Genomic DNA, 144179 nt, shown 5'->3' on the forward strand with positions numbered 1-144179 from the left:
TTTTTTTTTTTTTTTAAATGTTAAAGCGTCATTAAATAGATATCTCTTCTCCTTTTTTTTCAAGGAAAATATTTTAGGGAGGGGACCAAGGGCAAATGGGTATATGGACCATCTCCCCGAAAAGGGCAATTCAATAAAAATTGTAAACAAATTGTTAAAAAGGGGCCCTTCAATTTTAGGGGGTACATGTCCCTTAGTCCCCTCCATTGGATCTGCAGGCGCATGTTCGGGGATTTTAGCAGGGGATCTAGACTGTTGCAAGCGATGTTTATAAGGGGGTCGACACATCCTCAAAACAAAAATTGCTTCACCTTCCCCCTGCACACGCGCCTGACCTGCCCTTGTCTTTTCACTAAAAATGTACCCAATTACCCGCATGTAGTCCTGTCTAGAAGATTCGAAAGTTGGAAATCCCACCTTGTTCACTTATATTGTAACCCGACCCATACATCCGTATAATGATATACTGACGGCGGGACGGGAGAAAGCCTGTATTGAATGGCACGCCAGTGGGGCGAGTGGGAGGTTGTCTAGGACAACACACCACGATACCAGTATTTATAGTTATTTAGTTACGGCATCGTAACGGAAAATGTCGACATGTTGGATATAGTATCCTGCTGGTCTTTTGCTTGTGACCACTCATCCAAGACTCCTAACTTATCCATTACAGTGGGATGCTGACGTCGTCTGTAACCCGACATGTTAACGATATACTCTCAAGTATTTCTATCACAGATCATGCGCATTTTTTGTCTTCCTTTTAACACGTCACCAGGGGAGAATATGTCGATTTGTATGTGCGTAGGTGGGTTCACTGGATTTTAGTTGAAGATGTTTTTAATTTAAATGTGTATGTTTTTGGGTTTTGTTATTTGTATTTTGTGGGATTTAGTTGTTGTTGTTTTGTTTTGTTTCGTTTTGTTTCGTTTTTTGTATAGGTGGAGAAAACCCGAAACCCAACACGTGTGTGTGTGTATATATATATATATATATATATGAAGAGTTTAGGCGCAAAACGCGATATATCTTCTTTTTTTTCATTTCCTGTAAAAGTGATTTTTTTTAATTGGCGTATATCGCGTTTTGGTTTTAAACAAAAAACCCAAAACCGGGATTTACCCAATACAATTTCATAAGGATCAATCGCGTTTTGCGGCAAATCAGCGGGCCTACGATTAGCCCTTACAGACATACAATAATGAAAGAAAATGGTTTATATCGCGTTTTGCGCCTGAACTCTTCATATATGTATTATGTGACACGTAGTCTTAAAGGGACACTCCTGAATTTGCTGCAATTTTAAAGATGTTATCGACTAAGAGAGACTTTTTAACGATTGTAATTATATATCAAATATATTTTTCAGTGTTTTTGATTGTTCTAATATTTGTACTAGGTTAAATTTCATTTTATTTCCTAAAATATATTTTTTTCGTACGTACGAAATTATTTGAAGGCAAAATCCAGTTTGGTCTTCTTACAAATATTAAGACGACCAGAAACACATTGAATATACAGACAATGATATTATAAACAAGAAAATATATTTAATATGTAAGTTTAATCGTAGAAATATTTTATTATTCGGAAACATCTTACAATGCAGCAAACTCAGGAATGTCCCTTTAAGAGAAAACTGGCTAAAATATTGTATTATTAGCAAAGGCTCTTTTATGCTCACATTCCCACAAACAGAAGAAAAAACAAAACAAAAACAGAATGGGTCTACCGAGACTCGTTCGATCATTTGGTGATTTTGACATATAGTCTTAGAGCGAAAACCCGCTACATATTTCCATAAGTAGAAAGGGATCTTTCATATGCATCATCCCACAGACAAGACAACACATACCACGGTCTTTGATATACCAGTCGTGGTGCATTGGCTGGAACGAAAGAAAGAAATATTTTATTTAACGACGAACTCAACACATTTTATTTACGGTTAAATGGCGTCAGACATATGGTTAAGGACCACACAGATTTGGAGAGGAAACCCGCTGTCGCCACATTTCCACATTCTCTCTCTCTTTTTTATCCATATATTTTCACACACACACACACACACACACACACACACACACACACATACACACACACAAACACACGCACACACTACACACACACAGACACACACACATACACATACACACTCATGCATACAAACATACACATACATACACACACACGCACTCATACACAGACACACACATACACACACACACACACACACTACACACGCACACACACATACATACAGACACACTACACACACATACGCACACACATATATATATATATACACACACACACACACACACATACACTACATACACACACACACACACACACGTTATTTATTTCTGAGCCGATTGATTTGTAAACTGCACACACAAATAGTATATATTTGTTATTCCCAAAACACTTTTACGTTTGTTCTTACGTCAAACTAAACTGACATTATTTACACAATTATGTTTTATAGAATGATGGGACGGACTATAGGTGTGCATCCTGAATAGAAAGTATCCCGATAGTCCAGCGTTTAACGTATGTGTAGGCCTATGTATGTAATTAATTTTTCCCCGTTTTCAGGACGTAGCTAGTGTTACTTAGGTGGGGTGGTCGCATGATCGAACCCCCTCGGTGGACTAGTTATCTCTCATTTCCCGTTCTAATCAGTGTCCCACGACTGGTATATCGAAGGTCGTTGTATGTGCTGTCTGTCTATGGAAAAATATATAAAAGACCCCTTGCTGCTAAGAGTATATATCAGAATTAACAAATGTTTGACATCCAATAGCTGATGATGAATAAATCTAATTCAATGTGCTCTAGTGGTGTCGTTAAACACAAACACAATAACAGATTCCAGTAGATTCTAATTAAGGGGGTTGTAATCGTTTTTCATGGTGACGATATCCCTAAGCGCGCCCCCCCCCCCCCCCCCCCCCCCCCCCCCGGCTACGGGTCTGTGTTCTTTTTATAGGGAATATGTACATCTTGGTTGGCTAGATTTTTCTTGGGGGAGATTTTCATTTTAATGGACGATGTATGTTAATGTAAGACGTTGCAGCCCCAGAAAAGAAGAGGGACTTAAATATATTTTTTGGGGGGGTCCCTCCCACATGGGTCCGCTTCTGGAAATGCATAATTATTGCGTGGCAGTGAAATACAATTGCGTAAGAACAGTCTATAAAAATATGGCTTCCATTCACCTCCACAGGTTGGTGAGTGAGTTTACGGTAGAATTAAATGGCCCTACATCTACCATAACATTAATCTGTAGTTACAAAACCTCCAGTTATGAATTAGAATTAATAAAAAAACAGGTTTCATCTAACTGTGCAGGGCCCCGTTCCACAATGCGATTTTAAAGATAAGTTCACCGTAAGTGCATAAGATAGAATTTTATGCACCTAAGGTGAACTTACTGTCAAGATCGCTTTGCCCTGGGCATCGTGCACGAAGTGATCCTTGCACTAAGATCACCGTAAGTGTATAATGTACTAGTAGTTATGCATTTAAAGTGATATAGGCACTAAGATCGCGTTGTAAAACGGGACTCTCTGAAGTTGGGGCACAAGGTCGTGGGGGGAGGAGGCGGGTGCGAGTACAAAAGCCAGATATTTATCTTTATTTATACAGAGATGGGGCTAGGACAAAAATAACAGTCATTTCCATCTTCAAGTGAGGGACTCGTGCCCCCCCCCCCCCCCCCACACACACACACCGTCCCATCTACGTTTCTTTTTCTTTACTCGCTTTGTGAACTATTCTTTTCGACTAGCAGCAAAAGAACATTTTAAATGTACCATTCCACAGACAAGATAATATATACCACGGTTTTTTGTTACACAGTTGTGGAGCACTGGTTGGAACGAGAAATAGCCGAATGGGCTCACCGACGGGATCGATCCTAGTTAAACCGTGCATCTGGCGAGTGTTTCCCGAGATAAACAAAACAAAGGGAACTTCTAAACTAAAAAGGGTACCTCTGGGGTGCTGTTTTTGTTTGTATGTGTGTGTGTGTGGTTTTATTTTGTTTTGTTTTGTTTATTTTTGGTAGTTTTATGGGGGAGAGGGGGGGGGGGGGGGGGGCGTTAAGAAAATAAATAACCACCATAGTTGGTTCTATTAGGATTGTAAGATAAACCAATATAAAAGATAGAGGGGGAGATTTGATTACTGATGCATGGACCCTCGCCCACCCCCTCCTCCAGCTACGCACATAAGGTTGAAGAAGTTATTATAATCTTACATATTTGAGGTACACCTTTAACAACGACACGGTACAATTCCCACATTTAGTGCAAGACAAACCAACTCATGCGTTTCATAGTCTGCCAGGTTAAGTAATCCAGACGGTTAAAGTTTGCTTTTGTTTAACGACACCACTTGAGCAGATGGATTGATTTATTAATCATCGGCTACTAGATGTCAAGCATGTGGTAATTTTGAAACGAACGAATCAATGTATGAATGGACGAACTAATGAATGAATGAATGAATAAATGAATGAATGAATGAATGCACGAAGTAATGAATGCATGGATAAATACTTTTTATAAACAAATGAAAGACTATACAAATTAAACCCTGAGATGTGTATACTATTTTCTGGAGTAAAAAAAACAGAAGAAAAAAAGTGAGAATCTCAGGGGGGCGACCGCTCTCCCTGCCCCCCAGAGGGTACGGCCCTGGTTAGTCGGTACCGGGAGGCGATCCCAGTACCTCCCATCGTTAAGTCCGAGGCCGATGACAAACTAATCTGCGTTTCACGGTTTGTCAGGCTATAATGAAATCCAGACGGGCACATGTACCCTTAGTATCACCCCACTGCGCAGTCAGATGAGTTTGATTGACGCCCACGTGGTTTACATGTTGGAAAGAGGACTTTAAGATGTTTGACCTGGGAAACAGACGCTCGAATATCAATATCACTCCGCGGGCGGGGCGAAGTGGGAGTGTCGTAATATTACGTTTAGTTAGGAATATTCCAGAATGATTGTGATGGGAAAGGATGGAGCGGGAAGGGTGCGGGGAGTCAAAAGTTCATATGTCCTAATTATTATTTTATGGGTTATAGGTCAGCTTGATATTTTTTATATAATTAACATATGACCACATTGTTTCAATTTATAACTGTTATATTGTTGAACGTTTGGCGTCTACGTGTAAGTTAATACACACAATCAATACCGGGTGATAAATATAGAATAATACATGAGTGGCCGTTAGATACCATTTATCTTACAACGAGTTGTTTCAAAATATATCTAACGAACGAAAGCGAGTTTGACACGTTTTTAAACAACGAGTTGTGAGATAAATGGTATCTAACGGACATGAATGTATTCTATTTCTTACATATCCTCAAAAACCAGGTTTTAATAAAAAAAATTAACATATTTTTTGATTAAAAGATATTTACAACCCTTTCCAATTGTACCTGACTTACGCGTCACAGACACGATTGTCAAGTTAAACTATACGTCACAATATAATCGATTTCCCTCGTGTTGTTTTTCATTGGATATATGGCATCAGTGACTTGGTCATCACCAAAGAGCAGCCAGTCGTATGTCTTGAAATTGTTAACACACGTACATGTTCTCACCAACAGGTGTGTAAGAAAATAAAACAAAAACAAAACAAACAAACAAAAAGTCTCACTTTTTAAAGTTAAATAACGGAAAATGTATTCAATGCGGAACATTGAAATTCTTACGCAAAACCAGCGTATTATGTGGTGAAATGTTTAGTTTAGACGCATGGTTTTTATAAAAGATCCCTTGCTACTAATGGAAAAATGTGGCGGGTTTCCCCTCTAAGATTGTATATCACAATGACCAAATGTTTAACATCCGATAGCCGATGATGAATGTCGCAGACCGTAGTTTCAACTCGTAAAAATGTTCACTAAGTTTAGTTAATTTACAAACCTGTAACACACTTGAATAAAGTTAGCAAGAGTTTGTAACGTTGAATCGGTAAAATACCCTTAAAAACAGACTAGAACTCGACTTCATAACCCTTACTTCTCAGACGCACGTGCGTTTTTAAAACCATGAAACATGCATTTTGCGATATTATAAACACTAGAAAGACCAGAAACACTTTGCATTTACGGAAATGGATAATCTAAACTAAAATCTAAATAATGTATGATTTTAGTTATTAAAAAAGGCTCTAAATTTGAAAAATATGTCTTAGTGTTTAAAAAACTAGGGTATGCCACTTTAATAAATCAATGTGCTCTAGTGGTGTCGTTAAAGTTTTTGTCCGCATGACCGCTGTCGATTTTCTGGGAGAGACACTCCCACACTGAATAGAAGATACCGCTGTCGATTTTCTGGGAGAGACACTCCCACACTGAATAGAAGATACCGCTGTCGATTTTCTGGGAGAGACACTCCCACACTGAACAGAAGATACCACTGTCGATTTTCTGGGAGAGACACTCCCACATTGAATAGCAGAGACTGCTATTGGTTTTCTGAGAGAGACACCCCCACACTGAATAGGAGATACTGCTGTCGATTTTCTGGGAGAGACACTCCCACACTGAATAGCAGAGACCGCTGTCGATTTTCTGGGAGAGACACTCCCACACTGAATGGCAGAAACTGCTGTCGATTTTCTGTGAGAGACACCCCCACAATGAATGGCAGAGACCGTTGTCGATTTTCTGTGAGAGACATCCCCACACTGAACAGCCTCTATTAGAAATCCGTGAGAAAAAAATAGGCAGAGTTACGTCCCCTAACCACTACCCACTTCCGGCGCGTTCCAGTTACAACTTGAATAGCCGGTGACCAGAGTTGTTTGTGAATCTTCAGCTGAGATTTATGCATGCCAGTCCCTGGCATCATAAATGTCCCGACCTATGCTTTAAAAATAAAGAATGATACAGGTACAAATTAAGTTGATGAAATTGCGTTTTGTTATAACTGACCATGTGTTAAATATAGGAGATGAATATAGCGAGCTGTCACCCACCCCGATTGTTTTGGTTTTCTTGCATGGACATTTTTTTTTCAAAGCTGTAATCTCGTCTCACATTAATTATCATAATTTTATTTTAACATACAAACACACCTGCAGTTTTAATGAATTGTGTGTGACAGTAACACAGTTGTAATAGATAATAGAAACATATGTTTATAGTGCGTCCCAAGGGGAACGCATTTTTTCATACTATGGAATTTACTACAAGTTATTTATTACTGAGCCGCTTGTTTTCTAAATTAGACGCAAAAATAGAGGATGGGACGGACTATATGTATATGCATTGCACTACTTAAGTGTAAATGTTGCTGTAATAACAGCTAAATATATAATTTAACCTAAAAACATCTACCTCTAGTAACAGTACTAGTTTTGTTTACATAAAAATAGTTTTGTAAACATATTTATGTTAGTCTTGCATGCCGATTATTTAAGGTAGGTAGATGCCCAACATGTTAAAATGAAGACATTGTTGTATACATGATTATAAGCATAAGTGGCAGGCAAAACAAAAAACCTAATATTTTAAAAATAGACACCTCAACAATTTTACCCCCCCCCCCCCTCAAGAAAACCCAGTAACAACAACAAATTTGCCCCCAAATAAACAATAGCCTACAAAACAAGCCCACACACCAGTACACACGCACAACCAAAAACATAACCCAGACTAACACGCACATTAAAACAAGTTTTATCTATGTACATATACCAGTGGCATAGGAAGGTGGCAAGAGGGGAGGGGGACATGCACACGCACACACACGTACACACGTGTTATATATATATATATATATATATATATATATATATATATATACATACATACATACATACATGTGTGTATATATACATGTATGTATATATATATATATATATATATATATATATATATATGTGTGTGTGTGTGTGTGTGTGTGTGTGTGTGTGTATAAACCATCGTTGCTGCTACTTTGATCAAGAAACGTAATATACAGTGCCGTGACAGTGGCAAACAATCACATTTGTATTATTGGGGGGGGGGGGGGGGGCTTTCTTTTGACTACGGCGTGCCAAAACCTATTTGCGAAACACCATGTGAGGAGACAGATTGGCCGGACAAGCCTTGGTGCATATTTATCGTTCTATGAAAATTGACAAATTTCTCAAATCAGTAGCATGTTCCTACGTCGCAGATTATTTCAAGGATCCATCCTGGCAACTATGTTAGCAAAACGTTGGTTATCATGGTGCTTTTCAACTAGATAGATATTGTTTGCTGGTGATTAGTGCATCGTATATATACGTGTAAAATTGTGTCCATTACACATTGCCTGACAATGACACCGGACTGCGTGATGTGTATTTATGTTGATTGCTCTCTAATACTGATAGTTGGTATATATATATATATATATATATATATATATATATATATATATATATATATATATATATATATATATATAGATAGATATATATATATATATTTTTTTTTTTTTTTTTTTTTTTTTTTTTTTAATTCTTTATTTTTCTTTTTATTGGCAAAGGTACAGTTTGTAAAACATAAATTACAAAATACAAGAAAAAAAGAACAATACACTATACACACAGCACGTCATTGAATACAAACAGTATTTGAAAAAAGAGGGTAAAAAGATATGTACAGCTGTAGTTTCAGGGAGGTATAACATGTATTTGAACACATGGGCTATTTCACCGCAGGTCTCCTATTTCCACGACTTCTATTTTTGCATAAATATATATTATTATAAATGCATTAAAACCAGTTGATTAAATCAACCTTAATAAAAAGAAAACGGAGAAGAAGAATATTTATTCACTGGCTTCTAATACCGCGACAAATAGGCACCATTTTTTAATATGGTCGTCCCCTTGCAAATTTATTTGTGATATTATTTTTTCTGTCATGTAATAATCCTTTACCATGGCTAGAAGGCGAGGAAACGATAGTGAGATGTTCGCTACTCGAGCATTATATATATATTTTTTTGTTATTAAAATTAAATGATTAAGTATTTTTTGTCCTGTTTGTATACCAAATATTATCTTTCTATCGTTTATAACTGTACGGCATCCCGTTACGTCAAAAATCCAAGATTCCAAATTTCGCCACAAAGAAGTCACTTTTGAACATTTTACAAAAAGGTGCATTATCGTTTCCTCGTCCTCATTACAGAAAGTACAAAGTGCATCGTCCCGAATCCCTATCCTACATAGAAAGGTATTGGTTGCTATTATTCTATTAAGAATTTTATATTGAAAATCTATAAGTGCGATTTGTTTAGTACATAATCTGGGTGTTAAATATACCTTTTTCCATATTAACGGTGTGTTATCATCGTTTATTATCGCAGACCAGCGGATTTGTGCTATTGGCATTTCTACATTCATAGAAAGTATATTATAATATACACCACAACCTTTACTAATTTTTGTCATTAAAAACATATACGTCAGGCACAAAGTATTATATAAATTTATCTGTCCTTGTAATTTTTGGACAATGCCTTTCCAATTTTCTGGGATACTATGAATTACATTTTCGTAATCTAAAAAGGTTCCTCGTATGTTGTATTTTTGTTTTAACTCTGCAAAAGGAATGATGTATCTTGTTTCAGATAAAAGATCTCTGATATGTGTTATACCGTTATTATACCAATTGCGGATAAATAATGACCTGTTTTTAAAATGTGTGTTGTACCATATCGGCTCATTGACTATTTCGTCACAAGTTTCAATTTCTGTTTTTGGCACAAGATCTTTCCATACATTCAATACATCATTCCAAAAAGGATTTTAAAACTTTTTATTTAAATATTCACCAACATTGGCTCCCATTTTAGATATAGCTACATTATCCATATATTTATTTACAAACCATTTCCATTTGCCGTCTGATTGAAAGTAGCGTCTTAACCATGAAACTTTTAGATCTTTAATAAATGTTAATGTTTCAATCATTTTTAACCCATCCTCAGTATAATTTTTTGTAATAACTGAGCGTTTAATTCTATCTGGACCACCTTTCCATATAAATGAGAAAATCATTCTGTTTATTTTTAATATATATTCATTAGGTGGATTTGGTAGACTGGTAAAAATATTAGTTAGTTTTGACATAGCTAATGTTTTGACAACCGTTATCCTACCACATATAGTTCCGCATCTGCCACGCGAATTTAACAGTTTTTCTATTTTTACCAGTTTTTCATCCAAATTCAGTGTCCAGATATTATCTAGTTGTTTATTAAGTGTTATACCTAAAACCTCAAAATCGTTTTCACACCAATCTAGACTTAGCTGTTTGCACATTTCCGCCACGGTATTCGCAAGGGGACCTAATCCAATAGTTTTTGTTTTTTCTTTATTTATTTTCAATCCCGATATGTCTCTAAAAATATCTAAAGTACGAAATGCATTTCTAAGAGACAAAGGAGATCCATCTAAATACAATTGAGTGTCATCGGCAAATTGTCCAGTTTTATATTCAAGACCCCCTATATCGATTCCTTTAATAAGAGGATTTGTCCGAACAAGAATTCCAAGAATTTCTACACCTAATATAAATAAATATGGCGAAAGGGGGTCTCCTTGCCGACAGCCTCTTTCGATGTTGAAAGGTTCCGAGAGATGTCCGTTTTGTAGAATGTGTGCCGTTGCATTATTGTAAAAAGTAGATACCCATTTTCGAATTGATGGACCGAAACCAAAATATTTTAAAGTTTTTTGTATGAATTGCAATGATATAGAATCGAACGCTTTTTCAAAATCAATTAAAAGTATTAGTCCTGGCATGTTATTAGACTTACTTTCGAATAAAATATCATACAATGTCCTTATATTTTCACCAATAAAGCGCCCTTCTACAAAACCTTTTTGGTCTTCATTTATAATACTATTTAAAATTGGTTTTATTCGAGCTGCTATGCAGGCGGATGCTAGTTTATAAATGACATTTAACAGTGATATAGGTCTCCAGTTTTTTAAGAGATGTCTGTTCTTATTTGCTTTTGGTATACAAGTAATTACCCCTCTTCTAAGTGATACAGACAATTGTTCCTTATCATAACCTTCATTTATAGTTCTTAAAACAAAATCACCTAAGTCTATCCAGAAAAACTTAAAAAACTCAATCGTGAACCCATCTAGTCCAGGACTTTTATTGTTCTTCATTTTTTTTTAAGGTCGATACTAATTCCTGCATACATATTTTACCTTCTAATTTATTTGAAGTTTCTTTGTTATGTTTTGTAATATTTGTGTTAATTAAGTCATTAATCTTTTCAGTTGAAAGACTTTTAAAGCTATATAATGACTGATAAAAACGCCTCTGCTCGTTTAATATTTCGCCTGTTGAAGTAATAGTTCCTGTAGGTGTCTCTAATTTTAAAATTGTCTTTGTGACATAATTTCTAGTTTCTAAACTATAGAAATATGCACTTGGCTTGTCGCCTAATTGATACGACAATGTCCTTGACCTTATATAGGCGCCTTCTGTTTTCTTATCTCGAATAGATTCTAATTTCCGTTGTGTGTCTTGCAGTTCATCTAAAATATTTTCATTTATGTTCTGAAAATTAGTATTTATTTATTTTTGAATATTAGATATTTTTGTTTCTAAATCGGTTTCTTCCTTTAATTCCTGACGTTTTTTCCCAGGTAGCATAGGATATCGTTTTACCTCTAATTTTCATTAACAATGTTTCTAAAAATAATGATACTGGTATCTTAAAGTTTATGTCAGCATTACGTATCATTTGAATATTTTCATTTTGCACTGGTTGACCATATTCAGTTTTCGTTTCTTTTATTATATTTTTAATTTGAGTACAATAAGATGGGTCCTTTAATAGGGAGTTGTTAAATTTCCAATATCCTCTACCGCATTCTTGGTCCGAAAAATTACACGTTATATTAATAGCATTATGGTCAGATCTATAAGGTATTGTAATTTTAGCATCTAAAATTTTGTCAAAAATATTTGGAGATACAAGAAAATAATCTAGTCTAGCCTGCTATCTAGGTTTTTTCCTCCTCCACGTAAATGATTTGGTATCCCCATTTAATATTCTCCAAGCATCTATTAAGTCATTTTTAGTTATAGTTTCTAATACTGCTTGTCTTGCTCTTAGGTTATTAATATGTTTGTAATTTTCGAGATCTAGCTGTGGGTCTAATACAAAATTCCAATCTCCACAAAATATCACGTTTTCTTGTTCAAAATTAATTTTATTAAAAATATCCAAATAGAATTGCGGTGAATCTTCATTTGGACCATAGTCAAATCAGTATGTTTATTTATCGTTAATCTAGCTATTATGTAATTACCGTTTGGGTCTATGAAGGTATGTTCCTTATCAATAACATATTCATTATCATTATTAAATAGAATAGCAACTCCTCTCTGTCTTGTATTATAAGGTGCTATTAGTGTGTGCATATTCCATAAATGTTTCATCCGCCGTGCACCATTTTTATCTTTATGAATGTCCTGCAAACATATTATTGAATATGTTTTTGATTTATAGTAATTTAACACATCTCTCCAAACCTTTTCATCTGCAAGGCCCTGACAATTTGCAGACACAAACTTAATACTACTACTCATTTGGAATTTTGACAAAGAACATTTTTAACTTTAATAATAATAATAATAATAATAATAATGTAAGTGATATACATGAGCCTTGAGATATACTCCTAGTGAATCCTGATAACCTTCCTCCACTAACCAAAAACTCATAAATGTATATGTACACATGATATGCTGTACCAAAGCCTTTTTTAACATAAAAAGTAAACAATAAGTCGTTGGCAACCGTGTTGCACAACGACCCTACAATAACAATCAAAACCCAAAATAGTGGGAAGTGAAAAGAGAACATAAATAATCTAAAAAACAACAAACAGAAAAACACCCAACAATAAATTATGTATGCGTAACAGTACTGCACTTTAGGGGAGCAGTATGTGCATAACAACAAACCAAAACAGGTGGTATTTCTAATTGTTTTGACACTCAGTGACTGCACGTGCGACATCGTGTGCACGCCTGTCGCCAGGTTTGTTACCAGTCATACGGTAATTGTACACAAAAAAAGTTGGATAACCATACCTTGGTATTCAGTATCTCTCTATCAAAACAACAGTGGAGTGGGTAAGTATATATAATTATTATGTTACACTGAAAGTACACCTTGACAGGTTGCACATTTACTGTATATAGTTCTGCTGTGTATCCGCGGTAAGGTTTTCATCGTTTCAACAACACGCAGGTCGCGTACATAATTATATTTAGTATTATAGTTTATATACTTATTATAGGCCTGTTCATCATCTTACACGCATGTAACTACCGATATTCAGAAGAGAACAATTTTTAATGCATGTTTGATAGACCAAAATATGATTACCCAATAGTTTCCCTTCATGGATTTACATTACGGCTTATATATATGCCAGTGCATTCACAACTTTGATATGCATTAGTAATACAATATACCTAATTGTTACTTATGTTTCAGTGTTTTTATACATTAATGTGATATTGAAAGTTGGCATATTTGATTACTAATGTATGTTATCTCATAATCTGTACACAATGATCATATAATATACATGCATGCACATAAGTATTTGTTGGAACACCAAACTACAATACAAGAGCAAAGCAATGGTTTGAGTGTGTGTGTCTGTGTGTGTGTGCATGTGTGTGTGCGCGCGCGTGTGTGTGAGTGAATGAATGAATGAATGAGCAGTTTGTGTGGATGTGTGTTGGCTACTATTTTACTAGAAAGAAACACACACGAGAGTACTGTATAGGACGGAACTGTTCGTGTGTTAAGCATGATACCAATCTAATAGCATCTTTGTTGGATCAGACTAAGAAAAGATTACATACCGTCACATAAGTTGTGGGGTGGAGGTCATGAATAGGTTGTAAGCTAGCCAAGGAATGATATAAATATGAACATATATACAAAAGTCATTTGTTTTATTTGAAAACATTATGGGCATCATGCATTAAATTTAATGGTCTTCCACACACCCCCATCCACTCTAGCTTCGAGAATAACATCAGCATCCACAACTCTTATTCTGGTTTTCATGTGTTTTTCTTTCCTAAGTTTATATGCGTGACTGGCAAGCAAGCCCCTCTTTTTTTTCAGCTTAACTGGCAGATCCGTCCTGATTGTTACTCGTGTGCCGAGTTCAGCACTAAATCCCTGTTACTCTGGTGCACAAACGCAACAATAATGGCCGGTGGAGAAGATTGGGACGAAGATCCAGCTGTCACTGGAGGGCTACTCTTTGGTTGACCAAGTCGGTGAACGTTTATGAAGCTCATAGCTTCCACAATCGTCTGGTCGAGCTTCACGGACTTGTGTAGGAGGGTTCTAACAACTGCCTCTGTGTCTTCTTTTTCTAGTGACTGGTCCACTTGTACACCGTAAATCAATAGATTTCGCTTTCTTTCATGGATTTCTAATTTAATCATTTGATTTTCTAACTCTGTAATTTTATCGTCTGTTTGGCTTTTAATTGCGGTTTGGCACTGGCGGCCATTTTCTAATCCAGTTTTGTTTGTCTCTATATCAAAAGATAAACTTTTAACTGCCTCGTTCAGTTCGAACTTAATTTCAGTTTTTGTGGAGTCTATTTGCAGCTGCTTCATGCTTAACTCTAAACTCGACAGCTTTTCATCTACTTTTTGGAGTAACGACTTTTCCAGCTGCACCATTTTGTTTTCTACCCTCTCTATTTTTGTTTCCATACCACTAATCGCCTCAAGGACCTGCGCCAACTCAGTTTTATCTGTCATTTTTGATTTTAGAACTGCTGGATTATCTCGGGGGGACTTACTTGTACTTCTTGTACACATAACAGATAACACATAAGTTTAGCATTATTAAACTGTAACATATGCCAGTAGATGAGCCACTTGTTGAAGGTCCCGGCCCTTCTGAGGGGACTGTTGAATCTAGCATTAAGAAACAACAACAACAAACAAACCCCCCCCCCCCCCCCCCCCCCCCCCCCACAAAAAAACCCACAACAACAAAACAACAGGCGTCAAACGAAAATTAATCGTTGGGACGATAGAAACGAAATTCGAAGCAATTAGTGCCGTTGAGCTGAATATAAAATCAAAGTCAGAAGTAGAGAACTAATACTCTATTCTATCAAACACGCTAGCTACCTGGATTAAAAATGCTGACAAAATTAAAGACGCATATCTGCAGTGTTATCGATGCTTTACGCATGGTCAATCAGGCATGGGGAAATGTAACGCCGAAAACAATTATGAACTGTTTCCGACACGCAGAATTTGGTACAATTAATGACCAACCAGAACAACAGTGTAGAATACTCGGATAACGACATCCCATTGAGCAGACTGTGTATACCAATTGCCACATACGTCAGCCTGGATGACCATTTGAACACATGTAAAAACACGACCGAGGATGTCAACATTATTGACACAATAATCTGTGTAAGAATCGTAACACCTGACGACGACGACGACAATAATGCTACTGATAATAATGACACCACTGCCTAACCGAAACGACCTACTACGGCGGAGACTTTACATGCTCTTGATGTTGTTAGAAACTGGATCGAAACAACAAAACCTGACCACCTACCAGCAGGTTTAGCCCAAATCACAAGTCATGTTATGACAGAGGACTTTAAAGCCACAGTTGCAAAGCAATCAAAGGCCACGTCGAGAAGTCATTGGTTTGTATTATTGTTCTCTTGTATGTTGGCACATTTTGGTATACTTAGTAACTATGTCAGCATGAAGAAATTCACACACATAAAACAGGGTTGTTTTAAAATACAAAAAGGACTATACTGTTTAATGATGTTAAGTTTGCAAACATAAATTTATGTTTGGGATAATTTTCATCAGGAAACTGTTATGTTTATGTCGAGCTACCGATAACTCGACTGGCCTCGGTGGCGTCGTGGCAGGCCATCGGTCTACAGGCTGGTAGGTACTGGGTTCGGATCCCAGTCGAGGCATGGGATTTTTAATCCAGATACCGACTCCAAACCCTGAGTGAGTGCTCCGCAAGGCTCAATGGGTAGGTGTAAACCACTTGCACCGACCAGTGATCCATAACTGGTTCAACAAAGGCCATGGTTTGTGCTGTCCTGCCTGTGGGAAGCGCAAATAAAAGATCCCTTGCTGCCTGTCGTAAAAGAGTAGCCTATGTGGCGACAGCGGGTTTCCTCTAAAAACATCTGTGTGGCGCCATATAACCGTAAATAAAATGTGTTGAGTGCGTCGTTAAATAAAACACTTCTTTCTTCTTTTTCCCCGACAACTCGAGCATGTTGGTCCGGTCCCTTCAACATCGAGATAATGACGTTTGACTGTGTATATATGGAATGCATAACGGTTGTGCATAATATTAATAATTGCAAGTAGATAGTCCATCATAACTGTTAAATTACATATGAAATCGTGTCCGTTACACTATATCCGTTACACCTTGTCTGACAATGCAGGGCTCACCCTGGATCAAAAATACCTGTAGCCAAAATATTAGCCAAATGGAATTTTCATTAGCCATATTGAAAATGCTTTAGCCAAATTTGTTTTATGCAGTACTGTATAGAGTATTTATATATGAATATGAAAATGTATCTTTTTCAGCTAATTGTGTACAAACTGGAATAAATAGGAATAACAAAACCTTAATGGGGGTAGGGGCAGTTAATATATTACTTCCAGTTTTTTCAGCAGGGGTGGGGTTGGGATGGGGTTAAGCAATATCTTCAGAGTCTGAAGCCAGTACCCCATACACCCACACCCACTTCTAAGGCCTATGACATTAAATTAACAAACATACAGAAATATGGGGGTGGGTGGATGTTTATGGATGGTGGTGTTTTTTCTTTCTTCCTTTTTTCCCAAATAAAAATTTGAGAGCTTTTTTTTTTTTTTTTCATATAGAACTCATTATTTCTTTAAATAACAATCTTTATGTTAGTTTGAATAACTTTTTTTTTATTTTTATTTTTTATTTTTTTTTAAGTGACCCATCAATTCCCCACACCAAACGATTTCATAATTTGTGCCATGTTGTTGCTGTTGATTTCAGCGTCGTGTTAAATGCTTGTTTTGATTTCTGCTTACAAAATACCTCAGCTAAGAATGCCTACTTCACCACAGTATACTCCATTTATTAAAAAAAAAAAAAAAAAAAAAAAAAAACCTTTAATAAAATTAAAATTTACGGTCTTTTTAAAATCCAGCTAACTTATTAAATGTCACCTCATAGTCTTACAAATTTATATCTAAAATTATCTAACAAATATGATTACAGTAAACTAATTTTATTCAGTGTCCATTTAACTGCAATTTGTATAATTTAAATACTGCATGTTCATTTCCGGCGATCGCGATCTGCATGCGTGCTCTCGACCATGGGTACGAAACTAACAAAGACAAAGGAATAATTAAAAACTGCAGTTAGGCATTCATTGATGCGAATAACTATTTTTCTACAAATTTATTTTTGCGTAATCGTACTGTTTAATGTCCGCAACGATGTCTCTTGACACGCGGGTGTCAGCTGACTCTGAAGCGTGACGTATATTCGCACTGAGAGCTGTCCTCAGTTCAGCCAACGACGTTCTTCCTAACGTTCGCGAACTATTTGATTGGTGTTCGTCGTGTCCATTTGGTTTAACGTGAAGCGCACAAACCAGTCTAACGAACGTTTTGTTTTCGCTCGGTCTGGCTGAACTCAGACCTTGATGGCCCTACATGTCTTTTGGCCCTGAACTGGCATGTGTAATTCAAATTGACACGCATTGTTGGTCTGTTTTTATTACTTTGGTTAAAAGATTTTACAAAGTAAAAATAACAAGTTATAGATCTTCCAGACATTGCTGTCATACATGTTGAATGCTTGCCGTTAAAAATTAATAACCGTGATTATTAAAATAAGCAAACATTATAAGGCCTACGCTGTATTCTGCATGACACCGTTTCTCGTTACCGGTCGCGAGATCGCTATTACGCTAATTGAATATTTGGTAGTATTATTATGTTTGAGATGTCGGATAGATTATGTAACCGTTTGTTCACATCAGAAGACAGAAAATGGCTTAGCCAAAATTTTAGCCACTTGCAAATTTTATTAGCCATTTTTTGTAAAAATTAGCCAATGGCTAATTTGGCTACCGATAGCGCGAGCCCTGACAATGACACTGGACTCGCGGTTCCGAATTGTTTGCGTATTTTCACCAATAATGCATTTATTTGCATTGTCAGTATTCAACTGTTTGAAACATATTATATTGCATATAATAATATACAAAAGGATTGGGCACAATTTATTCAACTTACAAATATTATAACATTATAGGCGACTACTATTACTACAAATATTTGAAACAAAGTAAATACACAAACCATCAAGGAAGACAAATTAACAGTGCAGATAAAGTGAAACCGGAAGAAACACTACAATAAATATTCAGAAAAAAATTAATACATATAATAGATTTGTAGTATGAATAAAGTGCAAAAAAAGAAAAGAAAAAAAGGGAAAACTAAAGTAGTTTATCTTTCTAATCAGACGATAAATTCCGCACATTTTGATATATTTTTATCGAGTCATAATTTATTTATCTAATCATTTATTAAACCATATTTTATTTATTGAATCTTTCTGTATGTTTAATGTATTTTTGAACATGATGACATATTTGCTTAATGTGGTTCTACAGAGTTTACAATCTAATTAAAATTAGCTCCACTATTACATGTGGATCTAACACCAGCCAGTTGGAGCTCATGTCCACCAATCAAAACCTTACTTGCAGAATCCTGCCAGTGATTTAAAATTAACAACACTGTGTAGTTCCCAATGTCCAGGTAACATTTCGTCTGTAAATAATAATTTAAATATTGACCAATCACACTTCGCCTTTTATAACGTTATTTGGGAGCATACAAATTCTAAAAATATCGGGCGAGTCTATTTTAGTGGCCGCAGTACAGCGAACCATACCAATACGTACGGGGTGGGTTATCAGTCTTCAATTTTACATTAAAAATTATTTATTTATTTATAAAAAAACCCCAACTAAATCAGTCTTCAGTTTTACATTACAAATTATTTATTTTATAAAATAAAACATGTTTTAAGGCATTCGTAATTCACACGAAACATGTCATATACCCTCAGGATAATTCGGAATGTTTTCAAATTATTTTTCAATCACTGGCAGGATTCTGCAAGTAAGGTTTTGATTGGTGGACATGAGCTCCAACTGGCTGGTGTTAGATCCACATGTAATAGTGAAGCTAATTTTAATTAGATTGCAGAGTTCAGTACTAACTGGAGGTTTATTGGTACAAATGTACTTAAAGAATCTAATAGATGTTGTCTTTGCTGGGTATAAAGTTTACACTGAAAGAAGTAATGGAAGCTGCCCTCATAATGATACCCACATTTGCAGGATGGATCTGTAACTAGTCCACAGCGATATAAATCAGCATTGAAGATACTACAAGCGTGCCTTAATCTTGTATGTAAGATATTTTCCATTCGATTTCCACATAAATGGAACGAAGGCACCATGTAACCTCAAGATGTATTCAATTAAATTTAATATATACTACTCAAAAAGAATTTAAGGGTCAAAAATTTATAACCAAATAAGTTTCAGAGTGTATTAGATTGATGATGTAAACTACACCAAATTTTTTATTTATTGTTCCATATTTACAAAAAAACACAAATAAACGTCACTGTATACAAGAAAGTCACATGACATGCTGTCAAAGTTGAAGGTTGTCAAACATGGATTTTACACATTAGAACATTCGTTTAATAGTGTGTGAATCCACCCCTGGCGCGAATACACTCGACACATCGTTGCCTCATGCTGTTGATCAGACGTCTGAAGAACTCTTGGGGAATGGCCTGCCACTCTGCCATAAGAAGTTGACCCAGATCATGAAGGTTGGCCGGAGGGGCATGGTTATCCCGAACTCTCCTGCCTAATTCGTCCTAGGCGTACTCTATTGGGGCCAAGTCAGGCGAATATGCCGGCCAATCCATCCTGGCGATACCTTGTTTTCTGAGAAAGTCCGTTACCACCCTGGCGCGGTGGGGTCTGGCATTGTCATCCTGCAGAACTGCCCCGCCGCCAATCTGCTGAAGGCCTGGGAGAACCAACGGCCGAATAATCTCGTTCAGATAGCGGATTCCATTCAGATTGCCATCCACCACATAGAGGGGGGTCCTGTGGTGGATAGAGATGCCGCCCCACACCATGACGCTGCCACCACCGAACCAGTGACGTTGTCTAACGTTAACGTCAGCGAAGCGCTCCCCAGGACATCTGTAGACACGAACCCGATCGTCGTTGAACTGGAGACTAAACCTGGACTCATCAGTGAACAACACTCGACCCCACTGAACACGTTGCCGCCGCAGATGAAGCGTGCACCAGTGACGTCTGGCCGTTCTGTGACATGGTAGGAGTGGTGGTCGAACAGCCTGGCGACGGCAGCGTAGATTATTGGCTCTCGGACGATTGCGTATGGTTTGATCAGACACTCGAGTTCCAGTCGCAGTCCTCAGATTGTCACGTAATCGGCGTGCAGTGGTTGTGCGTTGACGTAGAGCCATATTGGTGATGTAGCGGTCCTCTCTGTTTGTAGTGCTTCGGGGTCTTCCCGAACGTGGACGATTTCGAACAGAATTCGTTGCTTGGTACCATTGCCAGAGTCGGCCAACGACACTCTGACTGACACCAAGTCTCAGAGCAACATTTCTTTGCGTATTGCCATCCTGAAGCCAAGCAATAGCCCTTCCTCGATCTTCGATAGTCAGTTGAAGTCGTACCATTGTCGAATTTGGAGTGTGCACCGTACACGAACGCAAGCTCCAATTATACGGAAATTCAGCATTGGGAACATGGAATACACGTGCAAAGCGTGCAAATGAAGCGCTTTGTGAAGAAGCAAGTTATGGGCACTTAGCAGAACTTTCGCTTTCGCCCTAATTTACGTGCAAATGTAAGCATGTTTTCGCCATTAGAACTAGTCGACAGTGTCAATGACAGTGGATTTTAATTCATTTATGGGTTGCTTAGACCCACTTTCGTCAAAATGGAACAATACCATGCGTGACATTATGGTCTAGCTAATATAATTGACATTCAGAAAATAATGTCGAAAATATCGTCTGACCCTTAAATTCTTTACATCATGATGTACGATTTGTTACCCGTTTATTCCACTGAAAAATATTGCCATGTTTGCTCCCGAAACCGTCTTTATTACCAAGTCAGACAGTAGAAACCTTATCGCTAGGCGAGGAAGTGAATTTCTATATCATTAGTTTCATTATTAACTAGTCTACTGCATAGGCATAGGTCGTAGTTAATAATGCAGCTAGCAATACAGAAAATCACAGCTAGCCATTTAATTAATGTACACTTCCGTTCGTACGCAGTGATATATACACAAACACATGCATATTGATTGAAAATATCAAAACTTTATTAAGATGCCACTTTTACTTGGTCTCCCCAAGACGTGTTCGTAAGTATTTCTGTCGAGCACAAAACATATTGTATATTTTCGTTTCTGTAAAAGATGGAGATTGCACACAATCTGACAACAATAATAGTAATATAAAACTTTATTAACGTCAAAAAATAAAAGAACAAGTCGGTGACTACTCCACAATTCTGTGGTAACAAAGAGCCTTTGTTGCAAGCGACTGGAGCGTGAACGAGCCGGAAGTCATTTAGTGGCTGATTAGGGCCGCTATGCGCTACACAAATCAAAGGCAGACAAGTATGTTTCTAATAGAGGCTATAGAATAGCAGATAGTGCTGTCAAGCAGCATATATAAACAAATAAAAGGAAATCTCGAAGAAGTAAAAATGTGCGTTTTATTCTAGAAAACACCCACAAATGTCTGGGAGTGGCAGAAGATGTTGGACCAGTCGATTATTTTTAGTACACACATTATACACGGAGTAGCTTATCAATATACACAATGGTATAGCATTGTTTCACAATAATTTCTTTATTACTACCATGCGCCATTTTAAAAGTAGGCCTAAGCAATATATCAAAATGACAATTTTACCATCAATAAACACAGGACAAACTGGTTTTCTGCAAAATTTCAACATTTTGAGTTGCATACTTTTTTTTTACACATTATTGATCTACAGTATGTGTGCGTGTGCGTGTGCGTGTATCAGGACCGTATAAAGTAGTCCCCCCTATGATTATGATCAGGGTACGGCCCTGTGTGTGCGTGCGTGCGTGTTTATGTTACCTGATATTTCTTTGTCAGGATGGTGTGCAGGAATGTTAGCAGCGGAGGGGTCTAGACAGTGGCGCGCGAAGTTTATAGGGGTGTCGAGTGATACTCCTCCGGAAAGTATATTGAAAAAAAAAAAAAAAAGGGGGCTCGCGCCATGCTGGGGGTGGGTGGGGGGAGGGCTCGAGGGTCATGCCCATCATCACACCTTTTTTTTTTTAACAATTACATTTTATAAAATCATCCATACATACATGTATACAAAGTGTGGATTGGCCACCTCCCCCAATATAGAATGGTTTCGAGGACGAGAAATAGCTCAATCGGTCCACCGACGGGGATAGATCGCAGATCGACCGCGCACCAAGCGAACGCTTTACCACTGGGCTACATCCCGCCCTTTTCACCAGAACGGAAAGAAATGTTAGTTTAGTACATTTTACGTGATGAATGCTAACTAAACGTAAGTTCCATACCCCAACCCCCCATTGCAGCTCTTTCCAGACCTCAGAAAATTGCGAGAACGATCGCTTCGTTCGTGCAAATCTAATTTAGCGTAACTTATTAAATTTATGACATTATTTACATGGACATAACGGTTTACACAAACAGAAACGGGTTAGCCAATTTATTTTTGCGTAACCGATAAATTGTTTACGTAAATATCCCATTTTCAAAGACCTGCTTTTAATGTGCTACTGAAGTTTGAATAAAAATCTTATGCTAATTTTAAATTGTATAGTTTGTTGTATTAACATATAAAAATTAACAAACAGACACTGTCTGAGACAGACATAGATACAGAAAGACAGACACACAGACAGACGACGGACGGACATACATACATATTTACACCAGAGCCGTTAAAACTTAGGTTGGAGCCGATATTATTGTGTATCATTTTAAAATTTATTTTATTTTATTTATTTGTAATACCTACAACATCACCAGTGAAACGAATTCTTAGTGCTAATAACTGCACTGTGGTACACAATTAGTTCGTTGTTACCTTTTGACTGTACACACCATCGACAGGCTGGTAGGTACTGGGTTCGGATCCCAGTCGAGGCATGGAATTTTTAATCCAGATACCGACTCCAAACCCTGAGTGAGTGCTCCGCAAGGCTCAATGGGTAGGTATAAACCACTTGCACCGATCAGTGATCCATAAATGGTTCAACAAAGGCCATGGTTTGTGCTATCCTGCCTGTGGGAAGCGCAAATAAAAGATCCCTTGCTGCCTGTCGTAAAAGAGTAGCCTATGTGATGACAGCGGGTTTCCTCTAAAAAGCTGTGTGGTCCTTAACCATATGTCTGACACCATATAACCGTAAATAAAATGTGTTGAGTGCGTCGTTAAATAAAACATTTCTTTCTTTCTTTATACATACCATCAACCAGGTAAAAGGGCAATTAACGAGTACCGGTACCGGGACGTAGATATATCCTAATTAGTAGACATCAACAAGTCCCGCGACGTAGAATTAATTTTAGGACCATTTATACAAGTTTATCTACTTCCCGGGCCATAACCCTTTCTCCGACCTTTGCATTTGCCTGTTGCCCAACACATGCCACAACAGACTCGGCAAGTGAAATGCCCAGTATACACTTTATGTGTAATTCATCAAGATAAACGTCTCTGGCACGATATTTATTATTGTGATGTCAAAATGTAAAAAAACGGACCGTAGATGTTTACCTTGGTGAACTAACTTTATGTGGTGGTAAAAATATGGCAACTGCTCAGTTGTCTACTTTACATGTACAGTTGAACGGCAAAAAGTGACCTTTTAAATTAAAATACATAGTTTCTCACAACCCAAATAGGACACACCATGTCTAAGATTGTCTGATCATGTCGTGGAGAAGTGGTTGGAATAGGAAAAAACACAACAATAAGTCCGTCCATTCAGAAAAGCACAATTCGCACACGTCTTGGCCAAAGTAGCCATCAGGTTTACAGCTGGTTACTGGAACGTTCTGGGGTTTGTCCCAATACCGTCTCGAATTGCAATCCAATGAGCAGTAAATATCACAGCCTTTAAAACATTGTCATGGGTGTACTGGCCAGAATAAAAACAATTCCTAACTTCAGTCATACAGACTACATGTACTTATTGAGTCTGTTGTATGCACTTATCCACACAGGACAGCACATACCACAACCTTTAATATACAAGTTACTAATGTACTGGCCAGAATAAAAACAATTCCTAACTTCAGTCATACAGACTACATGTACTTATTGAGTCTGTTGTATGCACTTATCCACACAGGACAGCACATACCACAACCTTTAATATACAAGTTACTAATGTACTGGCCAGAATAAAAACAATTCCTAACTTCAGTCATACAGACTACATGTACTTATTGAGTCTGTTGTATGCACTTATCCACACAGGACAGCACATACCACAACCTTTAATATACAAGTTACTAATGTACTGGCCAGAATAAAAACAATTCCTAACTTCAGTCATACAGACTACATGTACTTATTGAGTCTGTTGTATGTTCTTATCCACACAGGACAGCACATACCACAACCTTTAATATACAAGTTATTAATGTACTTGCCAGAATAAAAACAAACCTAACTTCAGACATACAGAATACCAGTACATTGTACTTCATCTTGGGTATGTTGTATGCACTTATTTAAAAAAAACAGGACAGCACATACCAAAATCTTTAAATATATGTCATGGATTATTCAGTTTTCCCCAAGATATTCAAGATTCAAATTCAAAATGTTCGAATATTCGATTCGATCGGAAATATGAGATTCACAGGGCCCTACATACAACAGCATTGACCATAAGTAAGAATGGGAAAAATACACACCAGGTTACAACTCGTTACTGAAAGACATGGTATGTCATTGTTCACATCTTGTTGCCACGAAGACAGGAATAAATGCAAGTATGTACACAGCTCAAAGGAGGGGTGTAAAGCCACTATGATGCCTCTTTTACTAATAGGCTAACAGGTAATAATAATAATAATATACCGTACTGACTTGTTTAAAGAAATAAGGGAACAGATAAAACAGTAACGGCAATCATTGACTGAAACTATAATCCTTATCCAGTGTTTCTGTCAGAAAGATATTTATTGGGTATGGCGTTATGGAATTGAATGCAACCACAGTCAACGGGGGGTATGGGGGACCTCCACCAGAAAGAAAATGGGTTACGTTTAGGGTTAGGGTTTAGAAAATCTTACAGTAATGATAAGAGTGATTCATTTTGTCAAGAGGGTAACTTAAAAAACATATATTACAAATCTGCAAAACAATTTGGGTATGGCGCCATACCCGTTTTACCCTCTGACAGAAAACCCTGTATCGACAGTATCAAGAAGTTAACTGTTACTGGCAGTCAATCCCTACATTATGTACTGATGGAAAGAAAGAAGTGATCACAGACAAATCGACAGCAGAGAAACTGCAACCGAAACACTCATCCATGTGCAGGCACGGCGGAGCGGGGGTGCAGTTGGGGGTTGGGGTTCTCTAGCCCCCCCCCCCCCCCCCCCACATCCTCCAATAATTCTGAATAAAAAATATTATTGGCAGTAATCGTAAGACGGAGATGAATTTTACTAGAAAGCAGGAAATTGCATTTCAGGACAACTAGTTTTCAAAATTTATGGGGGAGCATACCCCTGAATCCCTCTAAAAACAGATCGCCTGCGACAAGCTTCCTGGACAGTACCGCGAGTGTGTCAAGGGGGAGTTCACTGCTACCTCCCAACTGCCAGGCCCCTTCATCCCAAAGAGTTGCAGACCCAACACCATCTGATCAGGGGCGGTACCAGTTCCAGTACGTCGAGAAGAGTCGCACCTTCTACTTGACGTCTGAGCGTAACGGGGTGTATCGGCAAGGACTGCTGAAATCAGACATGGATAATTCAGTCGTCCGTCGGATTATCAGGCTGATACTTCCGGAAGATTACCCAGCCTTAGTTCGGGGAGAGTGCTACATTGACCTGCCCCACTTCTTCCCGAGGTTCCGGGCCGATCACCCCATCATCTCGCCATGAGTTCCGCCGCCAACCTCTCCTAGGACAGGTTGTTCAAAATTTTATATATTTTGTTTTGTAAACAGCACTTTACTTTGGCAGCTTGTCTAAATTGCTCAAATCATCTTAAAGGGACATTCCTGGCTGCAATTTTAAAGATGTTATCGACTAACAGAGACTTTTTAATTACATATCAAATATATTTTTCTGCATAAAATATTAGTGGCTGTATATTAAACGTGTTTCCTATTGTTCTAATATTTGTACGAGATTAAATTTAATTTTATTTCCTAAAATAAATTTTTTCGTACGTACGAAATTATTTGCAGTCAAAATCCAATTTGAGCATCTTATAAATATTATGATGACCAGAAACACATTGAATATACAGACACTGATATTCTAAACAAGAAAATATATTTAATATGTAACTTTAATCGTAGAAATATTAGTTTTTCCAGACACAAGTCGAATGTAGCAGCTCCTCTTGGCTTTAGGTCCCTTGACCTAACTTCTAAATTTTATTCCAAAATCTGCCCACCTCACTTAACCCCAACCCCCCCCCCCGGACTTAGTCACTGGCGAAAGTCAGAGATTAAGCCTGTAACAGACGTGCATGAAACCTGTGGTATATACGCACGTAAAAAGTTTACCTGACCTATAAACTTTGCTTTGCGACCTCGATCTCAGCCAGTCCCCCCCCTCCCCCCATGTCTACTTGCTTTAACCGTGCCTAACTGTCGGTAACTTAACCGTGTTACTCACACTCACACTCACAAAATTTGAGTCATCTTGGACAGGTTTTGAACCACTGTCGTCAGCTTGTCTGTCCAATAACTTATTCACGGGACCACATGCAATGGCATGTTAATTCCATCAATCATAAAACTCCCAGGTAAAATTCTGCAGGTGTGAACAGGACGGCATGGTTGGACCGTAACTGGATATAAGCATGGTTTGTGAATTTAAATAGGGTGTATTTCATAAAGGTTGTCACGTACAGTGTATATCCAAACTGATGGAAGTTTCTGTTTACAGAATATATCCAGATATCAATTTTCGTTTCATGTCATCTTTCCAGAATTTATATTCCCTTTTTTCACATAATTTTCCAGGATTTGAGTTTTGTTTTATTATCTCCACATTAAGTGCTGTCAGGATTCAACATTTTTCCATGTTTTAGGCACCTGAAAAAAAAAAAATGTTTAGTTTCAATTTTTTAAAAATACTTATCCACTTATTTTAGACACCTGAAAAAAATAAGTTTTACTTTCAATATTTTGTTTCCAAATTATTGATTAAAATTTATTGATGTCATATTATTTGAATAGATTTTTTACAGATTAAATTAAAAACCCAGATGTTTTGGTGTATGAAATAAAAGTATTAAAAATAATATCATATGGAGATGTGTATTATATGTTATGCAGCAAAAGGAAAAAAATATTTGCTTAACACTTCAGGACACTTTTAAATTACAGCTATTCAGTGTCTATCAATGGGTCAGTTGTATACACAGCTTCAGAAAGGACAACACATACCACAGATTCTGATACGTTAGAATGGGAAAAAAACAATAGATCCACTACAACCTGTTTCAGAAAGACACAGTATACCACATTTTGTTCTCATGAAGAGGAATAAAGAAAGTTAGTTTTGTTTAACGACTCCACTAGAGCACATTGATTTATTAATCATAGGCTATTTGGTGTCAAACAATTGGTCACTTTGACATATATAGTCTTAGAGAATAAACTCGCTACATTTTTCCATTAGTATCAAAGTATCTTTTATATTCACCATCCCACAGACAGGATAGCACATACCACAAAATTTGTTACACCTGTTGTGGTGCACTGGCTAGAATGAGAAAGAGCCCAATGGCCCACCGATAGGGATCGATCCTAGACCGACCACACATAAGGTGAGTGCTTTGCACTGGGCTACATCTCACTCCGAAGAGAGGAAGAAATCCAAGTTCCAGATACAAGTAACAGTAACAATAGGACTTGTCATACTCACTCATCCCAAGGTCATAACACAGCATTTCAATTGGTCAGAAGAGAGGAAGAAATCCAATATCCAGATACAAGTAACAGTAACAATATGACTTGTCATACTCACTCATCCCAAGGTCATAACACAGCATTTCAATTGGTCAGAAGAGAGGAAGAAATCCAATTTCCAGATACAAGTAACAGTAACAATATGACTTGTCATACTCACTCATCCCAAGGTCATAACACAGCATTTCTATTGGTCAGAAGAGAGGAAGAAATCCAATTTCCAGATACAAGTAACAGTAACAATATGACTTGTCATACTCACTCATCCCAAGGTCATAACACAGCTTTTCAATTGGTCAGAAGAGAGGAAGAAATCCAATTTCCAGATACAAGTAACAGTAACAATATGACTTGTCATACTCACTCATCCGAAAGTCATAACACAGCATTTCAATTGGTCAGAAGAGAGGAAGAAATCCAATTTCCAGATACAAGTAACAGTAACAATATGACTTGTCATACTCACTCATCCCAAGGTCATAACACAGCATTTCAATTGGTCAGAAGAGAGGAAGAAATCCAATTTCCAGATACAAGTAACAGTAACAATATGACTTGTCATACTCACTCATCCCAAGGTCATAACACAGCATTTCAATTGGTCAGAAGAGCCAAGGACTGAAATGTGGAGTTAGATAGCAAGAAGACTGCTTCTGTCAAAACCTTAAAATAAATGTGCGGAAGGCACATGGAGAGGGGAAAATGGGAGCTGGACTAACTGTATAATAATCTAAAAACAAATTTAAATACATTCTAAACATTTAGAAATACAGTGAAACCTGTCAAAACAATCTTATTAAAATTAGCTCCACTATTACATGTGGATCTAACACCAGCCAGTTGGAGCTCATGTCCACCAATCAAAACCTTACTTGCAGAATCCTACCAGTGATTTAAAACTAACAACACTGCATAGTTCCCAATGTCCAGATAACATTTCGTCAGTAAATAATAATTTAAATATTGACCAATCACACTTCGTCTTTTATAACATTATTTGGGAGCATACAAATTCTAAAAATATCGGGCGAGTCTATTTTAGTGGCCGCAGTACAGTGAACCATACCAATACATACAGGGTGGGTTATCAGTCTTCAATTTTACATTAAAAATTATTTATTTATTTATAAAAAACCCCAACTAAATCAGTCTTCAGTTTTACATTACAAATTATTTATTTTATAAAATAAAACATGTTTTAAGGCATTCGTAATTCACACGAAATGTTTTCAAATTATTTTCTGAATGTTTTCAAATTATTTTTAAATCACTGGCAGGATTCTGCAAGTAAGGTTTTGATTGGTGGACATGAGCTCCAACTGGCTGGTGTTAGATCCACATGTAATAGTGGAACTAATTTTAATTAGATTGTTGTCAAAACCTACCAAGTTTCATTGTCCCGGGTTTTGTAAATATTAAAACACAACGCTCTAAACACCAGGTCCTGTCTAAGTTTGATAAATATTTGGTTCCTGGCATGATACGGTTTAGACTGTATCTCTAAATGTTATGTTTCAAAACAGAGTTATTTTATTTAACATTCATTTTGTCACTTGCAAGAAAAAAATAAAATGCTGTAGATTATGTAATTGAGTTAGACACAGCAAAATAAACAGCAAATTGATTAGTGAAAGCTTTAATGATGGCTTGTAGTATTTGAATGTTAAACATGAATAATTAATATTTAAATGATAAACATGAAAAATTAATATCTGAATGTTAAATATGAATAATTAATATTTGAATGTTAAACATGAATATTTAATATCTGAATGTTAAATATGAATAATTAATATTTGAATATTAAAGCTTAAAAAATGCTGATGTGCCTGAAACATCATTGACAATATTTTATTTTGTTACATAACAATCTTTAGTTATTTCAGGATGTTCCCAAAGACAAATGAAATATTTTTATATTTATATCATTATCCACAATTCCCCCACCGGCCGTATATCGAGTGAGTGCCATACCACTGGGATACGTCCCACTCATAGAGGTGCAACAAATACACATGGTGGAAAATATGATACATATAAACAAATATGAGGCAATGGATATTAGTAAGTTCGTTTTGTTTAACGACACCACTAGAGCACATTGATTAATCAATTATCGGCAACTGGATGTCAAGCATTAGCTAATTGTGACCTGTAGTCATCAGAAGAAACCCGCTACATCTTTCCTAATGCAGCAAGGGATCTTTTATATGCACCATCCCACAGACAGGATAGCACATACCACAGTCTTTGATATACCAGTCGTGGTGCACTGGCTGGAATGAGAAATAGCCAAATAGGCCCACCAACGAACGACACATCAAGAGCACATTGATTTATTAATCATTAGCTATTGGATGTCATTTATGAATATGAATATGTATTCATGGCCATGAATATACATAAGGGAAAAAGATTTGTAGAAAGGATCGATGTTTATTTTATTTGAACTGATTGAAAAATCAATTAAAGAAAAACTAACACGTCCTACTGTTTATATAAAAAATACAGCTGTGAAGAATGTTGAGTTCATTTGAGGTAAGTTTGTACGAGTAAAGTTTGTTTTATTTAACGACGCCACTAGAGCACATTGATTTTTTATCTTATCATCGGCTATTGGACGTCAAACATATGGTCATTCTGACACTGTTTTTTAGAGGAAACCCGCTGTCGCCACATAGGCTTCTCTTTTACGACAGGCAGCAAGGGATCTTTTATTTGCGCTTCCCACAGGCAGGCTAGCACAAACCATGGCCTTTGTTGAACCAGTTATGGTCAGTGCAAGTGGTTTACACCTACCCATTGAGCGTTGCGGAGCACTCAATCAGGGTTTGGAGTTGGTATCTGGATTAAAACTCCCATGCCTTGACTAGGATCCGAACCCAGTACTTACCAGCCTGTAGACCGATGGCCTAACCACGACGCCGGTAGTTTGTATGAGAGAAAAATTAACATGTCCTCCTATTTATATAGAAGTACAGGAGCCAATTTCACAAAACATTGTACGTTTACGTCTACCAGTTATACCGGGCATACGTTTTTTTTGTTTGGGGGGGCGGCAACTGAGTAGTTAATAGTCTAAAGCTCCTTTTCTTTGAGATTCTATATTTTCCGAATTTATTTTTCGGGGGGGGGGGGACGACGACACGACAACTGCCTTGCCCCGATGCTAGCTACGGCCCTGATAATGGTAATAACAATAACTTAGTCGTAGACGTATGTTTAACTGCAAAACTAGGCTTACAATGTTTTGTGAAATTGGGCACAGGCTCTGTAGAACGTTGAATTCAATTAAGGTAAGTTTGCTTTAAAAAGGTACAGCTGTGTAGAATGTCCAATTCAGTAAAGATAAATTTGTATGAGAAAATTTTTTTCATGTCCTGTTTATGGGAAGAATGTCGATTTCAGTTGAGAGAGAAAAACCAACTGCAAATGTATTGCAATTCATACAGTAAACCAATGCTTGTACCCGGTACGTATAATTATGTATTCAGTTCAACTAGTTGTAAATATGAATACAAATAACTTTCACTGTTCTTCAAGGTAATCATTCATTAGTATCGTCCGTGTACCTATTACAGTGAAGGACCTGTTTCCGTGGTTCCGTCGTCTGTGCGCAACAGTACGCAAATTTGAAGATTTCCAACATCGTTGACTTTTGCATGAGGAAAGTAAACAAATGTCTGTCACATTCACAGAAATGTTTGTGAAAATAAAGTTAAAATGAGCAAAGAAAGCAAAATTGAACCTGACCCACATAGCACATTTGTTAATACCGTTTTTCAAACACCGTCATTTGAAAGAAAACTTAATTTTAAGAAATATTTGTGTGTGTTCTCAACTATATTGCTATCTATATTCATTGAATTCACATGATTGTCATGGCATCTGCTGGTAAAACTCTCTTTACAGATACTTGCCAAAAATATATGGTCCTTATATGTTTTAACATAAATATCTTTCAGGGTATCTGTTTATGTATTTATTAAAACTCAGAATGCAGCTTATATTTTTTAACAAAACAATTTTACCATTATAACCATTCCTTTGCTCAACTTAAACACTATTGCAAAAGATCGTCTGATAACACTGGTTCTCGAAAACTCCCATTTTGTTATTTGCCTTAATATATTTAAAATAATTTTTATAAATCATTATAAATACATGTTTTGTTGAACAACATACATGTTTTGATAAAACACTGAAAAGTTTTGTGTTGGTAAGTGTTTGCTGTAAGCTATACCACTAAACGTTTCACTCACCGAAACCGGTTACGTAGTTAACAATATTTACTGCCGATGATTGTTAGTTTTTGATGCATGTGCGGTGATCTTTGCTACGTATCGAGGCCAGCTTGGTGCTCATTTTAAGTGTATAAAAACTAATAAAAAAGTAGGTATTTGAATAACAACTGTTCGTTTATTAATATCGATATGATTTAGAATCGAATGCTTACGCTCATTGGAACTGGTTAACCCATCATAATCTAAAAAAAAGAATCTCACAGTTGTGTGATGTCAATTGAATATTGTGGAATCGTGAATGAAAGAAAGAAATGTTTTATCTAACAACGCACTCAACACATTTTATTTACAGTTATATGGCGTCAGACATATGGTTAAGGACCACACAGATATAGAGAGAGGAAACCTACCTTCGCCACTTCATAGGCTACTCTTTTCGATTAGCAGCAAGGGATCTTTTATATGCACCATCCCACACAGGGTAGTACATACCACAACCTTTGATATACCAGTCTTGGTGCACTGACTGGAACGAGAAATAGCCCAATGGGCCCACCGACGGTTATCGATCCCAGAGTGACCGCGCGTTGAGCGAGAGCTGTACCACTGGGCTACGTCCCGCCATTTAAAATATTACCATATTGAAACCATATAAGAAGTTTGTTTTGTTTAACGACACCACTAGAGCACATTGATTTATAATCATCGGCAATTGGATGTCAAACATATGGTCATTTTTACAGTCATAGAGAGAGGAAACCTGCTACATTTTTCGATTAGCAGCAAGGGATCTTTTATATGCACCATCCCACAGACAGGATAGTACATACCACAGCCTTTGTTACACCAGTTGTGGAGCACTGGCTGGAACGAGAAATAGCCCAATGAGTCAACTGACAGGGATCGATCCTGGACTGACCATGCATCAAGCGAACGCTTTACCACTGAGCTATATCCCGTCCTCAATTAAATAGTGTGGAATCGTAAAATATAATCTTTTAAACTCTCCCACACAATACAATAGAGTGGCATCACAACAATGCATTAAAACACTTAGTCATGTTTTTCATCTTTTAATATTTAATAAAATTTTAACATTTAAATTCTGTTCCACCTCAGAAGTAGTATACAAACAGCAACAGGTGTATCACAAAATGGAAAGGTTTTACAAAACAAAAAACAGCATCAACTAAATGTAAAAATAGAAAAATAGACACACAGTAACACCAGAGCAAGGTTCTTATTAAAACACGTGAAACATTTGAAGAGTTTCATCGCAAAATGCGATAAACATCACTATACACACTACAATCCTAAAAACGTTTTATTCCAAACCACCATAAACACTACACCAGTTTCTCTGCAATCTGAGATATATCCTCAGACAGTCATATCGCGTTTTGCTGAAAACTGAATTTGAACTTGTGTTTGTCTACGTGTGAACAGTGTCCGAGTGGTGTTCGCACAATCGTTTTTAATTGCGATGAAACTTCATTTACAGGCAAAACTTAATGTAGCACTTAAAAGTCGCTGACAATTCAGGCATCGGATTGTGAAGGCAGGGCTTCTAGAATTTTTTTATAAAATCCACTAGCCATAGGATCAGTGATTTAAAAAATTTACTAGCCACAATTAAAAATTTACTAACCCTACTTTTCTTCAAGTTAATAAAAGTGTACTAAATAATAGTAATAATCAGATAGTCACCTAAATAGGGAGATAGAACTTAAAAACAATAATGTTGGGGTTGGGCCAGGATATTCATATTTACAAAATAGACTCAACTACAACATTGGACAAAAACAAACTCACTAGCCGTCGGGCATGGCAATGGTAGTTATTTACTAGCCCAACATTGAATATCACTAGCCATGGGAGTGGGGCTACCATAATCTAGAAGCCCTGGAAGGATTCTGCCCAAATCCGATTTCACCATGAACAACATATTGAGAGGAGTGATAAATGTTTTCCTCTTTAACTTAGATTATGGAGAGCTATTTAAGATATTACCATATTGAGCATTCATATTTAATCCTTTTGTTGTACTATTATTCATGGCTTATATCCTATTACGGTTCAAGCACACTGTCCTGGGCACACACCTCAGCTATCTGGGCTGTCTGTTGTACTATTATTCATTGCAATTAGGCGAGTACTTTACCGCTGGGCTACGTCATACAGACTATTCATATTACAATGCTAATACATGTACTTGTATTGAACATCATTCTTTTCAACTTATTTTAATGCTTATATCCAGTTAAGGTTCAAGCACACTGTCCTGGACACACACCTCAGCTGTCTGTCCAGGACAGTGGGTTAGTTGTTAATTGTTAGTGGTTAGCGAGAGAGAAGAGGGTGTAGTGGCCTTACACCTACCCATTGGGTCATTAAAACTCGCTCGAGGGGAAGGGCAGGGAGCCAAGCCAGGCTGCAAACCCTGTACCTACCAGCCTTATGTCCGATGGCTTAACCACGATGCCACCGAGGCCGGTAGCACTATTTTAAAAACAATATCACAAACGAATTTTAATTGGTCTTAGGGAATTAATAATTCTCTGGTGATGCTTGTGGAACTGTAAATAGTATGTAATTTTGTATTTTGGGATGCCATCTCATAAAATTACCTTTCTTACCCAATACCTTGTTAAATCCACTGCCTGCTCTACCTTTAGTCCATGCCATACTAGTTCATATACATACCTTTTTTCTTTTCTTTTTTCATAAAATGCATTGCAATCTATAACGGTACATGTACAGACACCAGAATAATGGGTACCTGGGCCCAATTTAACAAAACATCGTAAGCCACGTTTTGCACGTAAACGTAAATCTACGACTAAACCACAATTCTTATTACTATTATAGTTCAACAAATATAGTTTGAAGAGCACATATTTCATTTTCTTTTGTCTTTAAAATATTCCAGATTCCGTAATGATGTAATTTTCTGCATGAAATAGATGCCAAATACGTGTACGTGTAAACGCACGACTGGTATAACTGCTAGTAGCAGACGTAAATGCACGATGTTTAGTGAAATGGGGCCCCAGGATTTTACCTGCCAACATTAATAATCTTGGTTATGGTGGACACTGTCAGTCTAGAACATGCATTTTGTGAGAGCATTGTTAAAGCAATACATATTCACTATCGGTCTTAACACATTTTCATAATCTTCTAAGTTCAAGGGTCATAACTCTTGTCAAAAATGCACAAAATCCAATAACAGTCTAATTTGATCTATAATTACCAGGGCCATAGTAGGATGTTTTGTTTGGGGGGGGGGGGGGGGGGGGGGGGGGGGGGGGGGGGTGTGCAACTGAGAAGTTAATAGTTTAAAACTCCTTAAACAGTTAAGAAGAGAATTTTCTTTAAGTTTCTATAATTATTTTTTGAATTTTTTCCGCAAGCTACGACTCTGACTACATGATAAAGTTATACACAAAACTTCACATCAATATTTTGAGGCATTGCAAAAAATTAGTCTGAAAAACTCTCTATGTCGGACTGACTGACAGACAGACAGATGGAGACAAAACCAGTTGGACCACTATGGGACTAAAAAAAAAAGAGCAGTAATTGTAGTGACTGGAAATATTTTAAAACTGTAGTCCATCCCATCACTTTATAAAAATGTTTTTTGTAAATAATTTCATTTTCGTTTGACATAAGAAATGTAAAGGTGTTTTGGAAATCACAAACAAACAATTTTTGTGTGCAATTTACAAATCAATCGGTTCAGAAATAAATAACTTGTAGTAAATTTCATAGTATGAAAAAAGGCGTTCCCTGTGGGACGGACTATTGGTGAGTCCCTTTAACACATACAACACATTTGAACAGATGTTATTCATAATATATACAGATCACCTTCAATAATGCATATCGTTATGATTAGTGACACTTTAAAGGCATACTGTCACGGATTTAAGGACCTTATTTCTCTAAAAATGGATAATAACTAAAAATTACATTAATTGTTGGAAACCAAATCTAGCTATTGCATCACCTTAACTGAACCACGATAGAGTGAAATCCATGTCAACCCTCTCTGCAATTTTAGTTTTTGAATTATGGACCATTGCCATAATTCAATTATTTTTACAAAATATCATTAATAAATGGAGTATGGTGGTTATGAAGATGGTTGAATAAAGTACATTTAGGGACAAATCAAATTATTTTTGTTCAGGTAATATGTTGTTAGACAATTAAATAGGTCAGTGGTCTGTGACAATATGTCTTTAACAGGGCTTTTTTTTTTTTTTTTACATATAACCTATATAATCTATATGAACTACTGAAGGATACAAAGGATATTTTATATAATATCTATAAAGGAAAGGAATATTTAATGACACCCCAGCACATTTTACACTGTAGCTGTTCGGTTAAAGTTTCTTTTGTTTAATGACACTATCGCTATTGACCACAACAAAGAAAACATATTTCTTTAACGACACCACTGGAGCACTGGATAATTAATCATTGCTTATTGGATTGAAGTATTTGATAATTCCGACACAATCTTCAGAGGAAACTTAATATATTTTTCCATTAGCAAGGCACCTTTAATATGCACTTCCACACAGGACAGCACATACCATAGGTTTTTATATATACTAGTCGTTAGGTGCTAGTTGGGATGGGAAAAGCATTGAATCTGCTGTGGAGGTTTGATCATACAGGCTCAGCACTTCAGGCAAGTGCTTTACTGACTGAGCTAAAACCCACACCTCACAAAAATTAGACCACTCGCTATCTGTATCTGTGTCTCTATCTCTATCTGTATATGTATCTGTGTCTCTATCTCTATCTGTATATGTATCTGTGTCTCTATCTCTATCTGTATCTGTATCTGTGTCTCTATCTCTATCTGTATATGTATCTGTGTCTCTATCTCTATCTGTATATGTATCGTGTCAATACGTAATAAAATACAGATATCAAGTTACACTGCCCTCAAAATACCAATGCAGAACTTGAAATTTCACCACCACTCAGCTCTAAAGAAAAAGCTCGAAAATATCTAAATGCCTTTAATTAATTTTGTTGAATATAAATGCTTGTCAAAGCTGTAGCTATACCTTGTTTTTAGCATTAGTAAAAGATGTTAAAAGATGTGTGAGGCCGGTTTGGGGCTATTGTAAAACCTGACATTTAAATAAAGCAAAGATTAAGTGCACCAATAATGAGTCACAACAAATCAAAATAACACAAGTTTCTTAAAGTCACAGACCCTAGTTTGAAGCTGTAAAATTAAGTATAAGGTTTGGTTAATCTAGAAACCTGTAACACATCTGGATAAATTTATAATAGGGTGAAACCAAAGTCTGTGATGTTGAAACAGTGAAAAGTCCCTTTAAAAATAGATTAATCTTGTCTCAGTAACTGTTACTTCTCATAGGTACATGTATGTGCATTTTTTTTTAATTATAAAAAATGCATTTCGTGGCAATACAAACACTAGCAGGGATCTAGCTTGGGAAGGAAGAAGAAAATGTTTTATTTAACAATGCACTCGACACATTTTATTTACAGTTATATGGCATCAGACATATGGTTAAGGACCACACAGATATATTGAGAGAGGAAACCTGCTATTGCCACTTCATGGGCTACTCTTTTCGATTAGCAGCAAGGGATCTTTTATATGGACCATCCCACAGACAGGATAACTCATACCACAGCCTTTGATATACCCAGGTTTCTGGAGCGAGAAATAGCCCAATGGGCCCACCGACGGGGATCCATCCCAAACTGACCGCACATCAAGCGAAGGCTTTACTACTGGGCTACGTCCCGCTCCGGGCCTAGCTTGGAATTTTCATGTGGTATGCAGACTTTTTTGGCAAGCAAGTATATAAAGCATACACGCATTTACATCATATATTTTAATTTAAAAAAAATTAAATTAAAAAAAAAAAAATTAATGTAATCTCAGGTGGTACACAGCTGCGTACCTGCGTAAATGGAAGCTAGGCCCCAGACTGGAATGACCAGAAACACTTCGACTGTATGAAAATGGATAATCTAAACAATAACATCTAAGTAATGTCCGATTTCAATCATCAAAAATCGATTTAATAGTGAAAAATACACCATGGTGTTTAAAAGAAAAAGAAAAAATAGTTCCGTCACTTTAAAGGAATAACATCACAGATTGAATAGCTAGAGCCAATTTGTATGAATTCAATGTGGCTACAACATTTAGTCTTTGGCTAATAATAACATTTTCTTTAAATTAACCACATTTTAATAATTTTCAAAGAAAATTGGATGAACCAAAATTTCTTCCAATGTGAGACCTGCAACTATAAACTAAATTCCTGTCATGGACAGAACTCTGGCAAAGTCAGAGCTTGTGTCCATGACAGGCGTGCTTGAACAATTCTCTGATGAAAGCAAGCCAAAAATTAACCACACACCCACAGATTAAATTTGTTTAATTAATAACCATTGTAATATGACAAGTATCAGGTTGAATAAAATACGTTTTGGAACAAATTAAATGTATACATATTTTCAGTTAGAGGGACATACCCTAGTTTTTAAACACTAAGGGATATTTTTTACTATTAGAGCCCTTTTTGGATAACTGAAATCATACTTTACTTAGATCTTATTGTTTAGATTATCAATTTCCATACATTCGAAGTGTTTTTGGTCATCCTGGTGTTTTTAATATCACAAAATGCATTTCTCATATTTTTAAAAAGGCACATGCATCTGAGATATAACAGTTATGGAGTCGAGTTTTTGTCTATTTTTAGAGGGTATTTCACCATTTCAAAGTCACAGACTCATGTTTCACTCAATTGTAACTGTATCCAAATGTGTTACAGGTTTGTAGACTAACTAAACTTAAGTGTTAATGTTCACGGGTTGAAACTAGGGTATGTCCCTATAATACAGTGTATTTGTTGGGTCATTTAGTAAACTGGGTGTTTAAGCTGGTGCCACCATGCCTTTAAATCAAGAGACGAGAAGTAATGTCACTTTAAGCCGTCTTTCACCATGCAATACAACATATATGAACTAAAGCCAGAGTAGACAAATATTTAACAAATTCTCAGATCAAAATTTTCAATACCATTTGCACAATACAGTTAATAGAAAAGTTGCACAGTCAATTTCACAGCAAATACACAAAAATAAATTTTCAAAATAATCTCAATAAAAAAAAGCTCATTCAAGAGCAAGGGTATTTTTCAATGAGCCTTTATTATTTGTAGTGTGTCTATTTAAAAAAAAAAAGAAAAAAAAAAAAAGGAAAAAGATTTGACCAACATTTTGAAATAAAATAAAATGTGCCACAAAATAAATTTTCTAAATAAAACTCAATTTAAAAAAAACTAATTCAAGAGCATGGTTATTTCAATGAGCCTTTATTAATTGTAGTTTCTTTATTTGAAAAAAAAGAATGAAAAAAAAAGAAAAGAAAAAAAAAGATTTGGCCGACATTTTGAAATAAAATAAAATGTGCCACATCATTACACTTCATAACCCAAACATAAAGTCAATTAACAATTCATAGTTGTTATTTTTTTTAAAGTAATTACCCATGTACTCTCAGTTTGTTAAAGGTTAACTTAATAATCAAATTATTAACCATGAGCCTTAAGATTTAAATCTACTTTACTGTACACTTTGTATTCCCAATGTGTCAAAAGTGTTCAGGGCTCAACCTTAGTTATAGCCCGAGCAATTTTGGCTACTGATTTCTTGCTTGGACTACCAGATGTCTAAATCCGGTAGTCTGCTGGGCTACTAGTTGTTGTTTTGCAGTTACTCTACAATCAACAAGATGCTTAATTCATCGGTGTCTGAAATTCCACCTTTTATGTGCATGATATGCTGCCATGAGTCGCTAAAACAGTGTTAATTGCTCCCCATGTCTGACCCACAGGTGGTGATTGCGCAATATGATTTAGTGAAATAAGAGAGTATATATAGAAAGAAAGTTTCTTTTGTTTAACAACACCACTAGAGCACACTGACTTATTAATCATCAGCTATTGAATGTCAAACATATGGTAATTTTTGACAGTCATAGAGAAGAAAACCACTACATTTTTTTTTATTAGTAGCAAAGGATCTTTTATATGCACCATCCCACAAACAGGACAGCACATATCACTGCCTTTGATATACCAGTCGTGGTGCACTGGCTGGAACGAGAAATAGCCCAATGTGGCCACCGACAAGGATTGATCGTAGATTGACCGCACATCAGGCGTGCACTTTACCACTGGGCTACGTCCTGCCCAGAGTATATATAGAGTAAATTATTAACTATAAGCCATACAATTTAAATCTATTTTACTGAAGATTCTGTAATCCCAATAACAAGTAAAAAGATGTTACTCTTATTTTTGCTATTATCTACACCAGGGCTTCTAATTTTTTTTACAAAATCCACTAGCCATGAGATCAGTTATTTGTAAAATTTACTAGCCACAATTAAAAATTCATTAGCCCTACTTTACTTAATACAATTTTACTAATAGTAATAATCAGATGTGCTACCTAAAGAGGGAGATAACAGTTAAAAACACTAAGAGTGGGAGGTAGGGTTGAGGGCAGGATATTCATATTTACAAAATAGACTTAAATGCAACATTTGACAAAATAAATTTCACTAGCTGTCAGGTATGCCAATAGTAGTTATTTACTAGCCCAATATTGAATATCACTAGCCATGGGATGGGGCTACCATAATCTAGAAGCCCTGTGTACAGACTGCAACATGCCTTACAAAGGACCAATGCTAAACATTCCAAACATCATTTCAAAAAACAAAAATGACATTGCTATTAATATGTAGCATCATTCTTAGTCATTTTCAATACATCACTACAATCCACACAGCTGCATTTGAGTAAAATCAAACGAAACATGTCACTATTCAAGGGAGTTAACTCAATGGTACTCAACGTAATGCAGGAGTATCAATATTTTTTTGTTTATAAAACTGAAATGGCCTTTATTGGAAATGAAAACATACAGAACATCATACGAAACATGTGACTATTCAAGGGAGTTAACTCAATAGTACTCAGCTTAATGCAGGATTATCAGTGGGTTTTTTTATAAAACTGAAATGGCCTTTATTGGAAATGAAAACATACAGATCACAGCCTGATATTTTGATTACAACTTGGCAAAACAAATTTGGGGATCTGATTTAAAACTTTATTATAACCCAAACAAAATTGTACTTTATTATATAGTTAACCGTTTATTCGTTGACCTGCTTCAATAACCTACACTTCACTCTGGTCACAAAAAGCAAAACAATTAGTAAACCAGGCCAAAATCCTTCTAACCAACCACTTACATGTGTATGCCTAGATGATTCTGTTACTGTCAAATGTCCGATTTGTTAAAGTTTTGTTTTGTTTAACGACACATCTAGAGCACATTGATAACATCTGAATTGTTAAAGTTTTGTTTTGTTTAACGACACAACTAGAGCACATTGATAATGTCTCAATTGTTAGTTTTGTTTAACAACACAACTAGAGCACATTGATAACATCTGAATTGTTAAACTTTTATTTTGTTTAATGATACAACTAGAGCACATTGATAACGTCTGAATTGTTAAACTTTTATTTTGTTTAACGACACAACTAGAGCACATTGATAACGTCTGAGTTGTTAAACTTTTATTTTGTTTAACGACACAACTAGAGCACATTGATAACGTCTGAGTTGTTAAACTTTTATTTTGTTTAACGACACAACTAGAGCACATTGATAACGTCTGAATTGTTAAACTTTTATTTTGTTTAATGATACAACTAGAGCACATTGATAACGTCTGAATTGATGAAGTTTTATTTTGTTTAATGACACAACTAGAGCACATTGATAACGTCTGAATTGTTAAACTTTTATTTTGTTTAACGACACAACTAGAGCACAATGATTATGTCTGAATGGATAAAACACACTGTTCATGATGATGCTAATTGCAAGAAATTCACTAGAGCACAGTATTTTAATTGCAGTGTTAATTAAAACAGAGGTACATTGCACAGTGTTAAACAGAGCTTCAATGTGGTGATCTACAGAAATGCCAGAATGCGTGAGATTTAAAAAACAAACAAAGACAAAATGGTGGAAAACATTTCACACACCGCCTCCGCTTCGTTCTACTGAGATTCTTTCTGCTCCTGCACTCAGCTCGGCGGCCATTGCTAGTCGTGAGTTGGAGACGACCCCGGTACTCAGAGCACTCATTAACTGTGGAGAAATAAGAGATAATAAATAAGAGATAATAAATGAACGAAAACCATTTAGAATGTTCTCTTGGGGAGCAAAGGATCGCAGGATTAGTCACCATGAACAGATCCTGGTTTTTCCTGTCACAATCAGTGCACTCAGCAAGAGTGAGACAGACACAGAGAGAAAAAAAGGCAGTTAAAAGAGAAAGAGAAAGACAAACAGAGACAAAGACAGTGAAAGATAGAAACAGTGACAGACAAAGAAATATTGAGAGACAAGAAATTCATAGACAATAACTTACGAGTTACGAGGAATTACAGATTATCCATCCCGAGTGAAATTAATGTTGTCAGTCACAAGCTTTAGTGAGTGACTGACAACATTAATTTCACGAGGGACAGATAATCCTTAATTCTGAGTATCGAGTGGGTTATTGTATTTATTACCCATAGTGTAAATAGTTTACAAACTTAAACTTTAAACTTCTTACATGACACAAACTATATAATATACAAGACGTGAAAGTCTGAGGAAACTGATAACGTCACAAATGAAAAGCAATGACGTCAAAAGCTATCATTAGGTACACAAATCAAATGTAAGCAAGAGATGTCACATTCATAATCAACTGATGTTTCTAGTGGGAAGTGAATGAACTTAGTGAAGTGAAATTAGTTTAGAGCATGTTTAATTGTTAACAAGAACAAATTGCTTTAAAAACGATTTTAACAAAAACTGAACTGTTGGTAAAATCTCATCAATGAGAGACTTTACAGTCGAGGAAACCGATGATATCACCAAACTAACGTCATGACGTCAATGGGGAAAACTGGCTTAGAAAGATAGAAAATATATTCACCCGCATCTCAGATCCCATATGGGCAATAAAGACAAAGAAAGACTGACAGATAAGGAAAGAGAGTGAGGGAGAGAAAGATAATTGGAGACAAAGATAAAGAAAGAAGAGACAAAAAAAGATGGTCCAAAAACAAAAGTGAGAGAAAAAGAAAAACCGACAAAGACAGAAAAAAATATACAGATATGGAGTGTGTGAGAGTGTGTTTGTGTGTGTGAGAGAGAAAGAATGTGTGAATGTGTATGTGTGTGTTAGAGAGAGAGAGAGAGAGAGAGAGAGAGAGAGAGAGAGAGAGAGAGAGAGAGAGAGATAGTAATTGTGTTACCTGTAGGAATTCCCCGAGATCCACCTGTGCATTCTTGTTGAGATCGACCTCGCTGAGAATGTCATGGAGTTGGTCTTCTGTCACCTTCTCACCAGTTTTCTAAACATCACAAATAAAAATAAATATTATTCCACTTCCACACTTTTGTGAAAACCAATATGATTGGATCTCTACTAAAACCTGAGAAGGATAAAGCTGATATCTTAAAGTTACAGTGTCTGGTTACCATATTATAACATCATGTACAAATATGAAATACAAGCTCAAATGCACTTTTTAAAAAACGTGTGTGTGTGTTCGCTATGAACGAAGATCGTCAAAAGTATACGCTCGATTCGTCGCCTGTGCCGTCATTGCTCGGCAAAGGGCAAACAACAGCCTGTTGTCAGTTTCAGTTAACACGTGCATTTGCCGATTTCAAATTACAGGGTTCGTCTCAAAAAATGAAATGAGAAATCTTGCGCTGTACAAAGAACGTTCGGTTGAGGATACGGTACTAGAGTCTTTCGTTAAAACCGGTTTGATCTTGACAACATATTATCGACAGTCGTACCTTCCTATTTCAGAATTAATATTTTATAAAGTGTTAGTAGAACTTTTAAAGTTTAGTTTGTATACTAGTAACACATTGATCATGTATATATTTTTAAAATAAAATATACTAAAGTAGACAATTAACGTTTTCACTTCTTAATTTAATGTGTGTCAAAATCGACAAATTCAAATAAATATTCTTTCATTTGGAAAGGGTAAAGTTAGGTTGTTTTTTTTTTGTTGTTTTTTATTTGTTTTTTAACTTTTTGTTCAATTGGATGTCAAACATTTGGTAATTTTGACATATAATCTTAGAGAGGAATCTGGTGCATGTGCAGGGGGAGGTATTGGAGGTCGAAACCCTTACCTGCCCAAGCTTAATAAAATTGAAATATATTTTCTGGGGGAGCATGGCCCCATATAAACTTCGCTCAACCCCGCTAAAATCCCTGCACACACGCCTTGGAAACTCGTTACCTTTTTTTTTTTTTTTTTAGCAAGGGATCGTTTGTATGTACCATCCCACAAACAAGATATCACATACCATGGCCTTTTATATACCCGCCGATGGGGATCGATCCTAGACTGACCACGCATTTCCAAAAAACACCTTTTTATGTCTAAGTAATGAATAAAAATAATATATAGTCTTGAAAAATGTTATGTAAATCGAACACAACACCCTCTTCCTCTACCCCTAAAGCGTATTAACACCCCCTTACATGTAACGCATATGCTAACCACTGGCCACTGTCAAAATTTCAAGGCAACTCTCCCACCGACCCTTGGAAAGGTGTTGTACCATATAGATATAAATATGTTTTGGAGATATGAGACGACCCTTCGATCAAGACTGTTAGAAGTTCAGCGCCTGCGCAAATCATGTAAAGTCCCAGTTCTACTGGCGTCCCGCTAAATGAAGAAAACCAAAGCTGGACATTGGGTTTGCAGTTGACCTAGATAATGTAGATAAGCGAGCATTGCGAAACTATAGCGATGTGGTGGACCTTTTTATGTACCAAACAGAACTGAATCATCTATTCTATATGCTTAAATAATAAAAATATTCCAGAGACTGCAGCTTTAAAACAGTAACCAGTTATTTTATTTATCCTGTAATCCACATAAAACTGTTTTAATTTCCAGAGTAGTATGATGTCCACACGTGTTGAATTCCTTGTCACCTAAACAAAATAATTCTTAAATAACAAAAACTGTTTTCTTATTTTTAAAGTAAACATTGTCTTAAAAACAGTTTAAAAAAATCAAAACAATCATTTGAAAATTAAACAATAACTCATTTTAAACAATATAACAGTATTTCCTCAGATCGTTGACGGTGACGTAGAGCGACTCACCTTGAAGTATTTCCTCAGATCGTTGACGGTGATGTACAGCGACTCACCTTGAAGTATTTCCTCAGATCGTTGACAGTGATGTACAGCGACTCACCTTGAAGTATTTCCTCAGATCGTTGACGGTGATGTACAGCGACTCACCTTGAAGTATTTCCTCAGATCGTTGACAGTGATGTAGAACGACTCACCTTGAAGTATTTTCTCAGATCGTTGATGGTGCTGTAGAGTGACTCATCTTGAAGTATTTGATCATTGACAGTTATGTAGAGCGACTCACCTTAAAGTATTTCCTCAGATCATTGACGGTGATGTAGAGTGACTCACCTTGAAGTATTTCCTCAGATCGTTGATGGTGATGTACAGCGACTCACCTTGAAGTATTTCCTCAGATCGTTGACGGTGATGTACAGTGACTAACCTTGAAGTATTTCCTCAGATCACTGATGGTGCTGTAGAGTGACTCATCTTGAAGTATTTGATCATTGACAGTTATGTAGAGCGACTCACCTTAAAGTATTTCCTCAGATCGTTGACGGTGATGTAGAGTGACTCACCTTGAAGTTCACCTTGAAGTTCTCTCCTTGACTCTTATTGAAGTATTTCCACAGATCGTTGACGGTGATGTACAGCGACTCATCTTGAAGTATTTCCTCAGATCATTGATGATGATGTACAGCGACTCACCTTGAAGTATTTCCTCAGATCGTTGAGTGATGTAGAGCGACTCACCTTGAAGAATTTCCTCAGATCGTTGATGGTGACGTAGAGCGACTCACCTTGAAGTATTTCCTCAGATCCTTGATGGTGATATACAGCGACTCACCTTGAAGTATTTTCTCAGATCGTTGACGGTGACGGTGACGTAGAGCGACTCACCTTGAAGTATTTACTCAGATCCTTGATGGTGACGTAGAGTGACTCACCTTGAAGTATTTCCTCAGATCACTGATGGTGATGTAGAGCGACTCACCTTGAAGTATTTCCTCAGATCCTTGACGGTGACGTAGAGCGACTCACCTTGAAGTATTTCCTCAGATCCTTGATGGTGATGTACAGTGACTCACCTTGAAGTATTTTCTCAGATCGTTGACGGTGACATAGAGCGACTCACCTTGAAGTATTTCCTCAGATCGTTGATGGTGATGTAGAGCGACTCACCTTGAAGTATTTCCTCAGACCATTGATGGTGATGTACATGTACAGCGACTCACCTTGAAGTATTTCCTCAGATCGTTCACGGTGATGTATCCCTTGTTGTCGGTGTCGAGCGACTTGAAGCGCTTGGCGTACGTGTTAATCTCCTCCTTCGTGAAGTTGATGGGAGCCTCGCGCTCCTGAATCTTCTGGATGTCCATCCCCATCTCTCGACGCAAAAACCGCTGAGCTCGCTCCATTTCTTCCTGCAAACAGTCATTATAAATATACAATTAAAACTTTCGATTCTGATTGAGTGGTTGAGTGGAGGGACGTAGTCCAGTGTGACAGAGCTCACCTGATGTGCAGTCAGTTTACTATTTGCTCGTTCGTTTTGTTTAACGACACCACTAGAGCACATTGATTTATTAATCATCGGCTATTGGATGTTAAACATTTGGTCTTTTTGACATATATATTTTAGAGAGGATATACCAGTCGTGGTGCACTGGTTGGAACGAGAAATAGCCCAATTCCCCCCCCCCCCCCTCCCCCTCCCCGACGGGATCAATTCTAAACCGATTTTGCATCAAGCAAGTGCTTTACCACTGGGCTGTGTCCAGCCCCTTATTCTGAATGGATGAAATCACTCAATAAAAAATGAATGTTATTCATCGATAAAATACAGAAAATGCCATTAAAGCTTACACTTATAATAAAATTATTAACTATGATCTACATGGTTCAAATATATTTAACGGAATATATTTGGTATTCTCGTAACGAGGAAAAAGTGTTAGTCCTACTTTTGCTTTCATGACTGCACTGCAAAGTGTCTTACAAAATATCTACGCTTAATGATCCAACATTTAATTTAAAGCGATGACATTGTTATTGATAAATGACATAATTTTCTATCATTTTATGTATGTAACTACAGTTGCAGTCAGGGAAAAATCACATGAACTATTCAAAGTAGCCGACTCATGATCACTTTTGTTTACAGTAAAAAGCAATTTTATAGAAGGATTTTAAATAATGTTTTGTGCTATAAAAGTGAAATGGGAAATGAAAACAGAAACATAATGTCATCTCCTTATTACTGGCTATAATTTGGCAAATCATTTCTTTGTCTGGATTTGACATTACTTTATTATCGAAGTTAACCTTTAAAGAAAATACAAATTTATCATGACAAAATGGAAAGAAACAGATTTATGTGTATTTTGAATTAATGTATTGTGTTTTATTATAAGAATTGTTTAGTCTTTTTTAGGGTGTGTGAATTTATTTAAGTACTGTCAGTTATTTCTTTTAAGTTCACCTGGGTAAGAAAAAACTAAATCTGCAAACTATGTGAATCTGCAAAGCTATTCTCACATAGGTTTGTGGATGATTTGTTTTGTTTATAGCTAGATGAACGTGAAAGAAATAACAGTCAATATTTATAATTAAATTTGAAACATATTTACTAATAATAACACTAATTATTTTTTAGACAAACTACCAATATAAAGTGATGTTATCAGATATGTTATTTTGTTCATTCATCGAGAATTTAACAAACTCCCGTTGCTAGGGCTGAAATAATGGGATGACGTTAAATTGTATATAATTACAAACTTTCCGAATTTATACGATTTACTGTATTCTGATTGGCTGACGTCACTAAAAAACCAAGCGTTATCCTTCCATAAACCTCATAAAAATATGTCATCACGGAAGACCAAGATCGATTGGAACTATTTAGCTGGATGGGCGAGAAGCCCAATGACCCATTTCAGTGATCGTTTTAAAAATAGAACAAGGAAGTGACCTGTTTTCTCAATTAAAAAAATAAGGGAAACTGGATGAGATATTCATGTTATATATATATAAGTTAAAATAAAGATATATACACTGTTTTTGATGATTCAATACTTATTTATATTTTTAGACGGACAATTTCCAATAGTATGCATACATGTATTCCTATGCTTATTTACAGAACATGGTTGACGGTAAGAACGACAGAAATTATTTTTGAGTGTTTTAAGGTACACTTCTTGTACTGTTTGTAATTACAAGAATTGTTTCTCATGTTTTAGGAATTTATCGATGTATAAAAGTCACAAATGTAGTATAAAATCGCTTCGCTACGCTACGCAATTTTATACCATTTGTGACTTTTATACATCGATAAATTCCTCAAACATGAGAAACAATTCTTATATCACGGACATTCAATTGTTGACAAATTTGGTTTAAAATCATAGTAATAATTTTATTCATTTCCACTGATCTTCATTATTTCAGCTAGAAATTAACCCATTAGAGAAATACAGTGATCATTAAAAAAAGAAAGTAAAAAAAAAGTAAGAAAAAAACCGATGAAAATGATTTGAACTCTGACCTTTTTTTTAGCTTTACTCCAGTTGAGATGTTCCCCCATTATATCTACAATTCTGGGTAAAGCCTCTTGTGAGGCGTGAATGTTTAGAAACGCAAGTCGGGTTCTCCTGGCAATCACATCTATCACACTACACGCATACTCTCGCAATGCATAGACCACCTTGAAAAAAAACAGAGAAAAGATTACATATAAATTAAAGGGACGTAATCATTACTCGATTTTGTTTTTTTATTCATTAACTATACAAAGCACATTGAAAAACAACAAAGAAGATTCAAAATTGTAAAGTCAAAACAATTTGATGTCAATTGTTAAGTGAAATTTTATCTACCTTTGTTTACAGCACAGTAGTATTTACAGAGACAACCCCTGCAATTGCCCACAGCAATCAGCAATGCTGTGGAGATTGCCGTGGAGATTTTCATTCTCTGTGGCACTTTTTGTTTTCTGTGGACATTTTCCTAATTGCAGGGGTTTGCAGAGAATGAAATACACAAATACAAGACAAAATAAGAGAAAAATTTCATATCCATCCAGTAGGGTTATAGTTTTTTTGGGGCCACTTAGCTTTTAGTGTCGCAATTTTGTTTTTTTACTTACGATTTTCAATCTGTTTCTATTTTAACAATATTTGACCTATGGGCATAAACTTTTCAGTGAATGTGGTAAATATCCATATAGTAATGTGTGTGAAACACCAAAGTTACATTCCCCATACTTTTAAAATAATTTTATATTTAGTAGGGTTATCACTTTTTGGGGGGCACCCGATATATAGAGGACATATCATGTTTTTTGTCAAATATGATTTATATCTCATTGAGTGAAGTTTGCAATTATATCTCATGAGTAGCACTTGCGCGACAAGTGTGATATGATTGCAAACTTCATGAGATGAGATATAAATCATATTTCACAAAAAACATGCAACTTTTCTATTTATTATATAACTTTTGGCAATTTAGTTCCAGCTTTCTTACAGTGAAGATAACACTTTCTAAAGTGACGATAACACATTTTAGAGCGAAATAGTGAAATTTTCACTCTAAAATGTGTTATCGTCACTGAGTGACTAATAACACATTTATTTCACTGATATTTTAAGATATTTCACTAAATGCTATATAATAAACATGTATATCTCACCTCGGCTTCAATGTAGGGATATTCCTCCGTGAGCCGTTTCCCTACAACTGGCCAACGTTTTCCCGTCAGGTTGGCGTGTTTGGCCACTTTGAATGCTTTGTCTCCATATGTGCTGGCTAAATGTTTTGCAACCTGGAACAAAAGGAATGGAATGGAGTAGTTTGCTTAACAACACCTCAGCACATTTTAAACTATGGTTGTTTGATGTCTAACATATGTTTTTTTCACAATGTGGCATTTCTTTATAGAAAGTAAAGGAACATTTGTTTAATGACACCTCAGTACATTATGAACAACAGATATTTTGTGCATAATACAGTAGAATCTTGTTAGGCCGACCATGGAAGGGTCAAACAGACTGCAACGCTTGAAACAAAAATTATATTAACTGTTGATGGGTCGGACACATCCAGGGTCGGCTATAAGCCTTCGCTGGAACTAAATTATCAGTCCCATCAGTGTTATTAGCTGTATTTCCCTCGAACTGATGATCCATCAAACTTCAAATGGGAAACCACCAAACAGGACTAACATTTGCTGAGCTTGCACAGTTGGTTATTACAACCTTTGGATTAATTATTTAGGTGAAATGAACTATAGATAAATTGGGGAATCGCAACAATAGCAATGCAATCCTTTCTTTACCACACTTGTCATGTTGTTTGTTAATCGGTTATCGGTAATGATTTTTCAAGTACAGCTAGTGTTATGGTAACTGTTAGATGAACTGTGATATCAATCAAACAATTAGTGCACAAACAGGCCTCGACAAAAAGTGTTACTTTGAACATGTCTGCAATACCAGTTTTAATTGAAACAATGGGTGCAATACTGACCTCTATTTCGAGCCCGAAGTCCTGTACGAGTCGAATGTACATTGTTGGCGACCACCCGTGAGCTCCGTCGAGCAACAAGCCTTTTGTCTTACTGGTGCTACATGCCGGGGTCAGGTCGCATGTCGCTATCGCCTTGTCAATCGTCTCCTCTGCCATGTGTCGGTATGTCGTCCACTTGCCACCTGCAACAACATTACACTTAAAACTTACAACAAAGCAAAATGTTAAACTTACAACAAAACTAAAAGTTAAACTTACAACAAAACTAAAAGTTAAACTTACAACAAAGCAAAAAGTTAAACTTACAACAAAACTAAAAGTTAAACTTACAACAAAACTAAAAGTTAAACTTACAACAAAGCAAAATGTTAAACTTACAACAAAACTAAAAGTTAAACTTACAACAAAGCAAAAAGTTAAACTTACAACAAAGCGAAGTTAACAATTACATGTATGACATGAAATTTATTTGCCAAATTGAAATAAAATTTGACAATTGTTTTTAAAATTTGCAATTGACGAATTTACAAAAAAATAGAAAAGTTTATTTTATTTAATGAAGCCACTGGAGCACATTGATTTTTAATCTTATCATCGTCTATTGGACGTCAAACATATGGTCATTCTGACACTGCTTTTTAGAGGAAACCCGCTGTTGCCACATAGGCTACTCTTTTACAACAGGCAGCAAGGGATCTTTTATTTGTGCTTCCCACAGGCAGGATAGCACAAACCATGGCCTTTGTTGAACCAGTTATGGATCACTGGTCGGTGCAAGTGGTTTTACAGCTACCCATTGAGCCTTGCGGAGCACTCACTCAGGGTTTGGAGTCGGTATCTGGATTAAAAATCCCATGCCTCGATCCAGTACCTACCAGCCTGTAGACCGATGGCCTAACCATGACGCCACTGAAACCGGTCAGATTTGACAAATGCCAGAGCTAGCCCTGTTTTTAGAGGTATTTCCCCGTTTCAATATCCCACACTCAGGTCTCACTTAATTGTAACTTTATATCTAAATGTGCTACACAGTTACATGTTTATAGATTAACCAAACTTATTATTTTTTCTCATATCCTACAAATCTGTCTGGAGCATTTTCAATCGAGTTAAGTATGAAACTGGGGCCTGTTGCACAAAGCGATCTTAGCGCTAAGATCACCTTAAGTGCATAGCTACCTTATACACGTAACGTGATCTTGGCACTAACAGCTTCGTGGAACGGGGCCCACAAGAGAAAATATTGTTTGCTTTTCTGGAAACAGGCCATCTTACATGTACAACTGAAAATATTTAAAGAGACATTCCTGAGTTTGCTGCACTTTTTAAGATGTTATTGACTAACAGAGACTTTTTAACGATTGTGATTACATATGAAATGTATTTTTCTGCATAAAATATTAGTGGCTGTATATTAAACGTGTGTCTGATAGTTCTAATATTTGTACTAGGTTACATTTCATCTTATTTCCTAAAATATTGTTATTTCGTACGTACAAAATTATTTGAAGACAAAATTCAGTTTGGGCTTCTTACAAAAATATTAAGACAACCAGAAACACATTGAATATACAGACACTGATATTTGAAACAAGAACATATATTTAAAATGTAAGTTTAATCGTAGAAATATTTTATTAGTCAGAAACATCTGACAATGCAGCAAACTCAGGAATGTCCCTTTAACATTATAACAATAGCAGTCATTTAACATTATAATATTCCAGTAAAATTGAGAACTTGTACGATTTAAAGAGACCTACTCACCCGCAATTGTTATGAGTTTGTCTTTCGCGACCTCGATGATGTGGTTACGAGCGACAGACTGAGTGTCGGCCTTGTTCGGGTCGGCCACCAGGGGGCGCAGTCCACTCCACGCTGACAGGACATCGCCACGGCGCACTGAAGAAAATAACAACAACATATCACAAACAATGTAAACTTGCCATAAAAACAAGGCTCTCTTTTTCTTTTTTCTTAGGTAAAAGGTCAACTTGGGAAAGAAGGAAATGTTTGATTTAACGACGCACTCAACACATTTTACTTATGGTTATATGGCGTCAGACATATGGTTAACGACCACACAGATATAGACAGAGGAAACCTGCTGTCACCACTTACTTGGCTACTCTTTTCGATTTTGCAGCAAGGGATCTTTTATATGCACCATCCCACAGACAGGATAGCACATATTAAATTTCTATCTCTCATCCTCAGTAATATAGGACAGAGCTATCCCATGAAAGAAAGCTATGTAAGAAATTTCTATCTTATATCCTCAGGTATATAGGACAGAGCTATCCCATGAAAGAAAGCTATGTAAGAAATTTCTATCTCTCATCCTCAGGTATATAGGACAGCGCTATCCCATGAAAGAAAGCTACATGTATGTAAGAAATTTCTATACCACATGGGATATCATGCACTTGCGTTCAACATGACATTGTTGGTAATATATGACGTCATATTACTGTGAGGTGGTGACGTGAGGTCATTAGACAGTTTTAAATTAGTATTTTTTTTATTAAAACCTTCATTATAAAATATAATCTTGTTAATTTGTAGTGTTAAATTTTATTTAACACATGAAACAAACACAATAAATATGATATTGTAGTTTATGATAAAATGGTCAAATAAAAAAGTTGTGTAAAATAATGGTTTATTTACCGAATCAATGAGAGAAAAAGACTCCATCATATGCGATCATGTGGGATAGATAAAGTACACCCTCGTTGGTGAAAATTTCGACCACCGTGGGTATACTTTTTCTATCCCATATGACCACATATGATGGAGTCTTATATTATTTTCGTCTGGTGAGTGCTGCTATGCCTTTTCATGGCCTTTTTTTCTTCTTTTTTTTACACCAATTGTGGATATGATCATATGATGGATATGGAGTGTCAAACAATGTTAAGTACTCACTTAATAATGTGCATATCAGGGTTTCTGCCTGAAAGAAATTTGTGGGAATGGCGCTATGGAACTGAATATTTGCTGAAAGCAATCACAGTCGACAGAGGGTATGCAGGGCCTTCCCAGAAAGCAAATGGGTTAGGTTTAGGGTTAGGGCTAAGAAAATCATACAGTAATGATAAAAGTCATTAATTTTGTCAAAAAATTAACTTAAACAAAACAAATCTGCAAACTAAATTGGGTATGGTGCCATACCTGTTTTACCCTCTGGCAGAAACCCTGCGTATCATCATCAGTATACAAATTCTATGCTAAATGGAGATGAGCACAAAGAAAAATCGTAACAAACTAAAACGTTAGTTACCTTCGACGTCTGGGCTGAGATAGTTCCTCACTTCATTCAATATGAACTGGATTTCTTTCTCCGTGGGCTGCGGGTAATCTGTCACATCGCATGGGCTGTCTGTGGTACCTGCACCAATGAAAGGAATGTTTGTTTAACAAGAGACTAGTGCCTCTTAACAATGCCTGAAGTAACTACTGAACACTACCCGAAGAGATCAGACTAAGCCCACAGCTAAAAGCTGATGGGGAATGGCAGGTGTGTGGCACATATACATGTAACCACAAGAGACAAGCACCTGTCGCGGTTGGAGAGACAAGGACTGGGATGTGGTAGTGGACAGCGAAAGAAGTTAAAAGATAGGACGAGTTGCCAGATCGGGAAGAAATGAAACAGAATTCAAAGAAGAGAATGGAAAGGAAGAAGAAGTTTGGTTTGTTTAGCGACACCACTAGAGCACATTTATTTATTAATCATCGGCTATTGTATGTCAAACATTTGGTCATTTTTACATATAGTCATCAGAGGAAACCCGCGACATTTTTTTCTAATACAGCAAGGGATCTTTTATATGCACTTCCCCACAGACAGGATAGCACATACCACGGTCTTTGATATACCAGTTGTGGTGCACTGGCTGAAATGAGATCAATCCCAAACCGACCGCGCAGCAAGCGAGTGCTTTACCACTGGGCTACGTCCCGCCCCCAAAATGGAAAGGGGGCAGTGGGATAAAAAAGGACAGGTCATAGGTTCCAACGTGCACATTCAGAACAAAGGCGTTGAAGGACATCAGGGTTCATAGCCTGAAAGACCAAACAAATTCAAAGAGTTTCAAGGACTTTTACCTGCCAATTTCAAAGATGGTCAAAGACAGGCATGTAGGTACAGGGTTCGCAGCCCGGCACCTGCTCCAACCCAGAGTGAGTTCTTAAGGGGTCAATGGGTAGGTGTAAAACCACTACACCCTCTTCTCTCTCACTAACCAATGGACAGACAGCCCAGATAGCTGAGGTGTGTGCCCAGGACAGCGTGCTTGAACCTTAATTGGATATAAGCACGAAAATAAGCTGAAATGAAATGAAGGCAGCTCTTGCCATACCTCTCAAAAATTCAAATTCAAATTCACCCCTTTGAGTCTAGACTCTATTAAAAGTGTTACAAGCACAAGTCCTGGGTCCGTGCTTATAAAACTTTTAAGAGTCCAGACTCATTCTTTAATGATGCATACAATTTGTATGGAGTTGTCATGACGTTAGTGTCTCAGACTCTTGTTAGAGTCTTGAGAATAGACTCTAAATGTTTTATAAGCATGAGTCCCGGTTCTCTGGTAATGATACAAGGTCAATCTTACCTGCCAGTGTCACTTTCTGCCACGGTAAGAAAAATATAACTCTCCCATCGCTAGTTGATGGATCAAGCAACCCCATGTGTTCTGGACTGGAAACAAATTATACAAATTAATGGATGGATTGCTGCATGGATGGATGGATAGATGGATGGATGGATGGATGGATGGATGGATGGATGGATGGATGGATGGATAGGAAGGAAATGGTTTACGGTTATATGGCGTTGAACATATATATGGTTAAGGACCACACAGATATTGAGGGAGGAAACCCGCTGTCGCCACATCATGAGCTACTCTTTTCGATTAGCAGCAAGGGATCTTTTATATGCACAATCCCATAGATAGGATAGCATATACCACAGCCTTTTATGTACCAGTCATGATGCACTGGCTGGAGTGAGAAATAGCCCAATGATCCCACTGACGGGGATCGATTCCAGACTGACCGCGCATCAAGCGAGTGCTTTACCACTGGGCTACATCCCGCCCCCTCCTGCATGGACGGATGGATGGATGGATGGACGGACGAACTGATGGACAGTCAGGTTGGAAAGATTTGTGAATGTATGGATGAATGATTAGATTGATATATGGATGGTTGGATTTATGAGATGGCTAGATGGCTGGGAGGATGGATGGATGGATGAATGAATGGACAGATAGATGAATGGACGAATTGAAGGACTGATTCATGTTCTGCTGGATGGATGGCTGAATGAATGTATGGATGAATTAGATTGATAAATGGATAGATATGTGGATGGATGGATGGATGGATGGATGAATTGATGGATGAATGGGTGATTGCTATTATGGGATGGACAGATGGACGGATAGATGATTGAATGAATGGATGGATGGCCTATATTATAATTTGTTACACAATCGGATGGGTTGAAATGGGTAAACATCATAATTTAATAGGGGACAATATTTCAAAATCTTAGGTAACTGAAAGTACTTAGGTAACCAAGTGTTCGGTCACGTGAATATAGTTTTATTATCGTCCATTAAAGGCTTTTGTGGGAGATATCGCTGGCACTATAATTTGCGATATCTCCTGCGATATTCTTCTAGGAGATATCGCTTCTTATAATCTTGATTGGTCAAATTTTATCACAATTTTATCACAAGACATTATTTTGTTACGACACTGTGTATGTTTGAATGCTAAACCTATCATTAGTGAAATCACGCCACTGTTGTTCTGCTAGTTAACAAGTTTACTGCTTCCAAATAGAGGATTCCCAGTCTGGAGCTCCACGCGGTAAGATGTGTTTGTTTCGCTTGTGCACACTGCACGTGCTTTCGTGTGCTCGACTTGCAGTCCTTCATTTCGTTGTTTTTGTCAGCGAAATGAAGTTTTCTACTGGGATGTATGCGGCCATTGGAACTGATTGAACGCTGGAACGCTTCTCGTTTCGACAGCCTGCACCACCAGGTTGGATTCTTTTTTTAGCGAGATTCCTTGCCTCCACGTCATTTCTCCGTCTGACTGTCGACTTGGGTTTTTTTGTGACTCGTGTGACGGCCATTCTGCAGAACGCCACGGTTGTTTGCGTTTAGTCTCTACATGTCCGAGCCTGTCCTAGCAGCACTGGAAGATTGACCGCCCCACTCTAAGAAGAAATAGGAAGCGGGGTCAGCCCTACTACTCTTTTTCTAGACTTTACCTTGCTTTATAGTGATACCATCTCGTATCCTCCGGAGTCAGGCCCGTCCGCACCACTATACCAACCCATGATGACTGGACTATACCCTAGTCTGATACTCTCTCTCGTTCAGACGGATCCAGCTTCTCAAGATCTGTATTTCAGCACAGCACTACACCTTCAACGTCTATCGACTGTCAATCTAGGGGTTTTCTTGACGGGATGCAACCCATCTCGTCCCTTTAAGCTGTGCACCCAAACAGCCTTAACTAGGCCACTCGCGTGGACATATCGATTGGACTTTAAACTTTTAGATCTGCGTTCAAAATTTTATGTCGAAATTATTTTTTTTTTTTTTTAATTATTAAATAGTCCGATTCTCTCTTCTTTCTCTTATTTAATTTTGGACTGTCCTTCTAAAATGCTCCAAATTATATAAATATTCCGCGGAGCAGTCAATTCTTTTTTATTTTTGTCTTGTAACCTTTTTATTTTTTTTTATTTATTCTATTAACTTTTTTACTAATTGCTATTTTCAAAATTCTGCCCATTTTCAACCCCTCACCCCTCCATCCCGAGTCAGGCCACCGATCTTATCGGAGGTCAGACTTGGGATGGGCGTGTTCGAAACCCTAGTGGTATATGGGCACGTTAAACTAGTTATGATCATCATCCAAATAGAGTGACATTCAACCCACATTACTGATATTGTTTACAATTGTTGCAAATGAAAAGAATGATAATGGATGATAAAAAGAATAACCCCCTCGTGTCTTGTGATATCATAATTTATCAGCACTCATTAATTAAAGTACAAAAATCCTCAACAAGCCTCGGATTTCATACTTTTATGAACTCATGCTGATAAATTATGATATCACAAGACACTCGGGGAGTATCCTCTTTGTAACCAATGAGTTAAGATATATCTAACTGTAAAAGACTTGAACTACGGATTTATCCTAAACTGGTGCTTCAAATGTATTAAAACAAACTGATTTTCAATTTGACTTCTAATAGGGTACTTTTAATTGTGGAAATTAATTGTTCACCACATAACCAATTTTAAAGTTGCTTAACCGACATGCGAACAGAACAACGGTTCTAGTGAAATATTGTGCCCTGATTTAACAGAATAATAAGCAGCTCTTCACGATACTTACCTGTAATATGCAGGTAGAACGATGTGTACCCCGGAGCTGGGCTGACAGATCTTACGTATACATGGGTCAGACATCTGTCGAATGCTGTCCGTGTATGGGCCTGTCGCGTTGATCACACATTTAGCTTTAATATCAAATTCCTTCCCTGAAACATCAAGACAAAACATGTGTTAAAGTCGCATTGATCACACATTTAGCTTTAATATCAAATTCCTTCCCTGAAACGTCAAAGCAAAACATGTGTTAAAGTCGCGTTCATCTAACATTTAATATTAAATTCCTTCCCTGAAACGTCAAAGCAAAACATGTGTTAAAGTCGCGTTCATCTAACATTTAGCTTTAATATAAAATTCCTTCCTTAAAACATCAAAGCAATACATGTGTTAAAGTCGCGTTCATCTAACATTTAATATTAAATTCCTTCCCTGAAACGTCAAAGCAAAACATGTGTTAAAGTCGCGTTCATCTAACATTTAGCTTTAATATCAAATTCCTTCCCTGAAACGTCAAAGCAAAACATGTGTTAAAGTCGCATTGATGACATTTATTTAGCTTTAATATCAAATTCCTTCCCTGAAACGTCAAGGCAAAACATGTGTTAAAGCATCAGGGTTTAAGCTGTCAAATCGGCAAATGCAAATTAAACTTGATTTTAGCAATTTCACCAGGTCCAGATAAATCTATTTAAGGGGCCTATATCCAACAAGGATTCAGGCATGTCCATCTCATCCCCAATCTAAAGCTCATGACAACTAAAAATTATTTCACTCGGGACATAAACATGATACAAAATGGAAGCTCGTTTAATATCCTATAAATACAAAATTACTTGCCTTTTTTACTTATACTTTTTAAAATATATTTACCAGTAATCTGATCTTTGACATGGGCACCGCAGACCACTTCCTTCCCATCTTCACATGATTCCTTGAGCAAGCTAAGAACCTCGACATGATTGGTCAGCGACCCCCCCATCCTGACTGCCGTCAGGGCAATGGCAATGTTCATCCTCGCATCATCGTGCTGCCCTGAAACATTTTAATAAAAAATCTGTTACTAAAGAATAGAAGGGAAGGTTTAATGACACCTCAGCACGTTTTAAACTACGACTATTCAGACCTCAAGATTCTACAAATTCACTAGCCCTCGGTCCTGGCTTGTGTCTTGTTGGTCTGGACTAAGTACAAACTGTCAACCGAATTACTATAATGCACATGGTACTAGCCAAGGCTTCTGTAACTTTCTCAAACATTTTTTTTTTTTTTTAAAGATTTTAAATTTTATTATATTTTATTTGGCTAATCGAAACTTTCCCCCCCCCCCCCCCCATATTAATAACTGTTTATTTTTTCTTGACCATTCCCTTGTTGACAAATAGCAACCCATGCACAGGGAGAAGACATGGGTTGTTGCAGTAATTTTATATATAATTTATACACACATAATATAGTTATTACTTTATAGGCAGACTTAATTAAAATAATATATTCACAAGGACCTGGATTTTAACAAGTATCTAGAGTAAATGAAAGTATATAATGATATATGAAAATGAGAGAGAGAGAGAGAGAGAGAGAGAGAGAGAGAGAGAGAGAGAGAGAGAGAGAGAGAGAGAGAGAGAGAGAGAGAGAGAGAGAGAGAGAGAGAGAAAGAGAGAACAAATATGCACACACATACACACACACGTGTTTTGATTATGTACATATTTATCATTATTTATAACATTTCTGTGATCTGTAAAAAGAAGTAGGATATACAATAGGCATACAGATATGAAGGTGTTTTACTTTACATCAATTTTATGTGACCTGTAAAGACTGTATTCGGTTCTTTAACACTAATGTCCAGATAGCAAGAGAGCAAACTGGAGAAAACATGAAGTGTTTTCTCTTTTATGGATACATTACCTGTCCTCAAACAAGTGAACTCCACCCCCCCCCCCCCCCCACCCCACCCCCCCACCTACGGCGCACTTGTTTGAGGAGATGTAATGTGAAAAGAAACTGCTGTTGTCACATAGGAAGTGATGGTCCAATAATTGATTGCAACAATACATCAAACTATCAAACGATATATTGCGATAGTCAGTGTTTCGATAGCAATACATTGATAGTTAATTCAACTATCGATAACTATCGCAATTGTTTGCTCAACTATTGATAGTTTCGATAGTATGCACAGTGAAAGAATAACAACAACAATGCCTGGTCTTTATATTATAAATTTATTAAATATGATTTCATTACCTATTGACATTATTACAAATAAACACAGGCATACATACAAACATAAACATACGTACACACACACACACACACACACACACACACAAACACATATAAATACACACATACATAACAGTTTTGCGAAATATCTATTCATATTACTGTTATCAAGTGATTTAAGAATCCACAATAGTATTTTAACTATCACAATACTATTGCAATAGTAAACCTGACTGTAATAGTCACCCCTACTAATGATACAAGGAAAGAAAAAATAAATTACCCTTAAAAAAACCCCAATTGAATTAAAATTTGAATTAAATTAATTTTCACATGCATTGTTGTGAACATCCATACATGTAGATGCAACTGTAAACCAAGTTTCATTAATGTAGGTCTTACAGTTTGTGACAAATGAAACTAAATGTGAAACTTTAATGTTGAGCTACATGTAAACCCTAAAGTTGACTGAGCTGCCAATGGAATAAAAATACCTATATCTTGCTTTTTCACTTCGTAAACATATTACATAAAAAAGAAAAAGATTGTGACAAAAAATATCAAGACTGCAAAATTATGAAAACTAGGCAATAAAAGGAAGGTTTTTGAGTGGCACTAAAATGTGGAATCTATGAAAACAATTTAATCTCTGCTAAATAAATAACCATATCTCCCTCACCATCGTAATACACCAGAGCGCCAACTAGACGATCCTTCTTCAACATGGGAAATAACTCTAACGCCTTCTTCTTTGACAGGTAATAACTGGACTGAAGAGTTTCCCTGCCAGCGACAATGTCATACATTTTGATTCCAGCCCAGAAATACGGAACTTGCCACCATCTGAAAAAAAATTAAACTAAGTCATAACCCTTTTAGCTCTTTAGTATAAAATCATATTAAGGCCAACTTAAGACCACCTCAAAAAGTACATTTCTTTTATCTGATCAACTCCTATTTAAAAGAAATAAATAAAAAATTAAATTATAATACCAAAACAATTAAAAACAATAACAATGGTGGGGATAGTGGGAGGTGGGGGCAGCGAAGTATTTTTAAAGGAAAGCTAAACTGTAAAAAAAAATGTATTTAGTTGTTAAAATGTTTTTCAGTTGCATGTTTTTTTTAATTTCGACACCTACTATTAAATAAAAAAACCCAAGGCAATTCTGTGTATTTGCAAGTTTGGCAGAGCCAGGGAATGACTATCCCCCCAAATTTACCTCTTTTTGTTCCCCACCACCTTTTATCTTTGCCTGCCTCCCCATAACACAACTCCTATAAACCCTTGAATGGAAAAAACGTGAGGTGTTTTCTCTTTTATTGATACATCACCTGTCCTCATAAGTAGTGCATATTCCCTACGGTTAGTAGACTGGTCTGAACATCCCAACAGATTATGACAGAGCAAAATAAAGAACGTCCGAACCATAGAAGCGAAGAAAAAAGAAGGAAGTTACAGTAACATGACCGGAACAGGAAGGGGTGCACAGTAGAAGAATTTAAGGCTGTTGGGATGTTCGGACCAGTCTACTAACCGTAAGGAATATGCACTAGTTATGAGGACAGGTGATGTTGAAAAGAAATAGTTAATTCTGACTACAACAATGCTTGGCATACACTACAAACACTAGGTAAGTTGTCAGACTTTTCGTTTTTGATGGGAATGAGTGTGACTGCACCTAAAGTTAAAGTTTGTTATTGATGGGAATGAGTGTGATTGCACCTAAAGTTAAAGTTTGTTATTGATGGGAATGAGTGTGACTGCACCTAAAGTTAAAGTTTATTTTTGATGGGAATGAGTGTGATTGCACCTAAAGTTGAAGTTTGTTATTGATGGGAATGAGTGTGATTGCACCTAAAGTTAAAGTTTGTTATTGATGGGAATGAGTGTGATTGCACCTAAAGTTGAAGTTTGTTATTGATGGGAATGAGTGTGATTGCACCTAAAGTTAAAGTTTGTTATTGATGGGAATGAGTGTGATTGCACCTAAAGTTAAAGTTTGTTATTGATGGGAATGAGTGTGACTGCACCTAAAGTTAAAGTTTGTTTTTGATGGGAATGAGTGTGATTGCACCTAAAGTTAAAGTGTGTTATTGATGGGAATGAAGTTTGTTATTGATGGGAATGAGTGTGATTGCACCTAAAGTTGAAGTTTGTTTTTGATGGGAATGAGTGTGATTGCACCTAAAGTTAAAGTGTGTTATTGATGGGAATGAAGTTTGTTATTGATGGGAATGAGTGTGACTGCACCTAAAGTTAAAGTGTGTTATTGATGGGAATGAAGTTTGTTATTGATGGGAATGAGTGTGATTGCACCTAAAGTTGAAGTTTGTTTTTGATGGGAATGAGTGTGATTGCACCTAAAGTTGAAGTTTGTTATTGATGGGAATGAGTGTGATTGCACCTAAAGTTAAAGTGTGTTATTGATGGGAATGAAGTTTGTTATTGATGGGAATGAGTGTGATTGCACCTAAAGTTAAAGTTTGTTTTTGATGGGAATGAGTGTGACTGCACCTAAAGTTAAAGTTTGTTTTTGATGGGAATGAGTGTGATTGCACCTAAAGTTAAAGTTTGTTATTGATGGGAATGAGTGTGACTGCACCTAAAGTTAAAGTTTGTTTTTGATGGGAATGAGTGTGATTGCACCTAAAGTTAAAGTTTGTTTTTGATGGGAATGAGTGTGACTGCACCTAAAGTTAAAGTTTGTTATTGATGGGAATGAGTGTGATTGCACCTAAAGTTGAATTTTGTTATTGATGGGAATGAGTGTGATTGCACCTAAAGTTAAAGTTTGTTATTGATGGGAATGAGTGTGACTGCACCTAAAGTTAAAGTTTATTTTTGACGGGAATGAGTGTGATTGCACCTAAAGTTAAAGTTTGTTATTGATGGGAATGAGTGTGATTGCACCTAAAGTTAAAGTGTGTTATTGATGGGAATGAAGTTTGTTATTGATGGGAATGAGTGTGATTGCACCTAAAGTTGAATTTTGTTATTGATGGGAATAAGTGTGATTGCACCTAAAGTTAAAGTTTATTTTCTTTATCAACACCACTATTTATTAATTTATTAATCATCGGATATTGGATGTCAAACATTTTTCAATTAGTAGCAAGGGATTGTTTATATGCACCATCCCACAGACAGCATAGGATGTACCACAGCCTTTGATATATAAGTCATGGTGCATGGGCCAACCAATATTATTTATTTCTGTTCATATTTAAATTGCAAAAATATTTTACTGTCGTAATGTGTATGTATTATGGAGAAGGCCTAGTAAGTTGTATAACTTGTGTCTAATCCATTTGTTCTTTAAAAAGCAATAAAATATGTTTTCAATCAAACCAACTGGGATCGATCTCAGTTTGACCCAGATTGATAGCGCATCAGGCGAGCGCTTTACTACTGGGCTACATCTCACACACTGCCAATTGTCTAAATTCAATCCGACGGGGTCGAAAACAATAAACAAACCACACTTCCAGTTTAATTCTAATTTTATTTTGACGAATGAGAATTTGGCCCTCGTCAAAATGTTTTGAAAAATGTAATTTCTCACCCTCCTGGATTTAAAAAAACCACACGAAAGTTTTGAGTTATTACACACTTACTTATAGATCGGCAGCATGATGGGCAGAGAGTAAGCCAGATGTGGAGCAATAGCTAGCAGGTTCGCTCTCTCGGCCAGGGCTTCGGTCACCATACGATACTGAAAAGAAAGGAAGGAAGGAAGGTTATTTAACACCCCAGCACATTGTTTAATCAGTAAATACACTTGGCTTAAACAATATTTATTTGTCAAAACATAAAGGAATTGGTCAACAGACAGACTATATTAAGACCTCTCCTTACATTTTATAAGCAGATACATATTAAGATATAACAGACCTACATAGACTAAAAACAAAAAGAGAAGAGGTGGAGAAGAGGGGGGGTGTGTGTGTGTGTTACAGTGAGTAGAAAACAGCAGAACTTTTACATTGGATTGGGTGATGTCTGGTACAAAATTTATGTGTTAATTTTAGCAAAAACGTTTAGTACAAGTAATGAATTTTAAAGTAGTTTTCATAATTGCTTCATTTTCTAATACACTTAAGACTGCAACATTAGCTGTATGACTGCATCAAATAATTTCCTGATCACTGCCGGCCAGTTTTTAAACAGGTGTCCACTGAGAGCCAAATAATTTCTAAATACACCTGCTACAAAAAGTTAACTTCGTTTCAGACTCTGCCATGAAAGAAAATTTGAGGGGAGTGATTTAATTGCTCCCCTAACTTAGGTTACGGGGAAGGAAGGAAATGTTTTATTTAACGACGCACTCAACACATTTTATTTACGGTTATATGGCATCCGACATATGGCTAAGGACCACACAGATATTGAAAGAGGAAACCCGCTGTCACCACTTCATGAGCTACTTTTTTCGATTAGCAACAAGGGATCTTTTATATGCACCATCCCACAGACAGGATAACACATATCACGGCCTTTGATATACCCGTTGTGGTTCACTGGTTGGAACAAGAAATAGCCCAATGGGCCCACCGACAGGGATCGATCCCAGACCGAACGCGTATCAAGCAAACGTTTTATCACTGGGTTAACCCTTAGGTTATGGGGAGCCATTTAAGTTATTACCATATTGAAACCATATAAAGTCACATGATAGGGATTAATAAAATACATACTTGTTCTCTGTCGAGATTAAACACGGCCTTCTGTAAATAGCGCACACCTCCATGGATTAGTTTTGTACTGCGACTGCTCGTACCAGCAGAATAATCAAACTTCTCTACTAGTGCCGTCTTCAAACCTAGAAGAAAACAAAATAAGAAAAGATTAAATACTACATATTTGATCGTTCTGAACACATTTTAGAAGCAGTAACGTTTAAATGTTTTTTTGGGTTTTTTTTGTCACTATACCATACAGCCTCAGTAATTGCACATAGCAATCAGCAATGCCATGGAGCTTATAATTCTCTGCAACATTTTTGCTGTGTACAATACTGAATTTTTTTCTATGACATTTTCAAATACACTAGTCCTACTGACAGGTGAATGCAAATCAGCAAAGGATCTTTTAAACACATTTTCCCATAGACTAATAGAATCTATCACCGTTGTGAGGTATAGACTAATAGAATCTAACACCGTTGTGAGGTATAGACTAACAGAGAATCTATCACCGTTGTGAGGTATAGACTAACAGAATCTATCACCGTTGTGAGGTATAGACTAACAGAATCTATCACCGCTGTGAAGTATAGACTAATAAAATCTATCACCGTTGTGAGGTATAGACTAATTAATAGAATCTATCACCGTTGTGAGGTATAGATTAATAGAATCTATCACCGTTGTGAGGTATAGACTAACAGAATCTATCACCGTTGTGAGGTATAGACTAATAGAATCTATCACCACTGTGAGGTATAGACTAATAGAATTTATCACCGTTGTGAGGTATAGACTAACAGAATCTATCACCGTTGTGAGGTATAGACTAATAGAATCTATACTAATAGAATCTATCACCGCTGTGAGGTATAGACTAATAGAATTTATCACCGTTGTGAGGTATAGACTAACAGAATCTATACTAATAGAATCTATCACCGCTGTGAAATATAGACTAACAGAATCTATCACCGTTGTGAGGTATAGACTAACAGAATCTATCACCGTTGTGAGGTATAGACTAACAGAATCTATCACCGCTGTGAGGTATAGACTAACAGAATCTATCACCGCTGTGAGGTATAGACTAACAGAATCTATCACCGCTGTGAGGTATAGACTAACAGAATCTATCACTGTTTGAGGTATAGACTAATAGAATCTATCACCGCTGTGAGGTATAGACTAATAGAATCTATCACCGCTGTGAGGTATAGACTAATAGAATCTATCACCGTTGTGAGGTATAGACTAATAGAATCTATCACCGATGTGAGGTATAGACTAACAGAATCTATCACCGCTGTGAGGTATAGACTAACAGAATCTATCACCGTTGTGAGGTATAGACTAATAGAATCTATCACCGATGTGAGGTATAGACTAACAGAATCTATCACCGCTGTGAGGTATAGACTAACAGAATCTATCACCGCTGTGAGGTATAGACTAACAGAATCTATCACCGCTGTGAGGTATAGACTAACAGAATCTATCACCGTTGTGAGGTATAGACTAACAGAATCTATCACCGTTGTGAGGTATAGACTAATAGAATCTATCACTGTTGTGAGGTATAGACTAACAGAATCTATAGACTAATAGAATCTATCACCGTTGTGAGGTATAGATAAGGCAATTCCAACCTGAGGGACAAAATGTTTTTGTGAAGGCCAAGGTTTACCGAGGGTTGGAATTGCCTTATCTATACTTCACCAATGGTAATTGATTCTTTTTCTTGCCCATTTAATTACATTAACAAAACATTAATTTTGTAAGCTACAGTCTGTTTATTGTAGAACGATTCATATACATTTCACCTGCAAACTCATTTAATCATACGTGGAAAAATTGTCCATCTTATGCAACAACATAAATATGTAATGTTCAACTTACCAAATAAATATAACCCTGAAAATATTAATTTGTTGAAATATTTTTAAAACAATGATACAACGTGAAATGGCAAATAGAATTTTAAACGTCGTAAAACATGGGTTATGACGTCATGCGTATGTAGAAATCGTCTAGCCCTCGGGTCGGACAAGTTTTGCACCGTGCAAAAGCTGGATAACCTTGTCTAGTGGGCAAGAGAGAATAGTATATTCGTACACCAGTTGTAGGGCACTGGCTGAGAAAACTGAGTCCAATGAGAGAGAACATCAGGCAAGCATTCTGCCACTGCAGGGCAGGACGTAGCCCGGTGGTAAAGCATTCGCTTGATGCACGGTCAGTCTGGGATAGATCCTCATCGGAAGGCCCATTGGGCTATTTCTTGCTCCAGCCAGTGCACCACGAATGGTATATCAAAGGCTGCTGTGGTATGTGTTATTCTGTCTGTGGGATGGTGCATATAAAATATCCCTTCCTGCTAATCGAAAAGAGTAGCCCATGAAGTGGCGACAGCGGGTTTCCTCTCTCAATATCTGTGTGGTCCTCAAGCATTCTGCCATTGCAGGATGTAGCTCAGTGGTAAAGCGTTCACTTGATGCACGGTCGGTCTAGGATCGATCCCTGTCAGTGGGCCCATTGGGCTATTTCCATCTTCTGCCAGTGCTCCACGAATGGTATATCAAAGGACGTTGTATGTGTTATCCTGTCTATGGGATGGTGCTAATCGAAAAGAGTAGCCCATGAAGTTGCGACAGCAGGTTTTTTCTCTCAATATCTGTGTGGTTCTCAACCATATGTCTGACACCATATAACTGTAAATAAAATGTGTTGAGTGCATTGTTAAATAAAACATTTCCTTCCTTCCTTCAACGGGTACTCGTGTATTATTCTCTACGTATTGAATACTGCCACCGAGTTACACCCAGCCCCTTTAACAAGAAATACATTAACCTCTGCTGATGGCATCCAGAGCGACCCCAGTGCCGGTGGCGCCCCCACCGATCACGAGGACATCATACACCTCCGTCTGTAGTCTCCGGTGGATCTGGTCACGACTCGGCAGCGGCCCCTGACTCGGTGCAGTCGTAGACTCTGACGCTAGTACGCTGCTTACAGGTAGCTGAAACAAAAATGAAAAACATAAATAAATAAAAGCTTGTTTAGTTTAACAACACAGTCTCTAGACCGCATTGATTTATTCATCATCAGCTATTGAATGTCAAATATTTGGTAATTTTTTACTTAAGGAAACGCCACACAATACAAGTGCCATGAGAATAGCTGATAGCGTAGCTGATGTTGTATTGTCATAACCGGCTATTCACGTACGAGCCACTCGTATTGTGTGGTGTCGCCTATAGAGGAAAGCTGCTACATGTTTCCATTAGCAGCAGGGGATCTTATAAATTCACTTTTCCACAGGCAAAACATATATCATGTATAATCATCAGTTACTGGATGTCAAACATTTGGTACATTTTTACTCCTAGTCTTAGAGGAAACCTGCTAAATTCTTCCATTAGTAACAAGAGATCTTTTATATGCACTTTCCCCATAGGCACCCCTGTGCGTGCTGTAACCCCATAGGCACCCCTGTGCGTGCTGTAACCCCAGAGGCACCCCTGTGCGTGCTGTAACCCCACAGGCACCCCTGTGCGTGCTGTAACCCCACAGGCACCCATGTGCATGCTGTAACCCCACAGGCACCCCTGTGCGTGCTGTAACCCCACAGGCACCCCTGTGCGTGCTGTAACCCCACAGGCACCCCTGTGCGTGCTGTAACCCCACAGGCACAGCTGTGCGTGCTGTAACCCCACAGGCACCCCTGTGCGTGCTGTAACCCCACAGGCACCTCTGTGCGTGCTGTAACCCCACAGGCACCCCTGTGCGTGCTGTAACCTCTACGTGGTGCAGGGGTGTAACATTCGCTTTGAGAATGGCCAATACAGCACAAATTGAAATTTTGATTAAAAGTCAGTATCTATCTGCGATATCTGTATTTTTGCACAGTTCTTTACACTGTTTTTATTTAAATCTTGAATTTTTATATTGATGTTGATCATCACGTTATTTGTTTGCATTACCATAGTTTTGACACCCAATAGCCGATGTATTTTTCGTGCTGGGGTGTCGTTAAACATTCATTCATTCATTCATTTCCCACAGGCAAGACAGCACATATCATGACTTTTGCTATTCCAGTCATTGGACCCTGGCTGATATGGGGGTGGGGGGGGGGGGGGGGGGGGGGGGGGAGATCCAATCAGAAGAGTCCACCTAGTGGATTCGATCCTAAGACCAAAGCACTTTAGACGAGCCATCTACCAAATGAGCTATATATAGATCGTGTCCCAAAGTCAGATCAAGACACAGATTGATCTAAATAATACATAATATGTATTACATATAATGTATTTATTATATAACATTTAGTGTAATATCTTAAAATATCAGTGAAATAAAAGTGTTATCAGTCACTCAGTGACAGTAACACATTTTAGAGTGAAAATTTCACTATTTCACTCTAAAATGTGTTATCATCACTGTAGAAAGTGTTATCTTCACTGTAAAAAAGGTAAATTGCCTTACGTTATATAATCATATGATATGATTGCAAATGTCACTTGATGATATATAAATAAAATTTGACAAAAAACATGAAATATCCTCTATATACATGTATTACAAACTGACTGTACATTGGAAGTAAATTTAATTCACTTCTACCTTCATGAATATGTATATATATATAGCCAAATTAAAAGGTCCTTAAAAGGAAAGAGCATCACTGTTTTACCTCAGCATATTTTAAATAATTACAATTACAGGGACTAAATATAATGAGATTGTAGCCATTTTAAAAGGTAAACAAAACATTTTTATGTGATCATCAGGGAATATTTTGTTCTGTATAAATTACCATCAAACTGCATATGTTAAATCTACTTTTCTGATACAGGTTTTAAGACAATTGATGGAACATCCAAAGTAATATGAACGACAAAACCGTAATACATTATCAGGGCCGTATCTCTGCACAATGCCGAGTCGAATGGGCATTTGGCAAAATAGTGGATGATTCCATGAAGCTCTATCTAGTGTCTCGTCTATAGAACATCTATTTCCGAGGAAATCGTTTACTGTGAACTTGACACCTCTTGAATCACCACAAAGTTTATTTCATCCCTCTTGCATCATCTGTCCTGGATCGGCCCTCTGGCTGTCCAGAGACAGGACCCGGGACAAGCCCCTGGCTATCCAGAGACAGGACCCGGGACAAGCCCCTGGCTGTCCAGAGACAGGACCCGGAACAACCCCCTGGCTATCCAGAGACAGGACCCGGGACAAGCCCCTGGCTGTCCAGAGACAGGACCCGGGACAAGCCCCTGGCTGTCCAGAGACAGGACCTGGGACGGACATGCTCGAAACCTTAGTGGTATATGAGCATGTTAAAATTCCACCACCTACCCTCTTGCATTGCTACAAAGAGGACTGTCACAAAGAGGACTGTCACAAAGAGGACTGCCACTCCCAGTTCTACTTTAGATTCTTTGTACTGCATTATCTTTTACTTCAGAGACAATGCAAGTCAAGCTGCATATCTATGCTGTTCTAGCATTTTGTCTAATTCATCCCTGTATTAAAAATAAGATTTAATCTGTATAATTTAATGGTAATTTGTAGAAAACAACCTTTTTATTTATACAGGATTTCTTTAAAAAAAAATATTATTTGAGTTGGTATGGGTTTAAAACTTAAAAACATGTTTTTATATAAAATTTACATTATTCATTATGAAGTTACATGCCAATTCATCAGTTTCCTTAATTAAACGAACTATAGACGGTGAGCACATGGTTATTATTCAACAAAGAACATTATGGCTGTGCAGTTGAATTTCAATGTAATAATTTGAGGCCTAGTTGAATTTGAGAAGGGTCAGTAAGATTTTTCTTTAACTAGCCCTGCTGGCGACCTTGGTTTTCATGTTAATTTTCAACCCTGATATATCTCTATAACCAATGCATTTCTGGTCATTGTAATGTTTTGTAGTGTCTCAATATTGATATTTTACGTAGGAATAATGAATTTATAATTATAATACTTTGTATTTAAAACATGCTACAGTAAAATAGTGTTCTACAGGGTTCGAAACTCGCCAAAGAATATGGTGGCCCAAAAAATAATAATGCATGTTGGCAAATTATGGTAAGCAAACCACGAGCAAGATTTTAATGTGGAATACAAATATTAATAGTGGCTCATATGTTATAGCTCTAAAGAAGATAATATTATTAGGGCAACTAACGCCATTATTTTTTAATATTTAAGTTGCCCAAACAGGACATTGGTCGCATTTGGCGACCTGGCCATAGGCCGTTTCGAGCTCTGGTTCTATGCTAAGGATGGGTGTTTATTTAGTTAGAGGAAACAAACGAAAGGTTTGCTAGGATGAAAACTCAGGATATTAAATTTATTAATTTTGATGTCAGATTAAACATAAAAAGACGTACCACTTTGGTGTCTGATAATTTAGGAAATACGACTGTGGCTACGTACACCCCGCCACCTATAGCCAGACCAGAGTACACCAGTCGTTTGATCGTTTGAACTCGGACACGCATGATTAACGTTGTATCACTGGAAGCAGTTCACCATGCCTGAAACGAGAAGAAAAAAAATTCAAATTTATACACACATATACACAGTGAAAACCCTCTAAACCAGACATCCTAGGGACCAAGTGAAAGTCCGGTTTTTAAGAGGTATCCAGTTTAGAGAAGTTAAGTTCCTAATGATTTTTAAAAAAGGAGCTTGAAAAATGTCTGGTTTTGAGAGGTTTCACTGTATTTACAATGTATATATACAACCCTGGAAATAAGTGGTCAGTAACAGACACTGTCCAGTACAAATTTGTCATATATATAATACAGCTCTGACAGTCACAAACATAAGATTTGCGGTCATTTTGTCTGATACAAAATGAAGTATTTCTGTGTTGAAGTAGTCCAAAATTAATGCAGAAAGATATTCACTTGTGGGCCTTGTACTAGTGTTAGAAACAGTTCGATACAGTACGTTTTAAAATGCACATTTAAAATAGTTTTTTTGACCATTTCATGCAGCATGCACATGCTTATTTTGGAACTGTTGGTAGAATGCCTTCACGTTTGCCTGAAAATGGTGTTTCCCCATGTCTATTAATAGACCCGAGCAAGCCTGATGATCCGATAGACCCAAGTTGACAACGCATCTTTTAACACAAAAATTTATCCATCTAAACTTAACAGTGGACAAATATTCTAGTGTCATTGTGTTTATTTAATGTAAGTTGTACCTCTGAAACAGGTAGTGTGATGTGCACATGCTCTGGGTTGGCTGTCAGTCTATACTTATCAACAGTACCTTAGCTTGTGTTGGCAGTTCTTACGAATGTCAATTAAGCAATAAAAATTATATGGACAATATAATCAGGGTTTCTGCCAGAGGTTAAAAATAGGTATGGCACCATACCCAATTTGTTTTGCATATTTTATTTTTAAGTTAACCTTTTGACAAAATTAATGACTCTTATCATTACTGTACAATTTTCTTAACCCTAATTCTAAACGTAACCCATTTTTTTTCTGGGGGAGGCCCCCCATACCCCCCGTTCACTGTGGTCGCATTCAATTCCATAGCACCATACCCAAAAATGTCTTTCTGGCAGGAACACTGATATTTGTTTTAAAATAAGTACACATTATTCAATATGTTTATTAATAGGTGTTTTGTTATTAGAAAGTTATTTCAGTTTCCAATTTAATAGGAATTCGTAGACCTTTTGTTGGCCTCATCGCAGTGACCGGGCAGTCATGAAAATCAGTTTTTCTGTTTTAATTCTTTAAACGTATATTTAACCATATGAATTTTTCAACTTTGTGGAAAGATATCATCTGTATTTCATTTCCAAATGAAAGGCAGCATGTCAGAAAGTCGGACGAAACGTCAGCTTATTTGATTATGCCCCACCCCCAATCCAAGTGCTTATATATTCATATTTACAAAACAGACTTAACTGCAACATCTGACCCAAAAAAATTCACTAGCCGTCAGGAATGGCAACAGTAGTTATTTACTAGCCCAACATTGAATGTCACTAGCCATGGGAGTGGGGCTACCATAATCTAGAAGCCCTGACTTAATCTAATTAGTTTAATATTCCATTTGAGGCAACATGTTTTCTCAGGTTAACTAAATTATCGGTCCCGTCTGTGTTATTAGCTATATTTCCCTCGAACTGGTGATCCATCACATATTAAATGGAAAACCATGCACCGAAAAGGACCAACTATTGCTGCGCTTGCACAGTTGGTTATTACAACCTTTGGCTTAATTATTTAGGAGGAACTAACTATAGATGAATCTGGGGAATCGCAATAGCCATGCACTCCTTTCTTTATGTTATTTGTTAGGCAACTATCGGTGTTACAGTCACTTTTAAATGAACCGTGATACCAATTAAACAATTAGTGCACAAACGGGCCTCGTCATAAAGTGTTACTTTAAACACGTCTGCAAGTCCAGTTTTAAATGAAACAATGGGCGAGTTACTCAGCTGTCATGACTTCCGCAATCACACATTTAATTAATACCCTCATGGGCTTCTGCATCACACAATCGGCATAATTTCTAATAAATTCTTTCACTCAAGATATTTTGCTTATTTAACTTATTAACTTAATTTGAGCTTGCTTATTTTGGGTATACTTACATGTATTTTGGGCACACCCTTTATCGAGTCAGCCTTGGTGCAATCTAAAGCCCTGTCCTTGCACTCTGTGGATATGGAGTGACATTTAGTAATAGGATGAACGAGTCAGCCTTGGTGCAATCTAAAGCCCTGTCCTTGCACTCTGTGGATATGGGGACATTTAGTAATAGGATGAACGAGTCAGTCTTATAGGGACAGTTCGGAGTTTACAACCATTGTAAAATGTTTCCGACCAATAGAGCCTTTTCGATGATGTAACATACAAATTAAATATTTTTTTTTTGCTTAGAATATCAGTGTCTGTATTTACAAGGTGTTTGTTGTTGTCCCAATATTTGTAGTAGCCCAAACTGGATTTTACCTCCCAATAATTTTGTACATACAAAAAAATATATATATCACGAATTAAAGAAAACATTGAGTGCTACAAACATTAGTATACGACCGCAAACACATTCAATATACAGACAATGGTATTCTAAACAAGAAAATGTATTTAGTATGAAATAGTAGTCGCCAACAAGGCTCTGTTATCGCAACCATCTTACAATGGCTGCAAATTCAGGCCAGTCCCTTTAATACTCTTATCACGTTGTACAAATCTAATAAAATCAGCAAATTCACACAATATGGCGGCAACATCTGACTGGCATTTAACATTATGGAGTATTTACATAAAATGAACATGGCCAATTCCATTGTTTTTAAGGTGCAGACCCTAGTTTCAGCACGTTAAAATAAACGGGTTAATTAAGTTCAGTTAATCTACAAACCCGCAACACACATTAGGATAAGATTATAACAGAGAGAAGCTAAAGTCTGTGACATTTAAACAGAGAAATACTGTGTAAAAATAACTAGAGCTCGTCTCGATAACCATTACTTCTCAAACAAAGGTGCATTTGTAGAATTATAAAAAGTGCATTTTGGGGTATTACAAAAACCTGGATGGCCAGGGTTAATTAAATTCAGTTAATCTACAAACCTGCAACACACATTTGGATAAGATCATAACAGAGAGAAGCTAAAGTCTGTGACATTTAAACAGAGAAATCCCGAATAAAATAACTAGAGCTTGTCTCGATAACCATTACTTCTCAAACAAAGGTGCATTTGTAGAATTATAAAAAATATATATTTTGGGGTATTACAAAAACCTGGATGACAAGAACCACTACAGGTGTACGGAAATTAATATTCTAATTTAAATTATCAAAAATGGCTTTAATAGTGAAAAATATGGGGTAGTGTTTCAAAACTAGGGTTTGCCACTTTAATGGTACAATAAATAATTTGATTGTAATTTTTTTTTTTTTGGCATACAGTTCGATGTTTAGGTCTGAATTTAAAATGCCCTTATTTTGGTGACTACGGTAATGTATAGGTGTGATCTAAATATTTTAAAGAAAAATGCGATTTGTATATTAGGCCATCTGTGTTAAAAAACTTAAGCAAAAGTTAATAAATAATGTTGGTGGAAAGCAGTCATTGTATACTCGTACCATGCTGAGTTGCACCATTTGGGATTTTCTTCCTTTTTAAAGTATTATGCCACCCACTGTTTGTTTACATTCCCAGTCTCACAATTAGATGTGTAGACAGTCAAGTAGCTAAGAAATTTAAGTACATGTATATCTTTTTCTTCTTCTTCATCTACATTACCATAGTTTGACACCGAATAGCCGATGTAGTTTTCGTGCTGGAGTGTCGTTAAACATTCATTCATTCATTCATTCATTCCATCCATACAGGTAGTTAGCGGTGCAGCTTTGAAATAAGGCGTGTTGTTTTAGACGCTACTGGATCCAACTTGGTGAAACAAGCTTAAGCAGTAATGAGCCTGCATTGCTAATTACTTCACGATATCACAATAGAGTACACCTGTACACTTAATTGGTAAAGCAAACAGAAACCAAATAAGTTGAAAGGGAAGGGCTAAAGATTATCTTTACTGGGCATATTGTACTAAAAACATCCTACAACATGTAGCGTGAAAGGCGTACATTATAGAAACAAATAATAACCGAATAAATAGAAACACCAAAGAATTATGTCTGCAGAACATTGTTACAAAAACATCTACCAAGCGTAATCTAATGCAATATCATTTATTTTCACCTTTGTAAATTTATGACACAGCAAAAAAAATACGGGGTAAAATATATCTAATAATTTATTTAGCCCCCACGTACATGTAGTACACATTATTTAGGCCGTGGACGAAATGTACTGGGGAAATAAAAACCCAGTGGACGAATCGTCCGGAACTGATTTTGTGTAGTGGACGAATCGTCTCGAGTTCCTCAGTGGACGAATTTTCAGTGGACGAATTGTCCAGTGGACGAATTGACTGCATCCCCTAACGGATATGAAAATAAAATAAAAAAGTAAAAGAAAGAGAAAAAAAAAAAAGAGGAAAAAATAATAAGAAAAAAAGGAAGGATAGTGTCAGATGGTGTTATGTTTTTGTTTTAAACAATAATAATAATAATAATAATAATTGCATTTGGCTAATTAGTTCATCAAGATAAAGCTAAGCTTGTAACAGTGTAAGTATGTCGAGGTTTATCTTGATGAACTACTGCTGAACCAGAAATTTCGAGCCCTGAAAAATCAGGCCAGTTCATAATCATAGACATGGGTTTTACGGTACGTTGACCTAAAGGCTAAACTAAACACCAATTCTTTCAGACATAGATAGGCTAGAAAAATAAATAATGCACTTTCAATAATCAGTCCGAATGCGTGTTTTGTTTTGCCAGTATCGTGGTAACGCTACACCTGTTCGGTAACTAACCATAAACAAACAGCGTAAGTAACATACCCTTGTCCAACCTCAGTTAGCAATAAAAATTCAACGCCGCTGAAGCCTTGACCTTTTTCAACTAATTTTCATTCAACCATTTCATTCTATGCTATTTTCTAAACAGCACACCACCGATAGCATAATAGTTATTTTAAGAATTGAACAAAAGGTCGCGTAGCCTTTGAACCATAGCTTGTGCGATTATATTTATTTTTATGGCCATTACTGAATATTAGAAATATAAACATTTCTCATTTATTGAAATATTAAGAGAAATTATTGAAATATGTTGTTTATTTAATAATATAAATTTTTACTTCCGGAGAGATAACTCTAAACATCATTTTATATTTTTGTGTTAAATTTCATTAAAATGGTTTTATTTTAATCCAAGGTAAAATTAGAGAGCAAAAACTGATAGTAGCCCTTTCTCTCTGTAACTTATTGTTTATAATTTGAAATGGAGATATGCTGGAATATTTTGCAATATTTATTGTAGGTTTACAAGTTAACACAAAACTCAAAATAGTGGCATAACTATTCAAATAACTTAATAAGACTATTCAGACTATTGTTATAGTTGTACCATAGTTAACACGATTTCTAGCTGAACCACATCTAATCCTCCCCTTAATGATATGTAGGGGGAAGAACTTCCGAAGGTTCCAGATGTCTGTAGTCAGAACGGACGTAGAAAGTGGTTAACTTAATGTGTGCTTTGAAGTTGCATTAGCTAGCATCATCATCATCATTATCATCATCATCATGCATGCTAATCCTATCTAAGCCTATCACTAACCCTAAGCCTGAATCTGAATGAACTAAATGCAGGAATGTTCGGAAGTCTTGTCATTAAACTTACATGTTGTTAACTAGTAGGCTCCCAACGGAGCCTGGCGATCTCGCTCTGTGTCGATCTCGCCCTGGCGAAGTCGCCCCGGGCGAGTTCGCCAGGACTTATTTTCATATTATGGTATATATCTACTGTCATTATCAGCATGTTTTTGTGCCAAAACTACAGGGTTATACCACTTATACTACTAGTTTTGTGTTGGGACACGCTGTGGCGAGATCGCCATATTTACTTCCGTGTTGCATGTCTGTTTAGCGAAGTCGCCAGTACATTATAACTCAACAATATTCAAGTTACAAGCTGTTTTATGTTTACTTCATTAAGTAAATACATGTGCAGTAGTCATGTTTTAATTTTCTTGTTGTAAAATGTAATACATTGGTAGTTTACATTTCTGACGATTTCACTTGCAAACCGGGGCGAGATCGCCAGGATTTTTCTTGTTTAAGTTTACAGTTTATTATAATAAATACACGTAAAGTACACATTTATGGTTTGTTTCATCATGTAATGTAACATTTTTTAAGTTTACATTTTTTATTATTTCACTTTTTCAGGCTGTGGCGAGATCGCCAGGATTTTCTCAGTGTAGCATTTTTATGTTGGGTGAAGTTGTCACACATTACTACGCAACTATTTGTCATAAGTGCACACTTTGATGTTCAATTTGGTATAATAAATATATGAACAAGACAACATTCATTATGCCACATATTGTTGACATATTTAATGGCCAAACAAACTATTACTTGAAAATATATTATACTTTTGATTTGTCTTTTGGACGAATGAATAGTGCGTCACACCAATATAATCCAATGTATTTGATTTATTGTGCGTTGCCATAATTAAAAAATTAACTTATATATATAATAAGGCAAATAGTATGTCCGGCATCAATTAATTATTTACATATACACATTTGAGAGAAGAAATTATAATTACCTGAACCTCGGCAACGTCATCTCTAGAGACTTCCATGAGTTCATCATAGTAGTCGAGTTCTCGGGTGCTCTCAGCCGCAGGGGCAACGATGGTGTCCTCCTGGACCGAACACCTAACGCATGTCCAGTTAAACGGCTCCTGTGAATTTACTAACTGGCGATATCTGGTTCGACTCATGCCACTGTTGCACGTCCTGTGTTGCCACAGGGTGCAACCGTCACAGAGCAAACCCTCCTGACGTGGACGAACTGGATGATCGCAAACAAGTCATCCGTTAGCAGCCATATTTTGTAAATTCTATCTCAGTATTTGAAAGCGAATGATGTGTGCATATTTGTGAGAAGCTTTTTATAAAAGTTAATGGATTAAGAGGTTAACAACGTTAACTGATTAAAACAGCAGTGTAATTAATAGAACAAGGCATGTTTTGTGAGTTCCGTTATGACAGTGAATACTGTGCACACTAATAGGGGGTAATGTTGAACAGTTAATCAGTCAATCAAGATTAATCAAGTAATGATGGCATTAATTCAGTAAATTGTGAACGGTACATTTATTTATTAACTGTAATGAAATAAACGAATATGCATCACTCAGTAAAATCATAGTGATTTGGCACAGCTTGTTGAAGTGGAATGGACAGAACTAATAATTATGAATATATCACATTATACAAGAAAACAAACAATTAAGTACTGTTTATGTATTTATTATTAAAAAATTGCACATTACACAATAAAAACAAAACAATAAATGAATGTTGTCTTGTTCATATATTTATTATACCAAATTGAACATCAAAGTGTGCACTTATGACAAATAGTTGCGTAGTAACGTGTGACAACTTCACCCAACATAAAAATGCTACACTGAGAAAATCCTGGCGATCTCGCCACAGCCTGAAAAAGTGAAATAATAAGAAATGTAAACTTAAAAAATGTTACATTACATGATGAAACAAACCATAAATGTGTACTTTACGTGTATTTATTATAATAAACTGTAAACTTAAACAAGAAAAATCCTGGCGATCTCGCCCCGGTTTGCAAGTGAAATCGTCAGAAATGTAAACTACCAATGTATTACATTTTACAACAAGAAAATTAAAACATGACTACTGCACATGTATTTACTTAATGAAGTAAACATAAAACAGCTTGTAACTTGAATATTGTTGAGTTATAATGTACTGGCGACTTCGCTAAACAGACATGCAACACAGAAGTAAATATGGCGATCTCGCCACAGCGTGTCCCAACACAAAACTATTAGTATAAGTGGTATAACCCTGTAGTTTTGGCACAAAAACATGCTGATAATGACAATAGATATATACTATAATATATGTTGTAATATATATGTCTTCTAGCAAGTCTGATATGTATGATAACTTCGCCTAACGATGAAAATAAGTCCTGGCGAACTCGCCCAGGGCGACTTCGCCAGGGCGAGATCGACACGGGGTGAGATCGATATACTTCCTACCAACACTACTAAAACAAAACAAAACCCTGATGCCTCTATGCCAAAAACACCTGCACTGTACTTTGTTGTGTTGATATAGTAGAGCAAAGTGTGTGCCCACATGACACGTTGGTATTGGTTAACAACATGTAACTTTAATGTCATGACTGGACTCGAGAATAATCAAACTAAGGCTCTGTAGCATCAGATTTAAATACATATTTTAGACAGTAGCTGGCTACCATTTGGTTGTCGACAATTGTCGAAGTATTACACACTGTCCTCTCTAGCCCTCCCCTAAATATCAATAAGAGGAGGGCTAGAGGTGACTCAAGCTACATGATTTCGTACCACCCATTTCGTATGGTACCATACTGCCTGGTCGTTTTGTACCATAGACTAGTAATTTCGTATTGACTATCAATATGTACATGGTGTTGATCGCATCATGAATGTGGAGGTTTGTAATGTAATAGCATAAACATTTTCTAAATGACACTACATGTACTCTTTTGTGGCATCAAGGCTGACATTGATTTTTAGGTTATGGTACGAAGTGACCTTTTGCAGCACTAGTACAAAATTATTTTTGGTAATGGTACGAAATTACCAAATTGGGCACAAAATTACTACAGTCAGTCCCACTTAACGGGAGCTCTTTCATGTACTCTTGGTGCCTAATTCACAAAGCTCTCTTAGGCTCAGCTAGACAACAAAGCATCCTCTTTGCAAGTCCTTTTGTATTGCACTACGATATCGCAAAGTTGCAAGAGTTTAGTGAATTAGTTTCTTGCTCCCCATCACTGACTGCCCTGAGACTAGTTCAGGGAGCCTAGTTTTTAGCTCCCCTTGGCATGTAAATTTCAGGGAACATATTTTTAAAATCTTGATTACCAATATTTCTAGTCAATTGAAAATTGATTAGCAATTACTGTTTGTTTTAAAATTGTGTAGCAATCTCTGAAACTTGCGTAGCAAATTGTGACATGATGCTGAACAAAATGTTTCCCTGAATTTATATGGTATCAATATATGGTAATATGTTAATCTAAGTTAGTGGAGCAATTAATCACCTGTGATCTCCATTATTTTCATGTCGAGATCTTGTACACTATTACCAGATTCAGAAATAACCAGGGGCCCATTTCACTAAGCATCGTAAGCTTACGTCTGCTACTAGCAGTTATACCGGTAGTGCGTTTACGTCTGCTACTAGCAGTTATACCGGTTGTGCGTTTACATTTGTTCGACGTCTATTTCATGCAAAAAATTACATCATCATGGAAGATGGAGGATGTTAAAAACTAAATAAAATGAAATATGTATATTTCTAACTATATTTGTTGTACTATAATAGTAATAAGAATTGTCGTAGATTTACTATTTACATGCAAAATTAGGCTTACAATGTTTTGTGAAATTGGGCCCAGGTATCAGGTATTTACTTTATTATTACTACAGGGCTCGAATTTAACAGCGGCCATGAGGCAAATTGCCATAATGCCCTAGTCATGTACTCCAATGCCTTGGAAATTAAATACAGTCTTACGGCCAAACTGGCCATGCCTTAATTTGCATGTTAGTAATTGCTCATCATATTCGAAATAGGTTCCTGAAAGTTGTTTTATTATAAAAACATGAAACTTTTCACACTTATTAATTTTGAATGGGTGCTGTTGTGGTATATTGAAACACTTATTGAAATTTGCCGTGTTGTCCTACCATCTGATCGTAAGATCCCCATAATACTTCATCGGTCTAGGCCAAATTATCTTGCCCCCCTCAGTGTTTCTGCCAGAAAGAAATTTTTGGGTATAACGCTATGAAATTGAATATTTACAATATGTGTGCTGAATGCTACCGCAATCGATAGAGGGTATTGGGGGCCTCACCCAGAAAGAAAATGGGTTAGGTTTAGGGTTAAGAAAATCATACAGTAACATGATAAGAGTAATTAATTTGGTCAAAAGGTCAACTTAAAAAAATAAAATCTGCAAAAGAAAAAGTGGGAATGGCGACATACTAATTTTACCCTCTGGCAGGAAACCTGCCTCTTTTTTGCCAAATTTGAGTCTTGTTACTAAATTACTAAAGATGATCTTAATTTTGAGGGTTGCATTGATACTGTACATTAATTATGAAGTGCAAATTTGTATATTTAACCTTTCTTTATTTTGTGTATAATTGCAGGCCAGACTCTGGGGGTTTTGGAAGGCACTAATAACCTGAGAAGGTAACAGAAGAAAACGATACCCGGTAGCCATTATTGTTTTCCAGCTGTGTTTGAGTGATCACATGGGAAACCATTGTCCCGGTCAGTGTGACATCGATGTAACATCTTTACAGCATAATGTCAAAAAAGGCCATGAAAACACTTATTCGGTTCTGCAAACTAAATACAATGGCTCCAGCTGTCAGCAGCACCGATCGTGAAAAAATAAACGGACAGGTTATTGAAATTTTAGAAAATGAAGATGTGAACCGTAACCTGTTGAACAGACGAGGGAAGTTTAGCATCCCTCTGTGTGAAGCATGCCGATCAGGCAATGAAGAAATCATAGCAATTCTTCTCCAATATAGAGCAGATCCTAATGTCTACGATAAAAATAAGTGCACGCCATTGTATATCGCATCTTCGTTGGGATACCGAGGAATAGTTGAGAAACTTTTGGAAACTAATGCAGACGTCAATGCCAAAAATGAACAGGGTTATGTCCCTTTGTTGTCGGCAATAGAAAACAATCACTTCGAAATTGCAGAAATTCTCATGGAGCATGGAGCAGACGTGAACATTAAAAGACCGAACACATTTGGAATTGAGATGACTCTCATGACGTTTGTGCTGTTCGCCAAAAATAACATTCCATTAGCGGAAAAACTTCTAGAAGCGGGGGTAAACCCCCACGTGTTTGAAAAACCGTTGAACTTTATTCTCTTGGAATATGGTGACGAATGTCGTAGATTTATTAAGAAGCTTGTGTATGCGGGATATTCCTTTTACTGTGATGCGTGGGTGAGACTCGTGAAAAGCAAACTTGATTCGGGTAACAAGGACCAGGTTACGGAAAGTGAACTCGAGATGCTGGAGTTTCTGAATCAGGAACACTACAATGCATGTAGTCTGCAGAAGACTTGTAGAACAGTAATCAGAACTTGTTTGTCGGGGTCACGACCAAGAGACCACATCTCATCGAAAATATCATGTTTACCATTGCCAACCAACATCAAGAGATACCTGGCGTTAGAATTTGCTTTATCAGGGTTTTAAGGTGAGAAGTAGCCCACTGGTAAAGCACTACCTGATGTGTAATCAAATTCGGGAATGATTCCTGTCGGTGGGCACATTGGGGTATTTCTCATTCAGCCAGAGGGTGAGAAGTAGTCCACTGGTAAAGCACTACCTGATGTGTAATCAAATTCGGGAATGATTCCTGTCGGTGGGCACATTGGGGTATTTCTCATTCAGCCAGAGGGTGAGAAATAGCCCAGTGATAAAGCACTACCTGATGTGTAATCAAATTCGGGAATGATTCCTGTCGGTGGGCACATTGGGGTATTTCTCATTCAGCCAGAGGGTGAGAAGTAGTCCACTGGTAAAGCACTACCTGATGTGTAATCAAATTCGGGAACGATTCCTGTTGGTGGGCACATTGGGGTATTTCTCATTCAGCCAGAGGGTGAGAAGTAGCCCAGTGGTATGTGCTATCCTTTCTGTGGGATGGTGCATGTAAAATATCCCTTGCTACTAATGGAAAAATGTAGCAGTTTTCCTCTGTAAGACTACATGTCAAAATTAACAAATGTTTGACATCCAATAGCCAATGATTAATAAATCATTGTGCTCTAGTGGTGTCGTTAAACAAAACAAACTTTTAAACTTTTATTCAGCCAGTGCTCCACAACTGGGGTAACAAAAGTTGTGGTTTATATTATCCTATATCTGGGATGGTGCATAGAAAAGATCTCATAATAGGCCATGAAGTGGTGTAAACAGGTTTTCTCATCTGTGTGGGCCATAACCATAGATGATATATCTCATGCCATATATATAAAACAGTAAATAAAAAAAATGTACTAGGTGCATTGTTAAATAGCTTCTCCTTTCTTCTTTCTTTATCAGTTTGCATTTTACCATGACAAGTTGGGCGAGACATAGCCCAGTGGTAAAGTGCTCACTTGATGCACGGTCGGTTTGTGATCGATCCCCGTCAGTGGGCCTATTGGGCTATTTCTCGCTCCAGCCAGTGCACCACCACTGGTACATCAAAGGCCGTGGTATGTGCTATCCTGTCTATGGGACGATGCATATAAAACATCCCTTGCTGCTAATCGAAAAGAGTAGCCCATGAAATGGCGATAGCGGGTTTCCTCTCTCAATGTGTGTGGTTCTTAACCATGTCCGACACCATATAACCGTAAATAAAATGTGTTAAGTGCATTGTTAAATAAAACATTTCCTTCTTCTTTTACCATGATAATGACCATGATATTAACTTAAAGTAAAGTAGGGCTAGTGAATTTTTAATGGTGACTAATACATTTTTTAAATCACCGGGTTAGTGGACTTTTAACAATTCTAGAAGGCCTGGTCAAAGGCAAAAAAAATGCTGTGGTGAAGTGGGTTTTTTTTTTGGTGGGGGGGAAGGGGTGTTGTAAAACCACAAACATTTAACATGAAGACAAAGACATATTTTTTTTTTGACATTACAAACATGGATGATGATGAGATGAATGGTGAAGCCACAGTATTTCCATTTCGGTATGGGACTACTTGACGGCGCCATGCTCCACATTTGCTGTCAGTTGATCTATATCACCAACACCCGAGCCCGGGGTATATGGAACCTGCAATGCATGCCGGGTAATCATCCCCCATGTGGGGTCATACACTTGAGAGACGCACCCATAATCACACCCATGAAGTGGGTGAAACTTTGTGTATGTTACCTTATACCTACCCATTGAGCCTAGCGGTGAACTGACTCTGGGTTGGAACCGGTACTGGCATGAAAAATCCACCATTGCCTCAGGTGGGATACGAACCCAGTACCTACCAGCCTCAAGTTTGATGGCATAATATATGTTAGTATAAAGTTTTTCTACTGGCAATGGGAATTTCTGCATTAACTCTGTTGGTAGAACACTGGACTCTCATCTTGAGTGTCCATGGTTCGAATCCCCTCAGTGGTGGTTGATTTATCTGTTACATATATGGAAGAAATAGTAAAGCTTTCCTTGGCAATATTATAAAGAACATCCCTAACCAACTAGAGCCCAAGGGGAGATAATTTTTGTGATAAAACTGATAGAAAGTAAGATGCCCGTGTAGCCCTCTTTTGAAGGAAACGTTTACCTTGCTGCCGCTAAACTTGACATGACATCCCAAGGATTTGTTATTAAACTGAAGAAACATTTATCGTGCCACCAACACATTAAAATTTGTGCTGTTTTATGGTCCAGGCTCCCGTTCCACGAAGCAATCGTAGTACCAAGATCACCTTAAGTGCATACGGTACTTATACAGTTACGATGATCTTAGCGCTAAGGTTGCTTCGTGGAACGGGGCCTAGTATTTGAAACCGTACACGACACGACAGTAAATTCTTGAGTGACAGTCCTCCTGTAGTTCATGCATAAAGAACAAAATAGGCTTGTCATGTTCACGCCGGGATGTAGCCCAGTGGTAAAGAGCTCACCTGATGCACAATCGGTTGGCCCATTCCTCATTCCAGCCAGTGCACCACGACTGGTATATCAAAGATTGTGGTATGTGTTATCCTGTCTGTGCAATGATTCATATAAAATATCCCTTGCTATTAATGGGAAAATGTTGCTGCTTTTATCTCTAAGACTATCAACATTACCAAATGTTTGACATTCAATGTGCTCTAATGGTGTCATTAAATAAAAAAAATAAAAAATAAAAATGTTTAGTATGTATATGAAGAATAAAATAGTCTTGTGAAATGCTGACATCAGACATATTAATTTTAACACATTTATTGTCAAAAACGATCCTTCATCTCCAGGATGCAAAATCATTCTCCTGAAATGGTTTTTATTTCAAGATCAATTTGTCACTCTCCTAAAACATTCCAGACTAGTGTGGAAGTGGGTGTGAGTGATCACTGATAGAGAAACGTGTGGCTGCTGTAGGAACTTTAAATATATCTCTCTTTTGACCATGTGTCAAAAGAAAGAAAGAAATGTTTTATTTAACAACGTACTCAACACATTTCAATTACAGTTATATGGCATCAAACGTGGTTAAGGACCACACAGGTATTGAGAGGAAACCCGCTGTTGCCACTTCATGGGCTACTCTTTTCGATTAGCAGCTAGGGATTTTGTATATGCCACAGACAGGGTAGTATATACCACAGCCTTTTGACATACCAGCCGTGCAATCTAATTAAAATTAGCTCCACTGGTTAATTACTATTACATGTGGATCGAACAGCAGACTGTTAGAGCTCATGTCCAGTTGACCTTTCATTAGACCAGTCAAAACCTTACTTGCAAAATCATGCTAGCGATTTGAAAAGAATTTGAAATCATTCGGGATTATGCCGAGGGTTAACGAAATGATTTGGGTGAATTATGAAGTATGCCGGAAACTAATTTCAATATAAAATGTTATGTAAATTTTGTTTCAAATGGGAAAAAAAAACATGTGATGATATAGCTGTAAAATCTGTTTATACTAGTATACAATCCAAAGTTTATTACTGCACTTTTCCCCCTGTTTTTTCCAATGTTGAAATAGACCAACAAGTTCGCCTATTGCATAAATAGTCTCGCCCGATATTTTTAGAATTTGTATGCTCCTGAATAATGCTATAAAAAAAAGGCGAAGTGATATTGGTCGATATTTAAATTGTTATTTATAGATGAAATGTCACCTGGACATGGGTCCACGCAATGCTGTTAGATCTACTGGATTGCCAGCCGTGGTGCACTGGCTGGAATGTGTCAAAAGAGTTGATCTTGATCTTGCAACCACTGTAACCTTATTCCAAATACTAAATCCTTTTTAACAACTAAAGTTGCATCTTTAATACAGTTTATAGATCAGAATAACAGTTTCTGTATAACGAATGGGTTTCTAGTCGACATAATTTTTGTAGTAACAAAATTTTCATTTTGCATCTCAATATATTTTCCCCCCGAACTTTCAGAATTATTTGAAGGCAAAGCACAGTTTTGGCTACTATAAACATTAGAATAACAAGAAGCATATTGCATATACAGACATTTCAAACAAGAAAATGTATTTAAAATGCAATAAATCAAAATTTTGACACTACTTTTGGCAATGCTAGAAACACAAAATATCGTTTCAGGTTTTTTCTTTATTTGGGATTAATAAAATGACGTTAATGTTTAATTAATAAATGAGATTTTGTCTTTAAAATTTTTTGCATTAAATAAAAGAATGCGAGACTCCTCGTTCGTCTTCTGGGGATTCACCACATTCCACATATTGTATTAATTTCCTGAAGAAAGAATTTTATTGTTATTTCATATTTTATATTAAAGAAATTATTATTCACTTGGAATTATAAAAATTGAACATAAGAGGTACAGTGCGTAATGCTGTTCTGTGTTTCATACTTGCATGAATTTCAAAATTTATCATGTTCAGCTTATAAATGTTAAAGGGACATTCCTAATAAAATATATCTTCGATTAAACTTACATATTAAATATATTTTCTTGTTTAGAATATCAGTGTCTGTATATTTGATGTGTTTTTGGTCGTCATAATATTTATAAGAAGCCCAAACTGGATTTTGTCTTCAAATAATTTCATACGTACGAAAAAACGTAAATTAAATGTAAATGTCTCCGTTAGTCAAGACCGGCCTCGGTGGCGCAGTGGTTAGGCCATCGGTCTACAGGCTGGTAAGTATTGGGTTCGGATCCCAGTCGAGGCATGGGATTTTTAATCCAGATACAGACTCCAAACCCTGAGTGAGTGCTCTGCAAGGCTCAATGGGTAGGTGTAAACCACTTGCACCGACCAGTGATCCATAACTGGTTCAACAAAGGCCATGGTTTGTGCTATCCTGCCTGTGGGAAGCGCAATTAAAAGATCCCTTGCTGCCTGTCGTAAAAGAGTAGCATATGTGGCAACAGCAGGTTTCCTCCAAAAAACAGTGTCAGAATGACAATATGTTTGACGTCCAATAGCAAACATATTACAATGGCAGCAAACTCAGACCATGTTAGACAAGGAAGGAAGGAAATGTTTTATTTATCAACGCACTCAACACATTTTATTTACAGTTATATGGCGTCAGACATATGGTTAAGGACCACACAGATATAGAGAGTAAGCCCGCTGTCGCATTTCATGGGCTACTCTTTTCAATTAGCAGCAAGGGATCTTTTACATGCACCATCCCACAGACAGGGTAGCACATACCACTGCCTTTGATATACCAGTCGTGGTGCACTGGCTGAAACAAGAAATAGCCCAATGGGCATGTTAGACAAACTGCTGTAGTTAAAAATGTGCCGAGAAGTCACGAAACAAACATTCCTTTCATTTGTCGAAATAATAATAAAAAAACCCACATCAGAAACCAATAGATGCATAAATAGTATTTATTTATATATCTGTGGACTCGCATAAATTCCTGCACGGTGTACATCAACACATTGCATTGTTACAGGAGACAACATTTCAAAATCTTAAGTAACCGAAAATCGGTGTACATGATTTTTACATAGGTAACCGATTATTTGTTTATGTGATTTATATCTGCGTAACCTAATCAGTTACCTCAAACTTCGTTTGACCGTAAATTTTAAAGACCTTTTTTCCAGCGGATACTTTGATTTTATGCAAAATAAATTATGGAATAAAAATATTTTATAGCAAATCATTAAAGAAACAATTCTTTAATAACAGTTTCCAAAGATGTAATAGTTTACCACATAACCAATTAGTGGTTTGCATGAATTTACGTAACTGAATAATGTTTCGCATGAAATGCTGTACCCTGCTGTTAAATATTTATTATATCAAAACCATTGAACCAGTTGCAGGGCTAGTTCTGGATGAGCAAAACATTTTGCCAAATTATCTTTAAACATGCAAAACCAGTTATTTTCCAACAAAATACCAATTATTGCTTGAAATCTGTTTGCCAAATTAAAATAAAATTCGCCAATTGTTCATAAAATTCACAACTGGCGAATGCCAGAGCTAGCCCCGAGTTGAGCTGGAGTCTTAACAGTGAAACAATTGGAATGGCGCATTTTGCAGTTAAAATTATTAAAACTGCAACAAGTTGTGAAATCCCAGTCATAAAAGTATCCCATCATGCATTATGTACAAATAGTCTGTGTTGATTGGTGGTCGAGTGGATCAGCCGCGAGTGTATTTGCCCCAGATGTGAAGCATGAAAACCGATGCGATGAAGAGCAGACTCATGACTAGGACGGGAACTGGGCCTCTGAAACAACAAGACAAAACCATTAACAACGGGCTTGGATGTAACACTTTGTAACATACAGAAAATGTGGGTCTCCACGAGTACTTAAGTACTCCAGCACGGGTCGAGTCTAATTCACAGGACTCGAGTACCCATACAAGGTGGTATACAATGAGCAACTATAATACAATGGACAATGTAGGACAATAATTTCAGGAGTACATAATCAACGATACAAGTTATACAATAATTATATGATCATGAGCTAGTTTCTCTTTTTAAACTGGCCGTCCGTCACAACACTTCTAAATGCAATACAATGGCATGGTTTGGCATCCATGTTCAGTGCTGGAATTAAGATGAATAAAGCTAGTTTATTTTATTCTTTAATATTATCATAATCTAGTGTAAGTGTCGGGTACTCTGGTCCGGGTTGAGTTTGACCTTCGAGTTATTGAGTCCAATATTTTGGACTTGTGGAGGCCCTTCAGAAAATACTCATCCACAGCAATTTGAAGACTCCCAGCAAACAAAAAATAAAATATTGAAAAACAAAACATTATTCCTCAAACCAACTGACATTGGTAAAGACCCTAATTAGCAATTCACATTTTTTTTTTTTTTTAAAGATTAGCATAGTTGGACCTGTAGAAAGTCCAGGGCTAGCTTTGGGTGAACAAAACATTTCGCCAAATTATCTTTTAAAAAATTGAACCCCCCCCCCCCCCCCCAGATATTTTGCAACAAAATACCAATTATTGCAAATTTTTTTTACAATTTAACGAGTGCCTAAGCTGGCCCTGAGAAACATGAATTGTGTCACATTAACCATAAACTTATTTGGTGATATCGATAATAACACCTGAAGTCGGAAATTTATTTGATGGCATGATTACCAACTTTTTTTTGTTTAATTAAAGTATGGGTAATTTTGTGAAAATAAAAATTGAGTTCTAAGATCTGCCTTACACTTTGATTCCGGGTGAGTCTTCTGTGTAAAACCTCCACATTCCTGCACTGCCGGCTCCAGCTTTACGAGCCGAACTTGTCGTCGTCGCCGTCTTTCTGCAATCACAAATATGATTCATTATTCTCTTTTAGCTGAAAGGGGCTTTATCAAAGTTATTCATGTTTGTGGTAGCTCAAACGAAAATGTACCAAATTATTGGGAAGTAAACTCCAGTTCAACTATTAAATATAAGAAATATAAAAGAAAAAACACAACACTAATATTATAAGCCCCAAAAATAAAATCATCTCTTTCACCACTATATGTATCTTACTTCACTGTACTGTCCATTACACTGTGTATTGAGGTCGTGTGACTGAAAATGGTTCACCAGATTTTGAAAAGCATATAAGGATATATTAAGCCCGCTTTTCATTAAAGGGACAGACCCTAGTTTCAACCCGAGAAAATTAACACCAAGTTTAGTCTAAAAATCTGTAACACATTTGGTTAAAGCTACAATTGAGTGAAACATGAGTCTGTGACTTTGAAATGGTGAAATGCCCTCTAAAAATAGACTAAAACTCGACTTCATAACGGTTACTTCTCAGACGCACATGCGTTTTTAAAAATATGAGAACTACATTTTGTGATATTAAAAACACCAGGATGACCAAAATACTTCGAATGTATAGAAATGGATAATCCAAGCAATAAAATCTAAGTAAAGTATGATATCAGTTATGAAAAACGGCTGTAATAGTAAAAAATATGCCTTAGGGTTTAAAAACTAGAGTATGTCCCTTTAATGTAATTCCGAGCATGACTTATGTAAATGTTTCCTAGGCACCTGTGCTCAAGCAACTATATACATTTTTTAAAATTCATTTTCCAGGGGAACACGTCTCAATACCTTCTATAAACATCGCTCACCACTGTTGACCCTATTTACTACCCCTGCTAAAATTCATGCACACATACCTGCCTGTTTCTATATATGAGGAAATGTGCTTTACCATATCTGCATTTTTTACTAGTCAAAATTAAATATTGATGAAGTGTACCCTTACCCCAAAAGTAATTTTTTTACATTGTGACGCCACTGCACTGAAAACTCACACAGAAAAATCATTCATCGATAGATTTGTTTTCCCAGCACACTGAAAATTTGCGAATATGGAAACGGTACTGTGCTTATGTACTGTATCGATAAACTTATACGTGGAAATGTGCATGAAATCACATTTAATGGACAGCAAGCCTTAATTGGGAATGTTTTACATGTTTAGCTACACATTGAGGAGGGCCTCTTTAACATATGTACTCAAAACAGATATAATACCTCTGTCGAACAGTGGATCCACCACCTGATCTGGAGGCAACAGATTTAGATGTCGGGGATCTTCCCCCAACACTTGTCGAACTTGAAGAAGGCTGAAAAATTTAAAATAAAATCAGATTTATATGCAATAATTTAGAATGCATAATAAAGCTGCATATTACCATATGGTGAATACTTCTACATTTATATTATCAGTAGTGAACATGTACTCACAAAAACTAAATTGTATCAATATCAATGACATGTTAATTCATTTTTATTTCAATAATTCATGTGACATGGGACTTGGGTTACCGTTATTATTCTACAGATAACAAATACAAGATATAAGATATATTAATTATAATAGTAATTATAGTTGTTTTAGGTGAGGAAAGTATGATACACAGCCGTGTTAAAAATAATCCAGAAGGTAAAATAGCACGACTTTTGATTATGTAAATACGTCAGCGTTACACATTTTATGTTCCACTTAAAACTTTAAAAAAAGTCCAGATGAGCCATAACAAATCTAAAACTGGATATAAATTTAGCGTTTTACTTGTATAAAAGGACCATAATAACATAAGAGAAACCACTTGTATTATACATGTGGCCTACTTAATGATTTTAAATCGTAAAAACCATTAGAAACTTTTCATAAACCTACCAGTGCCATGTTGTTGGATGAAAAGAAATTGATGACGTTGAAAATGGTAGACCTGTCTCTCCTCTTTGCTTCGCCCCATTCAATAAGCTGAATATAATAACAATTGACCAGTAAGCCAGTCGGGAGAATAAACTAAAAAGGGACATAACTCTTAGGACGGACACATTTAATAATTTATTACCGTAAATAACGTAACAATGATATTTCTCTTATATAATGATATATCTTTCACAAGTTAATAAATAAATGAAAATTAAATGGAACTTTCTTTGCTTGTTGGGACGATAAATGAACTACATCGGTGTACAAGCTATATGGTGGGTTGTGAAATATTGTTCTGTGATTTTGGTGAGCACAATCCCTTTTTGAGGAGACATAAACCAGCTTTTTATTTCTGTAGAGTAGAGAAAAGCCCCACCGCCCTCTACATTTTCGTCCATTGTAGCTGTACATGACCTTTCTAAACGTTGCATCCCCTCCTCACCCCAACCCCCTCCCAAAAAAACCCACGTTCGTCCCCGGATTTAACACAGTATACATCGTAACTTGATATCTTTTTAACAATGCAGAATAGTCGCAGAACTTAGTTTTACACCGTGAAAATGGACACTAGATTTGGTTCATCAACTAGCATATTTGGATAAAGTCATACTTGAGTATATCTAGAGTCTGTGACGTTAAAACGGAGAAATACCCTTAAAAATATACTAGTGCACATGCTCGTCTTCAAAATTTACCGTTAAAGTTTGTTTTGTTTAACGACACCATTAGAGAACATTGATTAATTAATCATTGGCTATTGGATGTCAAACATTTGGTAATTCTGACATATAGTCATCAGAGGAAACCCGTTACGTGTTTCCTAATGCAGCAAGGGATCTTTTATATGAATTTTCCCACAGACAGCAAAACACGTATCACGGTTTTTGGCCAGTTGTGGTGTACTGATTGGAACGAAAAAACCCCACAATAGGTTGAATGGATCCACCGAGGTGGTTCGTTCCTGCGACGCAAGAACCCCAAGCGAGCACTCACAGTAAGGCGGATATGTGGCCAAATATAGGAGGATTGTGGCTTTGGTGGTAAAAGCACGAAAATTGGCACATTTGAAGGTTATTATATACTAAACGATTTCAGATATAGAGCCACGCCCAATCTTTCCCCTTGATGCCCAGAAATGACAAAATCCAATATGGCCGCCATTCAAATTGTGAGAAATTATGAAGTCTAATGTTTTCGCCAATAAATGACATAACAAGACGAATAAAGCATCTATTTATATGTTTTCAGCTATGAGGAATCCAATGGCATCATCGTGTTGATGATAACATGTACACAAATCAATATGTCAGACAAAAAATGTAAATTAGCTCGCGAAAAAATGGAAAATGCAGCAATTTTTCAAGGTTTAGGAAATAATTTAACACATGTACAAAAATCACATAGTTTATTGTCAAAGAATATGACACCATAATATATAACCATGTGTGTATACCTTATCACATACATGTATATCGTTATTCAAAACACTAACATAGAAATGAAACAATATTTTTTTAATGTGACCAGATGAGGAACAAAACAGCTTATCAACAAAATAAGCAAAATAAAATGTTGAATAGACCATATATATCAAAGAAAAAATCTAGCTCTGAGTGGCACACTTATTGACACATTTATTGTACAAAAGAACGTAATTTTTGTATATAATTATAACTGATACCAATAACTGGACAAAACCTACAATACGAATCATTTGGTAATTACATACGTGTAGATCTACGTGTCCACACAAATCAAGAATAGTTAGCAACGGAACAACTAAACAACACAACTTAATGGCTATCATTGTGATCACAATTACCAGCGCAGTTGCAGAATGACGTGCACTTCATATCAGCTTTGACACATTTGCAGAGTCCCCTGCATCCCTTCTTACAGCCACACCGTAGCAACTCTGAACAGGACTCTGCTGCTTCTGGCAACAATGTCCACAATGGCTCCCATCCTCCTGAAGTATTCTTTTTCCATCCCCATGACTCTGGCGAAGGAACATCTGGAGCTCGTATGTGTGCCTGCCCCCAGACATGTCCTCCCTGGTAAATGGCACGTTTTGCATGCTGCAAAAGCGCTGCGCTAGTTGGTGGGATGGCATCGATGGATCTTGCTTTGGTAGTGAATAGATGTCTCCTGACTGAGTCAGCAGTAGCTTCAAAAGTCGTTCTGTCATATAGCAGCACTACGTACAACTCTAGTACTGACATACAATCATCATTGAAGCTTGCTGGCTTTGCAACAAGTTTCGAAAATACTGCAGTAACTGCATTGAATGATTTCCATGTGTCAAAGGCAGTTGTCTTGCCCCTTCCAGCAAAGGAAGAGACCGTGTCACAACCGGTGAATGCGTGGAACATGGGGAGAGCTCGTGCCTTTTCTGCACCCAAAGATGTGGCGATTTGATGAGCTGGGATGTATCGAAGGTGTTTGCCTGCGATAACCTTTCTCTGCTGCATCCATGACGTGCAGAAACATCCTGGTATCGGCCTCTTTGTGAGTACAAGGTGCCAACGATGAGACATCCTGATGAACACGAGAACAAAGCACATTCTCGCCGCATGTTGAGATCACTTCCTTCTCTGTTGAAAGATTTTCCACCTCTTGATATGCCAAGAAATCAAAGAGCTCAGTCTTGTTATCATCTATTCTCAGAAACTCCTGCCAGTTTCCTGGGATTGAGTTGGCTGTTGTGACACGCCTTCTGACGCCCTTTCCTCGTTTCTCTCTTGTTGTATACTTTAGACTATCTTGGCGATACACATCCCAAATAATGTCAACTCTGTAGGATTTTGCCAACTGTGCCTTGATGTACGGTAGGAACACTAGTGTGGCGTAGTCTTGGAAGGTTTTCGCTCCCACTGGCCTCAGCATATTGACGATAGCAGCTCCATCCAGTATGATGACGTCAACTGTTGGCGGCTCGCCTTCAGATGTACAGAGCTTCTCTAGACAGTCGGTTAGATCCGCTTTGGTACCAAGCCGTAGTTTTCCCAACTGAGACAAGGCTGGTGGGTATGCATGGTTTTCATGCTTGAAGAAGTTTTCCAAATCACCGTCACGTGTTTGGCATGCGATGTAAAGCCTGGAGAACAGTGCACAGTCACTCTTCAGCGATGCCACCATCTGTGTCGCTGAGTGACATAGCTGTCATATTGGTCCTGACCCAGCTTCTCTATCCCACGAAAAGTTTTAGCTACAGCTTGATCTGGGATGTCTCTGGTATCTAGAACCAGAAGGTCGCCACGATTACCGAGGTCTTTGATTACTTGCACAAGAGCACTGACCTCGCTGGCAAAGGAGACTTGTGCGGATGGTGTATGCTCATGATGCCTGACTTGGTCTTTCCCAGTGTTGTTATCCGAGCAAACTGTTTCGAAACTGTCTATGGCCCTCGCGATTTCTGGTCCAGCTACCATCCACCTCAGTAGAGCTCTAGGAGTTTGCATCAACCTGATTGCCCCACCATCTCCTTTGACGATTTTGTTGTTTTGTTCATGTGCCTGGTCGATAGCCATGGCTGAAAAGGGGCGAGTCGTCTTATGAACAGTGAAGCTGCCTTGATCGAACTCCTCCGCTACATGGGGAAGTCGTTGGTGTAGTGTTGTCATATCACGTATGTGCACGGGAACCCATCGAGCATAGTGAGTGTGGTCCAAGGCAAAGAACCATGGAGCTAATGCCTTCAGCACAGGAACGTAGAGTGAAAAGTTACCATCACGAAGTGACCACACATAGACCAGGAGGAGACATTCAAGGTGCATGACCATATACCAGTAGTGGAAGTGTGGAGAAACCTCAGCTTTCTTCACACACCAATCATCAAATGACAGTGGTGCACTTGTTTCCATGCTATACACATCATAAGCTGTGTGGATCAAACTTGATAATGCACTGGAGGTGACTTGGTGTGCATGTCTAGTGCGCTTGACATGGGCACCTTTGAGAAAGGAGTCAGCCGTTCCTGCTGTCGCAATACCTGCTTGGGTAAGAACATTAGTCCAGCCACTGCCATCCAGCAAATCCCTGAGAGTGGTCAAAGCAGCCATTTCTATATGCAACCCTCCAAACCGGATGGCAAAGTTCTCTTCGCCGTACACTTCTGGCCAGTTCCATTGGATGAGCTTTGCGATCGCGAACAAAGGCTGATCTACTGTGAACACAGGAATCTGTCCAGGGTTCAGATGTTCGACAGCTTGTTTGATAACATCCATCGAATGACGAATCATGGCCACTGACTTTGAGTCGCTCGGAAACAATGGCAGAAGTGATGTGATGGTGACATCGAAGTTACGTGATTGTTTTTCATTCGAGTGGAATGCAGCCCAAGCAATCGGATCATCAATATTTTGGACCTGTTGATTTATGAGTCGCTGTGTGTTTTTTCTGTCAGAGGAGCAGTGTTACATGTGAGTGGACCTGTCGTCTCTGGGATTTCTGGATCTTTCGTTTTAAATGCCACTGGAGTCAGGATCGTGTAGGTTTCCGGAAGTTGTGGTATCTTCTTGTTTGCTGTCCCTGGTTGTAAGTTAGCTCTTTCTCGCTTGCTGCCATCAGTCTCTTTTTTTTACGATTTTGGAACAGCGATATGCCAGTGCCATGAAAGGAATCACGAGCAGTGTTCGAGCTGTGATTGTGGTCAATGTTATCCACCGCCACAGTCGTGAAGAGACCATCTCGAAGAATGAGGGGGCATACAACACCATCATTTTCATATTGGCTGGCTGCTTCGTTGGCCATATCCATGGATATTTCCATAACCCTGTCATATGATATTGATAGTCCGAGATGGAACAAGGTATCAACAAGTTCACGTGTTCGTGTGTTTGCATGAATCATCATACCGAGGTATATTGGCAGTGGCGTCTCTCTGTTCTTATTGTGATGAGTACTAGTGGAAACTGGGCGTCTTTTCACGTAGCCGTTGTACTGCAGCAATTGTGCCATACTGAGCGTTGCTTGTCTCACCTTCTCAGTTACTTTATTCATAATGTTTGGGCCGTCCATTATCATGGCAACTAGTGCCACCAGTGACTTGGGAACAGCCTGTTCTTGGCAGCCTTTGCTAAAGGACCCATCAAATGTTTCTTGCATTCCCAACATATCTCGACGAATTAGTTGTGCTGCCTTATATTTATCATGAATATCAGCTTAATCGGGATGTTAATGCCTTTTAGCGACAAATGAGTGGTGCCATTGGCTTCCTTATGTGTGAAAACATATAAAACGATATGTTATTCATGTCTATGTGATATATATATTCAGAAAGATATGACGTAAAATAGATTTTCACGATTCAGATGGTGGCCATCTTGGATTTTCCCACTTTATGGGTGTAAAAGGAAAAAATGTGCTTGGCCCTATATCTGAAATCATTTAGTATGTCATGATCATCAACTGTGCCAATTTTGGTACTTTTACCACAAAAGCCACAATCATATCACATAACTGCCTAACTATCAACCGACTGAGCTAAATCCCGTCTCCCCCCCCCCCCCCCCCCCCCCCCCCCCCAACCTAAAAAAACCAAACAAAAAAACAAAAAACCCTTAAATCACAAAGGTACGTGCATTAAAAAAAACAAAAACATTTTGTGGTTTTAAAAACACCAGGATGACCAGAAACATTTCGAATGTACGGAGCCCCGGAGATGACATGTGAAAATTATTTTTCTCATAAATAAATATTGTGTTCCCTCATAATAATATTGTGTTCCCTCATAATAACATTATATTGAACAGTTCCCTTATAATAACATTATTTTCCCTCATAATAATATTTTGTTCCCTCATAATCATATTATGTTCACTTATAATCATATACTCTTCAAAAAAAGAAAAAGCAAAAGGGTACAAATGGGTTATAACTCCGATTTTATGTTTCCTACCGGTTCATGCTTTGTGAATATAAGGTCATTGCATGTCCCAAACACATTCCCACGGTTACATTCGATAAAACGCAGCTACTGTACAATAAAGTTCCAAAATGTGAATATTCGCAAAAATGCAGCCACGTGCAAACCATGTCACCACTGCACGTGTGTTGTCTGCACGTGCAACATGAACACCGACAGTATAAAAGTGCAGGGTGTTCGCTTGCCTGGCCTCTGTATCTGGCCGACAGTTGACAATCCAGGACATGTCACGTCTCAGTGAACCGCAGAGAAACAATGCCATCGGCCGACTAGACGCAGGCGAATCCAGAACGGCCGTTGCCAGGACATTCCATGTGTCCCCAAGCACCATCTCCAGACTGTGGGACCGTTACCAGCAACATGGATCAACACGTGACCTCCCTAGATCCGGTCGACCACGGGTCACTACCCCCGGGCAGGACCGCTACATCCGGGTACGCCACCTTCGGGAACGATTGACTACTGCCACCTCCATAGCCGCAGCAATACCAGGTTTGCGCAGGATATCCGACCAGACCGTACGGAACCGCCTACGTGAGGTAGGAATTCGTGCCAGACGTCCAGTTCGAGGTGTCATCTTAACACCACAACACCGTCGACTCCGACTGCAGTGGTGCCAGATTCATCGACAATGGCCTCAACTGCGATGGAGACAGGTATGGTTCAGTGACGAGTCCCGATTTCTGCTCCGACGTCATGATGGAAGATGTCGCGTGTATAGGCGTCGTGGTGAACGTTATGCGGCAAACTGCGCGCAGGAAGTGGACAGATTCGGCGGGGGTAGTGTCATGGTGTGGGCAGCCATCTCACACACTGGCAGAACTGACCTGGCCCACGTGCAGGGCAACCTGAATGCACAGGGCTACATTGACCAGATCCTCCGGCCACATATCGTTCCAGTTATGGCCAACGCCAACGCAGTGTTCCAACATGACAACGCCAGGCCTCACACAGCACGTCTCACAACGGCTTTCCTACAGAACAACAACATTAATGTCCTTCCTTGGCCATCGATATCACCGGATTTGAACCCAATTGAGCATCTATGGGACGAGTTGGACCGACGCCTCCGACAGCGACAACTACAGCCCCAGACCCTGCCCGAGCTGGCAGCAGCCTTGCAGGCCGAGTGGGCCACCATCCCCCGGGACGTCATCCGTACTCTGGTTGCTTCAATGGGCAGGCGGTGCCAGGCAGTTGTCAACACACGCGGATGCCACACCCGGTATTGACTCCAGATGACCTTGACCTTGGTGGTGTGTCCTATCACTTACTCACAATGGACTAGAGTGAATTGTGAACAATCCTGCAACATTTGGTAATTATCGGACTCACCATTCAATAATTAAATCAATTCTCCAAATGTTACGACAATGTGGTTTTGCGTTTCTTCTTTTGAAGAGTATATTATGTTCCCTCATAATACATATTGTGTTTCTTCATAAAAATATCATGTTCCCTCATAATAATAGTGCGTTCCCTCGTAATAATATTGTACTTCCATAACGCGATTGGTCCGGAGATGAGAACACGTTTCCAGGTGTGTATACCCATCCATTGCAATTACTTACTGGTCTATATAGCATGTACAAACATACGACAAAACAGGCAGGCACGCACGCACGCACGCACGCACGCACACACACACACAGAGAGACACATTATATAAATGGTGTTTCGATTAATCGAGTTTGTCTTGCATTACTCACTACACTACAAGTTCAGCATTCTAGTCAAAATTAGGCCATTCTGCTACTTTATAATAAATGTGTACATTTATTTTCATTCAGATGAAGATCTGGCAAAGTGTTTGCCTAAATATGGTGACAGACTAGCATCAGGCAATTTCGCCAGAATACATTTTACAAAGGACATGTCCCAAAGGAATGAAAGGATAAAAAGCTCGTGAAACGTCCACTAGATGCGCTAGATGGTACACAAACAAAAAACGCAGAACATGAAACAAGATCTAATTCAAACATTTGAAATACATACGCAAAACGGGAACACAGGCGTATATAACTGGGCAGGATGGATTACAGTGAATATATGTCTGACTACAAACACGTTCGCAGCCAAAAGGGTGGGGGTACTCGGCAACATAGTAGCTATATCAAAACGAGCCAAAGATTTACACAAGGAAGCAAAAGAGTTTTTTTTTTCCTGGAGGAACGTCTATGAAAGGACCCGAAGATAACTTTGAATGTCATATTACTGACTTTTATAAACGAAAAATCGATGATGAGATCACTGTTGAAGAATTATATGAGAATACAAGAGTCAAAATGCTATAGTTATACATTTGTACAAAGAAACAGCCAGCAGAACATTCACAGAACAATGACATGACTATAGAATTTGAACCAGTTCCCAATGACAACACAATAAACACCTTGAATGACACAATACCTTTGCAACAGCCAGTCACCGAAGTAGTACATACAAGGGAAGAATTAGATAGAAATTAATTTCAAGAGTTACCGAAAGAAGAAATTTGGAACGAGTTGCCAGACATATTGAATTGCACTGCAAGAGAAAGCTGCACGCCTAACAGTACCATTATCAGCACTGAAATCGAACACTTCCAGGAGCTGCAAGACGGGTACGAGTCGTTAGATGAACTGTCACGTTTTCTGTCTTCCTAATTACCCACATCATCACCATTAAGAGAATCTGCAAGCCAATCTCCTTTGTTATATATCTAAACACCAATCCCGACTCTCACCCTAAACAGGGTTAACATTTTAAATGAAATGATTGGCTATTTCAAGGAGGATAGACTGTTACATGAAACAATTAGAATGCCCATGAGCAGTTCATACAGAAACCAAAATATGCATTAGACTCCATAGCAGCTGTAGCCCAAACTTCACTAACAAATAACCACTTTAAAACTGTGCCAAAAGCTCAAATCATTCCTCGAAGAAAGAAAACCTACAGCCCTACGGGTGATAAATCTATTTAAATGAACACTAAAGAGCCCTTGCGAAATAACAACGTTTCGATATTTAACCCAGTATGTGAAAGCTGAAGACGAAAAAGGTTTCGCACGGTTTTTGAGAAGTGTTAAAAACATTAAAATTAATTTTGCCCAATGGATGGTCTTGAAATACGCGTCATAGCACACATTTGTGGACCACTTATGGAAATACCAACTGCCTACTCATCCTACAGGGAGTTTCAAAACGAAATGGATGATATCCTAAAGTCTGAAGAAGCTTAGAAAATGAACATAGTATGAGTCCAGTTGTGGACTGTGTGCAGTGACGTTTGCATGTCTTCATTATGAGTACTTCGTTTATTTTCCAGCCATCACAAAGCAGGTGGTAGCTGTGTATATACTTTTTGATAAATGGACCATCAGTAAACTTTACGTTGGAATACATGGCATTTACAAATTAAGAGATGATAGTTCAGTTCATTTCAGTAAGCACTGATATTTAGGTTAATTTTTGGAAGTCGGCCAAATTACCTTTGAAGTAAACTTATGCTCCTTAAAATGGCTTAAAATGTTTTCAGTTTTTCTCATTTCATTTCCCTTCATGGGGTACACCTGTTTAAAATTATATAAATTAGACAAGCGCTCTATTTTTCAATTATTGTTACGTGGGTGACTGGTTCTCTTGAATCAGTTGTATTCTAGTTTACACGAGCAACTACACTTCAATAAAACAAAATTTGAGTTTTCTTCTTTTAATAAATATTTTGTTTCTATTTAATTATGTCAATTCAAACCCAGAGCGAGTTTCAGCGGCTCAATGGGTAGGTGTATGATCACTACAACTACTTATCTCTCACTAACCACTAAACCACTGTCCTGAACAGAGTTCCAAGATAGTTGAGGTGTGTGTACTAGGAAAGAGTGTTTGAACAATAATATGATATAAGTATGAAAATAAGTTTATAATAAAGCCGCAAGTGGCAATAACGGTATCCAGCCTAATATTAGCCACCTATAGGCAATACAGATGAACAAAAAACTAGTTTCTTTGTTCGTAATTTCTGGTGATCATTTTGTTGTTGGAAGAGAAATTATCGTAGACACTTACAGTTTGCGAAAATTAATTAGGCATAGTGAAAAACATACAAGTACATGTTTTTGTTACCAATATCCATAATGTTTGAGATGCTCAATTTGCATTGGTCAATGCTGACAGAACCAATCATGTTGAGCAAAGATTCCTTTCTTTTAATACATTTATGAATTATGCTCTGTTAAAAGAAGGATATTTCATGAATGATTAACAAAGTTACTGTTTCTGAACTATGACCACTGATTAAGTATTATGCGAATTGTCATTAAAACATTCCTTGCCTTTTAAAATCCAAGGTGGCCACCATATGCTTCATTCTTTGAACTTTCAATTAGAAAAAAATGAACTCAACAACATATATGTACATGTTTTTGGCACTAAAATCTGTAATGTTCGAGATGCTCAGTTTTCATTGGTCGATGAGCAAACATTCCTTTCCTTTGAAAATAATATCGATAGTCTGTTTGAAAGCTACTGTGTCTGAACTTAATATGCTGTCGAGTCTTTAAACAAACATTTCTTTCCTTTTTATAAATTGATGCATATGCAAAGAAAGTGTTTCTCATTTCATCCATGTTGCAGCTGAAGAAACAATGTGCTGGTTTGCCTTTCCTTTTTATAAGTTCATGTATATGGTAAAATATAATAACTTGGTGGCTCTTTTAACCTTTGACATTTCCAATGACATGAAGTGTTGACAAGTATAAACAATTGCTGAACGTACAATCAGAGAGGTTCGCATCCCGGTACCGCTGTCACATATAATTTGCACTCCCCTGGATTTGCACTCCCCAGTCAACATTATACGTAGAATAAGCACTCCCCAGTGCATATTGTACATGTAATATACACTCCCTCCGTCTATATTATATGTATAATATGCACTCCCTCTGAATAACCCACACTCCCCTATTACATGTAGGGTATAATATATTTTTAAGCACTCGCATAATTATATATATTTAGTGTTTTTGACGTTTGTATAGCCAGTGAAAAAGTTGGTATAAATCTCAGTGGCAAATCTAAACGAGGGTGTTGGGTATATGAATCGGGGGCGGACCCAAAAAGGCTAAAACTCTTCTGGATCCGCCCTTGCAAATTTGCAGAATAAAACTAATAACTCATCATATGTGGCGATCGGATGGATCCCAGAATCTCTTCACCCATCACTGGCTTCTCTTACTTCCGATTAATACGACAGAAATTATATGGAGGTAACATTGCAAAGCTTGGTCTTAAACATGTTCATATTGTATAATCACAAAATAATTACATCAGACCCACCCCACCTCAGTTAAGTGCCACCTTGTATGCTCCAAGATCCGACATGAACAACCATTATTTGTTTAACGACATTTATGATGTTTTAACTAAAGGAAGTTAGATGGACGATCTGAAAGACAATGGAAGAAAAGCGAATTTTAGACGACCTTGCAACGATTTTTATTTAAACATGGAAAATGATTGTACTTAGCAAAACTGAAGAATGAAGATCAAATAAAGGTAACTTAATTTTGGTGCATGTTAGTAACATATGTGTGTATCAGCGTATTAGACAATAATATACACATTGATGATTATACATATAACCTACCCTCAACATTCATTATTATACACATAATCTACACACACCCCATTCCTTACTATACATATAAGCTGCACTTTCCATTCATTATTATACATAAAATCTGCAGACCCCATTCATTATTATACACATAATATACACTCCGTTTATTACCATACATATAATCTGCACTCCCCATTCATTACTATATAAATATAATCTGCACTCCACCCATTCATTACTATACATATAATCTGTAATCCCCATTCATTACTATACATATAATCTGCACTCCCAATTCATTATTATACATATAATATACACTCCCCATTCATTACTATCAATTGACAATCATGTCAAATGACATTTTGTGTTTTTAAATATACATATAATGTGCACTCCCCATTGATTATTATACTTATAATCTACACCCCACATTCATTATTATACACATAATCTGCACTCCCCGTTCATTATTATTCATATAATCTAGACAACACATTCCTTTTTGTATGTATAGTAATGAATGTGAAGAGTAGATCATATATATAATCATAATTGTGGAATACAGAATACATTTATATTAATGAATGCAGAGTGTAGGTTATATGTATAATAAAGAAAAGTGTGTAAATCATGTGTATAATAAAGCATGTGGAGTGTAGATTATATGTATTGTAATGAATATGAAGTGTATAAATATGATGTGTACATTATTATTATGTACATGTATACTAATGAATGTGAAGTACATATCATAATGAATGTAATGAATGTGGAGTAGCCAGAGATATTTATATTCATCACTCCATAGACAGGATAGCACATACCACGGCCTTTGATGTACCAGTCATTATGCGTGCACTGACTGGAGCGAAAAAAATAGCCCAATGGGCCCACCGACGGGGATCGATCCCAGACTGACCGCGCATCAAGCGAGCACTTTACCACTGGGGTACTTCCCTTCCCAAATCGTCATGAAAGTCAAACTTGATATGTAATAATATATGATAAAGCTCTATACAAAATTTCAGCTCAATATCTTGAGGCATTGCAAAAATAAAGTACGGAAAAATAAATTTCGTACCTCCTAAATTCATTAATTCAAGGGACATATATCTGACACGTCATGAAAGTCAAACTTGATCTGTAATGATACACTATAAACTATACGCAAAATTTCAGCTCAATAACTCGAGACATTGGGGAAAAACATTTTTGTATTCCATAAGTTCAAGGGTCATAATTCGGTCAAAATGGGTAAATCGTCATGAAAGTCAAGCTTAATCTGTAATGGTATATGATAAAGTTATATACAAAATTTCAGCTCAAAATCTAAACTTTTTTCCAGAAACCTATATGTGGGACAGACAGACAGACAGACAAGACAGACGGAGATGAAACATATAGTTCACTCCGGTTGGACCGATAGGGGACTAATAATGAATGTGGATTGTATTCATTGAATAGCACATAAATTATTATCAACCCAAAGAAAGAATGAAAGAAATGTTTTATTTAACGACGCACTCAACATTATCAACCCAAAGTTTTTGTAAGAGACAATGTATTCAGTATTCGACATAGTAGTGGAGAGTACATACCGGTCTAGGGTTGACCCCGTCGGGGGGGCCACTGGGCTATTTCTCGTTCCAGCCAGTGCACCAAGACTGGTATATCAAAGACGTGGTATATGCTGTCCTGTCTGTGGGAGGATGCAAATAAAAGATCCCATGCTACTAATGAAAAAATGTAGCGGGTTTCCTCTCTAAGACTTTATGTCAAAGTGACCAAATGTTAGACATCCAATGATTAATAAATCAGTGAACTCTAGTGGTGTCGTTAAACAAAAGAAAAAAAGAAAAGAAATTGATAATGTCCATTTTAGGAGTGACAGGTTATTTGTTGTAGAACGTTTAAATGTTCTTCAGCCAAATGACACGGGTCACAAGTGCTTACATTTAATCCATACTATTAAACAAAAATTAATGTTAGTACAATATCCTGTGATGTTAACAATACCATGTGTCTTCATTTTAAAATGTGTATATAGCTATTTTAAATTATGTTTGTATATATTCTACGACGAGCTCCTGTTATCTTGTCACTGTAAATACCCATTGTACAATCATTCCTCAGATGATGTCATTCGACGGACTGAGTGTACGGAAATACATTTTCAAGTTTTTGTGTCTATATGGCGGCGACGCTATCAAACAATTGCAATTGCCGATTCAACTAGGTAATATTTTTTCAATGAAATCCATTCAAATTGGAGAACAAATTGCATTAAAAGGTCATTCGGGAGGTGGGTGGGTGGTTAAGTTTTGAAATACTGTAGCATTTTGGAGTGGTGATGAATTAGAAATCGATATATCATGGGTAGGTCAAAATGATTTTAGGCATTATCTCTTTGTTTATTCATTCATTATTATCATCCTGGGCACACACATCAGCTATCTAGACTGTCTGTTTAGGATAGTGGACTTAGTACCCCTTTTAGACCAAGAGTCGGTCCAAAGTGGTCTTACATCTACCCATTGAGTCTTTGTCTTCAGTACCTATAAGTCTGATGGCTTAACCACTACACCACTCCGCCAATGTCGGTATATTTATGTCGTATACATGGATAAAATGTAAATTAATACAATAATAATATTAGATTACAATATTGATGTGTAAATAATTATGTTCCATCGTTTTTCAACGTTGATACGAGGACAAACAAACTTTGAAATGATAAAAGTTCTAAATCAAATCGCAAATAAACGTGCTGCACTTTGTACCCTTTTATAGAATTAACACGAAACTATAGAACGTAACGTGTGCTGTGGTATTTTTGTAACATTAACCTTTTAGACGTTTTATAATTAAACACAAATTACAGCAGCAGTTATTATTTTGTAATATATTTTTATTGCTGTAATATCTTGTTACAAACTCTGTTGGGATGATTGCTTTTTGTAGCTGGGGGAAGAGGGGGGTTTCAAATAAGAATGTACGTGAAAAATCTTTTAAAATGGTTATGTTTTTGGCAATAATATTATTGTCAATGTTCCGTTGTATTCCAGGTGCAAAATGATAACGTTGCAGCTTTGCATGGACAGCAACAAATATTTTTATGGCTGCTTCAAGAACTCTTTGAGTGTTTAAAAATGGCACATTCACATGACTTTTCTAAATTCAGAACATGATTGTAATGAGTTCAATATCAAATCTCGTTTAATGGCGAGAAAAAACGTAATTTTCTTGTTGTTTTTGTTGTTGTTGGGTTTGTTTTGTGGGGGAGGTGGGTTTCTTCACGTGGAAATAAAAATCTTTAATGGGTGCGTTTTATTATTAATTGTCTTGTGTTTGGTTTGTTGTTGGGTTTGTTTTGTGGGGGGAGGATGGTTTAAATAGTTTTTATGTATTGGCAAATGAAACTAATGAAGTTCACATTACTTGATACGACACTCGTGTACATTTGATGATAGTAGTTAATGATCCAGACTATGATCCAGAAAAGGACTCCTGCCATAGTTCTGATGATAGCATCCATGTCGATGATAGGTATCGGATGATCCCTAACTGATCCCTAACATGTAGGCACAGTCTTCCATTGCTAATGAAGAAACACTGGCCCAAAAAAGATGAGCTACCATTACAGTAAACTAAATCTCCCCAAAAAGGTGAATGGCTTGAAAGAACTGGTCAAGAAGTATCTTTCTGAAGAAAATTCACAGTTTTATCTAAGTCTTGCATCTACTCCATTAAAACCGAAATCGAAGTGGCGAATCTGACGACGAAGACTATGCTTCCTAAAATATGCAAATATGCTTTAATTTGAGATGTATTCAGAGCTTTGTGCCAAAGTTTACATTGTTTGAATGCCTGCATGTTCTTGTTCTTTCATTAGTAAGTTTTCAATAAAGAAAACAGAAGTCTTAACCTTTAGTTAGTAGTGTATAATATATTCAGCCTAAGGGGAGACCACATGGACTTATACCCCTTTTTACACCTAGTAGGCTTAAATTATTTTATTTTTTCTTAAATTTGCGTCAATATCGTATAAATATATCATGAATGTGTTGAAATTCTTGCAATTTAAACCAGTATATATATTTGTAAGCAATTTGACAAAAGGTAATGAAGAAATTAATAAAAACATATTTTTTGTATATTTCTAAAAACTTTCAAAATGTGACTTATACCCTTTTAGCACTGAGCCCTTCGATTATTCTGTAATCGTGTCGGGGGGAGGGGGGGGGGGGGGGGGAGGGATTGAACACTCGCAGCCGAATTTTTTTTTTGTCGGGTTATACTACTTTTAGAACCTGTAAGAAAGCATTGTCAAGTCATTACTTAAAATATTTGCATGACAATTACAGGCACCGCGGAGCACCCCCCCCCCCCCAATAATTCTAAATCAAACATATTATTGGTAGTAAATCTTAATTAGGGCAGAAATGAATTTTACTTGTAGAATGCAGGAAATTGCATTTCATGATATCTAGTTTTCAAAATTTTACAGGGGAGGATACCCACGAACTCCCTAAAATCCGAAACAAAGTGTTAACAAATACGTCTAATTACCGTTAGATTTCCCCCCAAATTTTGTCCAGACACAAATAGTCCAAAAAAAACCCAAACCCAGTAGTATTTACAGTGATAGAGATTCCACATACGAGACTGTAACGATGTCACGGATATCGACTTCGCTGAGATCGCATCGGGTAAAATAAATGCAGTTTTCTGCCGTCTGCCATTTTGCTTGTTTATGGAATACTCTTCCTTGGGGATTTAAATGTTTTTAAAACACAGCCAATAAATTTACAAATATTATTTAGTAACTTAATATTCGTACTACAAAACAATTCACGGTCTAGTAAAGAAATACTTTGGTATATAGATGCATGTTGCTTTATTGAACAAAAATGTATTGAAACAAATAGTGATATTCATCACCAACGACATGTTCATCACATAAACAACAGTTACGTTTATCTCTAGGACTATTCTCCAACCTTCCAACTTTGTTTGGTACTTTGTGGTTGGTAGTACGATACTTAACAAAAGTATATCTATTGTTTTTATTTAGTAATAATAAATAAGGTTCCAAGTTAATGCTGTCTTTAAAAAATATGTAATTAGTATCTTTGCTTGCATGATGAACAATATCTTTCCATGTTTGCAAATACTGGTCCTCCAGTCTCTCTAAAATAACGTTACTCAAATGACCGCAGTAAACATAATTTTGCGATAACCATACACAACTAAATCCAGTTTCATTCAAAATAGTTTCAATAAATTTAAATAATTTATATGTATAGATTCCATTATCATAATCAGATAGTCGTTTCTTTCTTTCCTTTACTTTCCCGCAAATCCTGTATCTTCCCGCAAGTGACACGATGTACGTGTGGTATTAGTTATTGACCAAAAAAACCGTATGAAATTTATCTAAAAGGAAATACAAGGATTTAATTGAATGAACACAAAAATATTAACATTTTATTTAACAGAGGCTATATTTTATGTTTTTAAAGCTAAGTAAACAGCATACAGATCAAACCTCTTTGAAGCATGCCAAAATTGTCATTGTTGAAAAACAAATGTGTACGGCAAGGCAAGGCGAGGCACGGCATGGAGTGGCACAGGTCAGGGTTTCACGGCACGAGACAGGACGGCACGTCAGGGCACGATACGGCTCGGCTCCGCTCCACGCTGGTCATACGGATAAAGCGATAGCGGTCTGGATAAATTACGCTGCGGTTATAGCGCCAATTTGGATTTTATAGATTTTAAACGTGATTCTTTCAAAGTTGGTTGGCGATTTGTAGCAACATGTAGTCAAATAAGTGTGGGAAACATGTGAGTGATTTCAGCGATATTAAAGTAAAGTTTGTTTTATTTAACGACGCCACTAGAGCACATTGATTTTTTATCTTATCATCGGCTATTGGACGTCAAACATATGGTCATTCTGACACTGTTTTTAGAGGAAACCCGCTGTCGCCACATAGGCTACTCTTTTTCGACAGGCAGCAAGGGATCTTTTATTTGCGCTTCCCACAGGCAGGATAGCACAAACCATGGCCTTTGTTGAACCAGTTGTGGATCACTGATCGGTGCAAGTGGTTTACACCTACCCAATGAGCCTTGCGAAGCACTCACGCAGGGTTTGGAGTCGGTATCTGGATTAAAAATCCCATTCCTCGACTGGGATCCGAACCCAGTACCTACCAACCTGTAGACCGATGGCCTAACCACGACGCCACCGAGGTCGATATTAAGTCCGCAAACAAATAATATGTTTGCACAATGATATATTTTCAGTAAAATTCATTTACTTCTCTTCTGTTTTCTTACATTTAAAGCTGAACAATGTAATACCTGATATACGACTAAAATGATTAATCATTTAAGAATATACACTTTTAGCAACTGAATTTACATACTCAACGGGACGGGGCGTAGCCTGGTGGTAAAGCGCTCACGTGATGCGCTGTCGGTATAGGATAGATTCCCGTCGGTGGGCCCATTGGGCTATTTCTCATTCCAGCTAGTGCACCACGACTGGTATATCATAGGCCGTGGTATGTACTATCCTGTGTATGGGGTGGTGCATATAAATGATCCTTTGCTACTAATGGAAAAATGTAGCGGGTTTTCTCTCTATGACTATATGTCAAAATTATCAAATGTTTGACATCCAATAGCCGATGATAAAAAAATCAATGTGCTCTAGTGTTGTCGTTAAACAAAACAAACAAACATTTTTTACTTACTCAATACATTTCTTTGTTTAAAATACCAGTGGTTGTACATCTGGTGTGTTTCTGGTTGACCTACTGCTTTAGTAACTCATCCGTCATTCTGCTACCTAATATGTACATGTGTATGTTTTCATATGTACAAGATTATTTGAAGTTTCGGCTACTACAAACATTATGAAAAGCAGAAACACACTGTATTTACAGATACTGATATTCAAAACAGGAAGATTCTGTTGATGGGAAATGTCTTACAATGGCAGAAACATCGGGATATTCTCTTCAAATGAACTTCTAATATTTTTATTTTTGCACAGCTGTTTACACTTTTTAATGTAACTTTAAAATGTTTATATTGCCAATTAATCATGAATTTATTCATATTCTGACATGCGTTTGAAACCCAACAGCCGATGCATTTTAAACAATACATGAATGAATGAATGAATGAATGAATCATTCATTCTTTTTCCTTTAGTTCTTTCTTTCATTAATTTTATTTATTTTATAATAAACATCTCGTCAGGATGAAGTGAGTTCGTGCGTTATTAGGTCAACAGAACACCCCCTGTGTGAATTTCAATACAGAATTATTGTCCTGGATGAATAAGATGGAACTTTTAAGTACCAAGGCAAGAGCTGTGCGGGAATTCTTCCTTCACTTTTCAAAAGCGAAGGAAAGCCATTAAGTGTTCTATTAAACTGCAACGTTTTAATATTGGATATCTAAACTAAAAAAAAAGAAACAAAATATTCACCGACGAAAGAGGTAAAACATTTGTATCCGATGTCACGCCACCTGCAGCTGTAATAAATAATAATAATATCCAGGATTCAGTCTACGATTTCAAAAAGCTAAATTTTACTTCAGTTTAGCAGAAAGAGAACAAGAAAAAACGATTCTTCAGGGTTTTAAAACAAAATGTTTGCAAACGATACATTCCCTTGGATAATAATATTCGTGTAACATTACCACACAGATCACGATGCGGTTCATTGGTGTAGCACTAAAATTTTGGAATGTTGGTTAAAGAATGTTTCATGGACCAGTTTACGGTTCATGTCTGCCTTCAGAATTAAGGCTACCTTTTAGGTAATCCTGGAGAAAGTCCTATTGACTCGAATACTTCTTTGATAATTTTGCCTTGCCAAGTCAGTAAATGTCTTTGTTTTGAAATTCATTTATATTTTACCATGCCTGTTAGTTCCCTCTCATTTTACAAATCTTAAATGGTTTGTGTGGCGAATGGAAATGCGTAATTATTAGGTAATAAGTAGGCCTACTTAAGCTCACCATAATGTCAGTGCATTTCCATGTGTTGCTAATTATTTATCACAAAATATATGGACAGCAAATTCATCACTGAAATCTTAAATTTACCATAGTTGTTGCAAACAACAAATAAAAATGATATGTAATAACCGCATAATATTTTACTCCAAAGCGCAAAATTATTTAATCTATAAATGTTTTAACTACTAAATACATCACCGTATTACAGTCCACATCACTTGTTTGTACTATCTGTATCCTTAAAAATGCGTGTTATATATCACTACTTATGCACGAAAATGCAGCTAATAGTACCGGGTAGGTATAAATATGCAATTATATGAACGTAATAGATTCTCTCGTGTCAAATACCAAATTTTTTTATCTTCATATTATAAACAGACAAGAAGAAATATACTGTCATCATACTCGCAAACTTATTTTAATTCAAATATGGGAGTTTTCATTGGGAGAAACCATTACTTTACTCTTACTCCCCTTCAATAGCGTGCAATCTCTCAAGACCGCAGCGTAATTCATCCTACCGCTATTGCTTTATTCGTATGATCAGCGTGGGCTCGGGTTGGCTCGAATCGGCACGGTACGGCACGCCACGGCTCGGCTCGATTCGATTCGCCTCAGCAAGGCTCATCTCGGCTCGCGTCGACTCGCCTCGGCCTTGGCTCGGCTCGGCGTCGGCTCGAATTCGGCGTCAGCTCGTCTCGAGCTCGGCCGTCTCACAGGACCTGTTTATTGCTCTTGCGAATAAAAATTTAACCATTTATTTTTCTAAGAGGTGTGAAGAGAAGCTGTTAAAAAAAAACCCAGTACCCCCCCAAAAAAAAAATCAAAAAAAATCATTGTCTTGTGACTTATTTCCACTCAGCAATAACTAGAACCTATATTTCCAGTTGCTATTGGCTGCATTAAATGACTGGCTATCCATGGGCATAACTTAGAAATTGTGTGTGTGTGTGTGTGTGTGTGTGTGTGTGTGTGTGTGTGTGTGTGTGTGCACGAAAAAGACATTATTCGTGTATTAGTAATTTTAGGATAGACATTATTCGTGTATTTTTAATTTTTTTAATTTTAGTGTGTTATCCACAGCAATGTTTTGGGTTTTTTTTAATATGTAGTTCCTCACGGACAATATAGCACATATATACCACAGTATAATTATTTATACCCGTAACGAAGTACCGGCTGAAATGAGAAAACCCGCGAAGAAGAATCGAGCTTACAATTTATTGTATTTTGGAAGAACGCTTTTTGAGTTGATAACGATCATTGCCTATAAATTATACAGAATCTTTGCTATTTATCAGAGTTAAAAGTTAATTATTAATTATTCAGTTATGTGATTAACGCCGTTTTCAGAAATATTTGTCACAATAATTATATAATTGGGGAGAGTGCGAAGCGAGATTGTGTACATTTCAGGATTGTATGATTACATTAGTTTTCCTAACATATAAAATCAATAACAGTAACTTTTAGAACGTCCAACACATTATCTAAAACTGTTCTCCGCATCAGGTTTGAGTGCGAGTGCGAATAATTTTTACATGCTCATATACCACTAGAGTTTCGAGCATGTCCGTCCCGGGGCCTGTCTCTGGATAGCCAGGGACTTGTCCCTGGACAGAAAAAAAATTAAGCGGACAATTTTGAAATTTACATCCAAAAATTATATAGTGGGCCTTTAAAATTTTGATGCGCATCTCTAATTAATATAATTAATAAATTTGGTCGCTAGATTAGATTGGGTGGTCAAAAAGAAATTAGATAAGATCGGTGGCCTGACTCGGGGGGGGGGGGGGGGGGGGGGGTAGAGTTGGAAATGGGCGAAAATAAAAAGAATTGACTGCTCGGTCGAATATTTATATAATTTGGAGCATTTTAGAAGGACAGTCCAAAAATAAATAAGAGAAAGAAGAGAGGATCGGACTATTTAATAATATTTAAAAAAGAAAGTAATTTCGACATAAACTTTTGAACGAAGGTCTAAAAGTTTAAAGTCCGATCTATATGTCCATGTGAGTGGCCTCGTTAAGGCCGTTAGGGTGCACAGCTTGTAGGGACGAGATGGGTTGCATCCCGTCAAGAAAACCCCTAGATTGACAGTCAGTAGACGTTGAAGGTGTAGTGCTGTGCTGAAATACAGATCTTTAGAAGCCGGATCCGTCTGAACGAGAGAGAATCAGACTAGGGTATAGGCTAGTCCAGTCGTCATGGGTTGGTATAGTGGTGCGGACGGGCCCGACTCCGGAGGATACGAGATGGTATCACAATAAAACAAAGTAAAGTCTAGAAAAGAGTAGTAGGGGCTGACCCCGCTTCCTATTTCTTCTCATAGTGGGGCGGTCAATCTTCCAGTGCTGCTAGGACAGGCTCGGACATGTAGAGACTAAACGCGAACAACCGTGGCGTTCTGCAGAATGGCCGTCATACGAGTCACGAAAAAAACCAGTCAACATAGTCAGACGGAGAAATGACGTGGAGTCAAGGAATCTCGCTAAAAAAGAATCCAACCTGGTGGTGCAGACTGTCGAAACGAGAAGCGTTCAGCGTTCAATCAGTTCCAATGGCCGCATACATCCCAGTAGAAAACTTCACTTCGCTGACAAAAACAACGAAGTAAAGGATCCCCAAGTCGAGCCGCGAAAGAACGTGCAGTGTGCACAAGCGAAACAAACACGTCTTGCCGCGTTGAGCTGCAGACTGGGAATCATCAGGTTTGAGGTCATATAAAAATAAGATGCTAGCTCGCAGGGGTGAATGCCTCCACACCTCCAAATAGCTCACCCTCATCTTTAAACATCCTCCCTACGAGCATTTTATACCGTATATTACATTTAAATACATTGCGGTTGTCAGTATATATATACCAGTGTATACCGTATATTACGTTTAAATACATTGCGGTTATCAGTATATACGAGTGTTTGACCGCGTGGTGATTCTAATTAGGTTTGTAGATATGGTTTAACGTGCTTACATTCAATTAAGGTTCAATCTAGCTCGTCGTGGGTACAAACTAATCAAGAATGCAAGTTTCATAAAGAAAGAAAGAAGTGTTTTATTTAACGACGCACTCAACACATTTTATTTACGGTTATATGGCGTCAGACATATGGTTAAGGACCACACAGATTTTTTTAGAGGAAACCCGCTGTCGCCATATAGGTTACTCGTTTACGACAGGCAGCAAGGGATCTTTTATTTGCGCTTCCCACAGGCAGGATAGCACAAACCATGGCCTTTGTTGAACCAGTTATGGATCACTGGTCGGTGCAAGTGGTTTACACCTACCCATTGAGCCTTGCGGAGCACTCACTCAGGGTTTGGAGTCGGTATCTGGATTAAAAATTCCATGCCTCGACTGGGATCCGAACCCAGTACCTACCAGCCTGTAGACCGATGGCCTGCCACGACGCCACCGAGGCCGGTGTTTCATAAAGAAGTACCGTGCAAATGTTTTCACAGGACTATGCATATTTAACAAGATCCTGATAGTTTTTTTTCTGTTAGTCCATCCGATCTTTACTTTAATGTTTTTCTGTCACCTTTAATTCTCTCTTGTCATTTATTCTATTTCTAACGTGATTTCATTGTTTTCTGATCGGCTAAAAAAATATGACATCTACATTTAATAATTCATATCACCTAGTGATTATTACATAAAATTATTTTTGTTTTGGGTATGTCAAATTCGTAATTCCGTACAGTCTATTTAATAAGCATAATTAAATATGATGTAATGACTAAATAAGATATTTTATGAGTGTTTGTTGGCCAAAGGAAAGCTATTTTGACAAATGAATGTAAAGTAACCCTTGGAATTATACAGCTGGCGCTCCACGTTGGGCCCTACCATGGAGAGGCAGCTTTCTGTCGGTTTTCATTAATAATACTTCTCGTTCCCTAGTTAATAATACTTCAATTAACTATATACAGTCATTAGATAAAAATCCACACTCCAATCAATAAAACATTATTTCTACTATTAAACTAATTTTGGAATTTAACTACATAATTTATATCTTATTTTGTGATTGCAATCATTTTAAGTTTATTTATATTAAATTGACTGCACTAAGCTACAAATTTGACATATTTCAAACAAGCAACACCTTGCGAAAAAATAATAAAAACATGATTTTAATTTCCCCATATCAAAACAAGAAACCACATTATAAACAGAACACAAAGAAGACGATGAAAGGTGTTAACTAAATTTGAGACTTTACATTTACATAAAAGCAAATTTAAAAAATATATGTGTAAATCAGAAGTGTTTCTCCGGTGATAAAAAAAAAAAAAAAAAAAAAAAAAAAAAAAAAGGTTCTGAAAAGAACAGATTTAGGAATACTAAGTAAATATCTTTGCACAAATAAACACGATATTTATTTGAAATAGTAAACCCACCTTAAGTCTCATTATTGATTTTAACACCGTATCAAACATTATTGCTTGCATACATAACCAAGGCGGGAAACAGTTTGTACTGTATTAAATACAAGCCTCTTCTGGGCTTTCACATGGGTCTGTCTATACATGCAAGACTAAAACAAAAGTGTATAAAAACACCAAAACCTCCTACAGAATACACCTACGAATTCACATTTTAAAATATTTCAGGGATATAATTTTGATTGTAGCAGTGGTGTTATTGTCTTCGTGTGTGTGTGTGTGTGTGTGTGTGTGTGTGTGTGTGTGTGTGTGTGTTAAACAGATACATGTCCCTAGTTCACTTTTCAAAATGCAGGTGTTTGTTCAGAGGTATGCACGTAGGACATTATAGTTGGCTTGATAAGTATTTAGTACTAATATTTAACTAGTGAACACTCCGTAAACTAGCAATAACAAGACCACAACATCCAACACAAGAGGAATTCGGTTTTGTTCTCCCTAAACCAACAAGCAAAACGTACCCATATTTTACATAAAAGACTGCACTAATAAGTCCGTGGGAGTAAAATGCATATAAACAAACGTTTGATCCTTAGATTCGAATTGGTAACAACAATTAATGTGCCTGTTGCGGATTTATTCCTTTACTTTGCAAAGAAAACATTTTAGTTACACGCTTAACATTTAATATAAGTAGTTTTAATTGTACCGAGGTGTCGCTAAACATTACCTTTCCTTCAAATACATGTACTATGGATGGGTTCATCTGCTGATTCTACCATAAGTTTACTCTTTTTTTAAATTAACGATCCTGAATTCATTATTGCTTTGATGCACGTGTTTATGGGTTATTATTTCTAGAACATAATGAGTTAAAAATCTGACAGTTTGCGCAATGAAGTGCCCTTATTTCTGCCATCAGTACTAGGGTTTTAATTTTTCGAACAATGCTTCACGACTGGCATATTAAAAGCCGTAGTATTTTCCATTTTGGCTATAAATTAATCCTTTTTTAAATCTTAATACAGACGACTGTATCCCAAGACCATTTGCATAACGAAGTAAATATCAAAGAGTCTCATAATCTGCTGATATGCCGATGAACCAACCATTTTAAATGTAGTATAATCTCACGGCAAAACGTTACGTTAGTTCTGGATTAGATGTGTTGTTGCCAGTTAGGTTTTTAGACTGTGGGCACTGACCTAAGAATATAGGATACTCCTATCGGCTATTTTTCGTACCATAAAAATCTACTAATGGAAAAATGTAGCGGGTTTGCTAAATCTAAGACTGTCAAAATTACGAAATGTTCGACATCCTATATTCCATAATTAATACATCAGTGTCCTCTAGTGGTGTCGTTAAATACTCTTTTTTTTAATTGCACAAGTCTAGGAACAGTGAGCTACACTATTTATTAAGTTCAGTGTGTGATAATAAATAGATCATTATTACACATAACCTGGAATTCACATTAATTATTACAAATCTATTAGTATTAAGTCTATACTCCATGTTCATTATTAGACATATAATCTACACTACCCATTCATTATTATACATGTAACCTACTCTCAACATTCATTATTATACATATAATCTGCACTACCCATTCATTATTATACACATAACCTACACTGATCATTCATTGCTATACACACCATCTGCACACCACATTCATTATTATACATATAATATCCACTCCCCATTCATTATTATACACATAACCTACACTACTCATTCATTGCTATACACATCATCTGCACTCCCCATTCATTATTATAGTGTAATTCACTGTTATACACATAATCTACATTCTACATTCATTAATATAGATATATTCTACATCTATTATTATTATACATATTAATAATGTAATATACACTCCGCGTTCTTTATTTTAGGTATAATCTCCACTCCCCGTTTAATTATTATAGATATAATCTATACTACCCATCCATTATAACATATAATATACACTCAGCATTCATTATTATACATATAACCTACACTACTTATTCATTACTATACACACCACACTATCCATTAATTATTATACGTATAATATACACACCCCATTCATTAGTATACACATACTCTACACTACGTTCAATATTAGACAAATATTCTATACTACCCATAAATTAGTACACATATAATGTACACTCCCCATTAAAGTCACATTATCTGCTTACCATATTATAACATCACGTACAAATGTAAAATACAAGCTCAAATGCACTTTCAAAAAAGTGTTCGCTATGGACGGATATCGTCAAACGTATACGCTTAATTCGTCGCCTGTGCCGCCATAGCTCGGCAAAGCACAAACGACAGCCTGTTGTCAGTTTCAGTTAACACGTGCGTTTGCTGATTTCAAATTGTAGGGTTCGTCTCAAAAAATTAAAAGAGAAATCTTGCGCTGTACGAGTCTTTAGTTAAAACCGGTTTGATCTTGACAACGTATTATCGACAGTCGTACCTTCCTATTTCAGAATTGATATTTTATAAAGTGTTAGTAGAACTTTCAAAGTTTAGTTTGTATACTAGTAACACATTAATCATGTATATATTTTTTAAATAAAATATACTAAAGTAGACAATGAACGTTTTCACTTCTTAATTTTACGTGTTAAAATCGACAAATTCAAATAAATATTATTTCGTTTGGAAAGGGTAAAGTTAGGGTGGGGGGGTGTTTAACGACATCAAAGATAAAGTATATTGATTTAATAATTATCCGACCCCATACAACCGTAAATAAAATGTGTTGAGTGCGTCGTTAAATAAAACATATCCTATCTTTCCTTCCATCTGCTGTTGGATGTTGGCCCCATATAAACTTCGCTCAACACAGTCTATAACCCCAACCCCGCTGAAATCCCTGCACACGCGCCTTGGAAACCCGCTACAATTTTTTTAGCAAGGGATCGTTTATATGTAACATCACACAGACAGGATATCACATACCATGGTCTTTTATATACCCGCCGATGGGGATCGATCCTAGACTGAGCGCGCATTTCCAAAAAACACCTTTTTAGGTCTAATTAATGAATAAAAATAGCATATAGTCTTGAAAAATGTTACGTAAATCGAACACAGTACCCTCTTCCTCTACCCCTAGAGCGTTACGTAATTAGTAACACCCCCTTACATGTAACGCGTATGCCAACAGCTGGCCACTGTCAAAATTTCAAGGCATATCCCCCACCCACCGACCCCTGGAAAGGCGTTGTACCATACCTCTATGGATATAAATATGTTTTGGAGATATGAGACGATCCCTCAATCAAGACAGTTAAATGTGTTCAAAAATTGCGAAATCTCACGTGATCTCTTGTTAGGGAATTCTATACTTGTGATAAGCCAATGAAAACCGAGATCGGTACGAGCCCGTCAAAAGTGTCCCACTTTCAAAATACTGGTTTTGTTTTTGACCTGGAATCAGCGAGCATAGTCAAACCAATGTGGAGTGCGGCATCATATATGCACCAAACGTAATAGGATTTTCTGTTCTATATGCTTAAAGAATAAAAATATTCGGGATAATGCCGCTTTAAATATTAGGCCTCTATTCATATAATCTAAACCTTAAATTTATTGATATACACATAATCTGCAGTCCACATTCATTATTATACGTATAATCTACACTCCCCATTCACTATTATAGACAACACATTCCGTTTATATATAAATATATAGTAATGAATGTGTAGTGTAGAACATATATATAGTCATAACTGTGGAATGCAGAATACATTTATATACATTTAGGTTAAATGTATAATAATGTCACGGAACATGCTCGTAATTTTGTTTTCGCCTGTGGCGATATTAATTGTTTTAGAGGGCCGTGTGCAGTTCCAATATGCACTTAAGACCAAGGGGGCACTTTGTTACGTAATACCTCTGCGCGACGGTCGTCGAGCTCTTTCTAATACACACCCAGACCAGGTGCGGAGGCCATGTGGCCAGTAGTTACGTAATACCTCCGCGAGTGCGGTTTTTACGACCGTGATTTTGGCGACTAGGCGTTATCAAGTCTGGCCATCTAAGAAAAATATGCCGGTTTGGTCTCTGTGGAAATATCACTTGATGGGGAAGGACCGCGTTGTACCCCCAGGTGATATTGGGTTTTATGATAAATAGCTAGGGTTTTAGAGATATGAGGGAGAAACATATTGGAAGGCTTCCAGGGAACGCGTCCGTTTGGACTTGGTAAATATTAGTTCTGCTCTGTTGTATAACCTTAATGTGATTGATGTGACTTTAAATATTTTAATACTGTATTATACCAATATTATTTAGACGGTGCTGCCGGTAATCTGACGCAGTAAACGGTAGGCTCACTGTTCTAATATATATAAAGCTTAACCAGTCATCCTAGAGGACCTAGGTAAACTGTAGGTTATTGTCTTTATTGTGATAGGTACCAGTATTAATTCTGTATTACAAGGTTATTGAATGAGTAGTTAAGGGTTAATTAAAAATTAACCAGTTAGGAATAGAGTTGTAATTCCTTTATCACTTAAGTTCCCCTGGAAGCGTTTTTCAATTATCACACGTGTGTGTGTTGTGTCACGGTGAAGTGATTAGAATATTGTGTAAACTAGACACCTAGAGATTAACTAATTAAGCGATCAGTTCTGGGTTGTTATTATTTGTTGTTGTTAATTAACTACTGCGGCAGTACATTTGTCAGCGTAGTAATAATACAGATTCCAAAGTGTATTGTGTTTTTGTTGTGTTTTCTAGTGAACTAAACGTGCTATATTATATATACTTTATATATAGATCTTATCTCTGATCATACCTAGACGAGCCACGCGGGTATAACCGCCCGTTACAGAGAGATCTAATAGATATACAGTTAGGAGATATATTTTGATAATCGTGTTTTATTCAGTTACGGGTATTATAGGATCCCCGTGACAAATAAAATAAAAGTGTGTAAATCATGTGTATAATAAAGCATGTGGAGTGCAGATTATATGTATTATAATAAATCTGAAGTGTATGATAATCCACCTAGCGTGTAGATTATATTAACACAGCGTAGTTTTTATTATGAATGTTAAATGAAGTAACAGAAGTCGCAAGTTGGTAATGTAGGTACATGATTAACAAGTTAATTACATGGTGATACATATAAAATATATATTTCTAAGCTCTAAGGTGAACGATAGAGTGGACACTGCGACTGAGACCCCAAGGGTCTTCCCTTGGGTCCCACCTTCCCGGTCTCTATCTCTGGGTCTCTATATATTCATGTATGGAAAAACGAATATTTATAAGATAGACATGTTTGTTGACTCGTAATTGCCGTGGATTTTAGTCCTTAGCTGATAAGTTAGTGGCAACAATTAAATTGCATTGTATCAGATTGTTCATTACATATTTAATTAGGTCTTGACACTAATTGGTTTGATTGGCAAGTCACTAAGTGGAATACCATGTCAGACGTCAGATTATCAATTAACTAATTCTAAGTAATGCACTTGTAAAAATAAAGATATAATCCGTATTGTTATAAAATTGAAGTTTAGCACTGTGACAGTTATCTACCACCCGAAGAAATGACACGTCCTCGTTTCTAGAGAATAAACTTGTTAAGGTAGTTTGTATACAGTGCTTCAAATAGTTGTCCCGCGTCCGAAATGTGGTATCACAAATAAACTGTTTCATCTATTAGACACGTTTTCCCGCTTGTGCAGTAATTTCGTTGAGTCATTTGATTAGCGTTCACGTTTTCTGAGGCAATTGTAGATGGGCGTCTTCAGTTTGAACCCAGTCACAGTCGGTGATGGTGTTGTCTGTATAAACGCATACACGGTTTTTGGCCACATGAATGTTGTACGTTCAGCAATTGTTTATACTTGTCAACACTCCTGTCATTGGAAATGTCAAAGGTTAAAAGAGCCACCAATTTAGTATAGTTTACCATATACGTGAATTTATAAAAAGGAAAGGCAAACCAGCACATTGTTTCTTCAGCTGCAACATGGGTGAGATGAGAAACACTTTCTTTACATATGCATCAACTTATAAAAAGGAAAGAAATATTTGTTTAAAGACACCACAGTTACTATTATACTATTTCACCAGCTACATTGAGAAGGTCAACGTTCAGACACATTAGCTTTCAAACAGACTATCGATATTATTTTCAAAGGAAAGGAATGTTTGCTCATCGACCAATGAAAACTGAGCATCTCGAACATTACAGATTTTAGTGCCAAAAACATGTACATATATGTTGTTGGGTATGCAGAGTTCATTTTTTTCTAATTGAAAGTTCAAAGGATGAAGCATATGGTGGCCACCTTGGATTTTAAAAGGCAAGGAATGTTTTAATGACAATTCGCATGGAGCCCGTTATTGCTACTTGCGGCTATATTTAAAAGTTACTGAAATGAACTGAACTATTTTGTGAGGGAACATAATGTTATTATGAGAGAACATAATAAAATTATTTTCTCGTCTGTCATCTCCGGGGCTCCGTACGGATGTACTGAAATAGATCATCAAAATAATAAAATCTAATGTCTGATTTTAATTATCGAAAACAACTCTTAATAGTGAAAAATTCGTCGTAGTGTTTAAAAATTAGGCTCTCGCACTTTAAGGACAATAGCTTCCAAATTGATTTGTTTTACAAACGTGTAGTAATAAGTGACTTTTCCCCAGTTCCAGTCAGTGCCCCATTACTGTGGTATGTGCTGTCCTGTCTGTTGACAAGATCACTTGCTACTAAAAGAAAAATGTAGAGTTTTCTCTGAAAACTACGTGTTAAAATTACAAAATGTCTTAATTCCAATAACCAATGTTTAATTAATGCACTGTTGTGTCAGGGGCGGGAACTAGCTCAGTGGTAAAGCACTCAGTTAATGCGCTATCGGTCTGGGATCGATCCCCGTCGCTGGTCATATTGGGCTATTTCTCGTTCCAGCCAGTGCACCACGACTGATATATCCAAGGCCGTGGTATGTGCTATTCTGTCTGTGGAATGGTTATATAAAATATCACTTGCTACTAATGAAGAAATTGGAGCGGGTTTCCTCTTTAAGACTCAGGCCCATAGTCAGCATTTTGAGTGAGAGGGTTCGACTAGGTATTTGCTGGGGAATGTTCCCTGGAAATTTGGAAAATCTCTGAAAGCCTAAAACGCGTTTTCTGGAACTATATTTTAAACCAACGATTTTCGACTATTTTGTAGATTATATATTTTTTATTAAGGCTATTTTTTTTTTCAAGGTAATGAAATTCTACCACACAACAGGAATTCCGGGTACTGACCCGAGGTATATTTTAAATATTTTCGGCAATTGCTTTTTATAACCTTAATAACAGAAAAGGTACGTGTACGTGAGAACTATGATCAGTTCCTTTAAAGGGACATTCCCGAGTTTGCTGCATTGTAAGATGTTTCCGACTATTAAAATAGTTCTACGATTAAACTTACATATTAAATATATTTTCTTGTTTAGAATATCAATGTCTGTATATTCAATGTGTTTCTGGTTGTCTTAATATTTATAAGAAGCCCAAACTGGATTTTGTCTTCAAATAATTTAAAATATTTTTTTCGGAAATAAAATAAAAATTAACCTAGTACAAATATTAGAACGATTAGAAACACGTTTAATATACAGCCACTAATATTCTAAACAAGAACATATATTTAATATGTAAGTTTAATCGTAGAAGTATTTTATTAGTCGATAACATCTTAAAACATTGCAGCAAACTCAGGAATGTCCCTTTAATGATGAATATATTTGTGAAAAAATGAAACACATTACGTTCTTAAAAATTGTGTATCTTCACGAATGACCGCCATAACATGCAGCCCCTGTTATAAGTAGACATACAGGTGTAGTCCTCAAACGTTTTCAGCAAAAGGTATTGCATCCCATTTCATTTGTGTCACTGATACGTCATATCATCAAAGTGGCATCTACATGTTGGTCGTAAAACAATTTGAAATACTTGGAAATAACCGGCATGATAAAGCAAATTCTGTGCCAAAATGACAGAAAAATATTGCTTAATATATATGGAAGCCAGTGTCGATTTGAATCTGTATATAAAGATAAGGAGTTTTCGGTAGAAGCTATACCTTTCGATCAACTAAGTAAAATCAACCAATTAGCTCCATTTTCAATTTTGATGAACCATTCTAAATTATGCGTCAAAATTACCTTAAAAAATTACGCAGCATTTTCTAATTGGCTTTAATCCTACGGGACATTTGCAAATTCAAGAGCATCAAAAACCGACCCTCGGGCTGCTCGTCTGCAAAACCGACCCTAGAGCCGGCCAAAGTCGCCCATGACAGGGCTGCTTGTACTGTCTTGCAAATGCCTTGCTTGTACTACTTTCTCTTGTTAACCTGTATTTATTTGGTTAATTATCGAAGACTACTGTCATTGTACATGTAATTATCGAAGACTACGAGGTCATCAATATAGCAGAAAGTACAATTAACTTGTTTTGCTACAATCATGTAGATTCCTTTGTTGTTGTTGTTGTTGTGGGTTTGTTGGGGTTTTTTTGGGGGGGTTTTGGGGTTTTTTTTTTGGGGGGGGGGGGGGGGGTTTGTGGGGGGTTGGGTCTTTTGGGTTGTTGTTTTTGCCAGATTAGTTAGAATTCTGAATTATGTACACTGTATAGCTTTGATAAGGGGAGTGTTCAACGACGAAGACAAGCAAATATTATTCTATGAGAGAGTTGCAAAAGTTTAATCAAGTATTTGTGAAATATTAAAAAAAAGACCAAAAAAAAGAGGAAAAGGTGGACTTCAGCTTTTGCGGGAGGGTTCGGACGAACCCCCCCCCCCCCCCCCGAACCCCAGTAAATACGGGCCTGATATTATATGTCAAAATTACCAAATGTTTGACATCCAATAGCCGATGATTACAAATCAATATGCTCTAGTGGTGTCGTTAAACAAAACAAACTTTAATTTACTTGTTGTGTCGTTAAACAAAACAGTAAAACTTTAGGTTTGATGTGTTGCTAGGTGAGATAACGGAAATCTAGGTATGCTAACTGATACGAGACTGGTTGACAAACGAACTGATAATAGACCCTCAGTAGCGGTGTCTGAAAATAAGTTTGTTTTGTTTAACGACACCACTAGAGCACATTGATTTATTAACCATCGGCTATTGGATGTCTAACATTTGGTAATTTTAACATTTAGTATCAGAGCGGAAACTCGCTACATTGTTTTGTTCATAAGTGCACATGACAAGGACGCTTTTTATTTTCGTCATCCCACAGATAGGATAGCACATACCACGGCCTTTGATATGCCAGTCGTTGAAAGCCGGGTGGGACGAGAAATAGCCCAATGGGCGCACCGAGGGGGATCGATCCCAGACCTACAAAATATGGCTGATGGACAGTATTGTAATAATGTATGAGTTTGTTCCCATAAATCTGCTCCATAGAGAATAATAGATGAGTGGCCTTAAGATATCATTAATAATTTTATCTAACAACGAGTTGTTTTAAAATGTATCTAACGAGTGGAAGCGAGTTTGATACGTTTTTAAACAACGATTTTTATCCAACGGACACGAATGTATTATTCTATTTCTTATACATCCTCAAAAACCAGGTTTTAAGCAAATTTTAATATCTTTATTGACTAAAATATATTTACAACCCTTTGCACTTGTAGCTGACTTACGCGTTACAGACACATGATTGTCAGGTTAACTTTTCGTCCACCATGCTGTTTTGTTTTATATAGCAGCCAGTCGTATGTCTTGAAATTGTTAACACACGTACGTGTGTAAACAACTATGCGTTATCAAAAATAACGCTGAACAGACAACACGCGTGGAAAGGCTGTGATACTATAAGTTAAAGGGACATTCCTGAGTTTGCTGCATTGTAAGATGTTTCCGACTAATAAAATAATTCTACGATTAATCTTACATATTAAATATATTTTCTTGTTTAGAATATCAGTGTCTGTATATTTGATGTGTTTCTGGTCGTCTTAATATTTGTAAGAAGCCCAAACTGGATTTTGTCTTCAAATAATTTCGTACGTATGAAAAAAATATATCTAGGAAATAAAATGAAATTTAACCTGGTACAAATATTAGAACGATCAGAAACACATTTAATATACAGCCACTAATATTTTATGCAGAAAATATATATGATACGTAATTACAATCGTTAAAAAGTCTCTGTTAGTCGATAATAGCCGATATTTTCAATAATGTCGTACGTACGAAAAAAATATATATTAGCAAATAAAATAAAATTTAACCTAGTACAAATATTAGAACGATTAGAAACACGTTTAATATACGGCCACTAATATTTTATACAGAAAAATTCATTTAATATGTAATTACAATCGTTAAGAAGTCTCTGTTAGTCGATAACATCTTAAAAAATGCAGCAAACTCAGGAATGTCCCCTTAACAGTTACATTTTGTTAAGTTATAAATATATTTATAAAATGTCTATAAATGTTTTAAGGCTTGGCAGGGTATTTGCTTAAACTGAAACAGTGTTTCCCGTATTGAACAGCGTAGCGAAAATTCAAAATGTTTAGGACAAAGATGATGATAAGTGTATTTCAAATGACATTTCTTCTGACTGTTTTAGGTGAGTTGGACGCTTTATTTACATAGAAGCGTAAACTGCATAACAATAACCAATCAATTACATCTCGTAAACATTATATTGTATAGAGCTACATGTACTATTTATAAAGATTGAAAACAAAATGGTGGTTCTGTCCCAAAATGCAATGCAATATTTTGTTTGTGTTAATTTATTTTCATACTTGTTTTCAATTAAAGTTTACGCACGCTGTCCTGGACACACACCTCAGCTATCTGGGATCACTGTTCAGGACGGTGAGTTAGTGGTCAGTGAGAAAGAATTCCGTGTAGCTGCTTTACCTCACTTCACCGAGTCGTTAAACTCACACTGGGTAGTATACGGTACCAGCATGCGAACCTGTTACCTATAAGACTTAAAGGAATAGACCCTAGATTTTAAACACTACGGCATATGTATTTTTTTACTGTTAGAGCCGTTTATGATCACAGAAATCAAACATTACTTATGTTTTATTGTTTAGATTATCCACTTCCATAGAACTGAAGTGTTTCTGGTCATCCTGTTGTTTCTAATATCACAAAATGCGTTTTTCATAGTTTTAAAAACGCACGTGCGTCTGAGAAGTAGCGGTTATTGATTCGAGTTCAAGTCTATTGTTTAAGAAGGAAATTTCCCGGTTTTAACGTCACAGACTCTTCTTTCACTCAGTTGTAACTTTATCTAAATGTGTTACAGGTTTGTAGATTAACTAAACGAGTTAAAACTAGGGTCTGCGCCTTTAAACACTATGCCATCAATAACTAATCGTTTGTGTTCTGTCTGATAAAGGTTCAGATTAATTTATCAAACCAGTCTTGGAGTGGCAGTCTTCCTACAGGCGGCGTAAGAATGTAGTATCTTGAGGAGTGGCAGTCTTCTTACAGACGGTATAAGAATATAGTATCTTGAGGAATGGCATTCTTCTTACAGACGGTATAAGAATGGTATCTTGAGGAGTGGCAGTCTTTTTACAGACGGTGTAAGGATGTAGTATTTAGAGGAGTGGCAGTCTTCTTAAAGACGCTATACTAATGTAGTATCTTGAGGAGTGGCAGTCTTCTTACAGACTGAGTAAGAATGTAGTATCTTGAGGAGTGGCAGTCTTCTTACAGACGGTGTAAGAATGTAGTATCTTGAGGAGTGGCAGTCTTCTTACAGACGGTGTAAGGATCTAGTATCTTGAGGAGTGGCAGTCTTCTTACAGACGGTGTAAGAATGTAGTATCTTGAGGAGTGGCAGTCTTCTTACAGACGGTGTAAGGATCTAGTATCTTGAGGAGTGGCAGTCTTCTTACAGACGGTACCAAAATGTGTACACGCTTTCGACTCTATCTTGTGTAGAAATACGATTTTGACCACGATAACATTACTTAATTCTGAGTATGCTGCCATTTAAATGTTTTCGCTTTATGAAGTTAAAATTTGTTTTGTTTAACGACAACACTAGAACACATTATTTGTTCATCGGCTATTTGATGTCGAACATTTGGTAGTTCTTACATATTTATAGTCAGAGAAATCTGCTTCATTTTTCCATTTTCCATGTACTTTCTCATAGATAAAACAGCACATACCACGGCCTTTTATTTAACAGCTGTGGGGCACTGTTTGGAACAGGTGAAAACCCAATCAGAGAAAGGGGTCCGTGGGGATTCTAATCACCCCCTCCCCACCCCCCCAAAAAAAAACCCCCAACCCCCCCCCCCAAACAAACAGAATCCCCTTGGTGGACCAATTTTATAAATGTTCTCTCCCCCCCCCCTCCAAACAACGCCCCACGACTGGTATATCAAAAGCCGTGGTATGTGCTGTTCTATCTGTGTGAAAGTGTTTAAAAAGATTCATTGAAAATTGTAGGTTTCCTCTGATTAAATGATACAATGACCAAACATTTGAAATCCAACACCGACGATTAATTAATAAATATGCTTTAGTGGTATCGGTAAACAAAACAAACTTTAAATTTAAATGAACATTCCTTTTTTAGATTTTGCAAGTTTTCAACAAACTTATCGGACATCTTGGTCACCGTACAGAGATTCTATTACGTACAACAGCGGGCTACAGTCTCTGTTTACGTGCCAGGTGCACGAGCTTGCACGTGACACTGATCTTTGTGACGTCAACGTGCCGTGGCAACGTCGGCCAAGAGTTCTTCTCCTAACGAATGCTGGGAATTTTTCTGCTGGATTTATCAGTTTCAGACACTATTTTCTAGACGCGAAAGAAACACAATGCTCGTATGTACAGAATCTAGTACCAACTCTTTTTTGTTGAATAACCTTTTTTATTATTTAGCTCGTTCCAACCACCGCTTCGTGACTAGTACATGTATATTAAAGCTTGTGGTATGGGTTATCATGTTTGTGGGAACGTGTATATAAAGGGCCCCTTACATTTAATTTATCTGTGCGCTACAACATTTTGGTCTTGGTCTTAATTTATTAATTCATCAAAAATAAATATTTCATTCGTTGGTTAATTAATTAACTCGTTCATTCATTCATTCATTCGTTCGTTCGTTCGTTCGTTCGTTTGTTCATTCGTTCATTCATTCATTCATTCATTCACCCAACCTTTCCTGTTTTCTTAACAGAAGAACGTCAGAGTACTATAGTGTTCCCCAGTGCAAGTATGACGTTATCCATAAGTGTCTGCGAAGCGAGTACCAGGGACTACTGCCCGATCGTGTTCGGTTGCGAGATGGGATGAAGTTCCTATGTGACAATATATTCTGTAAGTTATACTCAGTATGATAGAATAACAAACATACTTAACAGATAACTTTATTATATTGTATTTTGGGTTTTGTTTGTTATATATGTATGTTGGTGTTTTATGGTTATTTGTTGTTTATTACAACTATTGGTCTGTTTTAAATATGATTTAAATATCTTTATATCTATATACATGTATTTTGTTACGTTATTTATTATTATTATTACTCATTATATAATTATTATTGCTTTATTATATCATCTATTATTTTATTATATTAATGATTTTGTATTATATTACGTATTATTTCATCATCACTTGTTTTATTGTATTATCTACTGACTAATTATATTATATATTGTGTTATTAAATTATTTATTGATTTATTATAATTATTATCTATTGGTCTATTATATTATCTATTGTTTTATTCATTATCTATTGTGTTAGTATATCACCTATTATTTTATTATTTTATATACTGTTTTAGTACATTATATGTTGTTTTATTACATTGTTTATAATTTATATTATCTATTGATTTATTATATTTTCGTGTTTTCGTGTTTTTAAACTATTATTATTGGTCTATTATAAATGATTAACTATTAGTTTTTGTTGTGGTTATTTCTTTCTTTGCTATAGTTATTATTTATTGGGTTATCTATTGATTTGTTATATTATCTTATTGTATTTATTGCGTAAATCATCTATACTTTATGATGTATTTGATTATCTATTGTTTTATTATATAATCTCTATAATAATTTAGTTTTATTACCCCAGCGGTCACTCATAACAGGCAAAATATTTTCGACGCTTATAACTGATGCTTACAAACCAATGACCTTGTCGGTACTAAATATGACGTCATCACGATTTGGCAAAGACACAAAATGACGTCATGTAGTTTAAAAAGTTTGTGTTTACGGCTCTCAGTTTTGGGTGTTAAATTTATAACAAAATATAATTTTAATGCAATTCGTTATAGAGTTTTTAGCAGAATAAAGAAACTTTTGTTTTCGAAAATTATCTATGAACGTGATTAAATTACAAAGTTATAGCAATACTCAGAACAGTGCGTAAAGTGGTTTACATCATGTCTATACACGTACGTGCATATGTGTGGAAATACAAGCTCTTTTAGAGAGAAAAAATAGCTGAGGTAATAAATAGAATAACAAACTCGGTGCCAGTTATTATCAAATTTATGTTCCTCGTGGAAAAAAATTCATTTGTCACTCGCTATTAAAGCTCGTGACAACTGAAAATTATTTCACTCGGGACATAAATTTGATAATTGGCAACTCGTTTATTATCCTCTATATATTATCTATTGGTTTATTATAATCATCCATATATGTATTCGGTATTCTATTTTCAGTTGGTTTATTTTATTATGTATCTATTGTTCACTAGATCTAAAGCAAGCGTGTCTGGACACACAGCTGCCTGATTTTGAAAAGTGTATTCTACACGAAGGCTTTGACCACCCAGAGCGATCACACTCGCATACTCTCGTGGAAAACACGTGCAGGTTAGTGGGAATACGGCCTTCAGTAAATATTACACGAATGTTGTTGTTGGGGTGGGTTTTTTTTTTTTGCGGGGTTTTTAAAACTGATATAACAATATTTAAAGCTGCAGTCTAGAATATATATATTTTTAATATTAAAACCTTTAGAATAGATAATCAACTTCCCTGTTATCTTCCCTTGTAGCACCATTCATCAATTTCGTTTAGATATTATTTGCAATCTAAATCACATCAAACACAATGCATGTAAAATAGACAATGTCTAGCGGGCCGCTACAGGTATCATACAACCATTCCCCGTGTTGTTATTTTGTGTTGCAGTTTAATTATACATGTTTCGTGTAGGAACTAGGTCATCGTTAAAATAATATAAAACACTGAAATGCCTGTTAAAATCGTTCTTTGATGATTACAAGTCGGTTTACCCATGTAGTATTTAAATACTGGTAACTTATTATTTTTATTACTATATAGTAATAGCAGTGCACGTGGTATGCTGCCACTTAGACAACAGCAAAGTGAGGCGGTGCTTTGGTTTAAGGGTAGATAACCCAAAATTTTGATTATTTAATATAGAACCACGCTAGCCTCTCAATATTGTACCATTTATCAGAGAATATATTCTGAGAAAGAAACTGTATTGAAATACAAAAGTGAATTGGTGTGTGCAACTATAGATTCGAGTTCTTATGTAAACGCTTATAGGCTGTATACTACCAAATCCAATCCCATAGACGACAATAGTAACATATGTGGCTAAAACTCTACCCGCAGCGTATCAATCGACATAAACACCACGGATATAAATACTACCACCCCTCACCCGTGAAGTGAATTAGAAAAAATTGGGGGTGAAGCTGCTCATTTCAGAGATACCAGGTAGCATTTATGACTACCCTAGTTCTGCACAAAATTTGAGTTGTTTTTTTTACAGGTACCCTATACATGATTTAAGCACAAGGCTACTTGACACAGTGGTACTAGATGGAATAAAATTGCATACATTTTTTTTACCCAGATGAAACTATTTGTTTTTACAACCAACACATTCACATTTATCAACAATCACAGGACTTGTGGTGTTCACTTCTCTATCAAAAGTTCGGTGCAGCTCGAACTTTGACCCAGCCGGAAGTTATTTGGTTTAGTACTACCTATACACAAACAAAAACACAAATACAGTGTTAATAAACTCACAATCTGACCTGATTCTCCCTGATATCTAATAGCCGATGCGCTCTGGTCGTGTCGTTAAACAAAACAAGCTTTTACTTTGACCATTCTATAACATTGTTTTACTAATGCATAATACAAACACATCTACAGTTTTAATAAACATACAATCTCCCCACATCGTTCCAAAAGATCGTTTACCAATGAAGCACAAAAACACAAGTTTTTAATAAACGTATTCATTTTCTTTCTACCAGCTGATATTGTCAACACCCATATACAAATATCTTTGATAAATGTTTAGTACATGTATAATAAAAGACCGGAAATGGGGCGCTCGCAGTGGTTCAAAAGGCATAACCATATACTTTTATATGGTTAGATTGAAGGTTACAACCAACATAAAGCAAACATTTTTAGTAATTCAAACTGAATAATTTATACTAAAAATGTAAATGTATTTGTTTTAGTTAAAATATGAGATTGAATCTTTATTTTCTTGTTTTTTTTTTTCTTTCTAGGTCACACGAATTTGCTGTGGGTTGTCTTTCCAAGAGTTTACAATCCTGTGGAGAGAAAGCCTTGAGTCTGTATTCACAGGCCATGGACTATGTTAAGCCAATGGTCTGCAGCAGTGAACAGAATGTTGTCAGTTTTGTGATTATAACTTTAGGTCTTTGTTTTAATTTGATGTGAGCACGCGCACTTAGGCGTTTTTGAGTGAGTGTATTTTCTGTGTGTGTTTGTGTGTGTGTGTGTGTGTGTATTTTCTGTGTGTGAGATAGAGAGAAGATAAACATAACAAGAGAGTGACAGAGAGAGAGAGAGAGAGAGAGAGAGAGAGAGAGAGAGAGAGAGAGAGAGAGAGAGAGTCGGGGAGAGTCAGATATATATATATATATATATATATATATATATATATATATATATATATATATATAGAGGAGAGAGAGAGAGAGAGAGAGAGAGAGAGAGAGAGAGAGAGAGTCGTGGAGAGTCCGATATATATATATATATATATATATATATATAGATATATAGAGAGAGAGAGAGAGAGAGAGAGAGAGAGAGAGAGAGACAGCAAGAGAGAGACACAGCAAGAGAGAGAGAGAGAGAGAGAGAGAGAGAGAGAGACAAGAGAGAGAGAGAGAGAGAGAGAGAGAAATGTTTTATTTAACGACGCACTCACCACTACATGGGCTACTCTAACCGATTAGCAGCAAGGGATCTTTTATTTGCGCTTCCCACAGGCAGGATAGCACAAACCATGGCCTTTGTTGAACCTGTTATGGAACACTGGTCGGTGCAAGTGGTTTGGAGTCGGTATCTGGATTAAAATTCCCATGCCTCGACTGGGATCCGAACCCAGTACCTGCCAGCCTGTAGACCGATGGCCTAACCACGACGCCACCGAGGCCGGTCAGAAAGAGAGAGAGAGAGAGAGAGAGAGAGAGAGAGAGAGAGAGAGAGAGAGAGAGAGAGAGAGAGAGAGAGACAGACAGACAGACAGACAGACAGAGAGATATACAGAGACAGAGAGACAGAAACAAAGTTGACAAGAGAGGGAGACAGCGGGTGATCACATACCAATCTAAATCTATTCACATTTAGCCTAGCTGATATCATTTCTTTCCTAACGATTTTAATACTACTGGATATGGCTACCAACAAATTGCAAAACCTATCGTCTGACTGAATTTTTACTTCCTTGAATTTTCTTTCATTACAGTCAAACATATGTCTTGTTCAATACATGCATTGGTTTATTTTTCAGTGTGTGTATTATATATCAACGACCCATTGAACCAATCGGAATACTGTGATAACTTTATCCTTTTCACTCTGTTTTGTACAGGGGGCCAGGACGTAGCCCAGTGGTAAAGCGTTCGCTTGATGCGCGGTTGATCTGAAATCGATCCCCGTCGGTGGACCCATCGGGCTATTTTTCGCTCCAACCAGTGGTCCACAACTGGTGTAACAAAGGCCGTGGTATGTACTATCCTGTCTGTGGGATGGTGTATATAAGAAAAAACCTTGCTGCTAATCAAAAAGATTAGCTCATGAAGTGACGACAGGGTTTCCTCTCTCAATATCTGCGTGGTCCTTAACTATATGTCTGACGCCATATAACCGTAAATAAAATGAGTTGTGTGCGTCGTTAAATAAAACATTTCCTTGCTTCCTGTCTTGTGCAGAGATACGATTTTGTCATTCTAATTAGGCGTAACCTAGTACCGTATCTTTTAAAAGTGTTATATCTATTTTTACTAAAATGAGGACTACTAGCTACTTATTTCCATTTCACATTATACATATACGTTCAATTTTGTCATTAAATCGCCCAACAAAGGATTTAAGTTTTTTAATAGCAACAAATGACATAAAAATCAATATCATACCATCAAGCGTTTGAAATGTATTCACAGTGGATTAGTCTTTAATGGACGTTTGCGATCCCTAGATAATAGTTTTATGACCTATAAATCCGATCAGATTGTGTGAAGACTCGTCTTACAGTTTCTTTTTTCTTTTTTTTATCAGCCATTATTAGTAATCTTTTAAATATGCGTAGACATCATAAAAAATAATAATCTGTTGAAGGTTCATTCATTCATTCATTCATTTATACATAGTTATTTCCGTGCTTATATCCAATTAGTTTCTAGCACGCTTTCATGGGCACACACCTCAGCTATTTGGGCTGTCTGTCCAGGACAGTGGGTTAGCGGTTAGTTGCTAGTGGTTACTGAGAGCGAAGTCGGTGGAGTGGCCTTACACCTACCCATTGATTCGTTAAAAATCGCTCGGGGTGGAAGCGCCTCGGTTAGTCCCCTACCAATCCTACCGGAGGGGACTATAAGTTTGCTCTCCGTCCTGTGTGTCCCACTTAAAGGTTTCCGGATGTTTTATGTTTTATTATTATTACAATGCCTTGAGATACTGAGCTGAAATTTATTTTGTATACAGCTTTATCATGTACTGTTACATATCAAGTTTGACTTTCAAAGCGATTTACCCATTTTTGATGGCGTTATGGCCCTTGAACTTAGGAGATATGAAAATTTGTTTTCCTAACTTTTTTTTCTAGAAGGCCTTGAGATATTAACCTAAAATTTGTGTATAGCTTTATCATGTTATGGCCATTGAACTGTTTTTTCCAGACTTTTTGTTTTGCAATGTCTCAAGGTACTGAGTTAAAATTGTGTGTATAGCTCTATCGTGTTCTGTTACAGATCAAGTATGACTTTCATGGCAATATACCCATTTTCTCCCCACGGAATTATGGCCCTTGAACTTAGGAGATACGAAACATTGTTGGGCCTTGTTCATTATTCATATTACTTTATTGCCCGAGTACTCTGACTGTAACAGAGCTAGACGGACATTTGGACATAAATACGCTCTCATTACAGTCAGAGACCAAGCTATGTATTTTTTTGGCAATTCCCGACAACCAAAAAGTTGGCAAAGATTTCCGCTCTAATACCACAACAATCCTATGTTTGACGTCAAATACCTTTACATCGATAATTTTCGAGTTAACTGATTAAAAAAAATCCACATAATAATCACTAATACACATAGTACAGAATAGGATTGTTGTGATATTAGAGCGGAAATCTTTGCCAACTTTTTGGTTGTCGGAAATTGCCAAAACAAATACATAGCTTGGTCTCTGACTGTAATGAGAGCGTATTTATGTCCAAATGTCCGTCTAGATCTCTTACATTCAGAGTACTCGGGCTAATTACTTTATAATATAAAATGAATCCCAGACATGGTATTGCCAAATGATATGGAGACAATAATTTAATTATTATTTTTTTAAAGTATCTTCTGGTTTTGGGGGGTTTTGTTTTTCAAGAAACACTGAATAAAATTTGAGATGTGCCATCTTTAAAGCCAGGTTCCATAAAGTCTGCAGCGGACGGAGGTCAACGCACGTAGACGTTCTGCGACAGAACTGCAAAGCTGAGCATCGTCGATCTAACGCAGACCGGCTTACTCTCTAAGCGCAAATTATTGTCGAAATAACCATATGTAGGGCACTAGACAGCTATAATAATTTTTTTAAAACCTACCCCAGCCCCCCCCCCCCCCCCCCCCCCCCCCTCCCCGAACCCCTAGTTCCCACGAGCCCGGTTTTCTTCCTACGAGAAAACGTGGTTTCTCGTGACGTTTACGATATTTAAAGAATGATTTTATTAGCAACCTTAGCCTCAGTTGCAACAACAACAAAAACATACAATACATACAATTGACTAGATGCATTTTTTTGTGGTACTACCCTGTCCTATAGTTGTCAACCTCTCGTGCACACTGCACAACAATTAAACACTAAAAAAAGTAAGTACATTATTCATTTATTTCAAAATAGACAATAATAATTGTACACATAAACAAATGCTACATATTACAAACCAGGGCCCAATTTAACAAAACATCATAAGCCTAGTTTTGCACGTAAACGTAAATCTACGACTAATACACAATTCTTATTATTATAGTACAACAAATATAGTTTGAAGAACACATATTTCATTTTCTTTTGTCCTTAAAAGGCTCCAGCTTCCGTAATGATGTAATTTTCTGTGTGAAATAGACGCCAAACACGTGTAAACGCACGGCCGGTATAACTCCTATTAGCAGACGTAAACGTACGATGTTTAGTGAATAAGCCCCTGGGGGCCCCGTTCTACGAAGTGATCTTAGCACTAAGATCACCTTAAATGCATTAGGTAGTTATGCATTTATGGTGATCTTAGCGCTAAGATCGTTTCGTGGAACGGGGCCCTGGACTATATCTGGTATTATATTAGCACGGTTTTCGGGCTTATATCCAACTGAATTTCAATTTCATGGTGTTCAGACTGTGCGACAGGTGATCGGAAAGTTCTCGACCAAACTAGGTAGGGACCGCGTGCATGATATGATTAAGCAAGACACGTGGGCTTAACCACTCGATCCGTAATCATTGAAATAGACGGCTCTCAAGAAAGAATAAAGTTTATTTTGTTTAACGACACCACTAGAGTACATTGATTAATTAATCATCGGCTATTGGATGTCAAACATTTGGTAATTCTGACTCGTTGTCAACAGAGGAAACCCGCTACATTTGTTTCAAATGCAGCAAGGGATCTTTTATATGCACTTTCCCAGACAATAAAGCACATGCCACGACTTTTGACCAGTTGTGGTGCATTGGTTGGAACGAGAAAACTCAAGAAAGAATCCAGGACATCCTCACTAATTTGCTGTCCATGATGAATGCTTCACGAGGCCTAAGTTCAGCCAGCGAACGTTACGCTAACGTTCGCGAACTATTTGATTGGTTCCCAACGTGGCCATTTGGTTCAGCGTGAAGCGAATAAACCAGTCTAGCGGACGTTAGCGACAAGCGGTTGACTGAACTTAACTCAGGACTTGTACCTGCTCACATGCCAGTGGTCCCCATGGCTTCCAACTTTTCTTCGCTCAACCACATTCCCTAGATCTAGCACCGTCTGATTTACATCTATTTCGTAACCCGAAAAAGGAGTCAGGTTGCAGCCATTACACAACTGATAATGACGTCATTTCAGCTGTGAAGGTATGTTTGAACCTATATGAAGAATCGTTCTTCGTCAGTGGGATACAGGTGCTGCAAAACTGTAGGAAGACGTGTTCGAACCTTTCAGGGGGACTACCTTTAAAAGTAACAGTGGTAAATTCAGCCATGGCAAGCAGTTTATCGCTATCGCTTTGTAAACTGTTAAACCGAATGACCACTGCAGGAACCAGTCAAAACAGTTTACAAACGTGTAGTGAAAAACGACTGGCTGAACTATAGCCCAAGTATTCTGACGGTAAGACAGCTAGACGGGACATTTGGACAGTGCTTAGGCTAGCTGAACTTAGGCCAAGCCAAATAAGCATGCCCACAGCATAAATCCGTCCTAGTTAAAGCCAATAAGTTTTTCGATCACCGCTGGTATCGTGACAGTCTGTCTAGTTGAGTGGATTAATGGTTCGGTGTTGGCGAAAGAGAAACCGGTGTAATGCTACCTTTAACCACAACACAACAGAGGTCGTACAAAACTTCATCTCTTTTAATCCGTAGATATTTCTACCTTAGACTGTTAACACCGAAGTCCTTGATTTGGTGCACTGCAACCCGTAATCAAAGATTCACCAGTACGCACCACAAAACAGCCGCGAGGAAAGCACTCAGTACCGTAGTTATACGTGAAGCGCTGCATTTAGCTGGGTATTGCAGCTGATTGAAATGCACGTAAATAGTCTGCGTCTTTGATCCACACTTGTCGGTCAGACTTCTAACACAGTCTATGGCCAGCTCAACAGACCTGAAAGAAATTTGGATAAAACAAAATGATTTTTATTAATTCGTACACGAAATACGTTGGTTACTAAATTTTGCTGGTCTTCACTGCGTTTTGATATTCGAGCAATCCAATCAATCAACCATTTCACACATGCTTACATCTACTGAAGGTTCAAGCACGTCCAGGCCTTGCCCTTAAGTATTTTTTCAGTGGTAGCCCACCGGGCTATAAAATTTAGTAGCCCTCAGTAAAAATTGGTAGCCCTATAACTTTAAAGGGACATTCCTGAGTTGGCTGCAATTTTTAAGATGTTATCGACTAAAAGAGACTTTTTAACGAATGTTGTTACATATCAAATATATTTGTCTACATGAAATATTAGTGGCTGTATATTAAACGTGTTTCTGATCGTTCTAATATTTGTACTAGGTTAAATTTCATTTTATTTCCTAAAATATGTGGGGGCTTTTCGTACGTACGAAATTATTTGTAAACAAAATCCAGTTTGGGCTTCTTACAGACACTGATATTCTAAACAAAAACAAAAAAACAATTAATATGTAAGTTTAATTGTAGAAATATTTTATTAGTCGGAAACATCTTACAATGTAGCAAACTCAGGAATGTCCCTTTAAGGTTGTTTTCAGTGGTAGCTCACCGGGCTAAAAAATTTAGTAGCCCTCAGTAAAAATTGATAGCCCCATAACTTTAATACATTTTTTACAAAGAGAGAAAAAAAGCAAAATAATTTCTTGAGAAATCTGTAGCCAAAACATCCCGGGCCACTGCTAAGGTCGAATCCTGACGTCTGTCTCGGGCACATCCTCGGAATTTCGCGGTGAATGTGTCCAGGACAGGGGAACATTCGAGCGCTCGGGTTAACTGGCCACATATCATAGTTATCTTCCCACTTGGTTGACCGGTAATATATACGCGTAAGTAGCTAGTCTGCTGTTTGACTGTGACTGTTTCATGCCAGACAGCTCTGAAGTGGTAGCTATTAGACTGGAGATAACAGGGGACAGTATGTAGTTTGCAAACATGTGTAACTTGTTGACATTGAAGACGTCTTTGTGGTAATTCCACCCATGTAAATATAATACTTTTAGTATAAAATAGGTGTACTCCGGCCAGGTTTAATGACTTGGTGTGTTTGTTTAATCCAATATCATGGGAGAAAGAGCTGGGCAACAGAGGTTGTCCTTTTCAGGATATATTGCCATCCAGGCAGGCAAAGGTGCATAAAACCCCAACGGGCCTTCTAATGTTAGTAAAAGTGCTATAGTTACTAACGCTATACAGAAACATGATATTATAGTGTATATACTTGTGGTCTGTGGCCATCTGAATTTCTGGTTCGGCACATTGACACACCATATTATACCGGCGCGTCAATCCACTTCCAGATCCGGTGTGTCGCCAAAACCAAAACTTACATGCACATCCGCCGACAGTAAGGGAGCATAGTAGGTGGTTACAAGTGTCTCTTAAAGGGACATTCCTTAGTTTGCTGCATTGTAAGATGTTTCCGACTAATAAAATATTTCTACGATTAAACTTACATATTAAATATATTAACTTGTTTAGCATATCGGTGTCTGTATATTCAATGTGTTTCTGGTCGTCTTGACATTTGTAAGAAGCCCAAACTGGAGTTTGTCCTCTAATAATTTTGTACGTACGAAAAAACACATAATTTAGGAAATAATATGAAATTTAACCTAGTACAAATATTAAAACGATCAGAAACACGTTTAATATACAGCCACTAATATGTTATAGAGAAAAATATATTTGATATGTAATTACAATCGTTAAAAAGTCTGTTAGTCGATAACATCTTTAAAAATTGCAACAAACTCAGGAATGTCCCTTTAACAATACCAGAAGTAACTATTGAACACTCCCCGTAATGGTCAGATAAAGCACACAACTAAAAGCTGATGGGATATGGTAGGTGTGTGGCACGGATAGTCACAAGAGACATGCACCTGTCGCAGTTGGAGAGACAAGGACTGGGATGTGGAGGTGGAGAGCAAAACATGTTGAAAGATAGGAGGAGTTGCCAGATCGAGAAGAAATGAGATGGAATTCAAAGGAGAGAAAGGAAAGGGGCAGTGGGATAAAAAAAAACACGAAACAAAACAAAAACAAAACCAATTTACATGCACATGTGTTGGTGTCGTGTGAATTCCGTTCTAAGGACCAAAGCTCCAACTTTTCTCTTGGAACACTGTAGGATGTCTTTAACAATAGAATTCACACACGTAGCATTATATTCTGAAACGAAACACGATATTATTATGTTTCATATAATGTCTTAAACAATAGAATTCACACACGTAGCATTAAACTCTGAAACGAAACACGATATTATTATGTTTTATATAATGTCTTTATCAATAGAATTCACACACGTAGCATTATATTCTGAAACGAAACACGATATTATTATGTTTTATATAATGTCTTTAAAAATAGAATTCACACGCGTAGCATTAAATTCTGAAACGAAACACGATATTATTATGGTTTATATACAATGGACTACATAATAAAAGAAAAAGAAAGAAATGTTTTATTTAACGACGCACTCAACACATTTTATTTACGGTTATATGGCGTCAGACATATGGTTAAGGACCACACAAATTTTGATAGGAAACCCGCTGTCGCCACTACATGGGCTACTCTTCCGATTAGCAGCAAGGGATCTTTTATTTGCACTTCCCACAGGCAGGATAGCACAAACCATGGCCTTTGTTGAACCACTTATGGATCACTGGTCGGTGCAAGTGGTTTACACCTACCCATTGAGCCTTGCGGAGCACTCACTCAGGGTTTGGAGTCGATATCTGGATTAAAAATTCCATGCCTCGACTGGGATCCGAACCCAGTACCTACCAGCCTGTAGACCGATGGCCTGCCACGACGCCACCGAATGAATGAATGAATGTTTAACGACACCACAGCACGAAAAATACATCGGTTATTGGGTGTCAAACTATGGTAATGGAAACAAATAAGGTGATGATCAACATCAACAGAAAAATTCAAGATATAAATAAAAACAGTGTAAAGAACTGTGCAAAATACAAATACAAATATCACAGAGAGATACTGACTTTTACTCTAAACTTCAATGTGTGCTGTATTGGCCATTCTCAAAGAGAATGTTACACCCCTGCACCACGGTGAGGTTACAGCACGCGCAGGGGCGACGCCACCGAGACCGGTCCCACATAATTAAAAGAAGAAAAAAAAAAAAAAAAGATTAAAAAAAAAAAAAAAGATAAAAAAGTTTAAAAAAAATGTTTGTAATAAAAATAAAACAAAGTAAAACAAAATGATAATAATAACAACCAGAAAAGAAACCAGAAAAAATCCTTCCCACAAATAAAAATTACCCTCAAACCCTAAAACCCCCCAGAAGACCCCCCCCCCCCGCAAAAAAAATAAAAATAATAATAATAATAATAATAATAATAATAATTTAAAAAATAAATGTTAATAATAATAATAAGCAAAAAAACAAAAACAAAACAAACAAAAACCACACACATTAAAATAAACAGACCATCCCCAAAAATAAAAGACAAATATTGTTCGTTCATTTTAAACTATGACTCTTTGGTGTCTAGCATACTGTTATTTCGGCAGTTAGTCTAGATAGTGAGAAAGGAAACCCGCCACAGACAGGACAGCACATGTCAATGCCTTTTGGTATACCAGTCGTGGGGCACTCGATGGAATGGGAAATTCCCATCAAAGAATGGGTCCACCGAGGGGGTTCGACTCAAGCACCTCAGACGATTGGTCTACCTACTGAGTTAGATATTACTCATTTAAGGCAACGCCACACGATACGAGTGCTTCGCACGAATATAGCCGATTGTGACAAGGCAATCCAATTAAAATTAGCTCCACTGTTACATGTGGATCTAACAGCAGCCCGTTGGAGCTCATGTCTAGTTGACCTTTTATTCGACATATCAAAACCTTACTTGCAAAATCATGCCAGTGATTTAAAACGAATTTGAAAACATTCGGGATTATGCCGAGGGTATACGAAATGATTCGGGTGAATTACGAAGTATGCCGGAAACTAATTTCAATATAAAATCCCTGATGGTATAGCCATAAAATATGTTTATACTAGTATACAATCCAAAGTTTATTACTGCACTTTCCCCCCTGTTTTTTAATGTTGAAATAAACCAACAAGTTCGCCTATTGTATAAATAGTCTCGCCCGATATTTTTAGAATTTGTATGCTCCCGAATAACGTTATAAAAGGCGATGAAATGTCACCTGGACATGGGAGTCCACACGATGCTGTTAGATCTACTGGTAGACCAGTAGAGCTAATTTTAATCAGATTGGTGACAAGGCAACATCACGATTTCATCGGTTGCTCTGCAAGCACTCATCATTATTTCTTTGAATGTCAATTTTATAACCAGAAAAGACAAATTCTTTTAACATTTCTAAACAATTTTGAACCAGTTAATCCTTAATTGATTATATTAAACGGTCGACACACGTTTAATGATGATACCAATAAACAATATTTGAGCATGTTCACAAATACATGAAACAGACACAACGATTTGAATAAGAAAACGTTGTCTCGTGGTGCGGAATAATGTATTTGTTTGTTGTTACTATTTACTATTATATTGTTATCACTTACCAGTTGGGCTGTCTGAGAAGATGAAATGTTAATAATGAATACTGTTAAACCATCGATTACTTCTATTTCTTTTCTTTTCCTTTTCTTTTTGTTCTTTCAGATGATTCATTCGCTTTTCACAAACGTTTACTTTAATTTATTTATTT

General features: G+C 36.9%; 3 protein-coding genes across 8 annotated transcripts; 1 reads left to right on the forward strand and 2 right to left on the reverse strand.

Annotated features, from left to right (window-relative positions):
• Positions 1-26701: 26701 nt before the first annotated feature.
• On the reverse strand, positions 26702-77367 carry LOC121387075 (glycerol-3-phosphate dehydrogenase, mitochondrial-like). Of its 5 annotated transcripts, XM_041518086.1 has the most exons (20): positions 77310-77367; positions 74486-74550; positions 72246-72392; positions 68683-68851; positions 65848-65972; positions 64768-64865; positions 61829-61992; positions 59791-59952; positions 58925-59069; positions 56110-56195; positions 54777-54884; positions 53261-53395; positions 51494-51675; positions 50658-50789; positions 49512-49670; positions 47197-47385; positions 44094-44192; positions 42825-42930; positions 32889-32918; positions 26702-27553 (listed from the first exon to the last, which is right to left on the reverse strand). In XM_041518086.1, exons 3-20 carry the CDS (start codon positions 72354-72356, stop codon positions 27546-27548), a joined length of 2208 nt encoding a protein of 735 aa, XP_041374020.1. In that variant the 5' UTR covers positions 72357-72392; positions 74486-74550; positions 77310-77367; the 3' UTR covers positions 26702-27545. The 5 variants fall into 5 exon arrangements, with proteins under 5 accessions (XP_041374020.1, XP_041374021.1, XP_041374017.1 ...); XM_041518087.1 differs by lacking the exon at positions 32889-32918; XM_041518083.1 differs by lacking the exon at positions 26702-27553 and having other exon boundaries at positions 31478-32918.
• A 257-nt stretch (positions 77368-77624) lies between these two features.
• LOC121387088 (26S proteasome non-ATPase regulatory subunit 10-like) lies at positions 77625-102601 on the forward strand. Of its 2 annotated transcripts, XM_041518110.1 has the most exons (3): positions 77636-77786; positions 82744-83822; positions 100695-102601. In XM_041518110.1, the coding sequence occupies exon 2, from the start codon at positions 82904-82906 to the stop codon at positions 83819-83821; it is 918 nt and encodes a 305-aa protein (XP_041374044.1). In that variant the 5' UTR covers positions 77636-77786; positions 82744-82903; the 3' UTR covers position 83822; positions 100695-102601. The 2 variants fall into 2 exon arrangements, with proteins under 2 accessions (XP_041374042.1, XP_041374044.1); XM_041518108.1 differs by lacking the exon at positions 100695-102601 and having other exon boundaries at positions 77625-77685; positions 82744-84306.
• On the reverse strand, positions 89148-93000 carry LOC121387090 (protein transport protein Sec61 subunit beta-like). The gene is made up of 4 exons (XM_041518111.1): positions 92937-93000; positions 92288-92379; positions 90966-91061; positions 89148-90017 (listed from the first exon to the last, which is right to left on the reverse strand). Exons 1-4 carry the CDS (start codon positions 92943-92945, stop codon positions 89930-89932), a joined length of 285 nt encoding a protein of 94 aa, XP_041374045.1. The 5' UTR covers positions 92946-93000; the 3' UTR covers positions 89148-89929.
• Positions 102602-144179: the final 41578 nt, after the last annotated feature.

This window comes from Gigantopelta aegis, chromosome 13 (genome assembly GCF_016097555.1).
Source record: "Gigantopelta aegis isolate Gae_Host chromosome 13, Gae_host_genome, whole genome shotgun sequence".
Lineage (NCBI taxonomy): Eukaryota > Metazoa > Mollusca > Gastropoda > Neomphalida > Peltospiridae > Gigantopelta > Gigantopelta aegis.

What these genes read in the sequence shown, in the direction of transcription:
- LOC121387075 (XM_041518083.1), bottom strand. Translation starts at nt 72,356, where the DNA reads ATGCGTGTCCGAGTTCAAACGATCAAACGACTGGTGTACTCTGGTCTG. An exon ending in CAAACTCATAACAATTGCGG is followed by an intron (nt 51,676 to 53,260) that starts GTGAGTAGGTCT and finishes ATGTTGTTGCAG; the next exon opens with GTGGCAAGTGGACGACATAC. An exon ending in GGAGTAAAGCTAAAAAAAAG is followed by an intron (nt 47,386 to 49,511) that starts GTCAGAGTTCAA and finishes GACTGTTTGCAG; the next exon opens with GAAGAAATGGAGCGAGCTCA.
- LOC121387088 (XM_041518108.1), top strand. Translation starts at nt 82,904, where the DNA reads ATGTCAAAAAAGGCCATGAAAACACTTATTCGGTTCTGCAAACTAAAT.
- LOC121387090 (XM_041518111.1), bottom strand. An exon ending in GGATCCACTGTTCGACAGAG is followed by an intron (nt 91,062 to 92,287) that starts GTATTATATCTG and finishes TTGTGATTGCAG; the next exon opens with AAAGACGGCGACGACGACAA. An exon ending in GACTCACCCGGAATCAAAGT is followed by an intron (nt 90,018 to 90,965) that starts GTAAGGCAGATC and finishes TTGTTGTTTCAG; the next exon opens with AGGCCCAGTTCCCGTCCTAG.